This window comes from Ranitomeya variabilis, chromosome 6, assembly GCF_051348905.1.
Source record: "Ranitomeya variabilis isolate aRanVar5 chromosome 6, aRanVar5.hap1, whole genome shotgun sequence".
Lineage (NCBI taxonomy): Eukaryota > Metazoa > Chordata > Amphibia > Anura > Dendrobatidae > Ranitomeya > Ranitomeya variabilis.
The window spans coordinates 48,423,142-48,526,468 of NC_135237.1; the positions used below are offsets into that span (position 1 = coordinate 48,423,142).

Below are 103,327 nucleotides of genomic sequence, written 5' to 3' on the forward strand. Positions count from 1 at the left end.
AAATCGGAAAAAAAAATTGAAGCAAAAAATGTGGTCAATTCTGTACTAATCTCCCATCCTGATATATATTCCTGGTATGCATGCCCCCCAAATCAGAAAAACATTAGAAGAACAAAACAAATCAGTCTACTTACCTTCCCAGCTCTCCCTCACAGCGTCCTGTTCTGATTCCAGCAGCTGATTTATGCTTGTAAGCAGCACTTGGCAGTGACGTCATGCGCCGCTTACAAGCCCAGGCCTGCTGCCTGAATAGTCCCGAGCATGGGGAGCAGTGAATATTCATTTCTGTTTAATAGTAGGCACACTTGTAGCCGCAGCTGCTGGGTGATCACGTGAGCCTGCTACTAAAGGGAATGAGTATTCACAGCTCTCCACTCCCATGGGAGGCACACGTGATTGCCCTGCCGCTGCAGGAAGCCGGCTGCTGCGGCTACTGTGCCCGCTATTAAGAATAAATGAATATTCACTGCTCCCCATGCCCAATGGGAGTGGAAAGCAGTGATTATGCACTCTTTAGTAGCGGGCACACTTCATAGCCTAGCCGCTGAGGCTACCAGTGTGCCTGCTATTAAAGAGAAAATATTCACTGCTCCCCAATATTTACTGCCCATAGTCCCTCTCGGCGACAACTTCAGTGCAAGGAGATGGGAGGGACTATGGGCGTGGGGAGCAGTGAATATTCATTTCTCCTAACAGCGGCAGTGTTAGCCCCAGCAGTCGCCTCCTGTGACCCCTGCTCCCCCACCACAACAAGTACATCCGGACTATAAGATGCTCCACCCATATCCTCCAAATTTTTGGAGGGAAATTTTTTTTTTTTAAAAAGTGTGTCTTATAGTCTGAAAAATTTGGTACATTTTGGAGATTACTTTATAGTAGGGATTCACTCTCACACAGGCAATGCATTTTGCTCAAAACACGGTTTTATTGCCTTTATAAAACTCCAATGGATTCAAAACAGCCTCTTCTGGGCACAAACATAAAACAGCTAAAGAGTTCATTCAGCAGGTACATACTGTGTGTCAGTGTATGCTCACCCAAACAGATTGCAGTCCTTTCTCCAGGAGCAGACTTTACTCAAATAATGCTGGTTTCACATTTACGTTCAGGAGGGCTGCGTACTTCCTCCCTGAAGCTCCGCCTACTTCTGTAAGCGTCCTGCGTACTCATCTTTAACATTTGGTAGGCGACTACACAAATGCAAAATATGGCATTTCCGCGCGGTCGCCGCACACGTCAAATCGCCGCATGCAGACGCATACAATCCATGTCCCGGCGTACCCAATGTTAAAGATAAGTACGCAGGACGGACCCATACGGAAGTAGGCGGAGCTTCAGGGAGGAAGTACGCAGCCCTCCTGCACGCAAATGTGCACCTAGCCTAAGTGGTACGTTCCTACCATGTCTTAGTATCATATCCAGCCTGAGGTCAAGCAGCTTGCAGCGCCAAACTCCAACTCCATGCACAGTTCACACTGAACAGACTGCTCAGCTTTCCTAGATGACCCTGGAATGTCTCTCTTCCAGCTATAGCTCGCATTTTGGCTGGTTATTCCCCAGCAGCACACTCAACTTTGTTCCATGGAGCAGACTGACACACAGTGGACAAAGGCCCTGTTTTTGTCAAAAGCTCACCAGGTGCATCTAATCACAACCTGCAGTGCTAGGATGTAACCCAGTCCTACCTGGCTTAGCTAATATATTAAGCCTTAAGCCATCTTTCGGAGCAAAAAAACAAAACAAGACCACATCTTATTTTTGGGGAAATGCATGCATTTTTTTAGTGAGTTTTTGATGCTGTAGCTTCTCTTTTGAGCATATGTTTTAAATGATGCTGCTATTTTTTGATAAGCTATTCAAGTTAAAAGAAAACGTGTCAGCCCAAAATGACTATTCAAACAAAGCACAAGTGCTCAGTGCACACCTAGCATGGCTACACAGTTCAGTCTGCCTTCCGGCTCATGTCCCTCTCCATGTTGCACAAGTTCAGACACATTAGCAGAATGGACAACAGTACTGAGCAGTGCAGCTGGGGTGAGCGCAGAAAATACACCCGTAAAATACGCATAACATACGGCCCAATGATTCCCTATGTCGCAGCTCCTATCAGCCGTATTTTACTGAGCCATATTATACGGTCTTGTACGGCCGTACAAAATCGCAGCATGCTGCGTTTGTCACCGTATTGCACAAAAAAAAAATCGCCAATGAAAGTCTATGGGGGCTGAAAGTGACTGAGGGCAGATATTAATAGCCTAGAGAGGGTCCATGGTTATTGGCCCCCCCTGGCTAAAAACATCTGCCCCCAGCCACCCCAGAAAAGGCACATCTGGAAGATGCACCTATTCTGGCACTTGGCCTCTCTCTTCCCACTCCCTGTAGCGGTGGGATATGGGGTAATAAAGGGTTAATATCACCTTGCAATTGTAAGGTAACATTAAGCCAGATTAATAATGGAGAGGCGTCAATTATGACACCTATCCATTATTAATCCAATTGTACTAAATGGTTAATAAAACACACAAAAAATATCTGCCCTCAGTCACTGGCTTTACCACTCCGGCAGAGAAAATTGCGCGGGAGCCCACGCCAATTTTTTCCGCCATTTAACCCTTTTAGCAGCTACAGTGGACAAATTTTGCACATACACACTACTAACAGTGTGGAATATGCAAAAAAAAAGGGATATGAGATGGTTTACTGTATGTAATCATGTCTCATATCATGTCGGGTTTGTGAAGGAGAAATGAAAAGCCGGCAATTGAATAAATATATACATACATATATACATATATATATATATATATTATATACATACATATATATATATATATATATTAATTATATACATACATATATATATATATATATTATATACATACATATATATATATATATATATATATTATATACATACATATATATATATTATATACATACATATATATATATATTATATACATACATATATATATATATATATATATATTATATACATACATATATATATATATATATATATATATATATATTATATACATACATATATATATATATTATATACATACATATATATATATATTATATACATACATATATTATATACATACATATATATATATATATTATATACATACATATATATATATATTATATACATACATATATATATATTATATACATACATATATATATATATTATATACATACATATATATATATATATTATATACATACATATATATATATATTATATACATACATATATATATATATTATATACATACATACATATATATATATTATATACATACATATATATATATATTATATACATACATATATATATATATATTATATACATACATATATATATATATATTATATACATACATATATATATATTATATACATACATATATATATATATATTATATACATACATATATATATATATATTATATACATACATATATATATATATATATTATATACATACATATATATATATATATTACATACATATATATATATATATATTATATACATACATATATATATATATTATATACATACATATATATATATATATATATTATATACATACATATATATATATATTATATACATACATATATATATATATATATATATTATATACATACATATATATATATATATTATATACATATATATATATTATATACATACATATATACATATACATTATATATATATATATATATATATATATATATATATATACACACACACACACACACACCGGCCACTTTATTAGGTACACCTGTCCAACTTCTTGTTAACACTTAATTTCTAATCAGCCAATCACATGGCGGCAACTCAGTGCATTTAGGCATGTAGACATGGTCAAGACAATCTCCTGCAGTTCAAACCGAGCATCAGTATGGGGAAGAAAGGTGATTTGAGTGCCTTTGAACGTGGCATGGTTGTTGGTGCCAGAAGGGCTGGTCTGAGTATTTCAGAAACTGCTGATCTACTGGGATTTTCACGCACAACCATCTCTAGGGTTTACAGAGAATGGTCCGAAAAAGAAAAAAAATCCAGTGAGCGGCAGTTCTGTGGGCGGAAATGCCTTGTTGATGCCAGAGGTCAGAGGAGAATGGGCAGACTGGTTCGAGCTGATAGAAAGGCAACAGTGACTCAAATCGCCACCCGTTACAACCAAGGTAGGCCTAAGAGCATCTCTGAACGCACAGTGCGTCGAACTTTGAGGCAGATGGGCTACAGCAGCAGAAGACCACACCGGGTACCACTCCTTTCAGCTAAGAACAGGAAACTGAGGCTACAATTTGTACAAGCTCATCGAAATTGGACAGTAGAAGATTGGAAAAACGTTGCTTGGTCTGATGAGTCTCGATTTCTGCTGCGACATTCGGACGGTAGGGTCAGAATTTGGCGTAAACAACATGAAAGCATGGATCCATCCTGCCTTGTATGGAGCATCTTTGGGATGTGCAGCCGATAAATCTGCGGCAACTGTGTGATGCCATCATGTCAATATGGACCAAAATCTCTGAGGAATGCTTCCAGCACCTTGTTGAATCTATGCCACGAAGAATTGAGGCAGTTCTGAAGGCAAAAGGGGGTCCAACCCATTACTAGCATGGTGTACCTAATAAAGTGGCCGGTGAGTGTATATATGCACACACACACACACTCATATGAAAAAGTTTGGGCACCCCTATTAATCTTAAGCTTAATGTTTTATAAAAATTGTTTTTTTTTGCAACAGCCATTTCAGTTTCATATATCTAATAACTGTTGGACACAGTAATGTTTCTGCCTTGAAATGAGGTTTATTGTACTAACAGAAAATGTGCAATCTGCATTCAAACAAAATTTGACAGATGCATAAGTATGGGCACCCTTATCATTTTCTTGTTTTAAATACTCCTACCTACTTTTTACTGACTTACTAAAGCACTTTTTTGGGTTTTGTAACCTCATTGAGCTTTGAACTTCATAGCTAGGTGTATGCAATCACGAGAAAAGCTACTTAAAGTGGCCACTTGCAAGTTGTTCTCCTGTTTGAATCTCCTCTGAAGAGTGGCATCATGGACTCCTCAAAACAACTGTCAAATGATCTGAAAACAAAGATTATTCAACATAGTTGTTCAGGGGAAGGATACAAAAGCTGTCTAAGAGATTTAACCTGTCAATTTCCACTGTGAGGAACATAGTAAGGAAATGGAAGAACACAGGTACAGTTCTTGTTAAGGCCAGAAGTGGCAGGCCAAGAAAAACATCAGAAAGGCAGAGAAGAAGAATGGTGAGATCAGTCAAGGACAATCCTCAGACCATCTCCAGAGAGCTGCAGCATCAACTTGCTGCAGATGGTGTCACTGTGCATCGGTCAACTATACAACGCACTGTGTTTTTTTGCCGCCATGCATAACGCCTTTTTGTATGACCAAACAACTCAATCTTGGTTTCATCAGTCCACAGGACCTTCTTCCAAAAAGAAATTGGCTTCTCCAAATGTGCTTTTGCATACCTCAGCCGACTGTTTGTGGCGTGCTTGCAGAAACGGCTTCTTTCGCATCACTCTCCCATACAGCTTCTCCTTGTGCAAAGTGCGTTGTATAGTTGACCGATGCACAGTGACACCATCTGCAGCAAGTTGATGCTGCAGCTCTCTGGAGGTGGTCTGAGGATTGTCCTTGACTGATCTCACCATTCTTCTTCTCTGCCTTTCTGATGTTTTTCTTGGCCTGCCACTTCTGGCCTTAACAAGAACTGTACCTGTGTTCTTCCATTTCCTTACTATGTTCCTCACAGTGGAAATTGACAGGTGAAATCTCTGAGACAGCTTTTTGTATCCTTCCACCAAAAAACTATCTTTGTTTTCAGATCATTTGACAGTTGTTTTGAGGAGCCCATGATGCCGTTCTTCAGAGGAGATTCAAACAGGAGAACAACTTGCAAGTGGCCACTTTAAGTAGCTTTTCTCATGATTGCATACACCTGGCTATGAAGTTCAAAGCTCAATGAGGTTACAAAACCAAAAAAAGGAGATTTTTGTGTACTCACCGTAAAATCTTTTTCTCCGAGTCATCATTGGGGGACACAGGACGAATGGGTGTTATGCTGCTGCCACCAGGAGGACACTAAGTTAAACACACACAAAAGATTAACTCCTCCCCTGCAGTATACACCCACAGGCTGGACAATCCAGAGCCAGTTCGGTAACAAAGCAATAGGAGTAAGCCAGTTAAAAGAAAACAGAAAACATGTCATAGTCAAAACACAGACTGAAAAGAACATCGAGCCAACTAGGCTAAAAGGGAGGGTGCTGTGTCCCCCAATGATGACTCGGAGAAAAAGATTTTACGGTGAGTACACAAAAATCTCCTTTTCTCCTACGTATCATTGGGGGACACAGGACGAATGGGACGTCCCAAAGCAGTCCCTGGGTGGGCAACCAGAAGTTATAAATGCTGTGCGAGCCTACGAGCTATAGATGAGACACAGCCGCTTGTAGGATTCGCCTACCGACGGAAGCGTCTGCCGAAGCCTGAAAGTGCACATGGTAGTGTTTCGTGAACGTATGTAAACTGGACCATGTAGCAGCCTTGCAGACCTGTGCTGCCGATGCCTGGTGCCGGATGGCCCAGGACGCGCCGACTGACCGGGTAGAATGAGCCTTGATCCCCGGAGGTACGGCGTGACCCTTGACACGGTAGGACTCTTGGATGGCGGAACGAATCCACTTGGCAATGGAGGCCTTAGAAGCGGGTAGTCCCTTCCGTGGTCCCTCCGGAAGAACGAACAAGGCGTCTGACCTACGGAGAGACGCAGTCCTGGAGACGTAACGTCTGAGACCCCTCACTAAGTCCAGAGTGTGGAGCGCCCTTTCCGTACGGTGGGAAGGAGCAGGGCACAGTGAGGGAAGGACAATCTCCTCATTAAGATGGAAGGAGGAAACGACCTTCGGAAGAAAGGTCGGACATGTCCGCAGAACCACCTTGTCCTGGTGGAACACGAGGAAAGGAGGACGGCACGACAGAGCTGCCAGCTCAGAGACACGTCTAATAGACGTGACAGCCACGAGGAAGGCAATCTTCCAAGACAAGAACAGCAAAGACACTTCATGCAAGGGCTCAAAGGGGGGCTCCTGAAGAGCACAGAGAACTAGGTTCAGGTCCCATGGTTCCAAAGGCATCCTGTAAGGCGGAACCATATGAGAAACACCCTGGATGAAGGTCCTGACCTGCAGTCTGTTTGCAATCCTTCTCTGAAAAAGAACCGAGAGAGCAGAAATTTGGCCCTTAAGAGAGCTGAGGGCAAGACCTAAGTCTACGCCTGATTGGAGGAATTCCAAAATGTGAGGGATAGAAAAAGCGGAGGGGGAAACGTCCCCGCGTCCTGCACCAGGCGAAGTAAGCCTTCCAAGCGCGGTGGTAGATGCGCATAGAAGAAGGCTTGCGTGCGCGGAGCATGGTAGATATCACTGTCTGGGGCAACCCCTTCTGCCTCAGTACCCAGGACTCAACAGCCACACCGTTAAACACAGGGCCTCTGAGTTCGGGTGGTAAATGGGCCCTTGAGACAGGAGGTCTGCGCGGCTCGGTAGCCTCCAAGGTACGTCTGAGACCAGTTGTACCATCTCGGCGTACCATGTTCTGCGCGGCCAGTCCGGAGCGATGAGAAGTACTGGAATCCGTTCTGCCTTGATCTTCCTGATTACCTTCGCCAGAAGGGGAATTGGGGGAAAGATGTATGGGAGTCTGAAACCCTGCCATGAGAGGACGAGAGCGTCGGCTCCGAAGGCTGAGGGGTCGTGAGACCTGGCCATGAAGACGGGAACCTGGCAATTGAGGCGAGATGCCATTAGGTCCACGTCCGGGGTCCCCCATCGAGAGCATATCTGTTGAAAGATTGCGGGATGGAGAGACCACTCTCCGGGATCGAGGCTGTGGCGACTGAGAAAGTCCGCTTCCCAGTTTTCCACGCCTGGGATGTAAACTGCTGAGAGTATGGAGTGGTTGGTCTCGGCCCAGCGGAGAATGAGCGCTACCTCGACCATGGCCGCTTTGCTGCGAGTGCCGCCTTGGCGGTTGATGTAGGCTACCGCAGTGGCGTTGTCGGACTGGACTCTGACCGCGCGGCCGGAAAGGAACGGCTGAAACTGGCGGAGAGCCAGTCTGATTGCCCGAATCTCTAGGATGTTGATGGGCAGCTGGGATTCCTGCGGAGACCAGCGACCCTGAGTCGAGTGGCGCTGGAACACTGCACCCCAGCCGAAGAGACTGGCGTCCGTCGTGACAACCAGCCAGTGCACCGGAAGGAAAGACTTCCCCCGAGTCAGGGAGGACCTCTTGGTCCACCACCTGAGGGACTGTCTGATTGGGCGAGAGAGAAAGAGACGGCGGTCGAGCGAGGCGGGATTCCTGTCCCATACTGCCAAAATGGCGTGTTGTAAGGGACGGAGGTGAAAAACCGCAAAGGGCACTGCTTCCATTGCCGCCACCATCCTGCCGAGTACCCTCATGGAGAAGCGTAGGGAGTGAGAGCGAGGTCGAGTAAGCTTCCGGACTTCTCTCTGTAGAGTGGATACCTTTTCCGGAGGCAAAAGTACTAGACCCTGAGAGGAGTCTAGGATCATTCCCAGGTAGGATATGGTTTGAGCCGGGACTAGGGAAGATTTTTTGAAATTGATCTTCCAGCCCAGGCGTAGAAAGGTATTTATAGTAACGTCTACCGCTTCTGAGCAGGACCGGAAAGAGGAGCCCTTTATGAGAATGTCGTCCAAGTAGGGCAACACCACTATGCCTCGAGCATGTAGAATGGCCACGGCAGCTGCCATGACCTTGGTGAACACCCGAGGAGCGGTGGCCAGCCCGAAAGGTAGGGCGACAAACTGAAAATGGTGCCCCTGGACCGCGAAGCGGAGGAAGCGCTGATGAGACGGTAGAATGGGAATGTGCAGGTAAGCGTCTTGAACATCTAGAGATGCAAGAAACTCGCCCTCTTCCAGAGAGGCAATTACCGAGCGGAGGGACTCCATACGGAATTGACGTACACGGACGTACTTGTTGAGAAGCTTGAGATCCAATATTGGACGTACTGAGCCGTCCTTCTTGGGTACGATGAAAAGATTGGAATAGAAGCCCTGGTACCTCTCGTTCTGAGGTACCGGGATGATGACCCCGTCTTCCCACAGCGATCTTATGGCCTGAAAATACTGACAGACCCTTGCTCTGGGAGGAGGGGACTGGAAGAAACGAGATGGAGGAAGAGAGACAAACTCTATCTTGTGACCGAAGGACACCAGATCGCGGACCCATCGGTCTGGAACTACCGAGAGCCACGCGTCCCGAAAAAAGAGTAGGCGGCCGCCAACTCTGTCGGTGTCCTTTGGCGCCTGCCAAGAGTCATTGAGGCGGAGACCTGTTAGGTCTGGGCCCCCTGGACCCCTGTTGTCTGGGTCTGCCTCTCCAAGAGGGAGAAGGTTTGTAAGAAGGCTGGGAGGCTCTGTCCTTGCGCTGACCTCTCCCGGCGCCGGATGGCGCGGAGGAAGGATTGGACCAATTGGAGCCGAAACGGAAATAACGGCCTCGGCCCTGTTGGTTGCGAAAGGGGCGAAAGGTTCGTTGCTGGGGAAGGAATTTGCTCTTTCCCCCTGTGGAGTCTGCGATTATCTTATCTAGTTTGTCCCCAAAAAGGCGTTCGCCCTGGTATGGAAGGGACGTGAGAGATTTTTTGGATCCTGAGTCCGCTTTCCAGTCCCTGAGCCAAAGGGATCTGCGGATCGTGACAGCATTGGCCGCTGCCTGTGAGGCACAGTTAGCCGCGTCTAAGGATGCGGAAACTACAAAGTCCCCCGCTCTGGCAATCTGAGTGGCCAGGTGTGAAACCTCGGGGGGTAAGTCGGCGTGCAGTGCTGTAGAGGCTAAAGACTCGGCCCAATGGGTCATGGCTTTTGCAACCCATGTGGCGGCAAAAGAGGGGAAGAGAGAAGCCGAGGAGGCTTCAAAGGCCGAGCGAGCCATCTGATCAATTTGTCTATCCGTGGGATGCTTGATGGACGCGCCCTCGGAGGAGGATAGAACCGCCTTGGTGGCTAGCCGCGACACTGGTGGGTCCACGGAGGGTGACTGAGACCACTCCTTAGCAAGGTCCTGAGCAAACGGATACTTCGATTGCATAGCCTTCTGACCTGAGAAGCGTTTGTCCGGACGGACTCTATGGAGATCGACAATGTCCTTGAATTGAGGATGCGTAGGAAAAAATCTATGAACCTTTGTAGTTCGCCCGAATGACACGGGATGAACCGCCTTGGACGGGGCTTCCTCCTCTAACTGTAGCGTCTGACTTACAGAGTCTATGAGAGAATCTAGGGTCTCTTGGTCGTGACGATACTCTGGGGAACAGGACACGCTGGATGCGTCGTCCAGGAAGGATTCCCTGCTATGAGCTGGGGATGAGGGACGAGAGACTTCGCTCTCTGAGCCGGAGGGTTGATCACGGACCGGAGATATTACCCTGGACCTCTTTCTAGATGAGCGAGGGCTTCTGGAAACGGTACGACCTCTGGGCCGAGAGGGGTTCTTAGACCGCGTTACATCATCCATGGAAGTGCCCTGGGTAAGGGACGGCTCACGGAGGGACTGTATCGTCCTTTCCAAGGATGCCACAGATCGAGCAAGGGAGGACGCCCATGCGGGGGTACTAGGCTCACTACATTCCGGGTCAGAGGCCGGAGTATCCTGTGCCGCAGACATTACGCAGGCGGAGCACAGCGGGGTAGTGTGACCTCGGGGCAGAGATACCTTGCAGGAGGTGCACACAGCAAAAATAACAGAGTGGGTCTTTCCAGTCCGTTTTTGCTGAGACTGTGACATCTTTACCATTAAGTGAGTGTACTGGCAGGGGGGGAGAAAACCCTACTGCGTGCGTCTCACCAAGTTCTGCGGTGCTTGGCAGGGAGATCCTGAAGTCCTGTGCGCTGTGGTGCTGCAGAGCCGCCAGCGCACTTCCTGGTCCAAGATGGCCGCCGAGATGTGAGAAGGGCGCTTCTCGGGAACGAGAAGCGCCCAGAGAGAGAGAGAGAGAGAGAGAGGGGGGGCGTGTCGTGGGCGGGCGGTGGATTCCCTGCTATGCGCGTCGGAACGCTGCCAATGCCGCCGCCCTCCTGCTGTATGAAGGAGGGAGTATGATCGCCCGCGTTGGAGTCCGGCCCAGGGCCGGTAAACTGTGTCACCGCTCTAACAGGGCGCCGGATTGCCCGCCATGCCCCCATTATAAGGCTGCCCCGCGGCTGCAGCGCCGCAATAGAAAGGGGATAAGGGATCCCTGAACAGGCGTCCTCTGTCAGCTCGTCGGCCCCCGCACTTACCTTGTGCGATAGGGCCGATGCTCCATCCACCTTCACCTTAGTAGGGAGAGGGTGGAGAGCTTCTGCCGCCGTGCAACATCCGCTATCTTCAGTGGTGATGCAGTGGGCGGCTGCACGGACGCCATATCATTAGTCCGGCTGTGCCCTGGCTCCAGGAGACTTAGGTGGATGATTAGTCCCCGTGGTCGCCTGACAAGGAGGGAGGGAGATCGGAACGCTAAGGAACCGTCGCCACACTGGAAAGTGAGCCAGGGCTGGCATCCATCGTCGCGGGAAAGGATACAGGAGGAACGCTCCATGTACTTGCCCGTTGTTGGTGCGGGAGAGATCAGAGCTGAAAATTTGCCTGTCGCTCCCTTCCGTTAAAAACAAAAAATTGGTGGGGTCCTGAGGACCCAAGTGCCTCCTGAGACACTAAGTAAGAACTGGCTCTGGATTGTCCAGCCTGTGGGTGTATACTGCAGGGGAGGAGTTAATCTTTTGTGTGTGTTTAACTTAGTGTCCTCCTGGTGGCAGCAGCATAACACCCATTCGTCCTGTGTCCCCCAATGATACGTAGGAGAAAAGTGCTTTAGTAAGTCAGTAAAAAGTAGGTAGGAGTATTTAAAACAGGAAAATGATAAGGGTGCCCATACTTGTGCACCTGTCAAATTTTGTTTGAATGCAGATTGCACATTTTCTGTTAGTACAATAAACCTCATTTCAAGGCAGAAACATTACTGTGTCCAACAGTTATTAGATATATGAAACTGAAATAGCTGTTGCAAAAAAAAACAATTTTTATAAAACATTAAGCTTAAGATGGATAGGGGTGCCCAAACTTTTTCGTGTGTATATATATATATATATATATATATATATATATATATATATATATATATATATATATATATATATATATATATATATATATATATATATATATATATATATATATATATATATATATATATATATATATATATATAGATATATATATATATATATATATATGTGGATATATATGTGGATATATATGTGTGGATATATATATGTGGATATATATATATATATATATATATATATATGTGGATATATATATATATATATATGTGGATATATATATATATATATATATATATATATGTGGATATATATATATATATATATATGTGGATATATATATATATATATATATATATATATGTGGATATATATATATATGTGGATATATATATATATGTGGATATATATATATATGTGGATATATATATATATGTGGATATATATATATATGTGGATATATATATATATGTGGATATATATATATATGTGGATATATATATATATGTGGATATATATATATATGTGGATATATATATATATATGTGGATATATATATATATATGTGGATATATATATATATATGTGGATATATATATATATATGTGGATATATATATATATATGTGGATATATATATATATATGTGGATATATATATATATATGTGGATATATATATATATATGTGGATATATATATATATATATATATGTGGATATATATATATATGTGGATATATATATATATGTGGATATATATATATATGTGGATATATATATATATATATATATATATATATATATATATATATCCGGATATATATATATATATGTGGATATATATATATATATATATATATATGTGGATATATATATATATATATGTGGATATATATATATATATATGTGGATATATATATATATGTGGATATATATATATATGTGGATATATATATATATATATATATATATATATATATATATATCCGGATATATATATATATATGTGGATATATATATATATATATATATATATATATATATATATATGGATATATATATATATATATATAAATATATATATATGTGGATATATATATGTGGATATATATATGTGGATAGATATATATATATATATATATATATATATATATATATATATATATATGTGGATATATATGTGTGGATATATATGTGTGGATATATATATGTGGATATATAATATGTATATATATATATATTAACGAACATTTGAGCACATAAATCCATTAGATGTCGGTTTTGCAAGCCTGCGAGAAAATATCGCAGTACGGATGCCATACGGATTACATACGGAGGATGACATGCGCAAAATACGCTGCCACACCCTGCCTACGGATGACATATGGATCATTATTTTGGGAACATTTCTGCGTATTACGGTCGTAAAAAACGGACCGTATTTACATACGCTGAGTGTGACGCCGGCCTAAGGGTACCGTCACACAGTACCATTTTCATCGCTACGACGTTCCAGCGCTATACTTACGATCTCGCTGTGTCTGACACGCTACTGCGATCAGGGACCCCGCTGAGAATCGTACGTCGTAGCAGATTGTTTGAAACTTTCTTTCGTCGTCAAGTGTCCTGCTGTGGCGGCATGATCGCATCGTGTAACAAAGGTGTGCACGATATTTGCACGATATTGTATACGATGTGCGCACAGTAACCAACGGCTTCTACATCACAAATACGTCATGAAATTATCGCTCCAGCGCCGTGTATTGCGAAGTGTGACCGCAGTCTACGACGCTGGAGCGTCACGGATCGTGCCGTCGTAGCGACCCAAGTGCCACTGTGAGACGGTACCCTAACACTTACTAGAAAGCTGCAGCATACTGAGTACATATTCCTCTCAAATTCACCAACCCATAGACTTCAATTGCTAGCTGTAACCTGTCACCCCACTGTTGAGTGTTTCTTTTGACCAAGGCATATTTTAGACTGAAATATGAGTTCAGGAGACCGGGAAAGAGGTAGATTTCTCTGATAAGTTTATTATATTAGCTAGCACTATGAATTTATGTAATGTTTCTTTAAATGGAACCATTAAAAATTATATATATAATCTTTTCTTTAAAAATATTTGTTATTTTAGAGTTCAATGTACAAAAAAAAAAGTAACAATTGATATATTACTTTATTTTACAATTGTGGTCCTAGGCTTAATGTAAGGTGCACAGGTTGAGAATGCTGCTTTTAAAGCAAAACTATTTACAAACCATAAGATCCACATCGATGTCCCATTTTTTTCATACATTTGGGAATACCACGTGCCGAATTAAAATTACAAAACTTGGTAGCAAAAGCTAAAAACCGGAATTATTAATATGGGCAATGTTCCTATTCATAGATAATGAGGAAGGTTCTGGGGGCAGAAAAGTCCTACAGGCTGAAACCAGACACTTTAAGATCCTGGGCATTATTTCTGGCTTCAAAATAAGTCGTGTCCGTTTCATCGTCCGGCTGTGGAATGAAAGGCATGGGCAGGTTCTGTAAGTTTTCCCAATCCATACCCTGGAACAAAGGATGAGCCTTCAGTTCTGCACAAAAAAAACAAACGGAAGCATTATACATGCCATCATTAGAGGTGAAAATAAAACATCTATATTTTTATTTATTACAGTAACTCCATGCAATGCAACCCTATGTACAAATATAACCTAATGCTCTAATCTCTGCAGCCTTACGGCACAGGCCTTTAAGCATTTAAAGGAACCTTGTGGTCTGTGGCTATAAATCTGAAGATATCCAGAAAGAGATACTGTAAGTCTTACAGTCTTTGTGAGCTTACTGATAGATTCTGAGTTAACTCATTCTCCAGCCAGTGACTTCTATAACCACTGTATTACAAACTGGGCAACATTTTTTTAATGAAGTCCAATTGCAAAAATTATTTTTAGCCCCCCCAAAAAACAATACATTCAATTAATCAAATATTATCCCCAAAGGTAGAGAACACTGCGCTGTATAAGTGCCGAAAAAAAAAAAGGACCCTGCTTCACTTGTGCTGGATGAAGCCAGGGTTACTACCTCTGTTTCAACGACACCAGACTTTTTACACCGATATGACAGATACTATTAAGGGCACATTTCTAATTACCAGCAGTATAATGAGGTTCTGGTGGTTTAATGGCTGAAAAGCCCACTGACCGTTTCCAATTAAAGGGAACCTGTCAGCAGGATTGTGCACAGTAACCTACAGACAGTGTCAGGTCGGCGCCGTTATACTGATTACAAGGATGCCTGGTGATCAAATCTGTCTTGTGGTTGTTGTTTAATCTTTATTTTCAGTTTTGAGTTAATGATATGCTCGTGCTCCGGGGCGGCCTGTGGGGGTCTGCATGTGGTGGATCAGTGAGGGGTCAGTAACCTGTCAACAGTCTGCATTATGAATACCTAATCAGAGCACCACATGAAGACCCCCACAGGCCGCCCCAGAGCACGAGCATATCATTAACTAAAAGCTGAAAATAAAGATTAAACAACAACAACCACAAGACAGATTTCATCAACCAAGGTATCATTGTAATCAGTATAACGGCGCCGACCTGACACTATCTGTAGGCTACTAAGCACAATCCTGCTGACAGGTTCCTATTAAACAGCCTCCGTAGTGTGTACTGGAGCCCATAAGCATCGGGCTCCCACTGTGATGACTTAAGGCAATCACATATTTTCACCACTTGGTAAGAAAAACAAAATCCCCATCCTTTGTTAATAGCTACTGCAGATAACACAATTATTTATAGGTTTATATCCAGGTGAAGTAACATAGCAGAATTATAATGTCCATACTAGTCCCCTTCACCGCCTCCAAAAATTATATATCTTCCTATTAAAGACAAGGCTGTAACTTGTAATCATTCTTCAAGCGAGTCCACCAGAAAGAATCCATTACCTTTTAATCCAGCTCGCTTTGTGATGTCGAGGGTGAGGAGAATATCTATTGCACTGTGAGCATTAACCGAAAGGGTTTCATCATCTTCTGGCCAAGGAATATCTGGAAACGCCAAAAATGAATGTAATTTTTCTACTTCTTTTGTCTTCTGGTATTCATTGTTTTTTGTTTTTTTTAAGTCAAAATCTTTAAAATGGCACACATTGTTCATTAATTACATTTATTCTTTTCCCATATCACAATCTGTATTTGAAAATAATAAAAAGTAAACAATCTGGCAATTTTTATACTGGCCAGTGGGGCTTTTTTTTTGACTCAACTTCCCATTTCAGGAGGCACCACATGTACTTAGACACAATGAACACGCTCAGACCTGTGTTTTGTATGGTATCTAATGAGCGTGATGTGAGGAGGAGCAGGCGAGCTGTGATATAGTCAATAGTGATTGGTGGATCTTGTGTTATCAACTGGGTACAGAGGCGTTACCTGCCTTTGATGACAATGAGCCTTCTGAAAACTTACTTAAAAGCCACAGTGGCCAGTGTGAAAATTGCATGAGATTATATATATATACATATATATATATACATATATATATATACATACATATATACATATACATACATATATACATATATACACATATATACACATATATATACATACACATATATATACATACACATATATATACATACACATATATATACATACACATACATACATATATATACATACATATATATACATACATATATACATATATACACATATATACACATATATACACATACACATATATACACATATACATACATATATATACATACATATATATACATACATATATATACATACATATATATACATACATATATATACATACATATATATACATACATATATATACATACATATATATACATACATATATATACATACATATATATACATACATATATATACATACATATATATACATACATATATATACATACATATATATACATACATACATATACATACATACATATATATACATACATATATACACATACATACATACATACACATACATACATACATACACATACATACATACACATACACATACATATATACACATACATATATACACATACATATATACACATACATATATATACATACATATATACATACATACATACATATATACATACATATATACATACATACATATACATACATACATATACATACATATATATGTACATATATATATATATATATATATATATATATATATATATATATATATATATATATATATATATATATATATATATATATATATATATATATATATATATATATTTATTTTTTTTTAAAGAAAAATAGAAAAGCCTCAAAAAAAAAAACAAAAAAAAAACCTTAACACAAGCATGATTTAGAACAATAATTTTCAGATGATCCCTTCCCTTCCAAAAAAAATGCTCCTTTACCACTTTATGCTTTTTTTTGCATATTGAACGAAAATGTCGCAAAATTTGGAGCACATTTGCACCAAAAAAAATGGCGCCCTACTAAGAAGTCACACTCGACCAAAAAAACATGTGGAGATCCCAAACAGCACTCACGTTGGCAAATAAACAGGTGAACACACAAAACAGGGAGATCACAAGATCATCAGTAGCGGTCATGGGGTAGGAGACCCTCCTGGCAATGTTATTTTTGGAGATGTGACAACTTTAATAAAAACGCACCTCTCTTCAGGATATTCTGGAACACTTGGGCGGGAGTCTCGTCGTTAAATGGGGGTATGCCAGTAAGAAACTCAAACAGGCAAACTCCGAGGGCCCACCAGTCCACGGCCGGTCCTAAAGAAATGCATAGATCAGTGAGGTCGAGCAGATCGTCCGGATCCCCGAGCGTCTCGTGTTAGTGTCAAGCCGTCATTAACCCTTCCACGTCCAGCAGCCAAACCAAGCACATTCTGGCACAGCTGGCGAGAAAGCATGAAAAGCTCCCATCTAGCACCGAGCCTAAGGCCAGACTAAGTGTAAAGCTGTGGGCCGTTTGGCCACCGAACAGAAATCGCTGCATCTGTCAATTTTTTTTATCCTCTACCAAAAATACACCAGGGTCAAAAAGAAGATCCCCCTCCATGTACAACTTCGAGTAAAACTCACAGCAAATTTTCATGATTCGCAAAAAAAAAAAAAAATGTAATCAGGGTCATTTACATGTATCGGCTCCTAACATGGAAGTTTCCAAAAATGATCTGTACACTATAGGGGCTGGAGTCAATTAAAGGTAAACTGGCAGCAGGTTTTTGCTATATGATCTGAGAGCACCATAATGTAGAAGCAGAGACCCTGATGCCGCACTTACTGGCCTGTGTTTTGCTTTTTCAATACAATCAGTGTTTTATAAGCAGAAGATTATCACTACAGTATAACGGGAATCCTGCCTCCTAGTCCACCACTGATTAGAAGATGTCACTTAAAAATGTACACAGAGAGATGTGTGCGAAGCTATACACAGCTCAACATCGCAGCTCTGCTAGATCTGCAGCACAGAAGACTGATTCTAGCACAGCCGCTGCACCCAGTAAACTAAGTGATACATTGCTGGAATCAGGGTCTCTGCCCCTATATCATGCCACTGTCAGATTCCCTGGCAGCAGGTTTTCACATTTCTCTGTTTTTTAAGCAATGTTATGCCTCACAGAAGAACAACAGAGACAAGAGGGGTTTTGCAAATCTGGTAAATCCCTAAGGCTATGTTCACACTTTGCGGTTTTTGCTGCGGATCCGCAGCAGTTTTCCATGCAGGGTACAGTACAATGTTACCCTATGGAAAACAAAAACCGCTGTGCCCACTTTGCATTTTTCCGCTTGAAAATCCGCGCAGATTTTCTGCGGAAAAAAAGAAGTAGCATGTCAATTCTTTCTGCGGAATCCGCAGCGGTTTTCCACCTGCACCAATAGGAAAGTGCAGTTGGAAAACCGCAGTGGAATCCGCAGTAGAAACCGCACAAAAAACCGCAGGGAAAACCACCGCCGTTTTGCACTGCGGGTTTTACAAATCCGCAGCTGAAAAATCCGCAGCAAAAAAAGCACAGTGTGAACAAGCCCTTAGAGGGGTATTCCCATCTCCAAGATCCTATCCTAACATGTAGTAGGTAATATTAGCAAATACTTCCAATTAGAAATATAGTATAGTTCTTCTGATTCGCTATGTCGCTTACCCCATGTGCAGGGCATTTCAGTAGCTTAGGTATCCCATGGTTATAACCACTCATAGTGACAGTTAGTTGTTCGTGGTCGTAACCATGGATACCTAAGCTACTGCAATGTCCCGCACATGGGGAAAGCAGCATAGCTAATTAAAAGAACTCTACTACATTTCTAATTGAAATATTGATTATTATAATTAAACCTACTACATGTTGGGATAGGATTTGGGGGATTGGAATACCCCTTTAAAGCTCATCCTACACAGAGTAATCTCACCAGTTGTCGGTTTTAGAAACTGCAAAAAATTCTGCTGACCGACAAAGTATTCTAGAAATGTTGCAAAAATCACGGGTTTATTTGAGGATCTGTTCTACCCTTGGCTGAAGAAGGGAGGAATTGATGTTTATTATTCCTTTAACACCTCATGCATTAAATAACTCCTGCCGATGTACAACACGAGACCTGCAGCGTCTAGTATCACTCGGGGCTCTGCAGATCTGGCTGAATCTGTACAGTGCAGTCTTGGTGCTCTACCTTCCTCCTGCCACTGGGGGCTCTGCAGATCTGGCTGAATCTGTACAGTGCAGTCTTGGTGCTCTACCTTCCTCCTGCCACTGGGGGCTCTGCAGATCTGGCTGAATCTGTACAGTGCAGTCTTGGTGCTCTACCTGCCTCCTACCACTGGGTGCTCCGCAGATCTGGCTGAACCTGTACAGTGCAGTCTTGGTGCTCTACCTTCCTCCTGTCACTGGGGGCTCTGCAGATCTGGCTGAATCTGTACAGTGCAGTCTTGGTGCTCTACCTGCCCCTTACATGAACTCTGCCACAGAAGTGGTGCATATGTTTCTATTATTCTTTTCCTCCTATTGTTCCTCTCCTGGTTTTGGCTAGAAATACCGACATAGAATACTGAATGTGTGACCGTGGCCTTATACTGGCAATGCAGTTTCTTCTTACATTTAGACACAGAAAAAAAAAAAAAAAGCTGTAAAATTCGCTGAGAGCAGAGAACTCGTCCAGTAACTTGCAGCCATTTCTTTGCCTTGTAGTGCACAGAACACTTTGGAAACCTGGAGTTAATACTCCCGATACATTACATGACCCGAGTCTCCATTTGACCAATTTGGGACATTTGCCCAGAGTTGCACTGAGGGATGTCTCCATATTTTGAACGCATGCAATTAGCTCTTTCAGACCCAGACATTACAATTGAGGCACATTGTTCACTGGGTCAATGAGGCACAATCTACTCTGCAGTCATAGATGTGAAGCCAGCGACACGGAGATGCAAAAGTCACCCGACTGAGTAAAGCGGCCTCGTGCCACCAAAGCGGCAATGCTCAACTTACCGGAGATCACAAAACCTGAGTGCAAAGAAAACATATTATGGGGATCAAAACGTAAAATAACCAGAATCGACAAATAATCCTATATTACCATGAGAGTCACTAAACAGACACATAGCAAAAATGTGCAACTAAACCCACCAGGCCGTCCAGTATGGAGAAACTCACCGTGGGATTTCCCCAGTAGCAGCTCTGGAGCCAGGTAGTCCGGAGTCCCGAGGATTTTCTCATTCTCTGCCTGTGCTGCTCCTCGTCGCACAGACTTTGGGGTTCTGTAGGGGGTGTCTGCCAGACCCTAAAAGTTACAGAAGATGATTTTTTTTTTTTACTATATAAGTATCAACTGATTTCTTGTTCAAAAGTTTGGATTGTGCAGGACTAGGGCAGAAGTACAACTATGTGCAGGCACAGGGCAGCGCGTCTGTTGGGAGATAGCACCCGGGTGGGCAGTGGCATATCGGCCGATCACTGCGCATGCCCCAAGTCACAGCTGTAACAGCACGTGAGTGATGTAGGGAAGAAGTGAAGAGACAACCTCCGTGAGCGCGATACTGGCTGGGTGGGCTGCACCAGCTCCAGGTGCACCATATGCGGCACCAGAAGATTAAAACACAGATTTCATGATTATGCTGCCAATTCTACCCAAACATTGGGGTTGCTAGAAATCAGCCTTACATGACAAATGCAGCGCTGTAATTCGTTAATAGGGCAACATCCTGCTGTCAGGTCCCCTTTAAATCATTTTGTATTCTGACAGCTTGGACATTTACAGACACGATAATACTAAATGGGATTCTTTTTTAAAACTTGATGACGAAGCCAACGCGAAACGCGCGTTGGGGCTGCACAGTGGGGAGCCAGAGGATACCACAACATGGTAAGATATCTAGGATATGAAGGGTCATGATATTGACAGGGCACTGATCCCTAGTTAGCAATTTTGTTTGAGTTACATCTACTACCCTTCCTCCTGTTCATTTTTTCTCCCTTTATAACAAAGCACTTTATTTCATGATATTCATGTGGTGATCTCTGGTGTACCCACCGATCTGTTCCACCTGTTTTTCTTGCTGAAATTCTAATGGTTATCACTACCTTTATTGTATTATTATTGACTCTAAATGTTTATTTTTGTAATAAATTTATTCCCTTTTAAATTATTGGGCTTAAACTCCATTCTTTCTACTGGGTTATAAGGCTTCTATGCTGGAGTGTCCTTATCCATCTCTCCGTTTTTAGCTCCCCCACTTGGTGTTGAGCATACATGACAGACTAATATACATGTTTTCTGTTGTGGTCTGTATATATCGGAATATATTCCAGTACATAGCGTAATTCAAGTTCTCCCATGAAGAGCTGGGCTTCACAGGAAGACTTCGGGTATGTGCACACGTTAATTACTAGCTGAAGACTTCTCCGAATTAAAAAAAAAACAAAAAAAAAAAACAACAACAACTGGGTCTCTTGGCGGGAAAACGGGTGAAAACCGATGCAAAAAAACACTAAAACTAGTGACATTCTGTAGGTCTCAAAAGGCTTCAAATCTGCAATAAAACTAAGCAACGTGTGCATGAGATTTCAGAAATCTCATTCACTTTACAGGGACAGTAAATTACTGCGTTTTTCAAGGTAAAACGAGGAGGGGAAGAAAAAAAAATCACGACAATAGTTATGGGGCCTTCAGCAACCATCACAAGTGGTAGAGCAAGGAGGGCAGCTACTATTGCAATCATGCAGCCAGGCTTCGGCCCATACTACCCGAGGTTTGGGGAGCATGAATCAACCAACAAGTTCCCTTTAAGTCCATGGTAAACCCTGGCTTCAGACACGGCCTGTATACTTTGATTATTTCTTTGGTGCACAGACTATTGAACCATTAGTCTAACGCTATACACGAAGCGCAGCCGGTTATACCTGGGAGTTCTTGTGCGTCCTGTCCTTTTGGGCCGGAGTAGCCGCCATCGGATAAGATCCTGTGTAACCCAACGAGAAGTGTATTTTGTCCACAGATCCAATGCTTATCCGAGAAGGTTCGGAGAGGTTTGACCCATTAATAGGACTGCTGTAGCTCCTGAAAGCCACCACGGTTCTTCTTTTACTCTTATTTAATGTCCGCGTTGTGGCAGGAGATGCCAAAGAAATATTGACAAGTCCTGATAAACCAAGATCTAAAGCCCTGCCATCCCGTCGTTCCTCATTTTTTGATGTCCAAGTTGCACCCGCTTCCTGAGAAGAGCAACTGGCGTTCACATCACTCTCTGACTCAAAAGACAGCTCTTTCATGCTTTTATCGACATCGGACAGCTCTTTCTCCAGTGGTTGCTCTGCAAGAGACATATTGGCCAAGGGTTCCAACTCCCTCTCTGGACTTGGTTTCCAGATTTCGCTCTTCAGCTCACAATTCTCATTTAATTCGCACAATAAATTTTTGGCAACCGTATTCCCCGAGCAGAGCTTCTCTGGAGTAGCTGGAGCAGGGACAAAAGTATTTGTGAGTTGATCATCATCATCCTTCTCCTTGTTTTCATGGAAGTCACCAAGAATCAATGATGTAATCTCCATAGTCAGACCTGAAGTTGGGTTGTCCTGAGCCCCGGAAAGTTTGTAGGCTCGTTCATACTGGGAATTGGTTTTCTTTTCCACAAGTTCTTCCTTGGGGCTCGTTTCAACAAGAGAAAAGTTTCTTTTCACTCCAACTCGATCAGCAATGACATCTTCATTGTACTTTAGAGGATCCAAAGAAGAACTCGCTAACCAAGGCGGAGATTCAGGAGATCTGGGCAACTCTTTCAACTGTCCATCCGTGCGCAGATTCTCCTTTTCTTCCTCAGTGTTCGGGTCATAAAGACATTTCCTTATTAAGCCTTTTGCGTTCAGGCCAGCAATGGGAGTGTCCTCCAGGTCATTAATATTCTTGTTGTCCGATTTTTTGCTATTTCTGTGATTAACAATAGGGGAGATGGCCGACTCCAGGTCTTTCATGCACTTTGAAACTTTTCCTATGGGAAGTTTGCTCAGCGACTTATCAGACAAACTATTCTTTAGACGGCTGGAGCAGAGAAAGCGCGGAGCCTCAAATTCCTGAAGCAAAACAGACAGAAAAAAAACCAGATAATGATCAATAATGCTGCGACAGTCAGAAAAACTATTAAATAAAAACGGATTGGAGCCAGGACTGTGGACTCAGAGTCGAAGCCCATTTTGGTGGAGTCAGAGTCATGGAAATTGAGGAGTCGGAGGTTTGGCTTACTGACTCTACAGCCCTGGTTGGAGCCACAATGTATTCATTTTAAAAGAAGTTGCCTAATCTTCTTTGTTCTAGGTAGAAGTTGGCTGGATCTAGTGTTCTGCCAAGCTTCAGAGCAAGCACGAGCTCCAAGCCTAGAAGAATGGCCATGTGCCGATAAGACTGCAGAGGTGGCCGTTCACTAAGCGACGAGCCGTAAATGAGAATTTTAAGAGGTAAATTGCAAAGTTGCCTTTTTTATAAGAACTTTGCAATTTTACCTTAGTCATGGCACATTGCTACCTAGTGATCACTGGGGCTTTGACGGCTAGGACCCCCCTGATTCTGACAACGAAGGTGGTCGCGGCACTGATTTAGTTCAGTTTTTTCTATGTGGCCCAAGAGCTTCACTGTGTAGAAAAACAACTGAAGCAGAGTTGTGTCCATTTCATAATTCTCAAGATTAATGGAGGGGGTCTTAGAGGTTAGACCCGCAGCTTTCATTATAGGGGTTTTCTCAGCTTTCAGTCTTAGGAGCGCCACTTTCTTCTGCCTCCCTTGAATCCATGCGCTCCTAATGACTGCAGTTCGGCTGAGCCACTGACCCAAAAATATAGCATCGGGCGAGAGCAGGGATAGCAAATTCAGCCAACTTCAGAGCTGCACTTCTTAGTCCCTTACCATGGAGACCGACCACCTTTGACAACCCCTTTATGTGACGGCATGTCTTAGCAAGATGCCGTCAATTACCAAAATGGGAAAGCAAAACATGGCAGTGGCGTTTCTGGTCATCGGCAAGTTGCAGGAAAAAACGTAAAACATTGAGTCTCCTTTATTCTCTGGATCGGTGGGGATCCCAGAGAGGTCAGACCTCCAGTGATAACATGATGGCGTAGGGATGTGTCAGCACTGTGTAAAGGTACCTTCACACTAAACGATATCGCTAGCGATCCGTGACGTTGCAGCGTCCTGGATAGCGATATCGTTGAGTTTGACACGCAGCAGCGATCAGGATCCTGCTGTGATATCGCTGGTCGTTTAGGAAAGTTCAGAACTTTATTTGGTCGTCAGATCGGCGTGTATCATTGTGTTTGACAGCAAAAGCAACGATGCCAGCAATGTTTTACAATGGTAACCAGGGTAAATATCGGGTTACTAAGCGCAGGGCCGCGCTTAGTAACCCGATGTTTACCCTGGTTACCATCGTAAAAGTAAAAAAAACAAACAGTACATACTCACCCTCTGCTGTCACACGTCCCCTGGCGTCCGCTTCCTGCACTGACTGAGCGCCGGCCGTAAAGTAAAAGCACAGCGGTGACGTCACCGCTCTGCTGTTACGGCCGGCGCTCAGTCAGTGCAGGAAGCGGACGCCGGGGGACGCGAATGTGAGTATGTACTGTTTGTTATTTTACATTTTACACTGGTAACCAGGGTAAACATCGGGTTACTAAGCGCGGCCCTGCGCTTAGCAACCCAATGTTTACCCTGGTTACCCGGGGACCTCGGCATAGTTGGTTGCTGGAGAGCGGTCTGTGTGACAGCTCTCCAGCGACCACACAGCGACGCTGCAGCGATCGGCATCGTTGTCTGTATCGCTGCAGCGTGGCTTAGTGTGAAGGTACTGTACCTTAAGAAAAGAATACTCCTCTAAAAAAAAAAAAAAAAAAATCTAAGTAAAACACAATCCAAACCTGGTTTCCATTCTCCCATTTCGGGCTGCTGCAATAATCGGACTCCACACTTGATAAGCATAACCGGGACTGGCTGCTGGTGCTGGACGTTCCAACCCGTGCCCTTAACTTCAGCAGGTTGGGCGTGAGACATTTCACCGGCATGCTGGGGCTAGGTGTGCTTACCTCAGGACCTGGAAGAAGAGAAAAAAAAGGAGGAAGAAATTAACAAAAAAACTCATAGGATTCTATTTTTATGTTGATTCATAATTAAAGGACCATTCACAGCATTAAAAGTTATCACCTATCCAAAAGGATAGCCGACAACTTTCAGATTGGTGAGGGGCTGAATACTGGGACCCCCACTGATGAAATGGAGGGACGGCACGCTACACTTAGCTTTCTCCATAGAGAATGAATAGAGCATTGGCATACGTGAATGACCACCATTCTATTCCAAAAGAGCCCCCCTTTTAGGAAACTATTACAGTACCAGCAGTCGATCCCTCAGTAATCCTCTACATTATAATGATAGGAATGCATCTCCATAGGAGATAATTGACGATACAAAGTGGATCCCAAAAAGATTAGATGCACCGGAAGTATTGTCACAGGCTCAGGCTGCTGTTTTGCCCCCATGCTTTACACTGCATTTTGTCATTTTCAGCTTGGCTACTGCATATAAGCACAATGCCAAAACAAGCTCTCTATTGTGTCAGTGTATGGAGAACGGATTTAGGGCAAGTTCACACAGGACTTTTTTGCTGCGTATTTTTGCTGCGAATTTTAATGCCAATTTTCAGCTGCTTATAATAGATGCGTTTTTTGTGCGGTTTTGGTGCGTTTTTTTGTCTATTTGTGCATGATAATAAAGTTGAGTGACCCCAGTGGAGCTTAGCATCGCCTTCATCCCAGCGGGGGAACAATTTACGGCGAATTACATGCCATGCATCGGCCTTTTTTTGACGATCACTGTAGTTTGGGCAAGCTACATCCCAAATAACAGGCATTGCTTCCACCTTGGAAAAATAAATGAAAAAGTAATTACCAAATGCAAGATGAAATGAAGCCAACATTCATGACAAGGAAGATACAGACATACACATGCAGAACACATGAACATGTACATAACAGCACATGAGCATCGCAAAGTGTACCATTGCAAACAATCGGATAGATATATCACAAATTAAAAAAAAAATATTACCTCCATGATTAGTTGGGAAACATTAATGCTCATCCTCCTATACCAAGACATGGCTAACACCTCACTACCAGAAACTCCCTCACAATAGATCACTATCAGGACACCTCACAATGGCTCTTCACACCTCACAATGGCTCTTCACACCTCACTACCAGGAACTCCCTCACAATAGATCACAATAATCACAATGGCTCACAATGGCTCTTCACACCTCACTAACCACACCCCTAAGCTCTTGGCTGTGAGATCACTTCCTGCTGGCCATGATTTTTCTGCACAAAAAACGCAGCAAATAATGCTACATGCGTTTTTGCAGTGTTTTTTCCATCACCCATTCAAGTCAATGGGTGAAAAAACGCTGCAAAAACGCAGCAAAAACGCTGAAAGAAGTGACATGCCCTATGTCCAAAAAACGCAGCAAAGCAGAAAATACTGATCAAGCAAAAACCCAATGTGTGTGCATGAGATTTCTGAAATCTCATAGGCTTTGCTGGTACTGTAAAAAGCAGCTGAAAATCAGCATAAAAAAACGCAGCAAAAATACGCAGCAAAAAAGTCCTGTGTGAACTTACCCTTACACTGCAAAAAAAAAAAAAAAAATGCAGAATGGATAGAAAATTGCAGGAAATACACCAATAGTCCATGTAATGGCCACAGATGTGCTGAAGCGTGTGACCACCCGAAATGAGAAGCGCTCAGATCACCGGAAATGTTCATCACAAGCCACTTACATGATATTAGGAGCTTCCCGACTTTCCCCAAATGATCTTTATTGCTCATTAAAAGAGGGGTAGAGTTATTCTGAGACACCTCACTAAACACTGGGGTCACGGAAGGAGCCGCTCCTTTCACCTTACTGCGGACTGGAGTATTCTATTACAAAGGAAACAAGAAAAGGTCCAAATAAAAATATAGACACAAAAGGAGGGCAAGACAAGATATACTCCAATGCATCCAAACCAAAAATAGTCATCATTAAAAATGTAATTTTGCTTGGCGTCTATGCAGATCAATGTGTCTCCATAATTACAAGTGGCTTGCGAAAGTAGTCACCCCCTTGGCATTTTTCATGGAAAGAACATGCCTACAACTGTGAACATTTGGTTTTCTTTTTATTCTGAAGCAAACAACAAATAGGACAAAATTACTGAATACTTCAGTGTGCATAACTATTCACCCCCCTCTACTTTGTAGAGTTTCCTTCTGCCGCAATTTCAGCTGCAAGTCTCCTTGAATAAGTCTCCATGAGCTTTCCACAGATTTTTGACAATGCCTTAAGGCAAAACTGCTCCGGCTCCTCCAAGTTAGATGGTTTCCTCTGGTGAACAGCGATCTTCAAGTCTGACCACAGATTCTCCATTGGATTAAGGTCTGGGCTTTGACTAGGCCACTCAAACATTTACACATTTCCCCTTAAACCACTCGAGTATGGCTTTATGGGTTGAGTATGGGTCATGGTCTTGCTGGAAGGTCAACCTTTCCCACAGCATAATGCTGCCACCACGTTTCACTGTGGGAATGGTGTTCTTGGGTGACGAGCTGTGTTCGTTTGGCGCCAGACATAGCATAACTTCAATTTGGGTCTCCTCTGACCACAGCATTTTGTTCCATACATTTGCAGAGTCTCCCACAAGTCTTTTGGCAAACTGAAAACGAGCCCTACAATTTGTGTGTGTCAGTAAAGGCTTTTTTTTTGTCCACTCTTCTATATGGACCACCTCTATGGAGTGTACAACAGTGTGGTCGGTGGTATGGACAGATACTCCATTCTCTGCTTGGGAACCCTGCAGCTCCTTCAGGGTTACCTTTGGTCTCTGTGCTGCCTCTCTGATTAATGCCCTCCTTTCCCGGGCTGAGAGATTTGGCGGTGTCCCCTCTTGGCAGGTTTGTTGTGGTACCAAGTTCTTTGCATTTGATGATGATGTATTTGATTGCGCTCCGGGTGATCATCAGAGATTGGGATATTTTTCTATAACCCAACCCTGACTTCTCAACAACTTTGTCCCTGACTTGTTTGGAGATCTCCTTGGTCTTCATGGTGGTTGGTTAGTGGGGCCTCTTGTTAATGGTGTTGCAGCCTCTGCTGCTTTTCAGAAAAGGTAAAGTGTATATACTGACCGAGATGTGTCACTTCGATTGCACACATGGGGAGGTCCTGTCACTAAGCATGGGACTTATGCAGGTAATTGCTTGCACCATAGATTTTTGGGGGTTTCAAATGGTGAATACATATGCACAAGCCAATTTTTAGTTCTTTGATCCCATAAATTTTATTTATCCCTATATTTTTCTCACTTCACCAACTTAAACTACTTAGTGCTGATGCATCACACACAAATCGGATTACAAAAATATTTAAAAGCACAGGTTGTCATGCAACAAAATGGGTAAAAAGCCAAAAGGGGGTGAATATTTTCTCAAAAGCCACTGTACCTACTGCAAACAGAACCTGTGTAGTCTGGTCCTGCGTGAGAACCACTGTCCAGAACCAAAGAGATAAAAGTTATCACTGCTGAGTCAGATAACAGCAAAGCTTTGACTACAGGCTGTAGGATAAAGGCTAAGGGCTTGTTCACGCGGATCTTTTGCAGTTTTCTTTTTATGGATCTTCATTCAGAGGGAGCTTCCAATAGTCAGACCCCAGTGATCAGTAACAGATCCACCTCTCCGGTGGCCTTTTTTTTGACCATTATTGGACATTTTTTTTCTAATTAGTCACAGAAATGTCATTTGGGTAAGTACTTACAAATCCCAGCGAGCTTATAAGAGAAAGTACTTGTCCCGGAGTTCGGAAGTAGTCTTGTTTGGGTTTGGCCATTGAAGGTGTTGTAAGAATATCGATCATATTAATTTCTTATAATGATAAAAAAAATAAATAGTATTGAGTAAATAAAATGCGTCTAGAATAAAAACTAACACAAAACGAACTACAAAAAGTTTTATATACAAATGCTGTGTTCCTTTGCAAAAAGTCTCAGAATCTGATGCAGTAATGACATTTGTATAACCAGGCGTCAAGCTGTGCACACAGGTAACGTCCAGACAGCAGAATCCCTGTGCCCGTCCTCCTGATATCTGACCCTGGAGGGCTACGAATGGAGACTGATAAAGCATGGAACCTACTATGTCAGCATTTCCCAAACCCCGTCCTCGAGGCCCCCCAACAGATCATGTCCAAGCTGATAACAGGGAACAACAGCTAATATGAGGTTTATAAGAGGGTCACGGCATTCGCAATATAAGGACTCAGGCAGACGTCCGAACACGGACCGTAATGCATAGACTGGCCGGGGGTCTGCAGATCGGAGCGTGACAGATACATATGGACCATGAAGCGGTGACGCTGGGGTGCAGAGATCCGTGGCCAGTCCTTGCTCGGACGTCTGCATGAGCACCAAGTCTGTAAATTGCAGGCACTGCCATGACGCTCTAATACGAGGTAATGCAGCACGCGGAGACTTACCTCTCTTTAGAGTGACTTTAGAGAGTCCAAAGTCTGTGAGCTTAATGTGACCCTCGTTAGAAATCAGCATGTTATCCGGCTTAAGGTCCCTGCGTAAAAAACAAAAAGAATTGCTCAGATTAACATGGATTATAGTGTGAACAGGGAGATAACTCGTGCAGAGATTACACAAGAGGAACACAACGTTCTATAGAAAAACTGCTAAATCTGATCACAGTATAGAAGGGAAAATCTTAACAGGGCCGTTCCACTACTATGTTATGGATGACCTGCTCCTGGGAGAGGTCCCACTGATCCGTCCCGGCAGGGGCTGGCTGCAAGGCCGGAGTGGAGCAGCGCAGATCCATCAAACAGCTGATCGGAGGCTGCCTGGTGTTGGACCACCACTGATCTGACACTATCCCCGGTATAGATAGCATGTTAGTGGAATAACCCTTTAAGGCCAAACCATCAACCATGTAATAAGTAAGGAGCAGGGCCCTCCGGACAGGAGATAAGTAGCCGATGTGTTGAACCACGTGATCCTTTTGTTCCCACGTTAGGATAGGCTGCCGCCGGAGCCCTGCCATCTCCCTACTGAAAGCCCTGCATGCTCAGCGAAGCCGAGCGTACATTAGTCACCGCTCACTATACACTATCGAATAATGTGCAGGGAGTGATTACAGCAAGTGGTGACTAACAGCTCCTTCCACCGTCCCGATGACTGAACGCAAGCGGCTGCAGGGAGAACATAAGGTCATTTTTTCCCTATAGCCGCTGCTCCAGAAAGGATTTTAATGTGATTTACATATAGACTAGCCCTATACATACAGGCAAATTGTCTTTTTTCTGGACACGACAGGTTCCTTTTAAGGTCCCTGAATTGTTGTCCGATATGTAAACAATAGTTTCTTTGCCAAGTTCACGTCAATCACTAGCTGACGTCTCCTCTGTCCCCGGAGCGCAGACACAACATCTATAAAGGACAGCAGGATCCGCACTGGTGATGCATCCAGAGATTGGATTTTGCAGTCACCCGAATGTCATGACACAGAGGGGTAAGTAATGCAAGGGAAGGAGGAGACTAGCAATGGGTCACCAAGGTGTAATGTAAAGGGGTCATCCAAACACAAAGAGATGCAGCTGCACACCGGCTGGTCACATAGCTTTAATAATACCCCTTCTAAAACCCAGAAAGTACCGTGCAGGGGTCCCATTATCCAGAACAGGACCTGAGCACGGTACGGGATTTGCAACATAGACAATTGCAAGTATTGCTGAATGTATACTGTATGTCTCAGGAAATGTTTAAAACTGTTTAAAGGGGTTTTTACAGATTTAGCCATGGCTTTTCTTAAAGAAAAAACAGTGACCGATTGATGAGGAATAACTTGTGTACTTCATACAAAGCATGGAGAAAAGCTTTTTGATTGTTGGGGGTCCGAGTATTGGGGCCCCACCAATCCAGAGATCAGAGTTCTGCAGAGCCTCATCTGAAGGCAGGTCAATCATGCTCAGCTCAGCTACATGTAATCTCTGTAGGACGGCCGGAGAAAGTCTCTTCATGAAGAATTAATAAACTGGAGGAGCACACGCTCTATTCAGACAGGACTCTTCAGCGCCCCGTTCTAAGGACTGGTGGGGGTCTCAGTAGTCAGACCCCCCCCCCAGTGATCATTATGTTACCAAACTGTGAAATAATGGTCTTTACCTGTGAATTATCCCATGTCTGTGCAAGTAATCAAGGGCCAGAGCAACCTCCGATATATACTTCACCGCCATATCCTCGTCAAAGTAACCGTAGATGTGCAAGAGCGACTTCACGTCTCCTCCAATGAGATACTCCATTATCTGATGGAAGACACTGCTGTTATTAATCATGGATTCATGATGGTATGTAGCAAAAAAAACAACAATTTTTTTGGCTGGGGTGAAGGGGTGTGTTCCCTATAATTATGGGCCATGCATAGATGTTCTATTCTGCATGGAATAAAGATATGGCCGCTCAATGTGGCTCTGTCCATTCATTTGTATGGTATGTGGGAAAATTGCAGAGGAAGCACGGAATCAATGTCAGGATCCAGTCCAAGGGTCGGATCACTAATTTGTGGCTGTCGGACGTGAGCCCTGAGGACCGCCTCCGCAGCTCGTTTTGAATAATGGGACTGGCGCAACAACATCTTTGCAGTGTGACGTTGCACGATAGTGGGAGGAGGGAGAGAGGCTGAGCCAGGGGGAGGAAAAGGGAGAGGAAAGAGGGGGAGGAAGAGGGAGAGAGGCTGAGCCGGGGGGAGAGGAAAGTGAGAGGAAAGAAGGGGAGGAAGAGGGAGAGAGGCTGAGCCGGGGAGAGAGGAAAGTGAGAGGAAAGAAGGGGGAGGAAGAGGGAGAGAGGCTGAGCCAGGGGGAGGAAAAGGGAGAGGAAAGAGGCGGAGGAAGAGGGAGAGAGGCTGAGCCGGGGGGAGAGGAAAGCGAGAGGAAAGAAGGGGAGGAAGAGGGAGAGAGGCTGAGCCGGGGGGAGAGGAAAGCGAGAGGAGAGGAAAGAAGGGGAGGAAGAGGGAGAGAGGCTGAGCCGGGGGGAGAGGAAAGTGAGAGGAAAGAAGGGGAGGAAGAGGGAGAGAGGCTGAGCCGGGGAGAGAGGAAAGTGAGAGGAAAGAAGGGGAGGAAGAGTGTCATGATTCCCCAATGGCATGGGAACATCAGCAACACAAAAATAACAGACTAGCTCTCGGGTGATGGAAACTCAAGCTGACCGTGACCTAAATCTACCACACAACTAACAGTAGCCAGGAAGCATTCCTACGGCTGCCTAGATGCCATGCGCCAGCCGGAGAACTAACTACGCCTGGAAGAGGAAGGAAAAGACCTGGCTTACCTCTAGAGATATTCCCCAAAGATGATAGTAGCCCCCACGTATATTGACGGTGAGTTCAGAGGAAAAGACATACACAGTATGAAGGTAGATTTAGCAAAGCGAGGTCCACTTACTAGATAGAGGAAGGATACAAAAGAGGACTTCACGGTCAGCTGAAAAACCCTTTCAAAAACCCATCCTGAAATTACTTTAAGACTCCTGTGTCAACTCATGACACAGGAGTGGCAATTTCAGTCCACAAGAGCTTCCAGAAACAGGAAAAGACAAAACTGTAAACTGGACAAGAAAAACAAAACAATAAGGACAAGAGTCCACTTAGCTGATCAGCAGACTAGTAGCAGGAACGTGCAACTGAAAGACTCAGGTTACAATGATGACCGGCAAGGAAATGACTGGAGAGCAAGGCTAAATAGGGAACTCCCAAAACTGATGGAAGCAGGTGAGCTGAGGCAGAAAAGCACACACAAGTCTCCAGTACCACCAGCCACCACCAGGGGAGCCAAAAAGCGGATCACAACAGAAGAGGGAGAGAGGCTGAGCCGGGGAGAGAGGAAAGAAGGGGAGGAAGAGGGAGAGAGGCTGAGCCAGGGGGAGGAAAAGGGAGAGGAAAGAGGGGGAGGAAGAGGGAGAGAGGCTGAGCCGGGGGGAGAGGAAAGAGAGAGGAAAGAAGGGGAGGAAGAGGGAGAGAGGCTGAGCCAGGGGGAGAGGAAAGTGAGAGGAAAGAAGGGGAGGAAGAGGGAGAGAGGCTGAGCCGGGGAGAGAGGAAAGTGAGAGGAAAGAAGGGGAGAAAGAGGGAGAGAGGCTGAGCCAGGGGGAGAGGAAAGTGAGAGGAAAGAAGGGGAGGAAGAGGGAGAGAGGCTGAGCCAGGGGGAGGAAAAGGGAGAGAGGCTGAGCCGGGGGGAGAGGAAAGTGAGAGGAAAGAAGGGGAGGAAGAGGGAGAGAGGCTGAGCCGGGGGGAGAGGAAAGTGAGAGGAAAGAAGGGGAGGAAGAGGGAGAGAGGCTGAGCCGGGGAGAGAGGAAAGTGAGAGGAAAGAAGGGGAGGAAGAGGGAGAGAGGCTGAGCCGGGGGGAGAGGAAAGTGAGAGGAAAGAAGGGGAGGAAGAGGGAGAGAGGCTGAGCCGGGGGGAGAGGAAAGCGAGAGGAAAGAGGGGGAGCCGGGGGGGGGGGGACAACTTTATCTGGGTAACCCCGTTCCTAGAAACGTTCCCTCAGGTCCTTTGATTGTTTTTTGTACCTATCAAGATCTGAGCAATTTCTCCGTACCCGGAGGTACATGACAGTTCAGGTAGGGACTTTCAGAGATAATGTATAGTGGCACCCTTTCTATCTTTCCTAATGATAAGTAACGAGAGGTCTGTCGTATCATCATTTTCTTTATTGTATTCTTTTTTTACTAAAGGACATTTACTAAAATAAATCCCTACTCACGCTCTCTCATTAGTCATATTTTTTGTGTAAGATGGTGCTCTTTGATTTGTGTGGTATTAAAATCAGAGGATCCTCGGGTAGGACCTTATCCAATAAAGTAAATTAACTGAAGCTTAAAAGAAGAATAAAATCTGCATATGCCCAAAAAGGCGGTAGACAGAATATGATGTATTCGGTTACTATAAAATAAATTGATAGGATAACAAATATCCACGTAATACAGACTCGTAGCGAAAGGCACGGGCCATACGCTTGTCACAGTCACGATCGGCCGCAATATGCAGTAATGTTCGTGTACCGGATATGACGCTGGCGGTTCACTGTTTACCGCTTGTGTTCCAATATCCGGATTTGATGTAAGCGGTCTGGTTCTAACGGCGCATGCAAGGCAAGTAGATGGAGGAGCACCATGGCTATGCTCTTATCTTTTAAGATGTTATTTTCCCCTGAAGAATCTGTATGATGAAACGCGTCGGGAGACATAATATGGGAAGGGAACCGGATAACAGCATCATTTGAAATGGCGACTGCTGTAGACGGCACCTTATAAACTCAGTGGCTAAATCCAGCGACACGCTTGGTGATCCAGATGAGTATAACAAAAATATATATAATACACACTGAACCCATTTTTGATCATAAATAAGAACGTATGCCAGAAAGTATAGAGGCATAGATGTATTCAAGTGGTTATTTGGGGTAAGAGATTTGTGAAGGAAATGTGATTAATGTAACATTTCCCTTTAAACTATTTGTATGAGCGCGCTGATACGTACCACAATCTGTCCGAACTGAATAACAGCGTATATAAGAAGTCAAATTATAATTAATGACGTTAATCAATATATTAGTATTTCTGCTGTTTATTGTTATTGACACATGGGGAGATATAATGAAATAATGTATATGTGGGAATGTATACCCTATTAGATCATCCCTATTTGTGCAATAATCTGTAAAGAGGATTTGATGTGATAGGAGTCCTAGAAGATTAATAAGGTAGTATAACCTATGTAAAATCCAAACAGATTTTTGTTTTATAGGGGTAAGCTTGTAGATGACACCATATGCTTATGTGAAAATGCCCCCTAAACGTTGTTCCAGTGTACTATAAGATTTAACTGGCACTTTTTCCATATCTTGCACATAGCATTTTACATTGCACAGTTTGATTTGCACTTTCAGATATTTTGGGGTTGTTTTTTTAAAATAAACAGGAATAAAAGTTTGTTTTCTATATAAAAAACCTAAACCCGCTGTTATTCTCTTGCCACTGACTAGAAAGAAGAAATGGCTGAATCAGCAGTAAGGGTACCGTCACACAGTGGCACTTTGGTCGCTACGACGGTACGATCCGTGACGTTCCAGCGATATCCATACAATATCGCTGTGTCTGACACGCAGCAGCGATCAGGGACCCTGCTGAGAATCGTACGTCGTAGCAGATCGTTTGGAACTTTCTTTCGTCGCTGGATCTCCCGCTGTCATCGCTGGATCGTTGTGTGTGACAGCTATCCAGCGATGCGTTCGCTTGTAACCAGGGTAAACATCGGGTTACTAAGCGCAGGGCCGCGCTTAGTAACCCGATGTTTACCGTGGTTACCAGCGTAAAAGTAAAAAAGAAAAACCGTACATACTCACATTCCGGTGTCTGTCCCCCGGCGTTCTGCTTCTCTGCACTGTGAGCGCCGGCCGGAAAGCGAGCACAGCGGTGACGTCACCGCTGTGCTTTCCGGCTGGCGCAGACACAGTGCAGAGAAGCAGAACGCCGGGGGACAGACACCGGAATGTGAGTATGTACGGTTTTTTTTTTTTACTTTTACAATGGTAACCAGGGTAAACATCGGGTTACTAAGCGCGGCCCTGCGCTTAGTAACCCGATGTTTACCCTGGTTACCCGGGGCCTTCGGCATCGTTGGTCGCTGGAGAGCGGTCTGTGTGACAGCTCCCCAGCGACCACACAACCACTTACCAACGATCACGGCCAGGTCGTATCGCTGGTCGTGATCGTTGGTAAATCGTTATGTGAGACGGTACCCTAACACTCCGATATGTAATGAGGATTAATCCTTCTACTAAGGTTTGTATTTATAGAGCAAACACTTTATGTGCACGGCTTGTAGAGCAGATAAGAGAGCAGACGATGGGAGCAGCGAGGCTTCTGGGCACTTACCAGATAGATATTGTTGGCCGACTGCAGGGAGTAATATAAATGTACAATAAAAGGACTTTTACTTAAGGCGAGCGCGTCCCTCTCCGCTTGAATCTGATGCACCATGTTCTTATTAATCATATCTGCTTTCTTTACCAACTGGGAAAAAGAAAAAAGGAAACACATTATTAAATAAATATATTAGACCTAATTCCAGCTTTTCTCACAGTGGCTCTGGGTACTAGCTCGCCGCCCTGCAGCCGACACTGCAAAAGTTTTAATGCGACTTATCAAAGTTTCGCATAACTTCCAGGTCAGGCACAATTTTCGTTTTGTTGCATCACTTGGACTCGCTGCAAATTGTTAGAATTTCTGCCACGTGGTTCTCTGTGGCTCAGTACAGGACGGTCCTGCAAACAGCAGGTGAAGAACACAGGAAAGAAAGGCTCAATATGAAGAATGTAAAGCGGTTTCGGAACATACTTGCTTCCAGTGATTATTAACATCTTCTCATACATTCAGATCCTGACGTGGTCACATTCACAGTGAAATGATTACCGGTATTAGGCTTTATTTAGAAGTAATGTATGCAGGAAAAATACCCAAACAAAATACATCTTTCCAAGCTTTTGCTATCCAATAAAAAAAAAAAAAAAAAAAGTCTGTGGAGGCCATCCATATTCTGTCCATGTTTTTTTTTTTTTTTTTTTAATAGACCTATTGACTTACCCGGGTGTTTGAAAGGAACGTGTTAGCAGGTTTTTCTATGTAATCTGACAGCATGATGTAGGAACAGAGACGCTGATTCCACAGATTTATCACTTCGTTTACTGGGTGCAGCAGTTGTGATACAATCACAGTTTTCTCTCCTGCAGATTTAGCAGAGCTCTGAATGCTGAGCTCTGTATAACCCAGCGCCCACACCACTGATTGTCAATATACAGTATACACAGAAAGCAGCCAAAGAGAAGCCAATCATTGGTGGAAGTGTGGTTAGACTAGTAGGCACAAGACACCCAGTCCTGTAGTGATAATCTCCTGCTAATAAAACACTGCATGGGAGAATCCTCACGGCGCAGTGTGCACGATGTTGAAAGTCACAAGTCGGCACTCACAGGGTGACTGCACACACTTGGCGCATTAGGCTATACAACCCCTTTAAGGATGCGTGCACACATTCAATATCTGCAGCAGAAAAATTTGCAGCAAATACTGGGGTGTTGGCTAGAAAAAAAATAGTGGAAATAAGTGCGGTTTGGGGTACGTGGAAAATGCTATTAAAAACACTGAAAGAATTGATGCTGCAGAATAGAAACCGCTTCAAATCTGCAAAGAAAAATAAGCAGCGTGAGCGTTACATTTCAAGGGGTCGTCCACTATTGGGACAAGCCATTGTCATTCCTCATGTTTGACCCGGTTATAATAAGAACATCTACCCTCCTCCAGCGTCGGCACTCGCGATCTCACGGCTCACATGTGGTTATGTCACGTGAGCCCAATGCTAAACATGAGCAATGAGAAGGGTTTGTACAAGCAGTGGACAACCCCTTTAAGAAACCTAGGATGGAGAGAATATGTTGAACTTTGATTAGTTGATCATAATCTCATGGCTGCATCCATAAGACGTATCACCAGCGCGTTCCTGGAGCAGACGCGTTGTTCCGGTGAGCTGGTTTCCTTCTTTCACCGCTTATTTCAGAAATCTCATTCACTTTGCTGGATACAATAAAACACTGCATTTCTGATATGGCAATAACGCGATGTGTGAACGTACCCTAAATAGTAGCCCAGCGGGACACCTCCTGGTCACACACCGCTTGTGTGGATACTATACATATATTCAAAGCCGCCTCATTGTCACCATTTGTTCCACCAAATCTAAACTGAACTTTTCCCCTAGATAAGTTTTTCTGGTCCGAGACCTTGTGCTTTATCCCAGCCATTGTCCTAAGTGATAGGAATATCTGACTGCAATCAGGGCGCCATTGTGTTCAGTACAATTACTAAGTGATGAACACACTCGGGTGTTAATAAGGGGTCTCCGGCGGGCTCTAATACAATGTTCCAGTCCCCATGGCTGCATGTCTCTCGGCTGTTTAGACAGCTGCAGGGACTCGAACATATTTTTCGAGCACGTCGAAGACACTCGGTTAGCACCAGAGCATGCTCAGATAACACCTTGTAAGTTCGCTCATCCCAAATGCACTGGTGACCACCGGTAACTTATAGGGGACATACGGTATCCACAGCAGTATTATAGGAGCAGCATACAGGCGAGTACAGGGAATCCCCACCCTGGTTACCTATCCATTGGACAGAGGATCATTTTTTTATTGCACACCCCATAAAGGCTACTTTCACACTAGCGTTGTTGGCTGTACGTCGCAATGCGTCGTTTATGAGAAAAAACGCATCCTGCAAAGTTGCCCGCAGGATGCGTTTTTCCCCATAGACTAACATTAGCGACGCATTGCGACCTTTGGCCACACATCACAACCGTCGTGCGACGGTTGCGTCGTGTTTTGGCAGACCGTCGGCACAAAAAAAGTTACATGCAAAGTTGTTTTGTGCGTCGAGTCCGCTATTTTCGACCGCGCATGCATGGCCGAAACTGCGCCCCCTCCTCCCCGGATATTACAATGGGGCAGCGGAAGCGTCGTAAGACTGCTTCCGCTGCCAACGCCGGGCATTACTTTCACAACGCGCGTCGGGCCGATGCATAGCAACAGCCCCGTGCCGCATAGCAACAGCCCCGTGCCGACGCTAGTGTGAAAGCAGCCTAAACCAGTCAATGCCTTTAAAGGGGTATTCCCATCATGACAACATACAGCTATATATGACATTATGTGCAGAAGGGTTCGACCTCCGGGTCCCCAGTGATCGCCTGAAGAAAGTGTAAAAGCCCTTTCAGCTTCAGGGTCTATAAAGGGTCCGAGAAGGATTTACAGCCGCTAACATCAGCTGATCAGTGGGGGGGGGGGCCGGGTGTCTGACCCCTCCGATAGCTACACACGCCTGCACTCTTATGCTCTGTAACAGCGGTATTGCACATGTGAGATCACCTCCATTTACAGGGGTCTTCCCAAAAGTGCAATGATTGGGGGTAACTCACTGATCCCTTTATCTTGAAGAGCCCGATCTTGCGTGGGATCAGGTTCCACTCCATTCATTGTCTACAGTACATAGCAGAGGCTGCACCTGACAGTCCCATACACGATGGGCAGAGCGGAGGCCGATCATGTGCACCCCTGCTCCAGTCATTGTCTATAGGACATAGCAGAGGCTGCACCCGACAGTCCCATACACGGTGGACAGAGCGGAGGCCGATCACGTGCACCCACGCTCCAGTCATTGTCTATAGGACATAGCAGATGCTGCACCTGACAGTCCCGTACACGATGGACAGAGCGGAGGCCGATCATGTGCACCCCTGCTCCAGTCATTGTCTATAGGACATAGCAGATGCTGCACCTGACAGTCCCGTACACGATGGACAGAGCGGAGGCCGATCATGTGCACCCCTGCTCCAGTCATTGTCTATAGGACATAGCAGAGGCTGCACCTGACAGTCCCATACACGATGGACAGAGCGGAGGCCGATCACATGCACCCACGCTCCATTCCTAGGGATCACTGGAGTTCCCAGTGTGTCAGACCCCCTCCGTCTGATGGGTTGGGGATAGTGTGAACGTTTGGCAGTAACCCCCTGAAATGTGGGAGTCCAGACCCAGTTTTCATCATCATCAGTGGGTCCCACTTCTGGGGACATGTGAGAAGAGATTTTCATCATCCCATCCCTTTAATTAGGTGTGCCAGTTATCCAAGGGGTCTGCAAGCCGTGGCACAACTACAACTCCCAGCATGCCCTGACAACCAATAAAGCCACTGCAGGGCATGCTGGGAGTAGTCATGCGCAAGATTCCTCCGGTGCACTGCAAGTCCCAGCATGCCCTGCCGCTCGCTGTACTGGGGTCTCTCACCTTCACTGCGAACAGCCTGTTGTTGATTTTCTTACGAGCCAGATAAACCTTCCCAAAAGCCCCGCGGCTGATAGGCTTCACTATGGAGAAGTCCTCGATGGACGGCGGCTGCGGCACCGTGAACCGCTTCTCCCCGCACACGGACAGCTGCCCCTTGTCCGCCGCCGTCTCCGGGGCTCCCACCACCCCCATGTTACCCGCCGCCGCCCTGCTCTGTGCTGCCCGTCACAGGACCTCGGCGCCGCCGCTACAGTTTAAACAGGAGACACGCCTCCACTACGTCACTAATCCTCCCGACCAATAACCTTCTAGCATTGTGGCCAGAACAGCCTATAGGGTAGAGGCTACAGCCAAGAGGCCTGAAGGAGCTCTGGTGACGTCACACCCATGTGACCATGCGTGGAATGACGTCACATGAATGGGCGGTGCTTGTCGGAGAGAGCAGCAGCTACGAGGAAGCTGCGGGTGTCGTGGTGGTATCTGGAGTGTTTTGGGGTCACAGATCAGATGTTCATGCACGTGCTGGGGGTCTGCCCTGGAAAGGGAACTACATAATTTGCATGGGACTGCGTGCTGGGGGGCTGCCTGGGAAAGGGGGTGATGCTTGCATGGGACTGCGTGCTGGGGGTCTGCCTGGGGAAGGGGGTGATGCTGGCATGGGACTGCGTGCTGGGGTCTGCCTGGGGAAAGGGGTGATGCTTGCATGGGACTGAGTGCTGGAGTCTGCCTGGGGAAGAGGGGTGATGCTTGCATGGGACTGCATGCTGGAGTCTGCCTGGGGAAAAGGGGTGATGCTTGCATGGGACTGCATGCTGGAGTCTGCCTGGGGAAAAGGGGTGATGCTTGCATGGGACTGCATGCTGTAGTCTGCCTGGGGAAAGGGGTGATGCTTGCATGGGACTGCATGCTGTAGTCTGCCTGGGGAAAGGGGTGATGCTTGTGTGGGACTGCGTGCTGGAGGGGCTGCCTCGGGAAAGGGGTGATGTTGACTGCGTGCTGGGGTCTGCCTGGGGAAGGGAGTCATGTTGCTTGCATGGGGGACTGTGTGCTGGGGGTCTGCTTAGGAAGGGGGTCATGTTCCTTGCAAGGGGGAGTGGGGGTCTCTGTTGGGAAAGGGGGGCTGCGTGCTGGGGGTCTCTGGGGAAGGGGGTCAAGTTTGCGTGGGGGGGCTGCGTGCTGGGGGTCTCAGTTGGGGAGGGGGTCATGTTTCACGCATGGGGGGCCTGCATGCTGGGGGTCTCTGGGGAAGGGGGTGATGCTTGCATGGGGCTGCGTGTGCATGCTGGGGATCTTCCTGGGAAAAGAGGTGATGTTGCTTGCATGGGGCTGCATGTTGGGAGTTTCTGGGGAAGGGGGTGATGCTTACATGGGGCTGCGTGTGTGTACTGGGGGTCTTTCTGGGGAAGGGGGTGATGTTTCATGCTGGGGGTCTGCATGGGGAAGTGGGGTTATGTTACTCTCTTTGTGCTGCTGGCTATGTATGTGATATTGTGCTCGATGGGACCTGCTAGGCTATGTGTCCACGTTGCGGAATCGTGTGTGGATTTTTCCGCACCGGTTTTGCAAAATCCGCAGGTAAAACGCACTGTGTTTTACCTGCTGATTTACTGCGGAATTCCGGAGGATTTTGTGCGGATTCCACCTGCGGATTCCTATTAAGGAATAGGTGTAAAACGCTGCTTAATCCGTACAAAGAATTGACATGCTGCTGAAAATAGAACGCAGCGTTTCCTCCCGGTATTTTTCGCAGCATGTGCACAGCGGATTTGGTTTACATGGTACTGTAAACCGCATGGAAAACAGCTGCCAATCCGCTGCGGATGCGCAGCAAAATCCACAACGTGTGCACATAGCCTAAGGGTATGTTTCCACGTTCAGTTTTGCTTCAGGCTTTAGTCAGGATTTTATGCAGGTAAAATCCTGACCAAAACTGCACCTGAGGTCACTGGCAGGTCACCTGCGGTGTACCTGCGTGTTTTGCCCATAGTAGCAACATGCTGCGTTTCGAAAAAACGCACCACGCATGCGTTTTCGCGGCAAAAACGCATGCGTTTTTTAACGCATAGTGGAGTCTGGATTTCATGAAATCCCATCCACTATGCTGTAACATCTGGACGCTGCGTTTTTGACGCTGCGGAAAAACGCAGCGTCAAAAACGCAGCGTTTCCTGAACGTGGAAACATACCCTTAGTGTGATTGGTGAGGACGTGGTGCAGAAGTGGAGTTTTTCAAGAGTGGGCGGTGGGACTGTGGAAGGTTCGATGGGTGGAGATGGATCCTGGGCGGAGTCTCAATGGGGCCCGGACATTTTGCCAATATGGGGCTCTTAAATGACTGGTGTCGTCCCTGGGAGTCAGGCACAGCTTCACTGAGTCTCCTGTATGATCAATTAGCAGTATATTGCAGAAAAAAAAAATCCACCTATTTCTCTAGTCATCTTCCACGACGCCATGCGGAGGTTGCCTCTTTGCCCTGATGGGGGACGGGAAACACAGAGAGGTTTAAAAGGCCCTCCCTACTCCCACTTGCCAGTGTCTTTCTTGTTCCCTATGGGGCAGGAAGAGGTCTCTGTGTGCTGTGGTGGCCGGCGACTGCAGTTACCTTAAATTGTCAGGCAGAGCCTGTACTGCCGGTCAGCAGGTGGTCGCTCCTCACCTCCTCTAGGCTGATCCCATTGTCCCCTGTTATGGTGACCTCGGGACGCCTTCCTGGCCTTCCTGCGCCCCCAAGAGGGCAAAGCGGGCCAGAGATCCCGACCGGCGGCCTCCCGGAGCTCCCCGGTCTTCTCCCCCCTCTTCAGTGAAGAGCGCGCGTCACTTCCGGGACCTTGCGTTCCAGTCGAACGCACCTGAACTTCCAGATGTCGGGTGCTCGCGGACATGGACCCTGGAGGGGGAACCTATCCACGCTGGGGGCAGGGTCTGGCTACCGACAGCTGTAAAACCTGCCCGAAGTCGCCACAGAGGTAAGGCTATCTTATAGCATGGAAGGCACTTCATGCCCTGCGTCTGCAGAGCCCAGCGCTGCCCCTGCCACAGTGTTTGCAGGAATGGGGTCCTCCGGTGGATATTTTAGGGGGTCCTTCTTTTCTGACACCTCTCTTCCTCTCGTTCCAGGGAGACAAGTCTACCCCCAAAACCACTATTAGAAAAAAGGGCGCCGTTTGTAATATAAAGCTACCCTCACTATGGGATAAAAAGCTCTGCAAGTCCTGCATCGACAAAGTGTTCAGAGCAGAGCAACCCTCCCTTTTGGAAGAGATTCACTCGCTGGTCATACAGGAGGTACAGTCCTCGCTGGCGGCCTTTACCCCTACCACCCTCTTCTCCAGGGAAGAAAAGGAAAATACAGGTTGAAGATGCTGAGTCTGAATCAGACGTATCCTACGCATCGTCCTCTGCTAAATGGGAGGAACCTGTGTCACCTAAAGCCTCTGAAACCAGGAAATATTTATTTTCCTCTGACCGTATTGAGGAGCTGGTATCTGCAGTACACAGCACTATAGGACTGGAAGAGGAATCGGAGCCTCAGACCATTCAGGATCAGATGTTTGTCAGGCTAAAACCGTGGAAACGTGTAGCGTTCCCGGTGCATGCTAATATACGTGACATGATTTCTCAGGAGTGGGAACTGCCGGAGAAACGCCTCAGCACCCCTCAGATGAAACACAGATTCCCCCTGGAAGGTGATTCTGTTAAATGTGACATTCCCAAAGTCGACGTTCAGGTGGCAAGGATTGCAAAAAAAAACCACACTCCCATTTGAAGATTCTTCGCAATTGAAGGATCCAATGGGCAGAAAAATTGAGTCTCCTGAAAAAGTCTTGGGAGACATCTACATTTGCCTTAAAGGGAACCTGTCACCTGAATTTGGCGGGACCAGTTTTGGGTCATATGGGCGGGGTTTTCAGGTGTTTGATTCACCCTTTCCTTACCCGCTGGCTGCATGCTGGCCCCAATATTGGATTGAAGTTCATTCTCTGTCCTCCGGAGTACACGCCTGCGCAAGGCAATTCTGTCATCAATCTGTAATGTGGCTTAATGCATTGTTTTGATTTCTAAAACTCAGTATTATTCATTTGTATGCATATATTTATATATTTCTCTTTTTTTTAGTTCTAACTGACTTGTAATAAAATAGTGTGCCAGCTATGAGTTGAATTTTCATTTCTATACTTATAAAGCTCGGGGTGACATTAGTGGAGATCTGTATCAGGCTGAGTTTACACATCGCGGTTTATTGGGGAAACTATCTGCAGGGAAGTCCTCACCAGTAGACCAGACCTGCACTTCCATGTAGCCCATACAGCCGGACTTGCTGGATGTTTGTTTGTTTTTTTGTTTTTTTATCCATAATTGTTTTTTCTTGTGAGCAGGAAACATTGGACGCCATACGGCCCATCAGTGCGACATTTATTAAGATACAATTCTATAATATGGAAAACTGAAAATGGTCCTGGAAAAGATTAATAAAAACTGGGCTAGCACACCAATGAGAAGTGCGAACAAGTCAACCTGCTCTCCTGAGCGACCGCAGGAGCCTCCCAAGATGCTGTGTACAATCAATTTTACAGTTCTCCTTTAACCCCTTTCCAACATCAGGGCATAATAGTGCGGCGATGTCGGATACCCTCCCTTTGATGTGGGCTCTGGCGGTGAACCCACATCTTTCCTAGGACATGTCAGCTGTTTTGAACAGCTGACATGTGCCCGTAATAGCCACGGGTGGAAAAGCAATCCACCCACGGCTGTTAACTAGTTTAAATGCCGCTGTCAAACTCTGACAGCAGCATTTAAATGGCGCTGCGGAAATATGAACACCTGTGACCTGCGTCACGTGATTGCGGGTCAGCGTTGTGTCGGCATGACAACCTGAGGTCTCCTAGAGAGCTCTATGGTTGTCAATACTGGATTTCTATGAGCGCCACCCTGTGGTCGGTGCTCATAGCAAGTCAGCAATTCTACTACATAGAGGCGATCTGACCATTACTTCTATGTAGCAGAGCCGATTGAGTTGTGGCAGCTTAGACTATTGAAGCATGGCAAAAGTAAGAAAAAAAAAATGACAACAAGGGATACGGCAGGCTTTATCATGTTTTACAACAGAAAAAATTAAAATTTTCTTTTTTTAATGTGCGTTAGGTCTGCAGACAGCTTCATATCACCGCAACAAAATGACAAACTGCCCCCCAAAAATATTTCTTCATGCACAACATCTCAAATCACAGAACTATGTCACCACAGCACTAAATGACAAGGTGGGATACAGCAGGTTGTTTCATATTTAGCTAGTGAAAATATATTAATTTAGAAAGCTATACTCGTGCATGGAGCACAATAGAAGCAGTGCACAACACACTTGTATGACATGTGCCCCGCTGGTTTTGTCTGTGGACCTCAGTAATGGCAAAAAAAAAAAAATTGTTGGAAGGTCGATTTCACAGCCACCTAGCTAAACTATCTGAGTAAGGCCGGGGTCACACTTGCGAGCGCAATGCGAGAGACACGCATGAGTCTCTCTCAATACCCGGCACTTCCATAGGCGGTTCACACCGGAGCGTTCAGCTGCATAGAAATACATGCAGCCACACACTCCGGTCCCAAGTGCCGGCGTTATGGAAATTTGGTTGGGACAGAATATTTTGAGCGCTAAAGAAAGAATGACACTGTACACCATGGTGACAATAACATTCCATCCAATTGTGATGCTTTATTGTTCGTACATGGTTTTATAGGTACATATAGAAAAGGGGCGGTTAGTTAATTAACATACAATTAAGCTGCTATGTTATTGGTTGTCTGAATACATGAAAGATTCTGGTTAAGGCATAACAACAAGCTGATTTAGCACTCCATAAGTAGCTGTCGTCTTTTTCCTGCTATTCAGCAAAAATCTAGACATCGGCTAAGGTCCCTTTCACACATCAGTTTTTTTTGCCACCAGTTGCAATCCGTCTAATTTTTTAAAAAACGGAACCGACGACTAATGCCACCGGATCTGTTTTTTTTTTTTTTTTCTCATAGACTTGTATTAGCGATGGATTGCGACTAGTGATAAGCGAGTGTACTCGTTGCTCGGGTTTTTCTCCGAGTATTTATGACTGCTCGGAGATTTAGTTTTCATCGCCGCAGCAGAATGATTTATACCTACTAGCCAGCTTGATTACATGTGGGGATTCCCCAGCAACCAGGCAACCCCCACATGTACTCAGCCTGGCTAGTAGCTGTAAATCATTCAGCTGCCGCAATGAAAACTAAATCTCCGAACACTAACAAATACTCGGAGGTCACACGAGCGTGCTCGGAAAAACCTGAGCAACGAGTATACTCGCTCATCACCAATTGCGACGTATGGCCTCACGTTTCATCCGTCGTTCGCTGGATCCTTCAAAAATTGTTTGTCCGGCGGCTGGAGACGATGGACAAAGTAACGTTTTTTGTGTCCGTTGAAAAAACGGACATCGATGGATCAAATAGCGACGGATTCCATTTTTTTTTTTAACTGAGCATGCTCCGAACCAATTAGCCAGATCTGCTAGTCGGATCCATCCAAAAAACGGATCCGTCACATCAGTCTTTCGCAATCTGTGATGGATCCGTCGAGCCAACGGATTGTGACTGACTGCAAAAAAACTGATGTGTGAAAGGGGCCTTAGCTGTGAGTATATGAGTATGACTAAATATGCAAGTGAGATCTATATGAAATGTATACATTTCCATCACACCGGGTATTGAGGGGAGAGACTCGTTCGTGTCTCTCGCATTGCACTCGCAAGTGTGACCCCGGCCTAAGAAACAACCACCTAGCTAAAATCTTGCTGCTAACAATGTCAGGAGCAGCCTCTCTGCGCTGCTACAGTGTCAAAATGGCGCTAAAACAAGATGTCCGCTGATTATATGGAGAGGGACATGTGATTTCAGCAGCCAATGACACAAGCCGTTGTGTCAGGAGTGCACACATAAAGTTAGGAAAAAAATACTGTTTAAAAGAACGCCGCTACTCTGAGCTCTGCAAACCCCCTCCCCTCATCAAACACTCATGATACACCACCATTATCGTTGCTAAGGTACTGAAAATGCTTTTGTGGCAACGAAAAATATTTAGAATTGAGAGTCCTCAGTGGTTGATGCCTTTTAATGGCTAACTGAAAAGATGGTAACAAATTGCCAGCTTTCGGGACTACACAGGTCTCTTCATCAGGCAAAGACTAATAGAAATTCTGAAGAATCACATTTATACACAACACAGCACAATATTTATGGACACAACTGTTTATCACTCTCCCATAATGACAGTTCTATGCTGTTGTGTATAAATATGTGATTCTTCAGAATTTCTATTAGTCTTTGCCTGATGAAGAGACCCGTGTAGTCCCGAAAGCTTGCAATTTGTTACCATCTTTTCAGTTAGCCATTAAAAGGTATCAACCACTGAGGACTCTCAATTCTAAATGTTTTTCTATCTACTGGCTAACACGGTACCAAGATATATATCTTTCTTGTATCATTTGTGGGAACGCAAATTTCTTCCCGCACTTTTTAGCGAATGTTAACGATTTTTCACGATTTTATCAAATTTTGATTGTGTTTTTCGATCACGAATCCGAATGTGGCGTATTAGTGCCGAATTTATGTTTGGCGGTCAATTTCCAAACAAATTTGCTCATCACCACTCAAAATTTCCAAATTCTCCTCTCTACATTATTGTGGGCTGTGACTCGTTGCTAGAGCTGCTACCACAAGAAAGGAATGGTGAAATGTAATTTATGCAGAGAGATGGAGCCCCATCCCCCGAGGAGGAGCTACAGATCGATGAAGATGTCGAAGAGAGGTGAGTATTAGGCCGGCGTCACACTACCGTAGAATACGGGCGAGTGCTATGTGAGGAAGCATCGTATAGCACTAGGACCAGTGTTGTTTTATGGGGCAGCTCACATCACTGTATTTTTTTCTCAGCCGTATTTGACGTGCATGCTGCCATTGTACCCGTATATCATCCGAGTCTCGCCAATGCAAGTCTATGGGTGCGTGAAAAACTCCGCTTGCGACAAATACGCACACATTTTCCTCATTTCAGCCAATTGAGCAATTTAATTCAATCAGAAAATCAGTGAGAAATGTAAAGTCATACGCATGTCATCCGGATACATAGGTGTGAGAAAATCGCATCATCGCATTACAAACGCATTACACACGGATCACCATACGGAGAGCACTCGAGCGACTCTCGGCAGGGAGACTCGGGCAGATTTTCCACACGTTTAGTCTAACTCCGGCCTTAGAAGCAGGGATAAAGCCCTGACGTGGCAGGACTGAGCCCTAAAATCAGGACAGTCCTGATGAATCCGGGACGGTTGGCAGCTATGCTTGTATGATTGGAGATAACCATTAACCCCTTCCAGGCGTAGGATGCACTATTATGTCCTTTGAAGCGTGCGTGAGTGTGGAGTTGGCTCAGGAGCTGTTATACAGCTGGGACTTGCTAACAACAGTGATCAGTTAGTGCCGCTGTTGGAGACTGACAGCAGCATTTATGTGTTTTAAATAGCAGAAATTGGAGCTAATTCTAACCGCTGCTGCTTAAAGGGGTTGTCTGGCCTTAAGCTTCAAGTTTGTAGTCACTATCTGGCTGCAGACTTATGAATCCTCTCACACTGTGCAATGTGAGGACTCTCTGATGCCGTGGCGATTTGCATACTTTTGGCCACATACCGACTAGACTTGTCTGGCCTTGCTCAACACACTTAGGGTACCGTCACACAGTGCCATTTTCATCGCTACGACGGCACGATTCGTGACGTTCTAGCGATATCGTTACGATATCGCTGTGTCTGACACGCTACTGCGATCAGGGACCCCGCTGAGAATCGTACGTCGTAGCAGATCGATTGAAACTTTCTTTCGTCGTCTAGTGTCCCGCTGTGGCGGCATGATTGCATCGTGTGACACAGGTTGTATACGATGTGCGCACAGTAACCAACGGCTTCTACATCGCAAATACGTCATGAAATTATCGCTCCAGCGCCGTGTATTGCAACGTGTGACCGCAGTCTACGACGCTGGAGCGATAATCATACGACGCTGCAACGTCACGAATCGTGCCGTCGTAGCGATGAAAATGGCACTGTGTGACGGTACCCTTACATTGAGCGAGGCCACGCACATCTAGTCAGCATGTGACCAGATGTATGCAAATCACATACTTGTAGTCACATGACTGCCGGTATCGGAGAATCCTTGCAGTGCGCACTGTGAGGATTCACAAGTCTGCAGTCGCATAGAGTGAGACTAGACAGCCCCGTTAACCATTTGTCAATCTCCAACAATGGCATTTAAGCGGTGCAATCCTAGAGGACCACCGATTTGGCTGACAATTACCTCTGACGCGATCGTGTGGTGCTGATGATGCCTTTTCATGGTCCCCATCACCGCCATCTTTGTACTTCCATGAAGCCCAGCCACAGGCTGAGGTCATAAGTTCGGTCACTTCTTCCATCTGCTGCAGTACTGGAGTATTGATATATACAGAGCAGACAATCAGAGGGTCCACAGGGGACTAAAGAAAAAGGTAAAAATGAAAAAAAGTTTGGTAAATTTAATTTAAAAAATGTAAAAAGTGCAACTTGCAATGAAAAAAACCCCGAAAACAGAATAGAAGCCTTTGGAAAAAATTAGAAAAGTTACTCATTTTGGAAAACGGCAACAAAAAAACATATTTTTTAACGACTAAAATAAAAGTAAGTTTGGTATCGCCGTGATCGCATTCACCCTGAGAATCATGTACTGGGCAGTTCTTACTGTACAATGAACGGCGTTAAAAAACAAAACCTAAACAGCAATGGTGGTAAAAAATAAATTAATGAAAAAAAAATAAAGAGAAAAAAATGAAGAAAAATGTTCTTGCCATGAAAGGGTTACGTGTCCGTCATGCAGAACGTATACGGTAATTATTTTGGCTGCATTCTTCAAAGTACAGAAAACAAAGCACACGGCCATCTATTGCCACTGCCGAGCGCCACCACTAGGTGTCGCACTCTTCCACCACGCTGTGAAGTCACTATGGTTACCGTTGCTTCTTAGAAAGAACTGGAAGTGACGCAATCGACCCGGAAGTTCCTGAAAGCCGGGTTATCCGGGTCACCTTTGTTACATCACGCCGGGTAGCTGACAAGTGGCCGGAGATTCACACAAACCGGGCTCGATTCCCGGTCTGCGGACGCCATGTTCTCGCTCAGCAACTCGGTGCAGCCGCAGGTGAGTGACGTCACGTGGTGGCGCCGTGTGTCCGATACGAGTGACGTGGTGGCGGTGTGACGACGTCGCCGGTCACGCAGGGACTTGGAGTCCGTCCCCGGCCGGACACGAGGATGACACATCAGTCTGTGGATGGAGGCAGCTCGTCCCGGCCTCCATAGTGATCTCTGCCCCGGGGTCCGGCGGCTCCTCTGTGTGGAGAGGTGTCAGTAATGTCAGCCGCCTGTCATTGTGTCCTGTCACAGGGAAGAGCCGCGCCAGCCACCTGCACCGTCATAAATAGCGCCGCCATCTACAGAACTGACAGATACCGCAGCCATATTTATATATCAGTGTATGCGGGGGTATATAGGAGGGGACATACATTACTATGGTCACAGGTCACCGCACCGGTATATATCAGTGTATACGGGGTCTCTGAGGGGTATATAGGAGGGGACATACATTACTATGGTCACAGGTCAGCGCACTGGTATATATCAGTGTATACGGGGGTCTCTGAGGGGTATATAGGAGGGGACGTACCTTACTATGGTCACAGGTCACCGCACCGGTATATATCAGTGTATACGGGGTCTCTGAGGGGTATATAGGAGGGGACATACATTACTATGGTCACAGGTCAGCGCACCGGTATATATCAGTGTATACGGGGGTCTCTGAGGGGTATATAGGAGGGGACGTACCTTACTATGGTCACAGGTCACCGCACCGGTATATATCAGTGTATACGGGGTCTCTGAGGGGTATATAGGAGGGGACATACATTACTATGGTCACAGGTCAGCGCACTGGTATATATCAGTGTATACGGGGTCTCTGAGCGATGTATAGGAAGGGATGTACATTACTATGGTCACAGGACACTGCATCGGGATATATCAGTGTATATGGGGGTATATAGGAGGGGACGTACATTACTATGGTCACCGCACTGGTATATATCAGTGTATACGGGGTCTCTGAGGTGTATATAGGAGGGGACGTGCATTACTATGGTCACCGCACTGGTATATATCAATGTATACGGGGTCTCTGAGCGATGTATAGGAAGGGATGTACATTACTATGGTCACAGGACACTGCATCGGGATATATCAGTGTATATGGGGGTATATAGGAGGGGACGTACATTACTATGGTCACCGCACTGGTATATATCAGTGTATACGGGGTCTCTGAGGTGTATATAGGAGGGGACGTGCATTACTATGGTCACCGCACCGGTATATATCAGTGTATACGGGGGTCTCTGAGGTGTATGTAGGCCGGCACCGCTCCCGGGAGTGAGTTGGGTCTCAGCTGTGATGTTCTCTGAACCACTGCTGGAGATCGTGCGCTCACGATCTCTATGGCATATACACGTCTCATTGCTCGGGAAGTGCTTCCCTACCATGGCGTGTATATATACTTCAAATGTAGTTTTTGTGTTTTTTTTTGCTAATCGTTCCAAATGAAATTATGTACGTACCACACAAATGGAAACTGTGTAGAGTACAACTTGTTCTGCTAGAAACAAGACTTGCTGGTGACTGGTGTGTGCTGGTTGTCGGTCCACACTTGTGCAGTATAGTTTTACATTGGTTTGCCGGGTATAAACCCTTCAGGCTGCATTCCTGGACGTTCACTTATTTACGTGTGAATCTTAGGATTGATGAGACCTGTTATGTGTGTAACCCGGAGGTGATCAGTCTAACAGAACACTCCAGGAGTGGGTTATGTTTCTCTTGTATCTACTCCCATAGACAAAAACTGTAACATGTGATGTTTTTTTTTCACAAAGTACATTTTAATCGGTAGATCTTAGAATAGTAAGTTCTTCAATTTGATTAGTTAAAAAAAAAGTTCCTGTATAGAGGTAATTTTAGAACTGTCCCCCTGTTGTGTACTGTATAATGGCTTTGTCTGACCGTGCATCAGTCCTCTGACCTCATCATAAAAAATCGGTGACAGGCAGGCTCAGCTCTTATGTCACTGAATTAGTTTATGATGATCTCCAAGGACTGGTGACACGGCCGAAATAATCATCCTGCTTTACCTCAGGAAGCAGAAGTTATGAAAGTTTACTTCCCCAAGGGAATGTGATAAACTAACACACACAGCCATCCTAGTCAGCTGTCTTCCCAGCCTCTCGAGCTCCTCCTGATCTGGTTGTCTCCATTGGATCAGAAATCGGTGTCCCGTTCTTCAAGCACCTGGTGGGAAGGTGTGTATATAAGTGATTGGCCCCGCCATAGAGCACTGAGCGCCTGTACTTGGTTTCAACAGTCATTCTGAGCTGACAGTCCCTTTTGAATAGTCCTATCTTAAAATGTTGAGCAATTGAATGACCAACCTGTGTTAATTATTACATTTAGGATCCTTTTGTGTAGCGGGGCGCTGTTAAAAGCCGTTCACTTTAGGACCCAGAGTATCTGTCCTGCACTGATGAGGCCCATTGATTTGCACACGTGCCATGTAATGATTTGCATAGGAAATATTCGGTTACAAAGCAGTTCCCTTGATGACCGTGGTTCTAGCAGCGATCAGCTGTACTTCACATGGGACCCTGCTTACACAAATGAGCCTTCGGATCTCCATCTAAAAGTGTGGATCATTTACTACCAAAAGACAAACTTGTCTCCTGTCTCGCTACTATGAATGTTCAACTCCGCGTGCTGAAATCAAAGTAGCAGAAGCATTGAGCCGGCCAGAGACTGAAGGACTCCTTACACTTTCCATTGAACTCCTCTTAAGTCTGTGAAGAGAGTAACCTCTGAGTGTCTTGTGATCGGTGGGATCTCAACACTTGGTCCACACTGATGTAAAATCCTGATATGTCTCTGACACATTAATACATTTGGAAATGTGCAGTTGCACTTTGTGTGGTCCTAAGCTAGCCCCAACAATTTGTATTAACCCCCAATTCCATAGGATGTGTATACCCACCATCAGAACCTGTTGCTTTGTGCTCTGTGACATATAGTGATGTCTCATGCAGCATTATGACATTGTGGTGCCTTGCTAGCGCAAGAGGAGCTCATGATCCTGGGCCAAGTATCCTGAGCACAGATCTAACGACTCCAACGTCTGGCTTGCATGAAGAGCCAGACTGGTTGCAATGGCCACCGGAAGCCTCACAGCATGCATTCTATATCTGTCACATACCAGTCCAGGAGCAGGGTCATTCACCCTGCCTGTCACTATAATGTCCAGACTGGGTAGTTCTCAGTGTGTTATTGATGCAGTCAAAGGATCACATGTCAAGTCCCCCTGAGTCCTACTGAGTTAGAAATTTTTGTGCACTCTCCATCTTGTCACACTAAGGGTATGTTTCCACGTTCAGGAAACGCTGCGTGTTTGATGCTGCGCAGAGCCGCAGCGTCAAACACGCAGCGTCCAGATGTTACAGCATAGTGGAGGGGATTTTATCAAATCCCGTCTCCACTATGCATGGTAACATGCACCCGGCGGCCCTGCGATTCTGGACATGCGGCGCGTCTTTTTAGATCTCAGCATGTCCGTTTACCTTGCTGCAACACTGCACCGCCGCAAGGTACAACACAGGGCCCTATGTGTGGGGTGCGATGATTCTGGATGTGTGCAATGAACACATCCGGCATCATCGCGTCACAGAAGGGGGCGGAGCGGGTTTGCCGCTCCGTCCAAACCGGCCGGCCATCCTGAAGGTGGACACACCCTAACAATAAGCCCTAATACAGCTCCGCAGACAGTGCCAAACCTTGGGCTCGCAGTATATGGCGACAGGAAAACAAAGTACCATATCCCTTTTTTCTTTTAACAGTGTTTACAGTACATAAGACTATATGAATTTGATATTGCTGGTATTCTACTGACCCAAAGAACAAAGTCTGAACTTCATTTTGTGCAGCACTTGAAAAACATAAAAAACGCAGAATTACTTTTTAAGTAATAAAAATGTAGTTGTTATATGTAACTAAAAATAACTGGTCTGATAAATCTCCCATCTACGTCGACAAAAATTGATGGCATCTGAAATGCAACAATCAAAATTTCCCCAAAGGCCAAACTAGGTCTGATCCGTAAAGGTTTTGGCCAGGGATGTAATCTTGATGACTTACCGGACACCCGGAAACCCACTGATCAGCCGTTGTTCATGAATATCAACTGCTGGGTATCTGACGCCCCACATCAATCAGCTTTCATCAGTTGCAAGTGCTTCCTCTACAGTCATTGTCGGTGTCTTTTTACATTGAACAAATTATTAAACAACATGTATGTAAGTACCTGGATAAGAATAAAGTGATTAACCAGAGTCAGCATGGGTTTATAACTAATAAGTCATGTCAGACTAACTTAATTTCCTTCTGTGACAGAATCACTGACTGGGTGGATCAGGGAAATGCTGTATATATAGTATATCTTGACTTCAGCAGAGTATTTGCAAAGTATCTCACACAATCCTTATTGAAAAAAATAACTAAGTATGGAATGGACAAGGCAACTGTTAGGTGGACTCATAACTGGCTTAGTGATCGGACCCAAAGAGTGGTCGTAAATGGCTGCACATCCAGTTGGAAGAATGTCTCAAGTGGGGTACCACAGGGCTCTGTCCTGGGCCCTGTATTGTTCAACATCTTTATCAATGATTTAGATGAAGGAATTGAGGGTACACTGATTAAATTTGCGGATGACACAAAGCTAGGAGGGATAGCTAATACTAGAGAGAGAGCGGATTCAAAAAGATATACATTACCTGGAGCAGTGGGCAGCAACTAACAGAATGCATTTTTTCCTGTTAAAAACCAAAATACTACATCTGGGCAATAAAAATGAAAAAAAATTATATAGAATGGGAGGAATAGGGCTAAGCAACTGTACATGTGAAAAAGGCTTGGGTATACTAATAGATCACAGACTGCACATGAGCCAACAGTGTGATGCAGCAGCAAAAAAAGCAAATGCAATTCTGGGTTGTATTAACAGAAGCATACAGTCTAGATCATGTGAAGTCATTATTGCCCTCTACTCCTCTTTGGTCAGACCTCATCTGGAATACTGTGTCCAGTTTTTGGCACCACATTTTAAAAAAGACATCAACAAACTGCAGCAAGTTCAGAGAAAAGCGACTAGAATGGTGACCTGTCTGCAAACAGTGTTCTATGAGAAACGGTCACAGGATTTGGGAATGTTTAGCTTGCAAAAAAGTAGACTGATAGCAGACTTAATAGCTGTCTACAAATATCTGAAGGGCAGTCACATTGTAGAAGGATCATCGTCATTCTCATTTGCACAAGGAAAGACTAGAAGCAATGGGATGAAACTGAAAGGGAGAAGACATAGATTAGATATTGGGAAAAACTTTGACAGGATTATCAATGAGTGGAACAGGCTGCCACAAGAGGTGGTGAGTTCTCCTTCAATGGAAGTCTTCAAACAGAGGCTGGACAGACATCTGGGATAATTTAGTGAATCCTGCATTGAGCAGGGGGTTGGACCAGATGACCCAGGAGGTCCCTTCCAACCCTATCATTCTGTGATTCTATGCTTGCTCTGTTATGACTTGTGGAGTTGCCGGCGTGTCTGTGCCAGGAGGTAATGTGACAGTCGATCACGCGAGTGCACCGTGTTACACTATATCACTTCTGTTTCTGTGTCAGAGGTTTGGGATGTTGTGTAACAGCCACATTCCGCTATTATTAACACTCGCTCATCTGACATTCGATACATGTTGTCATAAACAACATACGTGTTCTGTTCAGACATGGTGGTAGCTGCTACCTCCAGAATAACTACCCAGTTACCAATGTCGACCATTTTCCTTTTCACTTTTTTTTTCCTGCTTTTCCTAGAGTCAAAACATTTTTTTTTTCCATAGACATAGCCATATGAGGGCTTGCTTTTATGTATTTATTTTTCAGGATGAGTTCATTTTACCATTCAGTGTAATAGAAAACAGGGAAATAAAAATTCCATGTGGGGTTAAATTGCGGGGGGGGGGGGGGAAATGCAGTTCCTTTTTGTTTCTGGGTTTTGTTTTCACGACGTTAAGTACCGTGGTAAAAATGACCTGGCGACCCGATTCTTCAGGAGGCCTGTACAATTATATTGATACCAAACTTATATATATATATATATATATATATTTTAGTAATTTAAAATAAAACTGAACTTTAAGCTAAAAGCAAAATATGTTTTCTCTTGTGCTTGCTGATATAGTTTCTCATTTTCAGAAAATAAAAACAAGATTTATTGCTTGGAACTTCGGAGACATGTTGTCAGAAGTTTATAGAATAAAAGAACAATTTACATTTTACTCAAATATACCTATAAAGAGAAAATACAGACAAACGGAACTTTTTGCCTGAGCTGTATATATGCCATTCAGTTCCACATCGGACTCATTCACATTTACCGGTTTTCTTCTTTATAGGTTACAATACCATTAAGCCACCTCATTACTGCCTTCCACTCTCCCAAGACTGCGGTGTATTTTCCCAGCTCATCCTCCATTCAGGTTCTGCCCCGTGAAGTGACCCCCGACACTGAAACATACAGCTCTGAGGTAGGTAATATTCTCCCAGGGAATTCCCTGTACCTTATGGTTAAAGGGGTTGTCCTCCACTGCAACTCGGCTCCCATTCACTTCAGTAAGAGCTGAGCTGCAGCACCCGAGAACGGCCTCAACACGGTGAATGGAGCTGAGCTCTTCAGACTACATAAATGTACATCTGGTCTAAGCTGCAAAAAGCTGATTGGTGGGAGTGCGGGTGTCGGACCTCCACCGATCTGATGACCCAATCTTAAGGAGTATTAGACGATCCATTTTATGGTAATCGCAGGTTATAGACGTAAATGTCCGGTAAGGTGGATTTAAATAATTTGTCATTATCTGCTCACATGCCCCTCTGTCTGCCATTATTAATAATATTGCCATATCACACAGGTTTTAATATTGATCGGAGCTTCAGAGCAGTGCTCCAGTGTAAAAACAGAGCTCCTTGCCTAGGTCACCGGCCACCCCTGATAGACTGCATAGGTGGCCGGTAAGCTGGGCAACGAGCACTAAACTTGAGAAGTAGATACAAGCAACCTTGCAAATTAACACAAAAGTAATAATCCATCCAGACAAATGAAAATCTGCTCCATTTTTCAGTACGTATTGCCAATGCTTTAAAATTAGGGATACATGTTAATGGCCAATCTGTCATTCTGATTTTAAAAAGTCATCTTTTTTTTTCTTTTTTTTTTTCCTCCAGCCACTTTTAAACCTCAGAGATCTGGGCTTGTCTGAGTTGAGGACTGCGGATCTTGATTCACTTCTGAATAAGCTTCTACCCGGCTTCTTCTCCGATAACAAGAAAACCTCCCCCAGCTGGCACACATCACACGTATCTGCCGAGTCTTTCTTTGAAAACAAAAATGGTGAGTGCTGGTGGTACTCCACAAGCTTGGTCTGAACCTCCCCACCCCGGTCCTGCCTGGTGCCATGGCTGCTGTACATGGAGAGGTGGCCACTGATACAGCCTCCTCTCTGCTCTTCTGTGGGACCTCTGCGTGCAGCTAAGCGCACGTACCAGGGGTCTGCTGTTGTGAGTGGTGACCCACATCATCATTGTCTGGGAAGTAAAATTTAGAGAATAAATGGTCTTCTCACTTATTCCCTCCACTAAAATTGCCCGGTCCCCTGCTAGTCTGTACCATCTACCCGGACATGGCACCACCGCAGCCTCATCACTGCCTGTAGAGGATCACGTCTGCTGCCAGTGATCGGTTATAACGGTTACACATTCTTTTTAATTGGATATCATTGGGGAGTCAGCTAGTGACCCAGCTGGTAAATCTTGTATATAACGGTGGATCCGTCCTGTCTGAAGCCGGGATGGGCGGCGCCTGCGCAGTGTTTTTAATTGTTTTTTAGACCTTTTTCTTCAATAAAGATTGATTTTAATTCAATGGACCTCTTCTTTGCTTTGGTGTGTTACCCATAGTATGTTTTGAATTCATCACATGAAGTGGCATTAATTTTATGTTTGGACATTTTGGGAATTTATTCTCTTAGCTATTTTGTGTATTTTAGATAATTAGGGGTCCAATTTATTGTAAGTGGGGAAACCCCCATTAAACAGAAAGTTTGGTGAAAACTCTTCCCCAGCAGGTAGTTAAAAAAGATTGTAACCACAAAAGGGGTAATAAATTATTATATAAGATATTATAATGACCCCAGTGAAAACAACAAAACGTGAGTGGAATCCACTCATAACATGGAGAAAAAGAACCAAACACCTAAAGCCTGGATACCAGTCCCAGAAAAAGGAAAATAGAGCAGGGTATATGTATTAATGTATATAAATCTTTATTAATGGTAATGATACATATAAATAAAAGTGCACATGTTGGATAAAATAAATAAAATTGAATCTCCAAAGGTTATATAGTAGCCAATAGGCCTACGGTGTACCAAAAGAAAATTAGACAGTTATATAGTAATTATATGTATATGTCTCCCAAATTAACTAAAAATTCATGAAATCGTGAAACGTTAAAGGATAAAAAAGTATCCCATAATAGGGTTAAAAAGGAAAGTGACAAAAGTGCAAAGTGCAAACGTGCAATATAGGTTGGTGTAAATCACTCACAAATCTATCAAGTGCATTGCACACAAAAGACAATAAATTGGCCAATATAAAATATGGAGGACATATACCTGATGGTAACACCGTATCCAACAAGACGCACCCCGACGCGCGTTTCGGATACACGATCCTGACGAAGGATCGTGTATCCGAAACGCGCGTCGGGGTGCGTCTTGTTGGATACGGTGTTACCATCAGGTATATGTCCTCCATATTTTATATTGGCCAATTTATTGTCTTTTGTGTGCAATGCACTTGATAGATTTGTGAGTGATTTACACCAACCTATATTGCACGTTTGCACTTTGCACTTTTGTCACTTTCCTTTTTAACCCTATTATGGGATACTTTTTTATCCTTTAACGTTTCACGATTTCATGAATTTTTAGTTAATTTGGGAGACATATACCGTATTTTCCGGCGTATAAGACGACTGGGCGTATAAGACGACCCCCCAACTTTACCAGTTAAAATATAAAATCTTCTTAAAAGTCGGGGGTCTTCTTATACACCCTATGTCGTCTTATAGGGCCGGTGAATATGTGCCTTTTGGGGGGGGGGGGGGAGTGATCCTGATGCCGAGGGGGCGTCTCACAGGAAAGTGAGTATCCCCCATTACCTTATCGTAGCGGTGCAGCGTGGGGGTCTCAGTGCTGGGAGTGGCGGCGGCGGCTGCTGTGCTCTGGTGCGGCGGCTGCTGTGCTCTGGTGCGGCGGCTCCTCTTCTGTGTGGGGCCTCTGTGCTGTGAGGTGGCGGTGGCGGCGGCATATCTTTATCCAGTTGGGGCTCCTCCGGCATCTCCTTAGCCCTGGAGGCCCCGCCGCAACTCCATCGGTGCAATGCAGCGGCCATTTTCCCGGAGGCAGCTCAATAGGTGCGATGCGGTGGCCTCCGGGAAAATGGCCGCTGCTCAGATTCAGATCTCGTCCCGAAATCTCGGGACACGAGATCTGAATCTGAGCAGCGGCCATTTTCCCGGAGGCCACCACATTGCACCGATGGAGTTGCGGCGGGGCCTCCAGGGCTAAGGAGATGCCGGAGGAGCCCCAACTGGATAAAGATACGCCGCTGCCGCCGCCGCCGCCGCCGCCACCTCACAGCACAGAGGCCCCACACAGAAGAGGAGCCGCCGCACCAGAACACAGCAGCTGCCGCCGCTCCCAGCACTGACACCCCCACGCTGCACCGCTAGGATAAGGTAATGGGGATTACTCACTTTCCTGTGAGACGCCCCCTCGTCATCAGGATCACTCCCCCTCCCCACCCACCATATACACCGGCGTACACGACGATTCCCGGCGTATAAGACGACCCCCGACTTTTAAGAAGATTTTCGGGGGTTAAAAAGTCGTCTTATACGCCGGAAAATACGGTACATATAATTACTATATAACTGTCTAATTTTCTTTTGGTACACCGTAGGCCTATTGGCTACTATATAACCTTTGGAGATTCAATTTTATTTATTTTATCCAACATGTGCACTTTTATTTATATGTATCATTACCATTAATAAAGATTTATATACATTAATACATATACCCTGCTCTATTTTCCTTTTTCTGGGACTGGTATCCAGGCTTTAGGTGTTTGGTTCTTTTTCCCCAGCAGGTAGTTTTAGGATTCACCTCTCTGGTAAAGTCTCTGTAAGTGCCTGACTGCAGCGGCGGCCTAGGATTGGGCTGCATGACCATGATTGATCTCAAACTTATGGAAATGAGTGTGGTCATTTCACTTACCATAGTGCTGGAGGCACAACCTTTTATTTATTTCACTGTATTGTGTTTTTGTCTTAGGATACCCCAATACTTTCCATACTCTGCGACCACTTTCTATACAACAGCCAAGTCCACTAAAACAAGTCAGTTCAGACCTCCAACGTTGGCCGGGTAAGAAGAATTCTATATTTCCAGACTTGATTTTATTTCTTTTCCCTCTTGAAATTATCGCTTATTGGGCAAAAATTGTAAAGATTAGCGACCGCATTATAAAACTTCAGCAGAAAGTGTATAGCGGAAGATGCTAATCTAATGCCTGCAGCTATAATGTGACTTGCATAAAACTGTTTTCAGGTTACATACAGTCTCGAGGATTCAAGACCCTGAAAACCAGAGACAGACGTCTGCAGTCCACCTCCGAGCGCATCGCTGCCTCTGAAAATGCCACTCCTTCATTCATGAAGGTACATATGGATATATATATATATTTTTTTTATGATGTGAAGACCTTGAGCTGGTCAAATTAAGGTCACACCATTTGTGCAATGAATTGGTGGTAAGACCTCCCTTATGACCCCAATATGTTGTTTTATAGAAACCATTAAAAAAAGCTTTATTTGACATAAAATAAGACTTGCCGTGTTGTGGGTACTTAACGTAACTACACTAATCCCAGCCATTTAAGGCTGAGTTCAGATCAGCATCTTTTCATCACAACAAGCTGCATACAGACCTCTAAGCCGCAAAAGAAAAAAATTAGATAATACAGAATCTATCCTTCATCCATTGTTCAACTGTTGCAAAAATGATGCAGGAGCTAAATGAGCTTCTCGTTTTATTTGTGGGCATAAAAATACTGATCTACAGATGCCAAAAATCTAAATATGACCATGATATTAGCAGGTTTGAAGCGTCAGATGTAAGAAAAAAATTGTAGCTTTATTTTTTTATTACCCCTTCAATAAAAAAAACTAAAAATTTACTGCCACCTAAATACTGAGGCCTAAATGTGCTTAGTCATGAAGAGGTTAATCTATGTTTATGTGCTCTGTTTATGAAAATCTGTATAATTTAGGATTTTGTTACTTTTTTAGGGATTCTTGATGAGAGATCGGGTCCCAGATGTAGAAAACCTGGAGAAGATAGTTAAAAATAAAAATGTCCCAGAAGGACAACAAGATGCTTTTAAGAATGGGTTTGCAGAGGGTTTCCTAAAAGCTCAAGCACTCACCCAGAGGACCACTGGTATGGAAATGTCAGGCTTTTATAGTGGTATTTCAATGAGTTATAACTTATTTTACAAAATGGGGAATAGCTGCTTGATCGGTGGGGGGTCTGGCCATTAGGCCGCCACCAATCACCAGAAGGATGTTCCTATGTTCCCCTGTGAAATGTTCACTGCAGATCCTCGGTCATCGGGACTGATGCAAATGGCCGAGCTCTGTACTCTGTCAGTCCTCTACATTGTGTATGAAGAGGGCACTGATTGACTTGGCTGGGCAACTTGGTGGCCCTTCTCTTACAGTAGGATGTCCCCTGACCCCTCCATGATCTATTAGTTAAAGGGGTTGTCCACTACTCGGACAGCCCCTTTGCAATCACGACGTTCCCTCATTCGAAAATAACGACTGCTATACTCTTCTGTGCAGGTGCCGCTCCAGCAATGAACAGCGCTCAGAGGGGAGTATAGCAGTTATTTTATAAAGGGGGAACAGTGATTGAAAAGGGGTCATCTGAGTAGTGGACAACATTTTTAACAACCATCCTGTGAATTGGTGATTCCTATGTGAATGATATTTCTATGGGGGTTAACTGATTCTAGGTATATGTGGCATTGCTGTGGCCCACCCTGTCTTGGCATCTTCCTCAAGCCTCATACTCGTCAGGAGATCGTCCATTTGTTTTTACTGCTGATCTCATTCTATTTTATAACTGTTAGTCACATCTGTATCTTATGGTTCCCGAGTCTCCTCCTTTTTGCTTTATTCACAACATTAAATTAGAAAATCATTGTAATGTCTCTCTTTTTAGAATCACTGAAAAGAACCCGCTACATTCTACTGGCCGTGCTGCTACTTGGCATCTATGGTTTATCAAAAACCCCATTTTTATCAGGTGAGTTTTTTGTTTTTTGTTTTTTCTTTTGCTGTATTTTAAATCTTTGTGCCTTTGCAGTTTTATGCCTGTAAAAACAATGCAGGAGCAACTTTCTTAGAACTTTGCAATATTCTTTTATTATTCCTCCTGGTAAGTGTATGAATATATTGATGTTGGGATGTTACCTTTCTTCTTGTCAAGGGGACATATCCATATATAGTTTGACAATCATCAGTACTGACCGTATCGCACTGTGCAGTGAAACGCCCTATTGGCAAAGTTTTGATGTAGTCTAGGCATGTTTTTTAGTTTAAATTAATGTTAAAATAATAAAAGTTTCTATTAAATGAATAAAAATGTTAAAAGGTTTTCTGGGACTTAAATATTTTAAGCTCTCTTCTAAATTCTCAACTAATTTTGAGACTACTTATAATACCACTGAGATCCTTTTCTGCAGCCCTTAATTTAGTTCATGCAGAGGATCAGTGCGGGTGCTGGAAGGAAGGCCTGCCAATCTGATATTGATTACCAATCCTAGCAGGAAGTCAACAATACAGAAGTTCTGAAAAACTTATTTTTTTAATATCTAGAAATATACTAAGTAATGGATCAGTACTGGCATTTTTAGCTTGTGGGTGTACGGTTCTTCTGATCAAGAAATGTCCCCACCACTTTTTTTTTCTCTTCCCCCTTAAGTGAAACAGTCTATCCTTTTATCTGAATGACCCTAGAGTATTAGGACCTCTGAGAAATGCACTAATCTGTAAAGGTAAGTGACAATGACAAACTTTTTATTTTGTGATCTTTTATTTCTTGCAGTTCGTTTCAGAGCAACATCCGGCCTTGATGCAGCTGTGGATCCCATTCAGATGAAAAATGTGACTTTTGAACATGTAAAAGGGGTGCGTACAGAGGATATGGGAGCTTATTAGGGATGGTCGCTCAGGCGGGCTTCTCACCATTCACCACTATGGGTGATCAAATATTAGTAGCGCAAATGTGCTTGGCAACTTTCAATGTCCTTTTCCATTCCTGTATTTTTTTGTTCTCAACATGAATGTGACTTCCAGCTGTTTGACCTGATCCAGTTGGACACGTATGGCATAACCTCTGCATCAGAGACCAGCTCCCTCATTACATATATGTATGTTTTACTCCAAATAACTACAATGTTTCAGAGAAACCTAGTGAGAAATAGGGCCATGGACGAGATTACTAGTCATAGAGACCGTCTGTCCATTCATCTAGATTGGTGGGCTTTACCTATACGCATATAGGGACTGGTCTGTTAGCCTCAATGGACAGGGAGAAGGCCATGGGGACAAGAATCCATGACTTTATCTCCGCTTTGTACTAAAGCAGCTGCGTTTCGGAGTAAAATTTGCATATTTGTAATGAGGTCCACTGTTCAATTAGGGATCACGTGACCAGTTCCCTTTTAACTTTACAAGAACAATTTATAGTAATTACTTGAGACCCCATTCTGTGGTGTACCCAAAATGCTCTAATAGCCCCTAATCATTCTGGAGTATTGGCTGGTATGTGCCTTCGAAGCTCCCCGACATGACCAGAGACTTAAATGACTCAAACAGAGTTCAAATAAACTCTTCTTTTAGAACAAATACATTGTTTGTTTGTTTTCTTAAAAACTAACACTGTTGTCAGAATTTGTGAATATTCTTGAATTTGTGTATGAACAGGTTGAAGAGGCAAAACAAGAGTTACAAGAAGTGGTAGAGTTCTTGAAAAATCCTCAGAAATTCACAGTGTTAGGAGGCAAACTCCCCAAAGGTAAGGAAACTTCCATGATGAGTCATAGAGGAAAATTACAATTTTCCCTGCTCTTAGTGACTAATCTTTCCACTTACAGGATAGGAGTAACAGTTGGGTGGGTTTGATAGGGATTGCTTAGAATAGTCTTTGATGCATAGACTATGGCGGTGATGAGCCATGCTTGTGGATTACTCTTTTTGTAATGTATTATTTACTAAGTTATGGTAAAAATGAAATCTTAATAATTAGCTTTTTCTTCTAGGAATCCTTTTGGTCGGACCACCTGGAACTGGGAAGACCCTCCTTGCTCGAGCTGTAGCTGGAGAAGCTGACGTCCCTTTCTATTACGCTTCTGGTTCTGAATTCGATGAGATGTTTGTAGGCGTTGGAGCAAGTCGCATTAGGAATCTATTCAGTATGTACGCTTATAAATAGGTGGTGCTGGATTAGTGGCGTGCCCTATTTTACTGACACCACCCACTGCAGAGTGGCATCATCCACCTAAACTGTTCAGGGAACTGCAGCTTAAGCTCGATTTTTTTTTTTTTTTTTTTTTTTTTTTTTTTTTTTTTTTTCCTCCCCCCCCCCCCCTCATTCCCAGCAGACAGTGGTGGCCAGGAGCGCCACTAAAGGTGATGCAACACTATAAGCTCAGCCATCGCCTTCTGTCTCTGAAAGTCCCATAAGTCAGAGTCTCACATATCATATAGGCTTCAACTCTCAATGTAGATACTAGATGGATCACTTATAGATGCCTAAATTGTAAAACTTTTCCTGATTGCATAACCCAGAATTATGTTTTGGTTTTTTTTCTTCATGTGTTCTTCCTTATCGTTCCATTTGGCTCAATGTAACTTACATAACACTAATACTGCATTTAAAGCATTGTACAATAGTGGATATAAAATTGCAAAGATGTCAAAGTGAGATTTTCAGCTGTGGAATATAAATTCCCTAATATTGGTAGCAGTGCATTTAATATAGATTTTCGACCATCCGTTTTCTTATTTGCAGCATAGAGAAGGATGATAATTTGTAGTTGTATATAGATACATTGTTGCTTTTTTTGGTTCACTTTTCCTTTTTCTTCTTTAAAGGGGAAGCAAAGACCAATGCACCATGTGTCATATTTATAGATGAGTTGGATTCTGTGGGTGGAAAAAGGATTGAATCCCCCATGCACCCGTATTCTAGACAGACTATAAACCAACTGCTTGCAGAAATGGATGGGTATGTGTTTGAGTAGTGTCCCAAAGTAAATAATACTTTTATATCATAATGATTTTGAGTTTATTGAAGAATAGCTGTTTCAGCATGAAATGTTCTTATTGCTATTTTACTGCAGGAACTTAAAATTCTCTTGTATATGTTTTGTCAGAATACACATTCGGCTAGTACATCTGGGTGTCTCTTAATGCCAGTTAAGTGAAGTGCATTGGAGCAAGATATTAAGCGGCAACCCACACTCATCCCCCTCTTTATAAGGGGAGAGATGGCTTGCGGCATAATTTGTAACTCTTCTGTGCCAGACAAGTGGATTTCAGATTTTGATAAATTTCCATTCCAATAAATGGAAGTTAAAACACACAACTTCTGTAAGGAAAAGTTGTGGCACGCTCTATGGCAGTGTTCCCCAACTTCGGTCCTCAAGAGCCACCAACAGGTCATGTTTTCAGGATTTCCTTAGTATTGCCCAGGTGATAATTGCATTACTTGGGTAGGCAAGAATTACATCACCTGTGCAATACTAAGGAAATCCTGAATACATGACCTGTTGGTGGCTCTTGAGGACCGGAGTTGGGGAACACTGCTCTATGGCATGCAGTTTCATGAAGGGTAGAATGAGAAGCATTATAGAGCCTCAATAAGGGAAAATGCAAAATTATCTACTGGCCCATTGAACCGCAGGGAAAGCTTTTGCCATCACAGTGGCCATGAACATAGCAAAGTCTTATACATGGACACTCAAGATCTTTGTGTCTTTACACAGAGCACATAGAAGAATATTGAGGTATAGATTTTCGAAAATAACTACTGTATTTAAAGTCAAACCCAAGTATACCCAACTTTCCTCAATTCTTGCACGCAAAGTGTTTTGGATCCTCATTCCTCATGTTAAGCACATAGGATTAAGCCCTGATCTTTGTGTTTTTATTGTTTTTCAGCTTTAAACCCAATGAAGGAGTCATAATCATTGGAGCCACAAACTTCCCAGAAGCCTTGGACAAGTACGTATCAGACTCTGATTAGGATGCACATGACTAGAATATAATGATATCCTTGGTATTGCTGCTTAGCTCCATAGAAGTGACTGGGGCTGAGCTACAATATAAAACCGTCGGAGCACAAGTGTGGTACGGTTTCTGGAAGAAAGCAGCTATGTTGGCATATTATCTTCTTAATTTTTTTTTTCCTCTACATAGTGCGTTAGTTCGCCCTGGTCGTTTTGACATGCAGGTTACCGTCCCCAGACCAGACGTGAAGGGTCGCACAGAAATCCTGAAATGGTATCTCTGTAAAATCAAGTATGACCAATGTAAGTCTTCACATTTCCTTACAACATGGTGCGACATGAGACGTATTGAGTTTTAAAAAGCTGTAATGATTAGTAGCTGTATAATTTTTTTTTTCCCCTCATAGCTGCATATATATTATATCATTTAATAGACCTAATCGTTCCTTACTGTTACCAGTGTATGTATCTTGTCCTCCTCTTTTGCCTTTGTTTTGATACAGGAGACCTACCTGTGTCAGAGTTCTCTGTAACGAGGCTGGCTGGCAGGCTCATTTCAACTGCTAAGCCAGCCCCCTTCTCTTCTTTTTGTAATTGGGTATGTCAGGGGTTGGCGTAACTATGAAAATGAGCCAGTCACAGACTGTCTTCAGATCACTGCTCCTTTCTTAATTCAAATCTTAGTTTCTTTTTTTTATTTCTCTTTACACACATTAAAAAAGTATTTTTTTTTGTTTACTGGACGGCCCCTTTTGACATGTGAATAGTAATGTTTAATATTGTTTATCTTGCTGTTATAGCTGTTGACGCTGAAATAATTGCACGTGGCACTGTGGGATTTTCTGGAGCAGAGCTGGAAAATCTGGTTAACCAGGCTGCTCTTAAAGCTGCTGTGGATGGAAAAGAAATGGTTACCATGAGAGAGCTAGAGTTTGCCAAGGATAAAATACTCATGGGTATGTAATGCACTTCTACCTACATACCTACCTACATAACATGGAAAGTTGAGCTAAGCTTGTCAGGATGCTGATGGCCAGTCATGGTCCTGACTTGGAAAGTAAAAGCATCAGAATGGTGGAAGTCATAAGTGACCGCACAATTCTATCTTCTCGGCAGGTGATGTGGTATTCCATGGTGTGATAGAATGATGGGGCATGTAATACATGCTCACATGAATTCTCCATACCAAGAGCTGCTTTTTGGACTGGCTATTCAAATGGTCTTGTAGAATGAATTTCTGAAGAATGTACCCTCTCCAAAACAGCTTATGGAATAGTGACTGTCCCTTTAAAGAGAACCTTTCACGTTGAGCTGGACACACCATGTAATAGTGGCTTCTGAGTGGAGTTAAACATTTTTTTGCTTTAATTTTGCCTAGGCTGCAGATATATTATGTGTACTCCTTCTCCCTGTATGTTGCTGACCAATTATAAGCGAGCATCAACACTCAAAGGAAAGAACATGCCCCCACAATAGCTCCATAGCAGGGGTGTCTCAGTGGATGAGATGTAAAGATAAAGAACCCGGTCTAAACTCCTACATGGGTCAGTGTGGGGGAGGCACAGCTGAGTTTAGCTGTCACATTACAAACCCTTCTGTCAGCTCTCCTCCTTTGATATCACTGAATGGTCTGGCACCCACCATTGGTCATCAGGGTGTTATATGGTTTCTGTTGGAGCGGTAACAGTGTGCTATTGATTACCTATTTCTAAGGATAGGCCATTAATAACGAAGTAATTTAAGGCTAAGTAGTGCTTAGAAAAAATAACGATATAGATTTAACTTACACATGCTATGTAGTGATGAGCGTTTATACTCGTTACTTGAGATTTCCCGAGCACGCTCGAGGGTCCTTCGAGTATTTTTTAGTGCTCGGCGATTTCGTTTTTCTTGTCGCAGCAGAATGATTTACATCTGTTAGCCAGCATAAGTACATGTGGGGATTCCCTAGCCACCAGGCAACCCCCACATGTACTTATGCTGGCTAACAGATGTAAATCATTCAGCTGCGGCGAAGAAAACTAAATCTCCGAGCACTAAAAAATACTCTGAGGACCCCCGAGCATGCTCGGAAAATCTCGAGTAACGAGTATATTCGCTCATCACTAATGCTATGTTATGCCTAGTGTAGGGCCTTAAAGGGGGGGGGGACATGACACAGATTTTGGAGTTATTTTAATTGCTATGAAATGTTATCGCCCCATTGTGTCCTGCACTAGGCATAACCACTTTTTTTTTTTTCTGGCCAATTCCAATCTTGCTTATCACTTGTTTCGTAGCGTTCACTCATGTAAATTATATTAATATAAATTCTGCGTCATATTTTTGTACGATTATAATTTTTATTTTTGCAGGGCCTGAAAGGAGAAGTGTGGAGATCGATGACAAGAATAAAACAATTACTGCCTATCATGAGTCAGGGCATGCTATAATTGCCTATTACACTAAAGATGCAATGCCTATCAACAAGGCGACGATCATGCCACGGGGTCCGACGCTTGGTCACGTGAGTAATGCAGACTTGGTGGCGCTCCTGCTGTAAAAATGTAATTCTTGAGCAGTCTTTCTATAGAACTGTGTTGCATCTCTCCGGTTTTCCCTGATAATGTCTTTGTAAATGTATTGTACGGTACTGTGCAAAAGTTTTAGGCAGGTATAGAAATACGCTGCAAAGGAAGAATGTTTTCAAACTTAGAAATGTTACTAGTTTTATTGTAAAGAAGAGCAGAGTGTTCTGGAAGTGATGATACGACCCGCACAGAGCTAAAGAGTAGTGATGAGTGACTGTGCTCGGATAAGGTGTTATCCGAGCATGCTTGGGTGCTAACAGAGTGCCTGTGGCGTGCTCGAAATATATGTTCAAGTCCCTGCCCCTGCATGACTTGCTGCTGTTAGACAACCACAACACATGCAGGACTGCCTAACCTTCAATCTCTGCATGTGCTGCTGAGATTCAAACATATTTTTCGAGCACGCCAAAGTTACTGTTATCATCCGAGCATGCTCGGATAACACCTTATCCGAGCACATTCACTCATCACTACTAAAGAGACATAAGCATTTTCACTAGCTTACATACACAGAAGATCTGTGGTCTGTTGTCCAAGATGTTTGGAGCGACCTTTGTGCCAAGTTCCTTCAGAAACTTTGACCACCACTTTTTTCTCTTTTTTTTAAAAGCCTGCCTAAGACTTTTGCACCATACAAATATAAAATACTACTTCTCATATCTTTAGGTGTCCCTTCTGCCAGAGAACGACCGATGGAGTGAGACTAGGTCCCAACTCCTTGCTCAGATGGATGTGAGCATGGGAGGCAGAGTGGCTGAGGAAATAATTTTTGGACCTGAAAACATAACTACAGGTAATTCTTTCTCTTAGCACAGTCTAGTTATTACACAGACTCGATCAAAAAAAGAACCATTGGAAGCTTAAATACCTTTTAAAAATATCAATATTTTATTAATCACAAAAATTTAAAAACAAGTCTCAGTAGCCAGTGGGAATACATGTGACAGAATACTGCTGTCTGCATACAGGAATATGCCTCAGAGTCAAGTGATATATTCATACATACCAAAGAATTGCAAATACAGTACAATTATTCAAATTATCTAAGTATAGTCTATGTCGTTACAGAGACCCATAAAGAGAAGGGTTAATCCCATAAAGTACACTACATAGCACACATATATACAATCAAAGGGTAAATCCCATAGGGTACACTATATAGCGGACATATTTACAAAAAGGGTTAATCCTGTAGAGTACATTATATAGCAAACATGCTTATACTGAAGGGAGACCCTATCTCATTAGACACAGCATATAGCTTTTTGTATCCTCAATAGAGCGTGCGAGATAGTGCATCACTGATACAAAGCACATATAGTGCACATATATGGTATGAAAAAGAGTGAGGGCATATTACCTGAGTATGCAGCGCATGCCCTCACTCTTTTTCATACCATATATGTGCTTTGTATCAGTGATGCACTATCTCGCACTCTCTATTGAGGATACAAAAACACCAAGGTTACTTACGGGTAGCCGGTTTTTCCGGAGCCCATGACGGCACACCTGAGAGAGGGGATCCGCCCAGTCAGGACAGGAACCCTACTGAAAATAAAAGGGCGGTACCTCTCCCTCGCTTCAGTTGGTTTTCAGAGCATGAGAGGCCCCCCTGGTTAGTATACATGGCAATCCAACACCACATTATATTAACTAAACACACCCAAAACAATAGTGCACACCGAAAGGGTGAAAAAAAAGGGGGGGAATATACGGGTGCCGTCATGGGCTCCGGAAAAACCGGCTACCCGTAAGTAACCTTGGTGTTTTCCCTTCCCCCATGACGGCACACCTGAGAGAATTTTGTAGAATGAAACCTTAGGGAGGGACCACCGCTTGGAGCACCCTTCTACCAAAGGTTAGGTCAGCAGAGGAGGAAAGGTCTAGCCGGTAGTGTTTGAAAAAAGTTGAGGGTGAGGACCAGGTAGCGGCCTTGCAAATTTGGTCAATTGATACCTCAGCTTTCTCTGCCCAGGAGGTAGCCACGGCTCTGGTGGAGTGAGCCTTGATGCCGTCAGGAACCGGAGTGCCACTTGCAGAATAGGATAAACTAATGGCCTCCCTGATCCATCTAGCAATGGTACTTTTAGCTACCCCGCACCCTCTTTTGCTACCCTGAAAGGCTACGAATAGGGTTTGGTCTTTCCTCCACTGATTAGTCACAGACATGTATTGTAACATAGATCTTCTCACATCTAACATGTGGAACCTTTGTTCCCCTGGATTTTTAGGATTACTACAGAAAGATGGTAAAGTAATCTCCTGACTCCTATGGAACTTTTGAACCACCTTGGGGAGATAAGCCGGGTCTGGTCTTAGAACAATCCTGTCATCAAAAACCTGAGTATAAGGAGGGCATATTGACAGGGCCTGTAAATCACTTACCCTACGTGCCGATGTTAAGGCTACTAGTAAAACTGTTTTAAGGGTAAGTAACTTAGGTGATAACTCCTGCAAAGGCTCAAAGGGCTGTTTAGTCAGGGCTTCTAAGACCAAATTTAGATCCCAAGGAGGGATTTTTGGGATAATAACTGGCCGAGATCTACTACAAGATTTTATGAATCGTGAGACCCATTTATTTGAGGCAAGATTACAATTATATAGGGCCCCCAAGGCAGAAACCTGAACTTTAAGGGTGCTGGTTGCTAACCCAAGATGTAATCCTGCTTGCAGAAACTCTAGGATAGGACCTATTGGAGCCACCTCCCCCAATGGTTCCCCCAGGAAGTCGAGAAATTTTTTCCATGTCCTGCCATAGATTCTAGAGGTTATGGGTTTTCTGCTTTTCAACAGGGTGGAGACTAACCCTGGAGAGAATCCTTGGCGACTTAGTAACGCCCTCTCAAATTCCAGGCTGCGAGATGGAAGCCCTTCACCTGAGAGTGGGTCACTGGGCCCTGGGTTAGCAGGTCCGGAACCTCTGGCAGGATCCATGGGTCTGTTACCGACATCTGCCTTAGAAGGGAGAACCAAGGTCTCCTTGGCCAAAAAGGAGCTATGAAGATGATATTCGCCTGATCCTCTCTGATCTTCCGGATCACAGCTGGAATCATCACTATCGGGGGGAATGCGTAGGCCAGAGAAAACTTCCAAGGTATCAGTAGGGCATCTACTGCGAAGGGATGTTCTCTCGGATTCAAGGAGCAGAACCTCCTGACTTTTCTGTTGTGGGAGTTGGCGAACAAGTCTATCTCTGGTGTGCCCCAGGCTTGGACTATTTGTTGAAATATCTGGGGGTTTAATGACCATTCCCCCTGCCTTAAGCCTCTGCGACTCAGGAAGTCCGCTTGAGTGTTTTCTGTGCCTTTGATGTGCAATGCCGACAGAGATGACAGGTGTTGTTCTGCTAGTTGAAAGAGTATGTTTGATGCCTGCATGAGGCCTTTGGACCTCGTTCCCCCCTGATGATTGACATACGCCACCACTGCTCGATTGTCCGTCAGGATTCGAGTATGGCGACCCCGGAGTAAAGGAAGAAAATGTCTTAGGGATTTCTCCACTGCCCACAGCTCTTTTTCGTTTGATCCATAGTTCTTTTCTCGTATGGGCCAGGTTCCTTGTACAGAGTGAGACCTCAGGTGAGCCCCCCAACCTGTACCGCTTGCGTCGGTCGTGATAATGTCTATGACCGGATTTTGCCACCGGACCCCCATTGTCAGGTGGTTTCTCACAGTCCACCAAACTAGGGAATCCCTTACGCCCAGGGAGAGACATAGATTTCCTTCTAAATGCCCTTTTAGCAGTCTTTGGGCTGAGAGAACTTCCCACTGTAGTTGTCTTAGGTGGAATTGTGCCCATTCTACTGCCGGAATACACGATGTTAACGAGCCTAGAAGGGACATTGCCTTTCTCAGAGTCATTGTCGGCTGGCGTATTGCTGTACCGGTCAGATTTATTATTTTGTCTACCTTGTTTTCTGGAAGAAGGCAGAGCTGACGTTCGGAGTCCAGTATTAACCCCAGGAAGGACTGTAATTTTACTGGCAGCAGTCTGGACTTGGGGATATTTATTATCCAACCCAGCTCCCTTAGAGTTGATGTTACCACTGATACTTGATGAGTGCAGTGGGACTCTGATCTTCCTATTACCAGGAAATCGTCCAGATATGGGACAATGACTACATCCCGGGACCGGAGGTATGACATTACTTCCACCATCACCTTGGTGAACACCCTGGGAGCTGTAGACAGACCGAACGGAAGGGCTGTGTATTGATAATGTTTCATCTGGTTCTGGACATAGAGAGCTACTCTCAAGTATTTCTGATATTCCGGATGCATTGGTATATGATAATACGCATCTTTCAAGTCTATTACTGCCATGAAGCAGTGTTGGAAAAGGAGTTTTATGGTCGTATTTATAGACTCCATCTTGAAAGAGTAGTTCTCTATGGATTGGTTGAGTTTTTTTAAGTTTATAATAGTTCTCCAAGAACCATCCGGTTTTTGGATTAAGAAGAGGGGGGAGTAAAACCCCTCTCCCTCCTCCTGAACCGGAACCTCCAGAAGAACCTTTTTGTGGATAAGTCCCAGGACTTCGGCTTCTAGGGCAGATTGTTCCTGCTGGGACTTTCTTCGGGGAGTTATAATAAAGTTTCGCCTGGGTGGACAGGTGAATTTTATTTTGAGGCCGTCTCTGATTATATTTATGACCCAGGTACTGGGGGAGATGTTTACCCAGGCCGGAAAGAAGAGGGAGAGTCTTCCTCCCACTTCTGGCGTAATGTCATTGGGGGGATTTCTTTGCCGATGTAGAGGGCCCTTTGAACATGTAGCCTGAGCCTCTCTTATCCCTAAAGTCCCAGTTTTTTCTTTCTCCTGGGGGGCGACCTCTATTAAATCTTCTCCTCCGAAAAAAGGGTTTTTTGGACTCTTTAGGGATATTGGGAAAGCCTTTCTTTTTATCTCCTGCATGTTCCAGGATTTCTTCAAGTTTTTTCCCAAAGAGGAGTTGGCCATCACATGGGATGGAGCACAGCTTGTGTTTAGATGGTAAATCCCCCGGACAACCTTTGAGCCAGAGGGCTCTTCTTGCCGCATTAGACAAGCTCGCTGCTCTGGCCGTTAGTCTTGCGGAATCCGCAGAAGAGTCTGCTAAAAAGGCTGCTGCCCCTTGCACCAAGGATATATTGGCAAGGATGTCGGATCTGGGTACCTTGTCCCTTAGCTGATCCTCTATCTGCTGTAGCCAGACCATCAGAGCGCGGGCCGTACAAGTTCCAGCGATTGCTGGCTTCAGGCCCCCCGCTGAGGCTTCCCAGATATGTCTGAGAAACCCATCTGCTTTTTTGTCAAGCGGGTCTTTAAGAACACCCGAGTCTTCTAATGGAAGGGACGATTTTTTTAAGCATTTGGCTACCGCTCCGTCAATTTTGGGGATCTTTTCCCAAGGTTCAGAGTCTTTATTTTCAAAGGGATATCTCCTTTTGGATGAAGAGGGCAAAGAACCCATTTTTTCAGGTCTTTTCCACTCTTTCTCAATTAATGCTTTTATTTTTGCATTAACTGGAAACGTGCGTTTCCTCCTCTCTTCTAAGCCACCAAACATGACATCCTCTAGTGACCTAGGTGTCTTCTCCTCTTTAAGGCCCATTGCAGACCTAACTGCTTTGACTAATTTGTCCACGTCCTCCGTGGGAAGGCACGGACGACCTCCTGAATCACTGTCCGAGGAGGAATCTGAAGAGTGGACCGAGGCTGGGGAAGTAGAGGGAGATCGGGATGTTTTATGACTCCCTTGTCTCTGAGAGGTATCCGACTCTGTAGACGCCCTACGGCTTCCCCCTCTTGGTTCGCTAAGGGCCAATTTTAAGGAGTCTTTTATTTCCGCCTGTATTATGGCTTTAAGGCTAGTGGTGAAATTAGGGGTTTCTTCTTGAATAGTCTTATTTATGCAGTCAGCACAGAGATCCTTCCGATACTGCACTGCGAGCGGGTTTTTACAAAGGGCACACTCTCGGTTCTTTGTTTTACCGGTAGCTTTCCTGGACCCCTAGTGATCAAAACAGAAAAATGGACCCTGTTACCATAAGGGATACATTCACGTAGATCACTCACCACCGCCGACAATCAAGGGTACCGATTTTTGAGGCTGGACAGATGCACGTGAAGCGTCCCTCCTGGACGTTGACGAATCTTGCCGGACGGAACGACCACTGTTTTTACCACTTGAGCGGCTGCTCCTGGTATGTTGGTGGCTCGGCAAGGCATCTGGTGAGAGCTCCGGCTGCTGCTGCTGTGAAGAAGACTGCTGCAGCTGCTCTTGTTGTCCTACCTCCATGGCGAAGTTTTTGGACATGAGCGCGTCTTCTGTGGTCCAGCACCCTTTTATGGGGCGACCACTGCACTCCCCGCCTCTCCGGTGCCCAATAGTGATCCCTCCCCCTCTCTGCCATGCCGCCGGAGTCTTCATTCACCGGCCGGCGTTTTCTTCATGGGCGCCGCCATCTTGGATCCGGCGCCTGCCTCCGACGTCACACGGGCACGCCCATTCACAGCGGGCCTGACGTGCGACGTCAGAAGAGCGACCCGGAAGCGGCCGCCGCGCCGGCAGAGAGGGGTGGGCGGCGTGGCAGCCATGGAAGGAACCCGGTCCTCCAACCATGCTGCACAACGCCCGCACGGACGCAGTGACCCGGGGGGACCTGCGGACGGCGCCTCCAGGACCCGAACCTCCGACGCACAGGCGCTGCCTGTTCTTCCACGCCGGGACGGGACCTGGGTAAGTCGAACCGCCGTGTTCAGCACAAGGGTCCCTGTCAGGACAGGAAACCCAACTGAAGCGAGGGAGAGGTACCGCCCTTTTATTTTCAGTAGGGTTCCTGTCCTGACTGGGCGGATCCCCTCTCTCAGGTGTGCCGTCATGGGGGAAGGGAAAAGCTATATGCTGTGTCTAATGAGATAGGGTCTCCCTTCAGTATAAGCATGTTTGCTATATAATGTACTCTACAGGATTAACCCTTTTTGTAAATATGTCCGCTATATAGTGTACCCTATGGGATTTACCCTTTGATTGTATATATGTGTGCTATGTAGTGTACTTTATGGGATTAACCCTTCTCTTTATGGGTCTCTGTAACGACATAGACTATACTTAGATAATTTGAATAATTGTACTGTATTTGCAATTCTTTGGTATGTATGAATATATCACTTGACTCTGAGGCATATTCCTGTATGCAGACAGCAGTATTCTGTCACATGTATTCCCACTGGCTACTATGAGACTTGTTTTTATATTTTTGTGATTAATAAAATATTGATATTTTTAAAAGGTATTTAAGCTTCCAATGGTTCTTTTTTTGATCGAATTTGTGTATATGGAAGTACCCTCTCTACTTAGGCCTAGTATTTGGTTAATTATTACACAGACTGCAGTTTTACACGTCTGATGTCTCTTGTTCTCTTTTTAGGGGCTTCTAGTGATTTCGACAGTGCAACAAAAATAGCAAAACTGATGGTAACAAGATTTGGAATGAGTGAAAAGGTACCGAATGTCTCTTCTACCATTCTATATAGAGGAGATGTGTATGGAAATCACTGAGCGCTAGAAGGGCCTGACTGGTTATGGGCTGCCTTGTCTGCTACGTTGTTAACAGAATCGGTGTTCTCAAGCCACTCATACTGTTAAGAGTTTTGATGGAGCACAAAGTCGCTGACTCTGTCACTTACCCCAGCAGGCCACCGGTATCATTAGAAATATTGGTCTTGTAGAAAATCTTCCTTTCCTCCATCTAGGGTAATATTAGTAATATATCCCATCTGGTGCTGGGGGTGCGGGGACACCATGGGCCTGTGTGATTTCAGCCCCAGTCTGTACCTGGACAACCCCTTAACGATTTCATTAAGCTGGAACCAGTGTGGCTATTGAATAAGTTTCTGTGTACTAATCCTGCTTTGACTCCTATATTTCAGCTTGGGGTAATGACTTATTCTGACACTGGAAAACTGAGTCCAGAGACACAAGCTGCCATAGAGCAAGAAGTTAGGACACTGTTAAAGGTAAAACAGTCGAATCTGAGTTTATACATGCTCCATAAAGTCAGGCTAAGGGTATGTGTACACTATGCAGATTTAGTGCAGAATTGGTGCAGATCTGCAGCAGATTTTTCTGCTGCAGAACTGCACTGTGATTTGCAGTACAATGTAAATCAACGTGAAAAAAAAAAAGCTGTGCACATGGTGCAGAAAAATTGGAACTTGTACTTTGAGTTGGCATGATATGTATACTGTGTTGTTCATCTGAAAGTGGAAGTGACAATTTAGTTTTATCTTTTAGGATTCTTATGAACGGGCGAAAAACCTTCTGAAAACTCATGCAAAAGAACACAAAAATCTTGCCGAGGCGTTACTAATGTACGAAACGTTAGATGCCAAAGAAATTCAGATTGTTTTGGAAGGAAAGAAACTGAATGCTAGATGATATCCTCAGTATAAAGGACTGAGCTCCTCATTGTTTTATCGTCTCTGCAGAACTCATTCTTTATATTGCGTACTCCTTTTTATTTAAGATATGCCAAAATATCGCTGTGGGGGAAGGACCTCAGGGCAGGATATATGGGTAACTGACCATACAGAAAACTCACTGCATCACATAAGCGGCTTATCATCCAGTGCACTCAGTGTGGCTGCATCCATCACTTCTGTACAGATGCACCCATCATTCACAGTATTTGGCCTGATCATCTAATGGGTGCATTGTAATATTTACCAACCGCACTGCCTATGACATTTTAAAGGGGTCAGGGAAGGTGCAACAAGGAATTGACCAAGTGATCCGTGTATCCATAAGCAAAAAATAACAAGCACAGTACAAAATGTGCACATCTTAAGGGTTTGTGTATAGGAAAACACCAGATGTCATGGGCACAGATGACTTTTAAGGTGTATTATGGTTTTAAGAAGTGAAGTATATTTTTTGGAAACTGAGATCTTGAAAACTGTAAGGCACCGATACATATAGTATATGGCCGAATAACATCCATTTGTTGAAACCAAAGTATTACTTTATTGTTACGGTCATTTCTTACAGATTAGATGTGATTATACGGCCAACGTTGAGTAGTGGGACCCACTTCTGTTCAGTCTGTCTGGTTCTATAGTAATTAACGAGGAGTCTTTTTTCTATTAAGCCAGTCAAATTTTAGTTTATCCAATATATGACCATTCTAAGATGGTATCTTAAGTTCCCGATATACTGCCTGTATTAAATATAGACCTGCAGTCACATTTTACAGAGTTTTAAAGAAGTTTGGAAGCTGTTGGTCTTTCACCTGCAAGGAAGCAATAAGTAAATGAATCTTTTCCCCCCACAATAGTGTAGCACTTCTATATTAGCACTTTGTTCTCCTCGGCCAGGAGAGGCTTACCCCCACAACACATAACCCTGGGGGGCTGGATAGTGTAGTGTTCCTGGTGAGCTTTTTTAAAAAATGGTCCTAATTTTTTAAGCTATGCAGCCGACATCAGTACTTTAACATCTGGAATCACATCAAGGAAATTGTATCCATATACGTGTTTTTGTTTTCTTTTCCTTTTTTTAATTTTTATAAGGACCGAACTTTATTATAACTCTTCGGTTTATTGCGTCTCGTGTCATCTGCCCACAGGACTATCTTTTTATAGGGTTTTCCAAAATTTCCCCCTTTTTTTTAAAGTCTCTGGTTAGGTAAAATATCATTCAAAAAAAAGGAATTATCAAAATTTGCCCACTCTAATGTCGAGAGGAGGAAGACGTGATTACATTGAATGTACCATTCGCGTTGTCTTCTATGGATCCATTCAGCTATCTTGGTGCAATCATCATCATCTGAGCCAATTAAGTGGTAATATTTAGTGATGAGCGAGTGTGCTCTGATAAGGTGTTCTCTGAGCATGCTCATGTGCTAATAGTGTGTTCGACATGCTCGAATACTATGTTAGTCATTGTGGCGGTTGAACATCCACGAGACATTCAGCGGCGGGGACTCGAGCATAGTATTTGAGTATTACGATGATAACACCTTATCAGAGCTTGCTTGCTCATCACTAGTGGTATTAACTCCTGAACCAGAATGGTCTTTGTGAAGTGGAGGAGTTCAAGGAAAGTTTGACTTCATTCTTTTTAATGTTCAGTGTAAAGGAAGGGAAAGTGTCCCGCTTTGGTTTTCTGCAGGTCCTATGTTATCAGTAATTCCCAGCACTACAATGTATATATGGCTAAAAGCTATTTTCAATGTCTTCTTGAGCATCAGCATAAAAGGAAAAGTTATTTTAATTTCTGAACTGACAAAATTGCATTTTATTTAAAGTGCAAATTATATTTTAAGGCTTTTCCACACATCATGTGTTTTTGTTTTTTGTTTTTTTTAATTTAAACATATAAATGCATACTTTAAGCTGTGTGAGTATAGCTGACACCCAAGAGCCTGTGTATGGCAAATCTCCTGGAAAACTGCTTACTATTCAGTCAGAAGTGGAATGTAACACTTATTCCTGCCTGTGTAAATTGAGGTAAATGATGCATCTTTAAATATGTAAATAAATCTGAATTCTTATGGTGAAATGTGTGGATTTTATCTGATTTTTCACTCATCATTTTTTTTTATCATAGTTAAAAATTTGTGATATGAAATATATGGGGAATCTTAAGTAACCTTAGCCATGCAAAACTGGAAGGTACATTTAGGCCACGTTCGGTATTTTACATCAGTGTGTGCCAGAATCAGGAATGGAACAATCAGGAAAAGTATAATAGAAACACGTCACCACTTCTGTATTACTACAGAAATTTATCAAATATAGTGTAACAGTGTTGACCAAGCCACAAGGAAAAGTGGCTTCAAAAAGTCCTCCAACACCCCTCTTCAAATACATTGTTCTAGATAAGAGAACATGAGTTTGGGGAAATCTTTTTACATGGTATATTTATATGGGAAAAATTGCATATTTTCAATCAGTGGTGCCTCCATATATTCTGTCAAAAGTTTAAAAAAAATCCTTTAAGATGTTTCATTAAAAAAAAAAAAAAAAAAAAGGACACTGGGACCCTACTGATGACTCAGATAGGGGTCTCATGTCCCCCATATGAACGGAGCAGCAGTCGTGCAGCCGTGGGGGTCACTCCATCCATTGTCTATGAAACGGTTGGAGTATACGCAGAAAAAGATTCCCTGCAGCGCTGTACAGGACATTTGACGGGTGATGGGAGAAAGTGAGGTTTTTTTTGGAATGATGCAATCAGCCGAGCCCACTGCTCCTTCCCAAATTTTGGATCTCCCATGGATCACTTCCACCTGGATAGTTGTGCCCGTTCACGTGGTGGGCAGTTACAGGCTGCAACTGCAGGCAAATAGGCAGTCAAAGGCCACATTCACACGGTCAGTATTTGGTCAGTATTTGACATCGGTATTTATAAGCCAAAACCAGGAGTGGGAGAAAAAAGGAGATTTTTGTGTACGCACCGTAAAATCTCTTTCTTTTAGCCTCTAATTGGGGGACACAGGACCATGGGTGTTATGCTGCTGTCCACTAGGAGGCGACACTATGCATAATCTGAAAAAGATTAACTGTGGCTCCTCCTCTGCAGTATACACCCCTGGACGGCGTCAGCCTTCTCCAGTTTTTGCTTAGTGTCGCATAGGAGGCACACCTAAAAGATTTTTACTCAGTTTTTTCCGACGGGATTACAGATGAAGAAAAGAGGGTCTCCTGTGAGACTCCCGGCATGGCTCCTTCCTCGGCCCCCTATTATGGGGTGCCCAGTTGAAGTAGAGATGGCTATTCCCCATGTTGCTCCTTCCCCAGTCCCTCGGGTGCTGGTTTGAAGTCGAGACCCCCCCCTCCTTCCCCAATTCCTTTTGGTTTCTGGGTTGAGGTCGAGGCGAGGATAAAGGCCCCTGAAGGTGTGACAAAAGCACCCTCCCTATCCCCCTCTGGGGGTATTAGGTTGAGACACCTCGGGTAGGGCCTGTACAGGCAGCATTCTACAGCTCCCAGCAATGGGCCAGCACACTGCGCCTGCATCCAGGGACCCCAGCCCAGCTGCGGGCTCCTGTTGGGGCCGGGGGGAGTGCAGGCAGGCATGGCACATACAGACACAGGGTTCCCTGCACCCCTGTCTCTGCGGCAGCACCAGCTCTATACTGCCTCAGGGAGACCCCAGCCGGGCTTCCGCTTATAGCCCCACCGCCATCCTGCCTTTAAATCCGGAGGGGTCCGGTTCAGATCCGACCCCCTCCCAGACTTTTGCGCCGGCCTGGAGCCCTTCTGGGCCTCAGGCATCTAATTTAGGCCCCGGCTTCGGCCTAGCTGAAGCCGCCGCCTCCTCTCCGGCCCGCCCCCCGGATGACAAATATGACACTCTACAGTGTCATAAAGGGGGTGGATCGAGACAGAAAGGGTGCGTTTTTACACAGCCTTGCCGCCTTTTTCCAGCTCTCCGCTCCCTTCTCCCTTCTCGGCAGCCATTTTTCTGCTGCAGATAAACCCTGCATCTCCCGGTCTGCAGGGCCAGGCAGCCAGTCTGCGGGGGGCACAGGACTGTGGATCTTCGGCGCAGGACCTACGGGCACACTGGTGGGGTAAGATCACAGCTGGGTTTGTTTTACTCCTCTGTGAATCCATATTACCTATAAGGCTCCCCTATAGGTTTCTCTACCCCTGTAAGGTCCTCTGCTGGCAGCACTTCTGCACTCTGTGCACTATGCCGGGCTCAAGGTCCAAGAGAACCAGGCAGAACTGCTGTTATGCATTCTGCACAGCCGGCGGGACCGCTCTCCCCAGTAGTAGCACGTACCCGCATTGTCAGAACTGTATACAAACTAATGTCAGAGCCCCAAGAAGCCCCTGCCAATGCCTCGGTGTCTAATGCCACGCCGGAATGGGCTACTCAGATATCGCAATCTATGACGCAGTCTATAGATAACCTAACCTCCACATTGCTTCAGGCTCTGCAGGGTCATGCCCCGGCTATGACCGTTACCCAGCAAAGGGAGAGCTTGACTCGGGAACAAGATGACCCTGGCACATCCACGTCTAGGTCAGGACACAAGCGGACCCATAGATCAAGTCCATCTGCGTCATCCCTCTCTAGGGAGAGACACCGTAGCTCCAGGTCATCTAGACCGTCCCATTCCAGGGACAGACAATGCAGATCTCCGCAATCCCCAACCAGAGAAGGCCTCCTCCCCAGCCCACTCAGCAGGGGACGCCTCAGTGATACACAGGATTCGGAAGGCATCTGTGACTGACTCAGACAGAGAAACGGAGGGGTCCCTGATCCCAATCCCTCCTAGCAATACAGCGCTAGTTGAGGACATAATTTCATCCATCCATGGGGTGCTGGACATTTCTGATCCGCCACCAGAGGCCCCAGAACATAAGATTTCATTTGAAGGACCTCTGAAGCCGCCTAAGGTTTTCTCTAACCACCCCCAGAGTTTAAGGCGATCCTTAAAAAGCAGCTCTCACAGCCTGAGAGAAAATTTGCTAATCGCAAATATCTGGAGGCGAGGTACCCCTTCCCACAGAAGGACACCAAGGAATGGACAGATCCACCTGAAGTGGACCCCCCCAGTCTCTAGGCTAGCAGCACAGACCCTCCTTTCACTGCCAGATAGCTCAACCCTCAGGGACGCAGCAGACCGGCAGGTAGAACACATGGCTCGTTCAATTTTCGAGGCAGCAGGGGCATCCCTGGCTCCCGCGTTCGCCTCAGTTTGGGCTGCCAAGGCCATTCTGGCCTGGGCAAAGAATTTAAAAGCTCTCCAAGCATCCGCTCCTGTGCTGTCGGACCAAGCGGTTCAAATAGCAGTTGTAGCAGACTACATGCTCCATGCAGCTCTGGATTCAGCAAGGGGAGTAGTGGGGATAGCATCAAACGCTATCACGATTCGGCGTATCCTCTGGCTGCGGGAATGGAAAGCGGACGCAGCCTCAAAGAAGTCCCTCACGCACCTCCCCTACCTCAGTGGGAGACTTTTCGGCGAACAGTTGGACACTATGATATCCAACGCCACCGGGGGTAAGAGGACTTCTCTTCCCCAACTGACCTAAACGCACTTACAAGAAGCGTAACCAAACTCGATTCCGATCCTTTCGGAATTCCTCCGGCTCGTCCGTCTCGCGTCCAGCACAAAATCGTAACCGTTCCCCACGCAGGGACAACTCACGATCAACGCAAAGGTCGGACAAGACCTGGCAGTCAAAAGCAGGCCAGCCTAAGCCCAGAGGAGGAAAATCTCAGACTTTCTCCTCATCATGACTCACGGACTCCGGAAGACACCACACCAGTAGGCAGCCGACTTTTGCTCTTTCATCAAGTCTGGCTGCCTATTACAGAAGACAGGTGGGTCAGGGAACTAGTGTCTTCCGGATACAAAATAGACTTCACCTCCAACCCACCGGACCGATTCTTCCTCTCTGCTCCCCCAAAACCGCCAGCCAAGGCTCGTGCCTACCACCAAGGGGTCTCCTCGCTTTTTCAAGCAGGAGTCATAGTACCGGTACCCACGACCGACCGCTTCCGAGGGTTCTACTCCAATCTGTTCGTAGTTCCCAAGAAAGGAGGCAGCGTACGGCCCATACTAGACCTAAAACAGCTCAACAAATATGTACGGGTCCGTCATTTCCGCATGGAGTCCCTTCGGTCCATCATTGGGTCCATGGAGAAGGGAGAATATCTCGCCTCCATAGACATACAAGACGCATACCTGCATATACCCATTGCACCTGCCCATCAGAGGTTTCTCAGGTTCGCAATAGGCCAGGACCACTACCAATTCGTGGCTCTCCCTTTTGGACTCGCCACGGCTCCCAGAGTGTTCACCAAGGTCATGGCAGCCACCATGGACGTCCTGCACTCCAGAGGCATAGTAGTCGTTCCATACCTGGACGATCTACTCATCAAGGCTCCCACCTTCAAGGACTGCGAGCTCAGCGTCTCAATCACAACCGATACTCTGTCGCATGGGCTGGTTAATCAACCTACAAAAGTCATCACCAACCCCGAGTCAGTCCCTGACCTTCCTGGGAATGTTATTCAACACCTCCAGGGGTCTAGTGCTCCTTCCCAAGGACAAGGCACTGGCTCTCCGACTAGCAGTTCGCACCCTCCTCCGCAAACCCCCTCAATCTCTCCGGTTTGCCATGAGAGTCCTCGGCAAGATGGCAGCAGCAATAGAAGCTGTCCCATTTGTCCAGTTTCACCTCAGACCTCTGCAACTAGCCATTCTCAAGTCCTGGGACAGGAATCCCTTTTCTCTCGACAGGGAGTTCCAGCTAACGTCGTCAACCAGGAGGTCCCTGCACTGGTGACTCAAGCCAACCTCGCTAGCAAAGGGGAAATCCTTTCTCACAGGTCAATGGAAGGTTCTGACCACCGACGCGAGCCTGACGGGTTGGGGTGCGGTGCACTTACACCGCAGGGCACAGGGCAAGTGGTCCCCAGTGGAAGCGACCATGCCCATCAACATCCTGGAAATTCGTGCCATCCTTCTGGCATTGAGGGCCTTCCATCACTTACTGGCAGCCTCTCACATCAGAATACAGTCGGACAATGCCACGGCTGTGGCACATGTGAATCACCAAGGGGGGACCCGCAGTACCCAGGCGATGCGAGAAGTGTCACACATCCTCCGCTGGGCGGAGGACACAGGGTCGGTTCTTTCGGCGGTCCACATTCCGCGTGTGGACAACTGGGAAGCAGACTTCCTCAGCCGACAAGGAATAGACTCAGGAGAGTGGTCTCTCCATCCCGAAATTTTTCAACAGATCTGTCTCCGCTGGGGGACCCCGGATGTGGACCTAATGGCATCCCACTTCAATGCCAAGGTCTCCAACTTCATGGCCAGAACACACGATCCGCGGTCGCTCGGAGCAGACGCTCTGGTTCAGGACTGGACCCAGTTCCAGCTTCTGTATATTTTTCCACCTCTCCCCCTGATATCCAGAGTGGTGAGGAAGCTCAAACAAGAGGGATTTCCAACCATCCTAATTGCACCGGAGTGGCCCAGACGCACATGGTACGCCAACATCGAGAACTCACAGCAGACGCCCCCTGGTGTCTGCCCGACCGCCACGATCTTCTATCACAAGGCCCGTTCTACCACCAGAACTCAGGGGCTCTCAATTTGATGGCGTGGCCCTTGAGACCTGGGTTCTAACCCAGGCAGGGCTCTCGACGGACGTCATTGGAACCATGATCAGGGCACGGAAACCAGCCTCTGCCAAGATTTATTACCGTACCTGGAAAGCTTTCTTTACCTGGTGCGAATCTCGTGGCCAGATCCCACTCCCTTATTCCCTACCCAAAGTACTTGGTTTTCTCCAATCGGGTCTGGAGGCCAGGCTGTCATTGGGCTCGCTTAAGAGCCAGGTGTCAGCCCTCTCAGTGCTTTTTCAAAGGCGCATTGCTACCAAGCCGCAAGTAAGGACTTTCCTTCAGGGGGTTTCCCGATTGGTTCCCCCCTACAGACGACCACTAGAAACGTGGGACCTCAACCTGGTCCTGACAGCATTGCAGGAACTACCCTTCGAACCCCTTAAGAAGGTACCGCTCCGCCTTCTTTCCCAGAAGGTGGTTTTCCTGGTGGCAATCACCTCGCTACGCAGGGTGTCTGAGCTGACAGCACTCTCCTGCAGACAGCCCTTCCTGGCTTTTCACCAGGACAAGGTAGTTCTTCGTACGGTCCCATCCTTCCTTCCGAAGGTTGTGTCCAACTTCCACCTAAATGAGGAAACTTGCGTCCTTCCGGAGGTCTGATTCTCTTTTCCTCCTTCCGGAAGGCGGCCACAAGGGTCTGCCAGCTTCCAAAGCTACCCTTGCCAGGTGGATCAAATCCACCATACAAGAGGCCTACCGCCTTAAGAATTCTCCTCTTCCAGCCGGTATTACGGCACACTCTACACGGGCGGTAGGGGCCTCCTGGGCCATTCGGCACCAGGCTTCGGCACAACAAGTGTGTAAGGCGGCCACTTGGACTAGCTTACACACGTTTACTAAACACTACAGGGTTCATACCCAGTCCTCAGCAGACGCGAGCCTGGGTAGATGTGTCCTGCAGGCGGCGGTGCCCTACGTATAGGGGCCTGTCTTCACAATATTCGTCCATTGCTTCCCACCCAGGGACTGCTTTGGGACGTCCCATGGTCCTGTGTCCCCCAATGAGGCGACAGAGTAAAGGAGATTTTTGTGTACTCACCGTAAAATCTCTTTCTCTTAGCCTCTAATTGGGGGACACTGCTCCCACCCTGTTGCCCTTTCCGGGCCGTTGTAACTGTTGAGTTCTCATACTGTTTTCTTGAGCTCGTACATAGTTGCCTTCTTACAGGCATAATTATGTTATTCATGTTACATAGTTGCCTTCTTACAGGCATAATTATGTTATTCATGTTACGTTCCTCCTACTGCTTTTGCACAAAACTGGAGAAGGCTGATGCCGTCCAGGGGTGTATACTGCAGAGGAGGAGCCACAGTTAATCTTTTTCAGATTATGCATAGTGTCGCCTCCTAGTGGACAGCAGCATAACACCCATGGTCCTGTGTCCCCCAATTAGAGGCTAAAAGAAAGAGATTTTACGGTGCGTACACAAAAATCTCCTTTTTTCTCCCACTCCTGGTTTTGGCTTATAAATACCGATGTCAAATACTGACCAAATACTGACCGTGTGAATGTGGCCTTTGACTGCCTATTTGCCTGCAGTTGCAGCCTGTAACTGCCCACCACGTGAACGGGCACAACTATCCAGGTGGAAGTGATCCATGGGAGATCCAAAATTTGGGAAGGAGCAGTGGGCTCGGCTGATTGCATCATTCCAAAAAAAAACAAAAAAAACCCTCACTTTCTCCCATCACCCGTCAAATGTCCTGTACAGCGCTGCAGGGAATCTTTTTCTGCGTATACTCCAACCGTTTCATAGACAATGGATGGAGTGACCCGCACGACTGCTGCTCCGTTCATATGGGGGACATGAGACCCCTATCTGAGTCATCAGTAGGGTCCCAGTGTCCTTTTTTTTTTTTTTTTTTTTAATGAAACATCTTAAAGGATTTTTTTTAAACTTTTGACAGAATATATGGAGGCACCACTGATTGAAAATATGCAATTTTTCCCATATAAATATACCATGTAAAAAGATTTCCCCAAACTCATGTTCTCTTATCTAGAACAATGTATTTGAAGAGGGGTGTTGGAGGACTTTTTGAAGCCACTTTTCCTTGTGGCTTGGTCAACACTGTTACACTATATTTGATAAATTTGCCACATCTTAAGGTGGAACACTTCTGTCTTATTACTCCATTTCTTTATGCTTTGCCATCACTTTAACAGTGCTCCAGATATCGGTGAGCTCAGCGGTTCGTGACCGTACCAGGAAAAGGGGAGTATGGTTTTTGGGGTTTTTTTTGCTTTTTTTTACATTTTTTTTATTTATTACCACAGAGCCCTAAATATTATCTGAGATGGGAGGACTCCTTTTAAAATTCAGCCACCTCCAGATGTTTTTTTTTTTTCTAAGTGCCTTTTTGGAAAATTCAGCCATCAGTTTATTTACAGTGATTGGTAAATGGCGTTAAAGGCACAATTTATTTTCTTCTCTATTAAACCCATAAAAAATATATTTTAATGCTGAGGCTGTGTCCACATTATACTAATAAATACATTTATGTAAAAACACCTTAGTTAAACCCTTCAGTGAACATCGTAAAAAAAAAAAAAAGTCGTAAACTGCTTTTTCATCAGACCACAAAACAAAAAATGGAATAAAATGCAGAAAAAAAGTCAAATGTAAATAAATATGGTACTGCTGAAAACCTCAAATTGCCCTGGAAACCGTAAGGTGCCATACGACTCAAAGGAGAAATACAAAATAAAAAAAAAAGTTATAGCTCGCAGAGTAAAGCCATGCAAAAACATTTTTTAATTCTAAAAAAGTCTTTATTGTGTAAAAGCGCCAAAACATAAAAAAAAAATTGTGCGCTGCCAACAGAATTGAGACGTATATACCAGTATGGTACAGTAAGGTGGTGGTTTATTTCAACGCACTTCGAAGTATATACCATAATTGGTTATTCTTCAGGAAAAAAACTCATTCTGACACTGGTCAGAATTGTAAAATTTGGTCTGGTCAGGGGGTGAAGGGGTTAATTGGAGAGTAGACTGAAAAGTTCTTGTTTTTTTTACAGGGGTCTAAGGGGTAACGTTTCTCCTTATGGAGAGTGGCACACCATCTCTGGCTTGTCAAGGTAAGGAGGCTTATTTGCCGTACAATGCTCCTCTGGGAATTTAAATATGCAAATTGCCTCTTCTGAGAAAGAGGACTTAACTCTATAGCGCCACCTGTTGGAAGTAGCGATCCTACAAGTGACAATCAACCCTTTAACGAGAAGAGGCAATTTGCATATTTAAATTCCCAGAGGAGCATTGTACGGCAAATAAGTGGTATCCCAATTAGCTTGCACATAATGATAACATAATTTTCAACACTACCCAAAACACACCACCAGGCTATGTAACCAAGCAGGAGAGGGATGGATTTCTGCGTTAAATGACATGGTCTCTGTGGAGATCAGACTGAACCAAAGAATCCATCTTGTCTTCCTCCTGAGAAATCTGGTTTACAACAGGAAAATTGAGCAAACTTGACATTTTCTTTTATGGAAAGTAATCACGCGCGCATTTCTCCTTGAAATTGTAGCCTTTCATCCACATACCAGATATTGTAACTTTTCACTAGAATAGATTTGCTTTGTAAGTGATTGTGAAATATGAGCGCTTGTGCGCATGTCTGTAAAATGTCTAACTTTTTACTATATAAAGAAGGGGCAGCGCCCAGTGAGGCAGGCGTGCTCCAGGGCTAACCCTGTTTATGACCACACAACCTTTGTGCTGCGTGTCATTTACTTGGATCCCTACATCCAGGAAGCCAGGGACGGAAGAGGACTCAACATTTCTTGGCCGCCCGAACAGGGACCCGAGGCGAGAGTATCTGCTCGAGATTCACCTGCGGATACGGACAACGGAGATCTGGGATAATGGACGGCAAATGAACTGAAAAACCTGGCCAGGTAAGAGACATTATTAGTTCTCTTTTATCTGCCCTGTATTATCCGGAAGATCTCTACGAGCCGTGTCACGCTGGGTTAGTCTAGTAGTGAGTAGATACCTATAAAACTCGGGTTACCATATTGTATAGATTTATGAGTCTTGTCCCTGGCAGTGTGTGAACAGTGTGAAGGTTGTGGCATGTTGTGAAAGAAGAGCAAAAGTACGTAGAACAATAAGCCAAAATATTTGGGACGCAAGCCTTATACACGAAAGTCAGCCTAACTGGGTCATGTGGTTGCGTCCTTTCGGGGAGACCTCCGCCCATGCTTGACTCTCTCTAAGTGCTTGAAACCCTTTATTTCTGGATAAGGTTTGATAGAATGAGCCCAGGACGCGGACCCATGAGCCTGGGACAAGTATGATATCTGAAACTGAGAGTTTTGTGATCTGTATGGTGTTGCTAGGTCTGTTTGCATGTGCAATAGCACTCAAGTATGTTTTACACGTTAGAAAAAACGGAGCAGACAAGCCCTTCAATATTTTAGCTCCTTAGGAGAGAAGGCAACGAGACGCCACCAACAGAGGAAGTGGTTGTCCAAACGTCACCTAGGGTAGTCATAGCTAGTATTGGGACAAAATGGGAAATAAACAGACAAAAACCGTCTTAGGACAAGTGGAAGCAGCAGATATACAGGAAAGATGTGGAAAGACAGTCAGAAGACAGATTAGAAGGGTAAGAGAAAAATTGGGAATTTCAGAAGCTCTAGTGTTTAGCACTGAATGGGAAAGAGCAAAGAGAGAGAGAGGAGGAATAATTAAAGATAATGGATGGGAAGACATCGTGCACTGCATGATACAAGTCTCAAAAACAGCGAGAGAAGAAAATTGGAAGTATGACCCAGATACTTCAAAATGGACTATGGGTAAGGGACAGTGTTGTGGTATCCCACCCCCTTACCTAGATCCAAATGCCCAATCATTTGTACCATCTGGAGGAGCAGAAGGAGGAAAACAATTTCCAGCCTTGTATCCCAATCTTGGTGGGGTAGGAGGATGGGTATGTTCACACTGTGGACAACAAAATCCAGATTGGAGGAATGATTGCCTAGCCTGTGGTGCGCCTAGACATGGCACTGTACTTGCTCCTGTTAGGGTAGTACCAAGACTTTTTAGGGAAACAAATGCTGACGGGGTAATGGGAACTAGGTATCATCAAACTCGGCAATATTTCCCTTGGTCCCCTGCTGAAGGTATGTCTCTCTTGCATAACGCGCCAGACCCCACCCAGTTTCCAGTCAGATTTGCACAATATATACAGCAAATTATGCAGACTCACGCAGGAGTCTGGGCGGATGGAGAGGAATTATGTAGAATGAAAATGACTCCTGGTCTCTTCCAGGAATTACTGGCATATCTACAGGGACATAGGCCACAGGCAGGACAAGTGGGACAGGCAGGACAAGTAGGACAAGCAGGAGAAGGTGCCCTACAAACGGTAGAATCAGGCAATCAGTTCGTAGACCACTTAATAATTTTCATGAGGCAGAAACAGAGGCAGAGAGGAACAACGGGAGTGGTGGCTCAGAAACCTGGTCAATCAGTAGATGAGTATTATCTAGGGGTAGAAAATAGCTTTAGAGATGAAGGAATAGATCTGACCACTCCAGGAATGATGAGGTTAATTACAAAAACCTTCATAGATGGATTGTCTCCAAAAGTGAAGGAGAAACTTAAGGCCGCAACTCCTGATTGGAGAACCTTGGAAGACCCACACTTGGCTAGGCAAAAAGCCGTAGGGATAGAGTTGGATTTAAGAGAAAATCATAAGCCTGTCAGAATAGCGCAAGCAAACACAACAGGAGGGAGAGCAAGACATAATTTTCCTTGTCATTACTGCAAGAAACCAGGACATTTCCAGAGAGAATGTAGAAAGAAGCAGGCAGACATAAAATCAGGAAAATTTGTACCAAAGAATAAGCCCTCAGACATCCAACAGACATCCATAGTGGATGGTCCCATACCAGATTCAGATTGACTCAATGTGTTACAAACTTCCCTACCAGCTAGAAGACCTATGATACAGGTGAATGTAGGGGGGAGAGAGATTCCATTTTTGATAGATACAGGTGCAACTTCCTCAATTTTGAATCAAGATTTTCTTCCGAATCCGGAAGATAGTTCACAACAAACAACTTTTGCTGAGGGTTATGATGGGGTAATTTGAACACTGCCATATACTGTGCCCCTAGAGGTCTCATTAGGACCTAAATGTTTTGCATCCAGATTTTTGTATGCCAGAGGTGCCCCAACATGTTTGTTAGGAACTGATGTCCTAAAGAAATTAGAAGCTAATATCAATTTTAGGGAAGATGGCACAGTTATGCTGACTATCCCTGATGATGCAGAAACATTAGAACAATATGTCAGAATTCAGGCTTTTGAGGATTATACTGAAGAAAAAGAGTACACCACAGATCTAGACCTCTCAACGGTCCCAGAAACACTGTGGGCACAGGGAGATACTGATGTAGGACTATTGCATATAGCTCCTGTAAAACTATCTGTGCAACCAGGAACTGTTCTCCCACAGCTCAGACAATACCCTGTGAGTGCCCAGCAGGAACTAGCGATCACAAAACAGATAGAGGAATATAGAGAGAAAGGAGTTTTGGTAGAGATACAATCACCTGCTAACACTCCTCTATATCCAGTCAAGAAGAGAACTCTTGATAAGAGTTCTATGCCCAAATATCGTATGGTACATGATCTAAGAGAAATAAACAAAGTTCTAGATCCAATCACCCCAGTTGTACCCAATCCTCATACGTTACTATCACAGATACCAGCCAGTTCTCAAGTGTTTACTGTAATAGATCTTTCAAATGCATTTTTCTCGGTTCCTTTACACCAAGACAGTTGGCATTTGTTTGCATTTACATTTAAGGGCAAACAGTTGGCGTGGACACGCCTTCCACAGGGAATGATACACTCCCCTACTCTTTATTCAAATGCCCTACAAACAGTCCTTCAGAGGTTTGAACCCGAACCACAGGTAGTAATTTTGCAGTATGTGGATGACCTACTACTTTGCTGCCCAGACCTAGAAACTGCAGAAAGGTCCACTGTAAGTTTACTATGTTTTCTAGAAAAAGAAGGGTGTAAAGTGAATAGACAAAAGTTACAAGTTTGTCAGACCAAAGTGGTCTTTCTAGGTCATTGCATTTCTCAAGGTAAAAAGCATCTTACACCTCAAAGAACTGAAGCAATAAGACAGATGAATGAGCCTAGAAATCATAAACAGCTACGAGCATTTTTAGGAATAGTGTCTCATTGTAGACAATGGATTATACATGCCAGTCAACTAATGCAATCACTGTATGACTGTGTAAAAAGTGAACCTTACCTGTTGACAAAAGAAGGTCAGATTTCGTTCCAACAATTAAAAGATGCCCTTGTTTCAGCTCCAGCGTTAGGGCTACCAGACTACACTAAACCATTTCAGCTTATGGCTGCAGAAGTTGATTCCCATGCTACAGGAGTTCTTACCCAGAAGCATGCAGGGAAACAAAGACCAATTGCATATCATTCAGCAAGGTTAGATCCCGTAGCTAGAGCAGCGCCAACCTGTGTACGTGTAGTTGTTGCTGTCTCACTATTGTTGGACAAAGCATCAGAAATTGTCCTAGAGCATCCACTCACAGTTCAAACTACACATGATGTTTATGGGATATTAAACCAAGTCCAACCAAAACACATTTCCATGGCCAGACATTTGCGGCTGCAGTGTTCTTTGCTGCTCCCCTCTACTATCACATTTACAAGGCTTCAGACTCTCAATTTAGCTACACTGCTACCTCTCGAGTCTGAAGGGGGGAATAAGGACACTGATCCACACGCAAATTTTTTCCCTACAGACACACATGATTGTACAGAGCTCATTTTACAAGAAACGGTAGGCTTACCCAATGTATCCGAAACACCACTTCAAAATCCAGATTTAGAGCTGTTTATAGACGGTAGTAGGTTTGCAGATGACACAGGTAACTTTCATACAGGGTATGCAGTTGTGTCAGAATCTGAAACTCTCAAAGCAGAACCACTTCCACCGAAACAGTCTGCACAAGAAGCAGAACTAACAGCATTGATTGAAGCGCTAAAAATAGCTGAGAATCAGACAGCTAATATATACACTGATTCTAGGTATGCACATGGTATTGTGTTTGATTTTGGAGTAATCTGGAGAGCTAGAGGTTACATGACAGCGTCAGGACAACCTGTAAAACATGCTTCTCTGATCAAACTGATCTTAGAGGCTGTACAAGAAACAAAAGAAGTAGCAGTAATCAAGGTAGCTGCACATGTGAGACTCGACACTAGGGAATCTAGGGGAAATGATAGGGCTGATAAAGCAGCCAAAGCAGCAGCAGTCAAACCCTTACAACAGGTTCATACTGTAAACCCCACAGAAAATACTGAAGATAGACTGAGACAAGCACAGGAAGATGCAGGAGAAGAGGAGAGGGACAGGTGGAAAAAGGAAGGGGCAGAAGAACAAGCAGGAATTTGGAAGAAAGATGGACTAATATGTCTACCTAGAGCCTGGTACCCGATTGTAGTTGGTGGATTGCACCACCCTACTCATGTGTCTGCAAATGCAATGACACTACTGGCAAAGCAAGTCTGGTTGGCTCCAGGTTTTGGCAACTATGCAAGAGACTATTGTGCTGCATGCGTTATATGCCTGGCACATAATCCCGGACAGACAACAAAGACCCCTATGAAGCACCACGTCCGACCTCTCTACCCGTTTCAGCGATTACAGATAGACTTTATCCAGCTGCCAAAAAGTAATGGGTATGAGTATGTGTTGGTGTGTGTGGACATGTTCTCGGGGTGGCCAGAGGCCTATCCAGTTCGGAAGGCTTCAGCTAAAAACACTGCTGTAAAGCTAGTTGCCGAACTGGTGCCCCGTTATGGTCTCCCTGAAGTGATCGAGTCAGATAGGGGTACTCATTTCACTGGAGAAATATTTCAAAATGTACTGAAAATGTTGGGTGTTGAAAGTCAGTTACACACTCCGTATCATCCACAAAGTTCTGGTAAGGTGGAACGCATGAATGGAACTTTAAAATTAAAAATACAGAAAGCCATGGCTGAAACAGGAAAGCCTTGGACAGAATGCCTTCCACTGGCCCTTTACTCAATACGCAATACCCCAAGGGGTAAGACTAAACTGTCTCCATATGAAATTTTGTTTGGCAGGACTGCCAATTTAGGATGTTATTTTCCACAACAACTTGTGTTAAATGTAGAATCATTGACTTCTTATGTGCAAAATCTTCAGAAACAATTAACTAAGGTGCATGCACAAGTTTTTGCTTCCCTTCCAGATCCTGACAACACTGTAGGAAGTCACAAGTTGGAACCAGGTGATCAAGTCTATGTAAAAAGACACACCAGAAAGGCTCTTGAACCAAGATTTGACGGACCCTTCCAAGTCCTGTTGACAACACCTACATCAGTCAAGCTTGAAGGAAAGGCATCATGGATACATGCAAGCCATTGCAAAAAAGCAGGACAAAACTCATGATATTGATGTTAATAATGTTAACCTCAACGGAGGCATGGGATAGACTGAATTCTCTAGCCCCTTTGAACAATAGATTTGTACAACATCATAGAAAATTAGTACATGACTTGTTAAATAATACGCAACCCCTGGCAGATTGTTGGATCTGTACCCATTCACCAGTATCAGCCACAAGTATACCTTTTCTAGCAGTTCCCGTGTCAGTTGAAGAAATATTCGCTTGGCCTAATTGTTCAGACAACCTGGCCAACAACCAAACTGGTAATACTAGGCTGTGGAATACTACAATCGCCATACCAATTGTGGGATGGGTAGAATTTCCTTGGTGGCAGGGTAATCTCTCAGGGACTGGTACACATCTACAATATTTGGCCTATAAGGGTGGGGCCTGGGTACCTAGGAATAAGACTGGATTAACTAATTTAGGACAGGTCCCCACAGAAAATCTACAGCTCAGTTTCAGTACAACCGCCGATCCCTCTGATGCTTTCAAACCTGTAGTATTGGAAAGATACATACATAATAGAAAATGGGAACATTCTGAGTTGTTCCCCCAAGGTGATGCAAACAGTTGTACAAGTAAGCCAGGGAACCTGGTTTGTAATGAATCCGATGAGTATGTCAACGGAATGCCTGTATGTGGGAATCCCGCAGCCGGGTACTGTAGCCCCTTGGGACAAAAACCCTCTTGGTGTATGCTTCAGAATGTATCTAGTTTTGTGGATTTGGCTCACAGATTGGTATTGCAGCACTCAGCTCTATGGGATCTGCCTGAGGGTACATTTTGGATATGCGGAGAAGGAGCATATAAATGGCTTCCCGTAGGTATAAAGGGTACTTGTACATTAGGACGCCTAACCCCGGCTACTTTCATAATTTCAAATAAACAAGTAAATATGCAAGCCGTGCCCAAGCACACACTGTATAAAAGAGCTGCAGATAACTCACCACGCCCCTCGGGGAGGCCACATATAGTACAAATGGGAATTCCCAACAAAATTGTTAGTACCATTTTTATTTATCCTATGTTAACACAAATGTGGGATAAATTAGTTAGAGCCACAGATTATCTAGATGATCAGATCTGGGATATATTGGATATACTAAACACTAGTATAGCTGTACAGAATCAGCTTATAATAGTCATCAACCAACATACCCTGGTATTGGATTACCTAACTGCCTCACAAGGGGGTATGTGTCAAATCATTGGACCCACCTGCTGTCATTATATAGACCCGAATAGTACTATGAGTATGAGATTTAAATTAGAAGACGTACAACGACTCAGAGATCAGTATGACAAAGACAATGACCAGAATAAGGATAGCTGGTGGTCAGATACCTTTTCTTTTCTCAACCCAGCCAACTGGTTCAGAGGGATTGGTGGGTGGGTTGCTGGGATTATGCAGAGCATTATACATATAGTTATGATTATTGTAATCATATATGTATTATTCAAGATTGTGCTCAAGGGTATCTCAGTATGCACCGATAAATTTTGTGTAATAGATGCAAGAGTATAAAGTTTTTATGTTATCTTTTAGTGATTCTAATTATTATTGCCGAACTAATTTTTGTTTTTATATTTTAGTATACTGCTGTATAAAGAAGAAAATGCATAGACTTTATGCAAGAATTTGTGATAGATTATAAAAGAATATGTCAAAGGGGGGAATTGTGGAGATCAGACTGAACCAAAGAATCCATCTTGTCTTCCTCCTGAGAAATCTGGTTTACAACAGGAAAATTGAGCAAACTTGACATTTTCTTTTATGGAAAGTAATCACGCGCGCATTTCTCCTTGAAATTGTAGCCTTTCATCCACATACCAGATATTGTAACTTTTCACTAGAATAGATTTGCTTTGTAAGTGATTGTGAAATATGAGCGCTTGTGCGCATGTCTGTAAAATGTCTAACTTTTTACTATATAAAGAAGGGGCAGCGCCCAGTGAGGCAGGCGTGCTCCAGGGCTAACCCTGTTTATGACCACACAACCTTTGTGCTGCGTGTTATTTACTTGGATCCCTACATCCAGGAAGCCAGGGACGGAAGAGGACTCAACAGTCTCCACAATCACCCAACCTCAACCCAATTGAGATGGTTTGGGAAGAGGTGAACCGCAGAGTGAAGGTAAAGCAGCTAATAAGTCCTCAGCACCTCTGGAAACTCCTTCAAGATTATGGGAAAGCCACTCTAGGTGGCTTTACTCTTATAACTTGACTCTGTTGTGTAGAAAAATTTACTCCTGGGACACTTTAGAGACATGGCTGTACCACTGATTCCACCACCAACTCAAATGCAACACCGACCTGTTAATGTACCTAAAATGAACACAAGAAGAGTCCAGCTATGGTACATTATGCCATCCTACATCATAATGCCAGATATAGGACAAGTGTACAGTTCCCTCGTAAAGGCCAATACAAAGGTTTGCACACATGGTCTCCAGTTGAAGACCAGATGCCAGAATGAAACAATGGAGGATGGAATGGCGATCTATCCTCTTCAGCAGAGTTGCACTTTTGTCTTGGATTCAGTGATAGCCTGAGATTGGTCTGAAAGCCATGTGGAAAAAGACATGAAGAGGCTTTCACAAGTGAACATCACACCAGTCCTACACCTGGATAATGTATGGTGGATAGATCCTTCTAGTCTTGATTCCAAGTACACTCACAGATCGGTGTTACTTTGATTTGGATGTGGAATCAATAATAAGCCCATTTCTCCAAGGTGTCCCAGGAGTCATTTTTCAACACGACAGAGCCAGGCTGCATGTTGCTTGTGTTCCTGTGCGTGCCTTGTATTTTCTTCAAACTGGTCTTCCATCAAGAACATCATTGGTCAACAATTGCAAAGGGAGCTGCCAGCAGTGGGTCTTGATGATTTGCCCAAGTGCATTCAGTGTGGTAGAACATTCCGCAGACATTTAATAACTTCATTAATAGCAGCCAATGTTTGCAAGTACATGTAATTCTGCACTTGACGCTCATACTTGATATTTAATAAACATGTTTTGAAAAATGTGTTTCCATTTTTTCCTAATTTGAATATCAATAAAATGTCTATCCATCCTGTGATTTCCATGTCATGAATTTTCCTTGTTATTACAATTTCGGTGTTAAGAAGAGTAAATAAAGCTACTTTACATTTCTAAGGTCTAATGAAAATACACCAGAATGATAGAATAAAAATATCTGAAATAATTTACAAGAATACAGCAAAAATGAAATAATTTAAGATTAATAATCCTAAGTACATAAATACTTACATCTCTCATATAGTAATGTGTACATTGGAATTTCTGGCAGTACATAATACATGGTAAAAGTGTACAGTACAAACTGTAAATATATAATATAGTGGAACAACACTGTCTTTGCTTGAAGAATTTATTTTGTACTGTGTTTAGTACATTGAAATCCTAAAGTTGGAAATGACTAGGTGAACTATGAGCTCCATAGGTGTTGAGGTCTTGCTGTATATGATACGTCTGTACTAGTTGTACCTCTGTGCCTACCAATCGGCAATATATGTTAATCATATCTCTCATATCAACCGGATAACTGGTAGTCCGAAAGATCTCTGTACCAACTGAAGTGCAATGGTGGAAGTGAGCACACACAGACAGTGGTTTCTGCAGCAGCGCATCCAGACTGGGACAGTGGAGGAGGAATTGCTGTGCCATCAGGTTGAGGATGCGAGCCATGCAAGGCACATGTGTAAGGTTGGCTCGGCATAGGGCCGCAACAAGGTTTGCACCCTTATCGCACACGGCCTTCCCTGGCTCCAGATTGAGTGTAGACAGCCATTGCTCAAACTCGGCATGGATAGCTGTCCACAACTGTTAATCTGTATGATTGCAATCTCCAAGGCATATTAATGTAAACACTGCCTGATTGCGGTGAGCCCTGGCTGCGCAGTACGGAGGGGGGAGGTTCTCACTGTAGTGTTGGAACGTGTGTTTCATTAAGGCAGAAGTTGAGGGCACAGATGGAGGCCCTAGAGGAGGCAGAAGCACTGGAGGAACTTACAGAGGTTTGTTCCGCACGCCCTGGGGATTCCAAGACTTGGTGTCTAGTGACATCTTGGGGTCTACTGCTTTAGCTCTCCATCCACTGGTGTGTACTAAGTTTACTTCTCCAACACAGGCTGTTTAGTAGTTTAGTTCTCCAACCCCTGTTGTATATTAATTTAATTCTCCATGTTTCGGTGTGTATTTATTTCCTTCTGCAATCATAGCCGTTTAGTATTTTAGTTCTCCAACCCCTGTTGTCGATTAGTTTGGTTCTCCAAGTTCTGGTGTTAATTTGTTTCGTACTGCAATCATAGCTGTTTAGTAGTTTAGTTCTCCAACCCCTGTTGTCTAGTAGTTTAGTTATCCATCTTATGGTGTGTAGTGGTTTAGTTCTACAACCCTAACTGTTTAGTAATTTAGTTCTCCAACCTCTGTTGTCTAGTAGTTTAGTTATCCATCTTATGGTGGGTAGTGGTTTAGTTCTACAACACTAGCTGTTTAGTAATTTAGTTCTCCAACCTCTGTTGTCTAGTAGTTTAGTTATCCACGTTCTGGTGTGTAGTGGTTTACTCTCCATCCCCAAGCGCCCTGCAAACATTTGGGATTGCAAGACTTGTGGAGCAGCCCCTTCCCAAACTACCCCCACAGCCACCCGAGTCACCCAGTGTCCAGTCAACAAGATGTAACTTCCCTGTCCATGCTTGCTCGTCCAGGTGTCAGTGTTGAAATGCACCCTGGCAGACATAGAATTTTTCAGGGAACAGGTGATGTCTGCAGCTTGTTGCTATAGTGCAGGCACATCTTTCTTAGAGAAGTAATGGTGACTGGGCAACTGGTACTGGGAGACCGACAGCAATCAGTTTTCGGAAACAGTCTGTGTCCACAAGTCGGCAAAGGCTTCATTTCCGTGGCCAACACATTGGAGTGGCCATGCAATATTCACAGAGATCACAGACTGTAAGTCATGCAGAAACAAGCGCTATGATCTTTGTATCGAATAGCTCTCAGCTGGCCCCTAGACAATGACACGATTGGGCGACGATCATCCGAGGAGGCCGCAGGCTGTTCACAATAATTAGTTCTCAAAAAAGTAATAGTGAGCGTACGGCTTATCCACGTCCAGATTACAATATATGAGATATGTATATATCCCCCCGTACGATCACTGCTAACTCCACAATAACCCCATACTCCTTGCTGCCACCAACAATCCTGTTTTTAACCAAATAAATACAAGCCGATTGGACACCTCACGGCATTTTTCTTTTGAGGTTCACACCATCAGGGTGTTCCATCCCCTCTCCGTCAGAGTAGCAGTCATATACTGGCCCCCAGGCTCACCCACCCACTTCCTTGACCATTTTTATGCATTGCTGCCACACTTCATGTCCTCAGAATTGCCAACCCTTATCCTGGGAGACTCCATCAGCCCCACCTTCCCAATTGCATCCCAGCTTCTATCTCTAGCCACTTCTCATGGCCTCACAACTTTAAAACTCTGATACACACAAAGACGGTAACACCCCTGATCTGGACTTTGTCTGGCTCAGTTCAATCTCCTACCTAGATTACTCACCTCTTACCCTTTGTAACCCCATGAAATTAGGATTATAACCACAAGTTAGACATTTTTAGGCGCTCCCTAAAAACACATCTGTTTAGGGCAGATTGTAAGCTCTGAAGAGCAGAGTCATCATTATTTTTGCTATAATTCTTTGATTATCTTAAACTTGGTAACTTTTGACTGTTCATATGTAAATGGCTCGCTGCTGTGCTGACATGGTGGAGTGGGGTGAACACGACAAGTTGCTGGACTGTGAGAAAGGTGCAGGCCGAGATGTTACAGTGGATTGAGAAAGATGGGGTGTGCATGGTATGTAAGATCAGTCAAAAACAGCAGGCATGTCTACTTCTGTATCAGCTGACAGGCTCTCAGTCACCCCAACTGTAGGGGGTAAACAAGTGGAGGTTCTGTGGAGACCTGTGTGACAACACTTGCCACAGTGAGGAAGGAGGAAGAATTAGAAGATGCGGTTGATGGGGTGCATTTTAGCACAGTGACATTTTCAGATTAACACATGTTGATCGCGCATGTGCCAATTCATGCATGTAGTACTGAAATTATTATTATTTTTTTTTAACTCTACTATGTCGTTTTTAAAAAGTTGACAGATAATGTTATTTTTATTTATTTAGGTTTTTGCAGGTCTGAAAAAAAATACCCAAGCTAGGCAACTGCAGAACCACGAATGCTGCTGTCCACTGCCAGAGTTGGGGCTCAGGATGCAATTATTGTTGTGGTTGCATAACTCTGCCTACGTAACCTCCTTGTCTTCCTCCTCCTTCTCCTCTGCTTAGCTACTCAGCTGCATGCCTTTGGGTTTACACCAAAGTGTAATCTATTACCTCATCATCATCCTCTCTGTTCTCCCACTCCTCCCCCTGAGAGTTACCCTCCACCTCTTCCTGCTATGACAGAACAGTACAGTCCACGGGTACCTGAAGTCTCTGGGTCTCATGATGAATGGATCACCTTCACCCAACGGGGTTAACTTCTGTTGATGAGGGTTTGGATTATGATCTGACCCAACTTCGGCCAGCCATGGATCAAATTGAGAAAAAATTTGGCCATCGGTGCAGATGATTTCCTACTGTTGAGTCTGTGAATCTTTGGAGTACAGTTCTGATGCCCATGGCATACAATGTGTGAAAATATCTGCAGACTCAGCCAACAGTCAGGTGGGCAGTTGGAGAGTTGTGATGTGTGGAAAGTGTGGAAAAGCAAGGGTAATTGGGGTGAGACCACTGAGGATTGTACTGTGTGTGATGTTAAGGTGGAGGAAGAGGAGCAGAGGCCATTTGATACAGCGCTTGCCATCTACTGGAGCACATGTTCTTTCTGGCTCTCATCTATAAAGTGTACCGCTGTACGGCTGCCAAAGAAAGGAGTGGAGTAGCCCGTCCAGTAACAGAAGTTGGAAAAATACTGCACAATTGCTTACTGCATCAAAACAAACTGACTTCTCATCCCTTATATCATACCTGTCTCACAACCCTAAACAGCTATTCAGTACTTTCAATTCTCTCCTGCTTCCACCAGCTCCCCTCCCTCTCATCTCAGCTGAAGACTTTGCCTCACCACCTGTGAATTTGACACAATAATGTCCTACCTCATTCCAAACCTTTCCACAGTCTTCATCCCAAGCCTAACCCACCTCTTCAACCTGTCACTAACAACTGGTATGTTCCTTCTTGATTGAAACATACCTCCATCACACTCATCCTCAAAAAGCCCACCCTTGACACAGCTTCCCTGTCTGGCTATAGCCCCATATCATTTCTCACCTTTGTCTCCAAATTACTGGAATAACGTCTGTTTTAAACTGCTCTCCCACCTCTCCTCTTGCTCTCTCTTTGACCGCTTACAATCTGGCTTCAGACCGCACCATTCCACTGAAACTGCCTTGACTAAAGTCACCAACGACCTATTAACCGCCAAATGAAAGCAATTCGAGTTTGTCCTTCCCCTGGACCTGGCATCTGTCTTTGACACAGTGGGCCAATCCCTCTTACTACAGACTTTTTGATCTGTTGACATTTCAGACTTGGCCCTTTGTTGGCTCTCCTCGTACCTAAGGCTGCCATCACACTAGCTGTATTTGGTCAGTATTTTACATCAATATTTGTAAGCCAAAACCAGGTGTGGAACAATTAGAGGAAAAGTATAATAGAAACATATGCACCACTTCTGCATTTATCACCCACTCCT

General features: G+C 44.5%; 2 protein-coding genes across 3 annotated transcripts; one reads left to right on the plus strand and one right to left on the minus strand.

Annotated features, from left to right (window-relative positions):
* Positions 1–14,218: 14,218 nt before the first annotated feature.
* On the minus strand, positions 14,219–40,942 carry MASTL (microtubule associated serine/threonine kinase like). Of its 2 annotated transcripts, XM_077268445.1 has the most exons (13): positions 40,685–40,942; positions 36,726–36,863; positions 31,965–32,104; positions 30,275–30,363; positions 29,558–29,664; positions 27,543–27,684; positions 25,626–25,798; positions 22,623–23,789; positions 20,877–21,003; positions 20,712–20,726; positions 17,887–18,000; positions 16,142–16,243; positions 14,486–14,783 (listed from the first exon to the last, which is right to left on the minus strand). In XM_077268445.1, exons 1-13 carry the CDS (start codon positions 40,874–40,876, stop codon positions 14,626–14,628), a joined length of 2,664 nt encoding a protein of 887 aa, XP_077124560.1. In that variant the 5' UTR covers positions 40,877–40,942; the 3' UTR covers positions 14,486–14,625. The 2 variants fall into 2 exon arrangements, with proteins under 2 accessions (XP_077124562.1, XP_077124560.1); XM_077268447.1 differs by lacking the exon at positions 20,712–20,726 and having other exon boundaries at positions 14,219–14,783; positions 40,685–40,941.
* Positions 40,943–50,761: 9,819 nt separating this feature from the next.
* YME1L1 (YME1 like 1 ATPase) lies at positions 50,762–80,467 on the plus strand. Its single transcript, XM_077268448.1, has 19 exons — positions 50,762–50,937; positions 57,332–57,463; positions 58,158–58,323; positions 61,331–61,423; positions 61,607–61,716; positions 62,347–62,497; positions 63,284–63,367; positions 64,169–64,251; positions 65,050–65,140; positions 65,385–65,537; positions 66,220–66,352; positions 67,288–67,350; positions 67,546–67,658; positions 68,156–68,311; positions 69,710–69,861; positions 70,592–70,718; positions 77,337–77,410; positions 77,839–77,925; positions 78,203–80,467. Exons 1-19 carry the CDS (start codon positions 50,905–50,907, stop codon positions 78,344–78,346), a joined length of 2,145 nt encoding a protein of 714 aa, XP_077124563.1. The 5' UTR covers positions 50,762–50,904; the 3' UTR covers positions 78,347–80,467.
* Positions 80,468–103,327: the final 22,860 nt, after the last annotated feature.

What these genes read in the sequence shown, in the direction of transcription:
- MASTL (XM_077268445.1), bottom strand. Translation starts at nt 40,876, where the DNA reads ATGGGGGTGGTGGGAGCCCCGGAGACGGCGGCGGACAAGGGGCAGCTG. An exon ending in ACAGGCTGTTCGCAGTGAAG is followed by an intron (nt 36,864 to 40,684) that starts GTGAGAGACCCC and finishes TCTTTTTCCCAG; the next exon opens with TTGGTAAAGAAAGCAGATAT. An exon ending in CGGGAAGCTCCTAATATCAT is followed by an intron (nt 25,799 to 27,542) that starts GTAAGTGGCTTG and finishes CTCTTCTTCCAG; the next exon opens with GTCCTGAGGTAAGCACACCT.
- YME1L1 (XM_077268448.1), top strand. Translation starts at nt 50,905, where the DNA reads ATGTTCTCGCTCAGCAACTCGGTGCAGCCGCAG. An exon ending in GCAACTCGGTGCAGCCGCAG is followed by an intron (nt 50,938 to 57,331) that starts GTGAGTGACGTC and finishes TCTTCTTTATAG; the next exon opens with GTTACAATACCATTAAGCCA. An exon ending in TTTCTTTGAAAACAAAAATG is followed by an intron (nt 58,324 to 61,330) that starts GTGAGTGCTGGT and finishes TTTTTGTCTTAG; the next exon opens with GATACCCCAATACTTTCCAT.